Source organism: Stigmatopora argus, chromosome 5 (assembly GCF_051989625.1).
Source record: "Stigmatopora argus isolate UIUO_Sarg chromosome 5, RoL_Sarg_1.0, whole genome shotgun sequence".
NCBI lineage: Eukaryota > Metazoa > Chordata > Actinopteri > Syngnathiformes > Syngnathidae > Stigmatopora > Stigmatopora argus.
Window position 1 is genome coordinate 2797341 of NC_135391.1, and position 140166 is coordinate 2937506.

Below are 140166 nucleotides of genomic sequence, written 5' to 3' on the forward strand. Positions count from 1 at the left end.
GTTTGGACAACCTGCAAAATTATTTAAAATATTTCAAAATGAATCATCACGGTGAGTTAAAATGGCCAGGGGTGTTCAAACCTTTTAAAAAATCTCATCCTTCCACTTTCATTTTTTTTAAATAATTATCAAAATAATGATTCTATATACATATTTCCACTATTGAAAGAAACTTAGCAGAACAAAGAGAAAATGTTGCATTATTTCTTTTATAAATTAAAATAAACCAGAGCGACGTTGCAAAAACCTATAAACAGTAAATTTTATACTATTTACACTACACAAAAGACTGGAAAATTACGAGAGTGTCATTTATTCATTTTTTCTTTCAATGTAATATTATTGATGAGCCACCCTTTCCCACTTGAAATGGATTTAACGTCTATGATTGGGCTACAAATCACACAATAATCCAAAATAACCCGGATAATCGAAAAATATATACTTATATTTAACCCACAGAGAATTTATGTAAAACTAAATACAAAAACTCAACACCAATTTCCACTTTTCCAGCCCTCAGGCTCTGTTTAAGCGACCAACTCCACCTAGTGTTAAATCTGAGAATTGCAACAAAATGCAGTCTGCATTTAAGCTTCTTGTGCGGGTCACATTGAGTAATATTTCCATTTTTTACCAACACAATTCAAACCAGCACTTGTATTTCTTCCATGTGTCTTTCTTTTGTAATTTGATCCGTTCAAGGCCAAAAGTCAACAGCTGCAGCTCCCGCCTTGCCAGACCATCAGAAACAAGTTAGCACTGTCACATCGCTAGCTTGAGGCGGCTACTAGCGTTAACTCTCCACGGCCCGAGGGGGGCGTCCTAAATTCTCCACGCCTCTAAGGCCTTACAAGAATGAACAAGGAATCAAGAAAACAATAGCGCTCCGTCATTAGTTTCAAGACTGGGGGGCTAATGCTAGCGGTGACCTCTTAAGCGAGGGCGGGCCTCCCAAATCTCCGTGTTAAAAGGTTAAATACTTGGACAGTGAATGAACATACTCCTTCCGCACTCAAATGTCAAAATGGAGAACGAGACGCCAAACCAGCAGACGTTTAGAGATAGGACCGAGTGGTACAAATAAGTCTTATCGGAGATGACACATTTGACGCATCCCAGCCAATGTTTCCCCCAAATTTTTCATATATTTGGGCATACAGACAACCTACCAGAACACACTGAGGACCAATGTGAGCAACATCATAATTGGTTGCTATGGCCACACCCCAGTATCACAACTGCCATATACAGATGCATGTCTACTACCCATAAGTGATCTAGTCATAATAAAATTGAATGATTAATATCTATGAATAAAAAAAATCGTAAATGTCACTAGAATATGCACAAATCTGACTTAAATTTCACCTTATTTTTCACGTCTGCCCATCTCACTTCTCATTCAAATGACTTTTTTTGCTGAATGTTACTTGAAATAGTGAAAGTTCCATTTATATGCAATATTTTTCCATCAAAAACCTGCTTGCAACTTTAGCTTCGCTGCATGTTATGCAGAGAAAACCTTTAACACCCCATTTCATGGATTTTTCTTCTATGTGCACGTACTACGACAGCATTTCCATCTTAAAATAACCGCATTTCTTTTTTTAGCAGGCATAACGCGCAACTAATGCAGCCAATCAATGTCGTTGACATTCACTCATGCAGCGGAAGTAAACACACGTGACGTGAACCGCATCATATCATTGGCTGGACACAGTGTTGGCCTTAGTTTTATCCAAATTTACCGTTTCTTATCGTTTGTCAGTGACAGGGTGCGTTGCAAAATGGCAAAGAAAAATTCTAATATGTTTTATTAACAATTTAGGTTGGATTTATCTGCATATTTACTGTGCGCGGAGAACACGACAGTAGTACGCAATTGCGCACGCGCGGAACATTGCACGCCAGAATCAATCACACCTGCCATCACCAAGTGTATTTTTTACTACCCATAAACGATCTAGCCATAACATTTAATTATTTATATATCCATACATAAAACATCTTAATAAATGGCACTAGAATTAGCACAAATCTGACTTACCTTATTTTTGGCGTCTGTCCTTGAGGTAGACTGGTTCCATTTCGTCCATACTTTTCCATGGGAAAACTCATGCACAACTTTACTTTCGCTGCATGTTTTGCAAAACAGATCGTTCTTACTAAAAAAACAAAAGATGCTCCTGTTTCAACGCGTGTTCTTCTATTTGCACATCCGACATCCGACAGCCATTCCATCTTAAAAGATGCAGTTTTTTAAAACGCTGGTTTGGGGACTGGACGTATCACATCCACGTTAGCTGAGTTAGCGTTAGCGTCATGCGCTAGTACGGTCAATGCGGTGATTGGCTGCGTAGCGTGATTGCATCATATCCATTGATTGGCTGAACACCTGGAACTCAATGAATTTCACAGTAAAACGACACAGAAAAAAAGTTATATACTACTATATATTAAATAAATTATAATATATTAATATAAAATACTGGCAGTGCGGTGCCAGCTTCTTAAATGACTTTGTGCATATAAGTTTTCCCAGGTGGTTTGGGGGGATTTCCTGGTTAATTTCTCTGAGAATTGTGGGTATTTTTGGCCTCTAATTTTATTTTGAGATTTTCCAGGGCCAATTAGGAGAGATTTGATCAGGTCAATGTCAACTGGAGTACTGCTAAAATATTAAAAATGTGCATCCACAATCCAAAAGCAGTAGTAGATAAACCACCTAAAATATGGCTAATACAAAGTGCCTCAACCACAACGATGGCTTTTCATTACAAACAATGCTGCGCCATCTACTGGTCAACTAAAGTAACACAGAAAATAAATCCGGCCATTGGTTTGGGGGGAAAAAAGGTGATTAATTTTGAACAAAATGAAAACATTTTATTTGAAAAAATTTACCATGTCACAAAGTGCCTCTTGGTTGTCATTACATATGTATATTTCATAACCCACCTAAAGGGTGTTGTAATAAAAATATTTAAAATATTTTCCAGAAAAAATAATAATTTCCCAAATTGTTGACAATCAACTTTTTCTCTAGTGTTGTTAGGTTGATACAAAGTAAAAAATATGCTGCGACTAGTGTGGAAAACATCCTGTTGCACCGCAAAATATTAATATTTTTGACACCTCCCAACATAAAATACCTTAACTCATAAGGCTTGAAATCACAATTGTATAAAGTGACTAAAGGAAGAGCAATGGCAAACGAAGGTGAGCACCATTGATGAAATTGGAAAGCACATGCAAAATAAAATAAAATAAAACAATCATATCTTTTAAATGCTTAGTTTTGGCAACTAAGCACTTTAAGGCTGATCAGCTCTTACGACGCCAGGAATGTTAGTTGTGTTTTAGTGGATTGTGCTAAACGACAAGTCTGTTGTGTAGTGATTGTGGGTAACATTATAAACATTGGAAAAGAAAAGGCAATGATTTGTGCACTTGTAACACGTCGAAAATAAATAACTGTGATAAAAGATCCTCAGTCAGCACGGATTTGAATGTTATAGAGTTCAAATGAAATGCTCCAAAACAAACTCACTCCCTCTCTCTCTAAAAAAAAAAAAAAAAAAAAAGATTGCTTCCCAACAGACTGTTGCAAAATTTCCCAAACAGGGAATGTAAAAAAAGTAACGTCAGCGGACAAAGTGTGATCGAGCCACGTGATTGAAAGGATGGACATTGTAAAAACAACGACAGTATTTTCGGCATGGCGTCTATTGCATAAAAAAATAAAGGATCGCTGTAGTGTTGAATCGGAGTGGACGAAACGGGCGTGTGCGTCTACTTTGGCGAGTTTTTCTTTTCATGCATCAAAAAAAAAGGAAGCAAAATTTGGTCTTAAAGAAGTGTTAACAGTTTAGCGAGCAAGGCCGTCCATGAAAGGTGCTCGGGACTTACAGGTAGGTATCCTGGTCTGTGCTGCTAAGGCTGTGCGTGGATCGCTGCAGCGGAGTCTCTTTGGCGGGGGGGCCGTCCGCGGGGCCCCGGTCCATCGGCTCCGTCCGAGTCTGCGGCGCCGCCTCTGGGGGCTCCGGGACCGCCGGGGGCTCCGGGACCGCCGGGGGCTCCGGGACCGCCGGGGCCACCGGGGCCGCCTTGGGCGCCGGAGGCGGGGCCGGCGGAAACGACGGTGGTGGCGGCGTGGCCTCGGTGAGAGGGTACGGGTTGGGGATCTCCTCGGGGAGCGGAGACTTCTTGGGGGGTTTCTTCTTGCCCTTCTGCTCCTGTGTCAGGAGCTCCGCCTCCTCCAGCAGAATAGTGGGCTGCTGCCGCAGGTCCTGGCGCCTGGGCGGGTCGGCCACCATGACCATTCGGGCGCCGTGCATCCTGGGCGGCGATTTGAAGTTGAGCTCGCCGCGGTTCTTCCGCCAACGCTTCAGCTGGGTGTGGTGCTCCCTCTCCACGTCTCGCGCCGTGATCGGCACCTCCGTGATCTGTGTCGCAGAGACGCGGGTCATTTGGATACAACCCAGGCTCGCCCCATTCTTGGAAATAACAGTAGGTTCCGGCCATGTTTGCTCTTTGCGCCAAATGCGGTTACTATAAAGGGAACCCCAAAGGGTCACCATTGGTCAAGTCGGGTTTTGAGATCCATCGGGCGAATCCTTATGATTTCTCAATGACCAACAAGCGTTCTTTGCGGGCTGTCATTCTGTCTGCAGGTGGCGCTGCCTGCCATGCATCTCTATTCAGTGGTACCTTGTGGTACGACATGCTCGTGGTACGACGAAAATTTCGATCGAATAATTCGCTCGCGATACATCAAAATTTCGAGATGCGACCAAGCCAGGCGGCCATGACATGAGAGGCTGTTTATCATTGTAGTGCACTGTCTTTTTTTGCCGCATGTATTTCGCGTATAACTACTATATCTACGAGCACTGAACGATTTATTCAGACGAGTTTCGACCAGGAAACGCACAACGCGCATGCGCGGACAAAAAGAGGGCTTTCTGGGTAGTATACTCGTGCACACAACACTGCCCAATTTTAGTTATATTAAACACATTTTATTACTATTAAACCAATAGTTATGTGTTACTTTGTTAATAGATGGCAAATTAGAAGAAATAAAACATTTTTTCCAATCCAGTACCCTGTTTTTGTTGTTTTTTGAGAGGGTTGAAACGAATTAATTTGTTTTCAGTTCATTTCAATGGGAAACGTTTGCTCGAGTTATGAAAAGCCCGACATACGATCTCAGTCTCGGAACGGATTACGATCGTATGTCGAGGTACCACTGTACTTAGATGATTGTACTGTACTGAAAAATAGCAGTTCGAGGTCACGGAAAGTCACAATAACGCGACTCTGTGCAGTCAAGTGAATCGTCGCAATGTAAAAGTAGAACTGTTTGTCTAAAACAAGAAGGGCTCTGCTATAATTACAGCCGTTTCCTTGGCATTCACAATACAAAATGATGCAATCGAGCCAACGTTCTAAGAGAAGCGCGTTGACTGGAAGGGAGCCCTTCTGCCGGGAGGAGTGTACGCTGGGAAAAAGTGATTTAGTGCTTTCCATAATTTACTTTGACTTTATCCAGTGATTTCACAAAGTGCGAAATCATGTGTTTGTATTATTACGACTAAGTGCTTTCCCAGTAGTTCTACTCGACAAATAACATCCCTCATTTTGCCGACTTTCCTATCAATCATTTGTCTTTGCGCTACCTCATGTGATGCTAATCCTAAGCAGAGGAAGAGTGCGAATATAAATAAATACACTTTCTAGTTTTAGAGCAGCAGTAGCCAACATAGCATAAATAAAGTAGCGCAGAGGTGATTAAAATGGCTGTGTATTTACCTCTCGGACGAGGAAACCCTCTTGCATGTATCGCGGCTGCAGCGCTCGGAGAAGCTCCATGGTTTCATACTGTCCCTGGCAGGCCTTCAGCTTCTCACGAGTACCGAGCATGCACTTCAGCAGGACCAAACCTACTCGGAAAATTATTTTCACACCTGAGGAGCAAAAGAAATTAAAAGTGGAACAGTTGATATGTTTTTTCTTGTTTCCAGTGCCCAATATACAACCTGCAGCCCAGTTGAAAGATCATTAAATAAAGCTCACAAAAGAGTCTTATATTCAACCCTACATTCTTTGGCATTCCTCAACTTTAACACTAGAGGGCGGTAGTCTTTTAAACTGTGCTTTTCCATTATTTCCAATCAATGTAGGAAATTTTGTTCAATTTCAGAATTTGGGTTCACATTATTTTAAAAATCCAGAAACTGCAGTAAATTATGATCACAAACAAGTCTTTCAATACTAGTCCGAAGATTTATATTTTCAATTTTTCTTTATACTGGAGATTATAATCACAAACATGAACCCAAATGGATGACAAAAATCAGATATATTGCACCTGATTCTTGGTTTTTTGATGAAAATTCAGTGCATAAGTTGTGAGTTAATCCAAGCCTGAATTTTTGAACTAAAAACGCAGACCATTGTATGTAAAGGTCAGAGAATTACCGTCGCAGAGGAACATGTCCCAGACACGCAAGACAGACGCCCACGGCAGTGTTCTGGAGAAGGCACACATAAACCATTCAGTCATGTAGAGGATGGGGTCGATCTTGTGCTTGTCCAAATGGCGGAAGGCCAGAGGAGAGACACGTCGCAGCAGAGCAAAAAGGATCTCCCCGTCTAACTGTATAGCTTCCTGCGAGACAGAGAGACAGGACAACGATGACCGCAAGGAGTAAAAACCAAACCCTGTGACAATATTGCGCCACTAAAAACCAGTCCAATCGCCAGTGGAGATGACATAACATCTATATTAGGACTAAATCTTGTCCCAACTTGAAAGGACAACAAAAAAAGTTCACGCAGGAGGATGAATCACCCAAAATCTCATTCCGCAATTAAATTAAATTGTGACAAATATGCTATTAAGCTTTTATCATTAAGAGACCTTTTTATGAAACTTGCCTTAAAAAATATCTAAGAATGATCGCATCTAATGTGTTTAAAATATGACCGACCGGCACCTTGATGCTCACATGATTTTAAAGTCGATTTGTATCGTAGCTGTCAGGATCTGTTGTCATTAAACAAACGAGATCTCGAACCGGAATGCAAAAAATGTTTCCATGCAAAGCGGACTAGACAATGAGATAAGTGTGCTCATGTTTGCGTGTAATCGGATCTCTTGTGCTTCAAAGTGTGTTTCTCACCAGGCCTGGGCTGTAGTAGCCAGGAAGATACTTCTCGCAAATCTGCACCAGCCCCCAGAATGCATCCTGTGAGAGAAACGTAGTGATGTCATCGAACCAAAATGTCTCGAGTGATATAATCACTCATTAATCAACAGGACACGCTAATAACGTCCAATATTGTACAAAACTTGAGCTGTTTGTCAAAGAGGTTTTGAGTCAAATACATGTTTATTGCTGCTCTCTAAAGTAAAATTAACATTTTTTTTATTTCCTTGAATCTGGTCACATCATTTTAAAAGACTGAAAAATGAGGTTGATAACAACTGTATTTTCTGCACTATAAGGTGCAACTAAAATATTTCAATTTTCTCAAAAATGATAGCGCCTTATATATATGGATCAATATTGGTTCATCGTTGTATGATGTTCCCTTTTGCACAGCTCCCTCTAGTGCAAGGGTCTCAGACTCGGGTTGGTTCGCGAGCCGCATTAACGTCAACTCGATTTTATGTGGGCCGGACAATTTTAGATATATTTAGATTTTTTTAATAAATGGATTAAAAGAACTGGATTAAAATCCCTGAATATTCAGTTTTTTATAGATCTAAAACAATGTTTAGTTTAGTTTTTTATATATTTTTTAGATTTTACAAAATGATTTTTGAACTAAAAACAGAAAAAAATGATAAAAAAATTACAATTATTGATTTAAAAGGGGGAAAAAAATCAGGAAATTTAATATACATCTATATTCATTTTAATTTGATCCAAAAACAGAAAGTCGGCACTCATGATTTACTTTCTCGGGCCGCACAAAATGAGGCGTCGGGCCAGATTTGGCCCCCGGGCCGCCACTTTGACACCTGTGCTCTAGTGGATCTATAACACAACCCACTACAGTAATCCCTCAAATATCGCACCTTCAACTTTCACGGCCTCACTACATCGATTTTTTTTCTAGGGGATTTTTTTTTCACAGCCCATTTTCCAACACGTTTTCCCTACTGGTGCTTCATCCACACTACCGTCGAAAGTTATCGACAAACACGAGACCTAATTATTTCTTATTACGCCATCATGATAAGAGTGGGTCTTGAGTTATAAATGAATATACCTCCGCAGGCATGTGCATGAGTAAGACAGCAGCAATGGGAGCCTGTGCCTGACAGTAGCCCTCTTCTGGTCTGTACAGAGTGTATGCCTTCAAAACACGGAAAAGATCCTTCTGCCTGCGCACAGATACACAAGAGTGGTCACAACCATGCAGCGGACTGGAGTTGATGTGTCACTTGGTTGTCGTTTTCTCACCCGTGCCCTCCCCGTGACACAAACATCTCGTGGAATGGAAACTGTCGATGCAGATCTTTCTCGATCACGTCGCTCCATTTGGGGTCGCCAGGTTGGCTATCCAACTCCTAGTGTGAAAGGCATGAAGGATGCTGTAAGTCTCGGACGATAACATTTCCGAGGATACAAGTCGCGTCACCAGTCAAAATCACATTTCATAGTGGGTAAAGACAATTTCCAGATTTTGTGACCATTGTTCCTAGTGCCATTTACCAGCGACGGGTCAGAAAAGCATCAGAAAATGAGATCATATTGAGCTTTATTTTTGGCCTCAATATGATCTCATTTTATGATGCTTTTCCAATAAGTTTCCTTTTTTCACTAGTAAATTCTTGCAAAGACATCAAAAACACAAACATCAAATCAACTATGACTCATGTTTTGGTTTTAGCTAACACATGTTAGCGAACACACTGCTTAAAACAACTGATGAAACTCACCTCTCCCTCCAACAACCACCGTTAACACAACTTTTGAAACTATAGCCAAGAGATGCTACATTTTAGCAGCCATTTTGATCGGAAATTGAAACATGAATGGATGCAATGGAAGGAAAATGACAGTCCGTACCTGAAACTTTCCCAGATTTTGCTCTTTCTTGACCTTCCCCCCCGAAAGGTAGAGCCACGCTCGGCCTCGCAGCGAAGGAGGAATTCCTTTCTGGCATCGAAGCCTCACCTGCGAGACCATAACAAGATGGAGTCACAAAACACATAAAAAGCAAGAGGAAAAAGTCCAATAAACGCCACACATATTTCAACATAAAAGATAACAATAACATCCCGGTCTTGGCCAATAGGCTACAATTTCCCCCTAATTCCAACCAAGTTGGGACATTGTATTAAACATCAATAAAAAGCAAGTCATGCTCAACCTATATTATTGTAAACATACTACAAAGACAAGATATTCTATGTGATCTGATGAGTCTACATTTCCAATTGTTCGGGGAAATTGCGGACATCCTGTTCTCCGGGCCAAAGACGGAAGGAACCATCCGGACCGTTATGGACGCAAAGTTCAAAACGGTTGAGTTAATGCCAACAGCATGGGGAACATCCACGTGTGTGCGGGACACCGTTATTGCTGAAAGGTGCATTACAGGTTTTGCAGAAACACGTCGCCATGCCAGCAAAGCCTTTTATTTTTTTGGACGGGTGCTCCTGCTTACAATGCCAAGCCACATTCTGCTCGTATTAAAACAGTTTGCTTTGTAGTAAAGCGGGTGTGAGTCCTAGAGTACCTGCCTCCCGATAAAATGTTTGTCACATGATAAAGGTTAAAATACAACAAGGGAGACATTGGACTGTTAAAAAGCTGAAGCTGCAATTGAAGCAAGAATGGGGAGGAATTCCACCTACAAAGCTTCAAAAACAATTGGACGCAAATCCCAGATGTGTATTGAATAGTGAGGACCCAGCTGGGATTGAACCGTTGACCCCAGAACTGTGAAGCCGACGCGTCAACCACTCATCCACCGGGTGCCCTTAATGAATATTGTTTTTTATTTTTTATTTATTTATAAATGTGATGTAACACATGAGCAAACATGACCTTGTCTGACCTTTTTTGGAATGTTTTGCAGCCATGCAATTCTAAGTTTATGATTATTAGCCAAAAACAAACGATGACACTTGGAACAATAATTTGACTTGTGAGTAGAGTATTCAAATAAATATACACCCACGGACAGAGGTTTTGAGACTTTTCAAAATTCCGTTGTATGGGAAAGAGCCTCAAAAAATGTTGACCAAGGCATAGTTTGAACATCTTTTGCTAATTATTGAATTGATTTCATTCATGTTTAACATTGCGTCTTAACTTCATTAGAATTGGAGTTCTAGCTTGCCTGTTATTTGTGCTGTATTTCATGGTAGCACAGATCAGGTAGCGATGAAAACATTCTAAAGCTGCTTTTATTAGCACTTGGCACACATAGTTAAATCATAAAACAACAACCATAACTTTTTGATATTGCGCCAAGTCAACAATCTGCTTCATTTTCACAAACAAACCAAGTTCTCAATGCAACGCAACATTGTTTTAGTCTGAACGAGTAGTCTGCTTTATTTACACAGACGATGTTTGGACAATGTCTTGTCATACTGGTGTTAAATTCAGTCACTTGAGCTCCACCCTGAATATGACTCAAGATTTTTTTTTATTTTTTCCACACATTGTGTATGTTGTAAAGAAGGGATAGGTTGCTGACTCATGGATGAGGAAAATTGCAGCCGTGTGTTAAAATTTTGAGTGGCAGACGCGCATAAGTTCTTTTTGGTAAATGGCTTTAAATGTGATAGATGATTACAGTATATGGTTTTAGACACTGAAAGGTTATAATAATTTTTCATTGACATAACTTGGAAAACGGCAGTCACATTACTTCATACATATGTAATATAAAACTTGTGATTATTGCTTTCTCGGTGGAGCGTGGAATGTGACCTTGCAAAATAAATTCCACGCCCACACCACTGGTTTCATGAATAAGAAGAACACAAGTGAGTAGGCTGGTTAAAAATGGCATCTGGGATTTGATTGCAATCGCTTTTGTAAATGAAAAACCTCATCAAATGATCAGATTTCAAAAGATTGAGGCGTTTACAACTAAAAAAATACATTTTTACATTTGCCCCAGTCATTTTGTAGACCCGTTCAACGAAAATTGCCTCATAAACCTGATTAAAAGTCAACCGGGATGATGAAAAATATAAAAATGAGTTGATGGAAAAGATTACGGAGATCATTTAGGCAAAGAAATTGTCTGTACAGAAACCCATTTGTTTCCGAAATGAATGGTTGGCCTTCATACGAATCACGTGACATTTTCTTTTTTTGATATTTCCGCCATTTTGAAGCCTGACCTTGTTGAATCTCTTGATCATCCACTTGTCCCAGTGTTTGAGCATATCCAACCACTTCACCTCCCTTTGCCGGAGCACTGCTGTAGGTACGTCCTGAGCTCTGGAGACACCCAAGAAAAGACCACACATTATTTCACCTCATGTAAACACGTGTTCTTTGTTTAAACCAACTGGAATATAAAAGGATTGGAGTAAGCATTGCGTATTCCTGACTGGTAAAGTATAAACATTCAGACCAGCCTATAAAAAACAATGGCTTTGAATAGAAGCAAATTATGTCTGAGATATTTTTTAACAACTAATAGACCTGAGAATGTAAATACATATAAAATATTACCACAAAGTTACTTCGACGGTATGTTTAATGGCAAGCATTGGCCCGCTTTAAATATCTAGACACCAAAATAGAGAGCCACATTAAAAGCTTCAACTGAAAAAGCAAGTAAAAGGAGTTCTAACATAAAATTATGAGTGAGGTTGATGCCTATTCAAGTATACAATTATCTCATTGGTGAAGGCGTGTAATTAAAGGTTCACATTTCTGTTCACATTTCTTCAAAGGTGTTATTTTTGGACTCGCATCTTTAATTTACACTAGTTTCTAGAGCTTGCAGAGCAGGAAAAACATTCGTCATCAACAAATAATTAATATGTCAACCCAAAAAGTGACATTAAGACTACTAGAATTCTGTCGTTAGACTAGAACTGAACTGAAATTTATTCATTTAACGTATTGTTGCTAAATATTTTGAGCTTTTACTCATACTGTACTTCGGAAAAAAATTCAGTTGAAAAGTTTGGAAATTATACATGAGGTAAATACAGATGATTAATCGGGAATGTGTTGGAATTCAGAGTGATAATACAAGTCGGTCTGTTTTGGTGAGGGAAAAATATCCACATTGTGCCACGCAGCTCGTTCATAAAACATTTTTTTGCAGACCATTCTCCATTTTTCATGTTTCAAATGACTCAAATCAAAGATGGTGGTATTTAAAGCTCAACGCAGATTTGAGTTTGTTTATTTTATAAGGGACAGCACATATTAATGAACATCTTCAAATCCAACTTACGACTCCTCTGTGTACTGCTGCGCTCCGCCAATAAATCCATATTTGTCCGTTTGTCTGTCGCTGGTGAAACCGTTGATCTCGGAGTCGGAACCCAACGAACTTCCGTCTTCGATGTGACTGCTACTGATGGTCCGAATGCTCCGTGTGTCCACGGGCCGACGGCCGTTCTCCGTGTTAGCCATGTTAGCTTCGACGGCTAGCACGCTAGCGACCTTAGCTAACGTCAGCAAGCCTGTTGACAAGCCCGAATCCAAACCCCCGACAAAAAAAATAAGAAAACAATTTCTCCTTAAGCACACACGAAAGTCGTTATAAACATAATTGACACCATTACTTCTAAAAAACGAGGCGTTTTTAGAGCTAGCGTTCCCTAGTTCACCATTACTAGTCGCCACGCCACAACAAGCCGAGCCATAAAACACACGGTGGTTCCGAGTTACAGGCAAAAAAGAGTGAACGTCACGTCAAATGTAATCCGAGGTTTAACACTGCTAGCTAGAATGCTAAAGCAAACTTACGTTAAACGCGCAGAATTCGGCCCCACCGTCGACTGGCGTTTTAGTGCACTGCATTGCAAGGGGGAACTAACCGAACAAAGCTAATGAAAGTGGGAAAACAATGGCACGGTCGACGTCCTGTCAAATTTTGCTTCGACCAGCAGTCCCAACGGCCAGTCAAGTGATTTGTCTCGGGGAAGTAATGCTACTGTCACCTCTAGTGGCTTCTCTTGTTACTACAACTAGCAAAGAGTGGAAAAATGTCTCCTAGAGTAGATTTTGTGCTACTGTATGCGTAATGTTTGGGATTAAAATATCCAGTCAGATTGGGCTCCTTTGAACTTTATTAACAAATGAAAATGCACAGCAGCACAACTGAGTCAATACTCATTGGCTGATATCAAAGAGGCGAGACGTCCAATCCATTTATAGCTGGGAATGCCTATCTTTCGTTGACATTGACAGCACTAGACGTCCAATCCATTTGGACTGGGAGACTGTCAGCCAGCCGAAATGGATTGGAAGTCTATTGCCATGAATGGCAGGCAATGATTAAAAGATCCTCATCATATAATTTGAGTGACTAAAATAACATGACAACAGAAAAGTAAACAGTTAGAATGAGAGCACAAGACTACATATGACGGTTGTAATTGGGACCTAATAAACAAACAGATCCAATTTAAAGATTTGACTGAAAAATCTTCCTTCCAGAGGCTCACTTCTTTCTTCCACCTCTCTCTTTCAGTCCCAAATGAATGACTGAACCAACGACCATATTATAATAGGCCAGAGAGTTGGAGTCCTTGATGAAAATGCCCTTAAAAAACACCAAATAGAAATAAATTAGTCTGCCGTACATATTTCTTTCGGTGTTTAATGATTTAACAGGAGTAAATTTACCTCATATTGCAACTTCTGCTTTCCGGCAGGCATGCCTGTTGCTTCATGGATTTTGACTTTAATAACAGAAACCTGAGGGGAAATGATATTTTACACACCCATTATAGCAGTGCTAAATCAAATGGTATTTATCCATTTGGTATGCATATGTTGGGAGTTCATGTTACCCACAGAAAAATTAAAAATAAAATAAGAGCAGACCAATCACCTGGTCTGTGAGCGGGACAGTGAAATTGAGAACTTGGCCAGCGAGCTTCCATTCTGTCTTGTCCTGCATGTTGGGAACCTGGATTTTGACTGGCACGGGACCCTAAAGGAGAAGGAACACAAGGCTCATTTTTAAACGGTAAGAGACAAACCCAACATAGCATTATTACCAAGATTGATATTTTTCTGATGGCAAGAAAAAAAAAAAAAACCTTGTGTCTGCGGAGAAACTCATCCTCCGGCATAAGGTTGTCTTCTGTCTTCATCTTCTTGCTCATCGGCTCATCGTCGTGAGACATTGAAGGGTGAGGGGGCGGTGCGGGAATAATATTCGGGGGTTGCGGTACAGGAGGAGCTGGAACAAATGCTGAATGGCAAGGATTTAAAACGTTAGAAGGCAATTTATCATATTTTCACGACTATAAGGCGCACTTAAAAGTCTTAAATTTTCTCCAAAATAGACAGGGTGCCTTACAATCCAGTGTGCTTTATATATGGAAAAAAATTTAAAATGTGTCATTCATTGAGGGTGCGCCTTATAATGTGGTGCGCCTTATAGTCGTGAAAATACGATGTTATTTTCTTAAGGGGAATCTATCGATCTTACTCGCAGGAACGACCATGGGAGGCGGTCTCGGAGCCATCATGTGGGGTGCTGCTGGTGGCATGGGAACCACATTGATGCGGGGAGCAGAGAGCATTGGGGGCATGGAGGTTAAAACCTGTCCTGGACCCAAGCGCACAACCGGAGCCATGGGTGGCCTTGGAATTACGGGCACGGCTGACAAAAGAGTGGTGCGCACAGGAGGGCCCAGCTGAAAGCAAGACAGGTAGACGGTGAGAAAGCCACCACGACGCACCTGCCAACAAACCTCGGTGCGAGTGACCTACGTTGGTGGGGGGACGTTGCAGCGTTGGCATCGGAGGGCCCGGTTTGGACAAGATGGACGCAGCCGACATGGGAGGCATGTGGTGAGAGTCGCTGGGCTTGCTCGGTCCGATCTTCTCCTTATTGTCATCCTCTCCCACCAGCCCTTTGGCCTTGTGAATGGCTTCGATCTGCTCTTGAAGGGTGATGTTAGCTTGCGCGGCCTGCTGGGTGCGGGCCATGCTTCCAGAGTGGCCATCCCAGGTGACCTGAAGGCGAGAAAAAAAACCCAGTAAATTTCAGGAAATTGTCAGAAAATCCCCAATACAGTAATACCTTGACATACGAGTGGCCTAACATATTCTGAGCAAATATTTGCCTTGAGATAAGAGCGTACGAGACAGCCTGGTGGGCGAGTACGCGAAAGATTGCTTATTTAGTTTATCTCTATGGGAAAAATTGATTTGACAGACAAGTAAATTGACATACGAGCTCGGTCGCATTAAGCTCGTATCTCAAGTTATTACGGTATATGGATAATGCAGGACGCACCTTTTCCTCCGGCTTCTGGATTTCTTCTTCTCCAATCTTCTTACCGATGGCCGTCTCCTCCACACCAAAGATATCGGTACGCCTCTCGGCCAGTTGCTTCAAGCTGCTATCGATGTCCATTCCGGGAGCGTAGACTTCGTCTTCCGTCTGACGGTCTCTGATGCTACGGTCTCGTTGCTCCAACCAGCGTGGATCCAGCAGACCGATACGCATGTGCTCGGGGATTTTGCTAGCGGGGATCTTCTCGCCGGTGATCGGCGAGATGAGATACTCGCCTGTAGTGACGACTGGCGCCGGCGCTTTGGAAGCTGAGGAAATCAACGTATAAAATCATGGCGTACGGGAGATGGTGACGTGAACTTGGCTTCCTGACTAGTTTCTCCGCATCTAAAAAGGAGGCAGCCCATACCTTTTGGATCGTAGTCTTTGCGAATGATAACCTGGTCTGGAGTTGGGGGTAGCGGGGGTGGCATTGGGTTGCTGGGAGGCATTGCCATTTTAATGCCTTCATCCTCGTCATCAGAACCCTAGAAAGCATCAAAAGCATAGTGTTTCCTAGTTTGTTCTTGAAAAAAATATATACAGTGGTACCTCTACATACGAGCAGCTCTACCTACGAGATGCTCGAGATACGAGGAAAATTTCGAGATGCGAGAAAGCCAGGTGGCCATGACATGAGAGGCTGTTTATCATTGTAGCACACCGTCTTTATTGTCGCATCTCTTTCGTGTATAACAGATATCTACGAGCATTGAATAATTTCTTCACACGAGTTTCTCCTACACATGGACCAGAAAACGCACAACGCGCATGCGCGGGCAAAAAGAGGGCTTTCTGGGTAATGAAGTATACTCGTGCACACAACACCGATAGCCAATGGCACCCTTTCTCAGGATTCTTCATTACCCACAATCAATACGTGGGTAGGCTGAGCTATTGTTTTTCCTTCCTTAGCCTGTTAGCTCCCTCGATCGCTTATTCAAGACTACTTCTCGTTGGCAAGTGGACGTGCGTTATCCTATTGTGAGGACTTTTGTGTGCATCATTTTCAGAATATTTTGAAGGTAATACAACAGCAAACAGCCCATCAATAGCGAACGTGAGGGTGGAGGTGTGGCAAACAGCTAACCCGGCCAGAACGAATGTAAAAAATAAATAAATCTAAATTAGAATTCAGTTTTGTGTAAAGTTACATTAAACGTATGTTTGAGTGTGTCTGTATATATTAATCCAAGTTAATTTAAATTTGTTTGTTCGGTTACGAGAGCGTTGCCGTGGATAAAGTCCCCCCGAACACCCTCCCGCCTGCTTCTATGTCCGTCTCTGAACCCTCCGCGTCTAATTTTAGTTCTATCAAACACATTTTAGTACTATTAAATCACTCGTTATTTGTTACTTACAGCGGGTTGGAACAAATTAATTTGTTTTTAGTTCATTTCAATGGGAAAACGTTCGCTTGAGTAACGAGAAGATCGACATACGAGCTCAGTCTCGGAACGAATTAAGCTGGTATATAGAGATACCACAGTATAATCATGATAAAACAGCAGATGTGACTGCAATGGAAATGGTTATTACAATAAAGAGTTTTTTTTTTTTAATTTTTACCTCGTCCATGTCCTGGACCTGTGTATCTTGATCCATCTGCGGTATCTGGCCGACATTCCGCACCTCCCGTTCATCATTCTCGTCATCACTTTCAACTTCCATTTCGACTTCCTCACTCTCGCCATACTTCTCATAGCGCTCTTGGATTAGGATGCGGGCTCCCAGCTCCTCAGGGGTTGTGGGTGGCGGGAAGTGTCCTGAAAATCATTTAAAAAAAAATTGGGATTGGGATTTCAAGTCAAATTTATTCCACTGCATTTTTTGCTGCGGTACTATTGATGAGAATATAGGTACTATATGCTAGCACCGTATCATCTTAAAATCACTTTTACTATCAGGACTAGAGTAAAAGTGAACTACTGTATTTTCTCGCATTTAAGCCGCATCTGCGTATAAGCCGCACCCTTAAAACTGCTTTAAAATCATTGAATTTTTACAATTTCCCTCGTATAAGACGCCCCCTGATTCACAATTTAAATTTTGGGATAGTGACAGACATTGACTGACTATCGTACCTTGTTCGTTGGGCTGGAAATCCACCGTCTCTACCACCACAAAGTCGTGCCAGTCGATTTGAGCATACGCTACTCGTTCCTTCTCTCTTTCCTCTTCTTCCTTCTTTCTTTCACGCTCCTGATACTTGGCCCATTCAACACGGTACCTCACCTGTTTGTTTGGCGATGGGGAAAGTCCATTTAGAGACAACGAGATCTTGAATGCTTTTCGCGGCTCACCTGGTCCATCACGTCTTTTGGATTCTCCGCCTCCTTCTTCATCTTGATCAGCAGGCCTTTCGGAGGGATTAAAATCTGCGGGTGGAAAGAACAAAGATCAATTTGTTTCCACGTTTTCAATGAATGTGTGGAAAACTCAGTGTTTTTCACCTTGGTATACTGCTCAACTAATTTGGTGAAGTAGTTGAAAAGGCTGTGTTGCGGCCTCAGGAAATCAAACTGATAGTTTCTCTGTTCTTTCTGCATGAGTTGAGTCAAGAATTGACGGCCATTGCGGGCGACAAACTGGGCGGTGAGTTTGACCACGTCCAGATCGAATGCGGCAATTGATGGAGGATCCGCGATAAACTCAAACTCGGGAGGTGGCTCTTTGGGAATGATAGCTTCCTGGATCACTTGCACCTTTGGGCCAAAAAACAAAATTACATCACCTCTAATTAGAAATCTTAAATGGAATTTTAGGCAAGTGCAAAACGGTCATGTCATACTTTCTGAGGAAGTTGTTGGTTCTGTTGCATGGTCTGTTGCATAACTTTTGGGACAGCTGCTGATGGTTCCAGGGCTTTGCCTTCCTTGAACTCAGTAACTTTGTGTCGGTAATAAGCGTGGTATGGATCATTTGGGTTGAGGAAATTGAATTTGGGATTGTTGATCTCATTCTGACGGATTCTCGCTTCAAATTCGGGCCCATTTCTGAAAATAGACACCGCTTGATGAAGCAACATGCCAGAATAGAAACTAAATTTGTAAGTGTATGTAATATTTGCTCAGTAACCCACCTGGCAACAAAGCTGGCTGTTTTGTCGACGATGTTTCGGACTTCAGGTGGTGGGTATATAATACCAACAATAGGTTTGGTTGCGGGGGCATTATTCGGGGCATCTTCAGGAGGATCAACCTGCAGCAGGTACGATAGTGCGTTAAAAAAACTATCACGTCACGCATGTGTTCAGGCAATAGTAAAAAGAAATCATATTCAGTTGTTTCAGCATGAAATACAACACACACAAAATAAAAATAGCCCCGTTCATTCCCCTTATCGGCAAATAAACGACCAATGACAATTGGCGGGTGTATGAAAATAATGCAAAACATCTACAAGTGACTTAATGTTAAAAATACAGAGGATTAAAACGCACTACAAACCAGTACTATTACCGTACGAACCAGATATAATTAATATCATACATTATGGGATCTGTCACTAGCTAACGTCGGCTAACATAGCAATGCTAACATTACCTTGTTGAGCTCAGGCTGAACAATTTGAACAGGGCCAGGCGGCATGATTGCGTCTTTTAATACACCCAGAAACAAGCTAAAACCCAAATCAGGGTAATTTAGAGTTTAAATGGATGTTCTATTTGGAAGAGGAGTCCACTGCGTCGTAAAGAAATAAAAGTAGAGGAAATCTGAAAACCAACTGCGTGGTCCTCTTGCGTTCAATGGCGGCGCACCACTTCCGGTCCCATGCCGCAAAGCATCCTGGAACTTGGAGTTTCTCTCCGGCAGGTTGCCGAGGGGACGCGACGTCAACAAAGAATTGCTTGTCATGTCAACAGGTCTGCTCTCCTTAAAAAAAATTACCATATTACCAAAATGCAGTTTCTTGGTCGCCAGGATTGTATCGAAAGTCTTCACAAGGATCTTGCCGACCTTCAATGTGTCACTGTGGATGTTTTTTCTACAACTGGACCGATGCAGATTTTCTCTTGGAAATTCCCAGATAAACTTTCTGGCAATCTGGATTTAGATTTAAAGCAATACAGCTTCATGCACGGAGATGTCGAATTCAACCAGCACGCACACATTGTTCTACTGGAGTTAGTGATAGACAGGTAAATAAATAATCATACAGTGCATGGAGATTTTCCTTTTGAAATATTAGATGCTTAACATAACACAATCTTTCTCTTATCACATCAGGCTACTTCTCCTTCTACAAGCATCCAATGTTTATTTTGAACAACACAGCCCCATCAGGAATCAACCAGCTGATCAGAAAGAATACACATCAATTGGACTTGTTGTTAAAAGATACTGGAGTCATTTACTTCAATTTTCCAACATGAAGGTTTGAATTATTTCCAAAGATTCTTAAAAGTACCGTATTCTTCGGACTATAAGTTGCACCCGAGTATAAGTCGCACCAGTCAAACAAAATGAAAAAATGTACTATATAAATATTATATTATTATTATATTACTTTAATATATATATATTCTTTATTCAATCAGAAATAGCAACAGATTACTAGAGAGAAAAAAAAACATAACAGGCTGTTAGTCAGAGAGGGAAAAATACATATTAGTCAAACTTGAGTATTCGTCTCAGGCTGAGTTAAATTATGAAAAAACAGTGTGACTTAGAGTCCGGAAAATAATCAGAAAGTAATCAGAAATTCCATGTGTACCGTATTCATTTGTTCCCTTTCTTTGTGTCTTATGTCAGATTTGCAATGAACCCAACATACATGCAGAAATGTCCAGCTGTAATAAGAACGTAGCAGATGACACACCCCTCAGTGGCAGTCCCTGTCCGCCATTTTATCCTGAAGTTGATACATTTAATGTAAGCTGTCAAACAGAAGAATCCTCAATGGCTCCCTGCAGTGCATGTCACGAATCGCAGTCTTTTATGAGAAAGACAGGAAGTGTTCTGGTAGAATTGCTTCACGGTGAGGGCTTACCCTCTTCTTTGCACTCAGTCTTAGTCGCCAGTCAAGACGGCGTGGAACCAACGACGGATATTGACGTTTCCCTGTGGGCCAGCGAGCATGTCCAAGATTTGCGGCGACTGACAAAACACGTACAAGACATGCGAGATACAGTCGAGAAAGTTACGATGAAACTAGAAGCTTCGGAAGCACGTGGAGACAAATTAGAAATCGATATTGAAAGTGTAAGGAAAGAAGTGGAAAAGCAGAAATCCACAATCGTTCAGTTAGAACAGGCTTTGCAAAAAGCTCAGGCAAGCATGAAGGAAACGGAACAAAAGCTATCGGATGAGTATCGACTACTCAAAACAGGTGAGGTGATAATGAAAACGTGGTCCGGCAAACAGGTTCATGGGAACTTATTTTTTTTGTTATTATTATTTTTTAACAGAATATGCATCCCTGAAGAAGACTTACTCTTATTTGTCAGAAGAAGGAGCAATACAGCAAAAAAGACTGCAAGATCTTGGTAAGATCAAGGTCTAAACATTCATTTTCTGACCCGTGGGGTTCGCGGGAGTGCTGGAGCCTATCCCAGCTCACTATGGACACCCTAAATCGGTGGCCAGCCAATCACTTTGCACAAAGAAATGGTCAACCGATTATAGCTAGAGATAATTTTAGAGCAAGGGTGTCAGACTCGGGTTGGTTCGCGGGCCACTTTAACGTCAACTTGATTTCACAGACCATTTTAGATATAATATTTCGATTTTTTTAAAATAAATGGATTAAAAGAACTGGATTAAAATCCCTGAATATTCAGTTTTTTATGGATCTAAAACAATGTTTATTTAAGCTTTTTTTAAAATATATTTTTAGATTTTACAAAATGATTTTTGAACTAAAAACAGAAAAAAAAGATTAAAAAATGACAATTATTGATTTAAAAGGGGGAAAATCAGGAAATTGAATATACATCTATACTCTTCATTTTAATTTGATCCTAAAACAGAAAGTCAGCACTCATGATTTACTTTCCCGGGCCACACAAAATGATGCGGCGGGCCAGATTTGGCCCCTGGGCCGCCACTTTGACACCTGTGATTTAGAGTGTTCAACCAGCTAGCCTAGCATGCTTTTGCGACACGGTAGGAAACCCACGCAAGTCCGGGAGCCCATGCAAACTCCACACGGTGAGGACCAATCTGGGCTCGAACCGTCGACCCCAGAACCGTGAGGCCAACGCGCTAACCACCTAAACATATATTTCTCTTTGCATAACTCTACCATCTAGCTCCATTTTACCTGAAATTTCAAAAGAAGGCAATCTGTTCAGGAAATATTGATGGATAGAAGAATTTTAAAAGAAATATAACCATGCTGTGTCACCCTGGTTTGATTTTAGAGAGTCAAAGGAATACTTTGCAGGAAAAACTGAAAATACAACACATACAGGAAGAGGCTTATTCCAAATTACAGGACCGAATGCAGCAATATGCAAGTCAACTCGGCGAGGCAGATTTACTTTTGGAAAGAGAGAAAGCCAAATGCAACAGCGCCTGTCGCCACCTGGAGGTCAGACGACATTCTCGGGCCACTTGACCTTTCCGAATTCTAATTATTTTCTCTCTGCCGTGCGAACAGTCAATGGATACCAAGCAAAATTCGTTGCGGCAGAGATTGGAAGCTCTGGACGAAGAATGCGAGCAGCTGCAAAAAAGGTTGGAAGAGAGCGAGGATAGAGAACTTAAGCTGACCAATCAGGTGCAAAGGATGTCCGAGGATAACGAGCAACTGCGAACACAGCTCGCTTCACAACAGGTATTTGGAACCCAGACTTCATCTACAAACCAGAGCTAGAAATGACACACCAATCTGCTATTTTTCTCTCAAAAGGACGTCTGTTCGCACCTCCAGAGCGAAAAACAGACGCTCCAAACGCAAATAGATGATTTCCAGAGCAACGTGGCGGAGCTCCAGCAAAGTCTGAAGACTTTCAAGGAGACGGAGAGGTTGCTGGTGGCCTTCCCGGAACTCAGTCCCCTGGCTCATGCCCGACCAAAAAGTACGTAGGCCTATCTGCACTTTTGTTTTTGGTCATGATGGCATCTGCATAAGCGATATTGATTATTATACTCGCCACAAGGTACGGGTAACGTACTTTTGGATATGGAGAAACAGTTGCAGGCGAATTCTATTCGCATCAGAGTGCTGAAGAGGGAGAATGCTACACTTCAAGGCAGTCTGGCTAAGTTAAAGGAGACGCAACTCGATCATCTCAAGGTGGGGCTAAACGGCAAGGTGCCAATCTCTGGTGGCTAGCAAAAGATGACAGACTGTTAGGGGTAGTTGGGGTTTTGGTTGGTTTGTTTTCTCTTTGTGTCTCGCATGATAATCAACTCTTGTTTTACGAAAATAACAAGGACTTAGAAATCTGATAACAAAACCAAACCTGACATGGGAAAACAAGGCACTTGGAACATGACATGGCAAATTAGCATGATGCAAACACAGCCAAGGCTAACAAACATACAGGGTTTAAATAGATAGACAAGGGTTGATTACAAAGTACACACATCTGCTCACATGAGGGAAGGGAAGCCCTGAGGGACACAATAGGCGAAAATCATACAAAATAACCAAAACCCCAACTAACCCTAACACAGACAACCTGGTTTCACTTAGTTTTGGATCATGATTGATTGGCAAGAACCCTCCCAAAACAATGAAACGAACAGATGGTATGCAAAGCATTAATTAGTCAATCACCAAATGAAAATAAAGCCAGTTTGTTTCACTGGACAGGAAAAAACACCTCTGAAAACATGTCGATTCTACTCAGCCGGCCCACCGCTGGATGAAGTTCACTCCCTGATCCAGATTCAAAGAAGCTCAACGTGAGTCATTTCCAATCCAGTTCCGCTTCTAAATGATCAATTTCCCTCGTTCCTTTCATTTCAGCGCCAGACAGGCACCGTGGTCGGGATACAGCAATAGAAGCGACAGAGTAATCACACTAGACGGCGGTTGGACGACCACGAGTCTTGAAGATCCGGTTCGAGTGACCCCCTTGATGCCCCAGAATATCTCCCTTCAAAATCTTCACCTCAATATCAATCCCACCGTTGCTAAAAGCCAGAAAACCTCACACCGGAGTGTAAAACCCAGAAAGAGAATAAATCATTGACACTGGAAACACCGTTTTTGACAAAAATATCCGAACCACATCAAGCGCAAATCTTCAAAACAGGATTGACGCAATTTCACAAAGATGGCGAATGAGTTTCCATGACAACAGTAGCACTTCAAACTATCTTTCATAAAGATAAACTAGGACCACATTTACGTAACCATACAAAAAAAATCTCTCATTCCTGATTGTTACTTAGTAGTTGTTTTTTTTTTACCAGTAGTATTTTACCAGACTAATTTTGTGAGTGTCAATGCTTTAAATCACAGTGTCAAAGTGGCGGCCCGGGGGCCAAATCTGGCCCGCCGCATCATTTTGTGTGGCCCGGGAAAGTAAATGATGAGTGGCGACTTTCTGTTTTAGGATCAAATTAAAATGAAGAGTATAGATGTATATTCAATTTCCTGATTTCCCCCCTTTTAAATCAATAATTGTCATTTTTTAATCAATTTTTTTCTGTTTTTAGTTCAAAAATCATTTTGTAAAATCTAAAAACATATAAAAAAACTAAAATAAACATTGTTTTAGATCTATAAAAAACTGACTATTCAGGGCTTTTAATCCAGTTCTTTTAATCCATTTATAAAAAAAAAATCAAAATATTATATCTAAGATGGTCCGGCCCACGTGAAATCAAGTTGACGTTAAAGCGGCCCGCGAACCAACCCGAGTCTGACACCCTTGCTTTAAATGAACCTTTTTTAATAACTATTTTTAATAGTAGAAGCCAGATTAACATATCGGAAAGTCCGATTCCTACACAAATAGACAAGTGATACATTTTTCCAACGACTCATGACCTTTAAAGTAATCCCTGATTGGCACATTAGTAGACTTTGGTCATCCGGCGTGTAATTTAAAGTCTTAAGCTCTTTCACATGGTTTGTTATTAACTCGTAGTCACTTAAAAGTCTTTAAAATGTCATCCGGTGGACATCTGACAAAATGACAATGAAGTCACGTGGAAAAATAAATCAAACTATCCAACTTAAATCTATTGCATTTCTTAAGAATGTCGTTTTCCGTCAATGCTGCTTCAAAACATTTATTTTACGTGAGATGTCACATCATTTTCGTACATATATAACTTATAGAAATTGAGACTGCACGCAGGAAAACACCAATGCAGGAAGGAAATGTAGGAAACTAATACATGTATACATCCTGGTGCAATACGTCCTCCAAAATTAACCAAAAATCTTTTTTTAAATAAATAGTGTGCAATTTTTTTTTAGAAATGTCGTTGCATTTACATTCTGTTCCCATTTTTGTTGTTACACATTGGAACATTAAATTACATTGTTGACTATCTTTGTAATTGACGTCTCGCACAATTTAACCACGTCATAAAACTATTTGATTTATGTGTTTAAGGCCAACGGTTTCATGAGCAGACATGAAAAAAATGATACAAATAGTGGAAAATTGTCGGTATTAAATGTGGGAATGGATAGTAGATTTGGAGAGCCTGTTTATATTTGGTGTTGAGGTCAAACTGTGGACTGGGGTCACCTCAAAATCTGGGATTAAGGAGGCCTCACACACGTTTAAAGAGAACCTGTCGGGATAAATTAAAGATTAGCAGTTTGCAAATGTGTGCTTGCTACATAAAGAGTTTGAAAAAATGAACACATGACCGCTATCTATAATTATATTATGAGATCATTAGAGTCACGAGCAAGGGTTTGCAGTTTAAATGATTTTCCTATTTTAGATCTGTAGGCACAGGCAAAATAATTTTGCAAGTAAAAACGGCAACAAAAAAATTGAAGGCGATTAAAATGTCAAAGAAAAACTGCTGAAAGAATATGCAAATAAAAAAAGAGCAAAAAAAAGAAAAAGAAATTGAAGGTGATTAAAATGTCAAAGAAAAACAGCTGAAAAAAATTGCAAATAAAAACAAAAACAGCAAAAAAAAAAAGAAATTGAAGGTGATTAAAATGTCAAAAAAACTGCTGAAAGAATTTGCAAATAAAAACAGAAAGAGCAAAAATTAAATAAATTGAAGGTGATTAAAATGTCAAAGGAAAAACTGCTGAAAGAATTTGCCAATAAAACAAAAACAGCAAAAAAAATAATAATTGAAGGCCATAAAAATCAAACAAAAACTGCTGAAGGAATTTGCAAATAAAAACAAAAACAGCAAAAAAACAAAAAATGAAGGTGATTAAAATGTCAAAGAAAACCTGCTGAAAGAATTTGCAAATAAGAACAAAAACAGCACACAAAAAAAGAAATTAAAGGCAATTAAGATGTCAATCAAAAACTGCCGAGGTTCAAATGATCATAAAGTGTAAAGCTTTTGTCAAATGACAACAATCTGCATATTTGTCAGATTCAAAAAACTGACAAATATCTGCCGTTTATGCTCAGTTTAGTATCTTGAGATTTTTTTTGGTTCGCTATAAACGTTAACGGTCCGTAAAAAAAAGGGTTGTTAAGAAACCTTGCCCGAACAAATTGACCGAAAAATCACCGTACAGTATATTTACTAGATTTGATATATCGTACGTTTTGACCAGATGCGTTTTGGTGAGGAGAGGAAAATATGCTTCACAAGACAAGAGGACGCAAATCTTAACGTTTGTTGTGCTTACAATTGCAGAGCGACGAGTACAGGAAGCAAAAGTATCAAAACCAGTGAGGAGGATCGGCTAATTTTGCTCACGCATCATCTTTTTGCGGCAAAGCCTTCGGTTTCCGCGGCGGGGTTACTAGCGTGTTGCGTCGAGGCGTCCGCTTGCTCGGGCTGGACCGACTCCACGGTTTCCACCAGGCTTCCGCTCGGCAGCACCACGTAGCGGGCGGCCATGTCTTTGGCTTGCAGCTCTCGCATGCCCTCTTTGCTGTGCCAAATTCCGTAGCCAAAATAGACCACCAGACCTGAAACGCATTAGAATTTGCATTTAAAAATGGTTCTGTTGGGCCAAGAGTGGTGAAAAAGTCCGACACAATGAGGCAAAAATTTTAAACTATAAGAATTAAAGAGCCACAAAATACGTCAATTTTTAAAAATATATATCATTTATCATTTGTTTAAAATGTGTCCCGATGAATTTGAGTATGTTTTAAGATAAATAAAAATAAGACACACATGAAACGAGGCAAAGAGCCACGGGATATACAAAAGGGAGCCGGGAGTGGCCCGAGAGCCACGTGTTTGCCACCTCTGTGTTAGCGTAACAAAGGGTGTTAAAAGCGTTAGCTTGGTTACTAAAAAAAACAGATAAAATGGAAAAAAAGAAAGAAAAAAATGTGAATATATAAACCTTTACTGAATGAAATATTGATAAATTGAAATACTAGAATGCTTGATAATATCTGAGAATAATTACATAATTGTGTTCAGGCAGTTTTTGTTTTTATGATGAGACGGAAAAGGGTAAAAGGGGGAAGAAGAAAAAAAATGGCCTCGATAATGACTTTATTCTCAAAATTTTGACCGAGAAGGAACTTCTAAACCACATGTGTCAAAGTGGCGGTCGGGGGGCCAAATCTGGCCGGCCGCATCATTTTGTGTGGCCCGGGAAATTAAATCATGAGTGGTGACTTTCTGTTTAAGGATCAAATTAAAATGAAGAGTATAGATGTATATTACATTTCCTGATTTCCCCCCTTTTAAATCAATAATTGTCATTTTAAATCAATTTTTCCTGCGTTTTTAGTTAAAAAATAATTTTGTAAAATCTAAAAACATATAAAAAGAGCTAAAATAAAAATTGTTTTAGATCTATAAAAAAAGCTGACGTCAAAGCGGCCCGCGAACCAACCCGAGCCCGACACCCTTGTTCTAAACTAAGCACAAATTTTTGTGAAATACAGTAACATCTGAGAATAGAGTCAGAATTTTGGCCACTTTTTTGTACTGACATAATAATGAGGTCTTCAATATTATTTTCAAATACCTCCCATGTAAAAATCTGATATAAAGTAGCGAAAAAAAATCATTCCATCATTCTTACAAATCCAGATACGAGGTTTTCAATAGCATTTTAGAACTAAAAATCGGATCTAAAGTGGCCAAAGCAAAACATAGAATCCTTCTTACTTACCAATGGCAATCCAGATGGTGAACCTTATCCAGGTTAAATAACTGAGCTTCAGCATCAGGAATACATTAAAGAGAATACTGACGCCTGGGATGAGCGGAACTAGAGGCACCTAAGAAAACAAACAAAAAAACAGTTAATTTTTTCCTTTCTGTTTACTTTTGCGACTCCATTTGTCAAATTATAGCCCCCATATAAACTTACACCGAATCCCCGCTCTCACCTGGAATGTTTTGGTGTTGGTCTGCGGCTCGTGAGCCCAAATAACGACCAAACAAACGACGTAAGCCAGACTAAAAATGACCAAGAGGCTGCCGTAACTCCAATACGGGAGCTGCAGCTGCGCCACACCAAAGACCAGCACGCCACAAAAGGAAACGGAGCTGACGATCAGACCCAGAACGCCAATGGCCACCACTTCCCCGGGCTTGCAGTCCCCCATGAGGCGGCCCAGGTACGGTTCCCAGAAGGCCTTGAGCTGGCCCGGTCCTCGCCGTTCCCCGTTCTTCTGCCTCTCCACCAACTGGATCTTGTCGGAGAAGGACTCGTACTGCTTCAGCTCCTCGCCGTCCTCCGATATGTTCTGACGTTCGGACGGCGCCGGCGAGGGCTCGCCGTTCGGATTGGGGGACGCGGAGGACGTCCCCTTGGAGGATTTTCTCTCGGGCTGGAAGCGGAGGACGATCACGCTGGCCGCTACGAAGGTGTAGGCCAGGAGCGTTCCGATGGATAAGAACTGAACCAGGGCCTCCAGATCGAAGACCAGGGACATGGTGGCCATGAGGAAGCCGAAAACCAGGATGGCGTTGACGGGGACTTTGGTGGTGGGATTGACGCGGGCGAAGATCCCGAAGAATAAGCCGTCTTCTGCCATGGCGTACACGATCCGGGGGAGGGAGAAGAGATTGCAGAGGAGGACGGTGTTCATGGCTGGAGGGGAAAATTGATAACCGTCAGTAGGATATCGCAAAAATACAATAAAACTAAAATAGAGCTGTTGTTGAATATGATTGCAATTTTCGTCCCGGAACTTTGCCCAATCATTGGACAAGACTGAAGTAAGAAATGCAATGCTAACCAAAACTTCTCTTCATTCATTTTCTGAACCGCATATCCTCACAAGGGTCGCAGGCGGTGATGGAGTCAATCCAAGCCAACTATGGGCACCAGGCAGGGAACACCCTGAATCAATGGCCAGCCAATCACAGGGCACGGGGTGAAAAATCACTCATAGCTAGTGACAATTTAGCCTAGAATTAGCTTAGGATGCATATTTTTGGGATGTGGGAGGAAACCGGAGTGCCCGGTGAAAACCCATGCAAGCCCAAGGGAGAACACGCAAACTCCACACAGCAAAGTCTGGACCTGGGATCGAACCCTGGTCCCCAGAACTGTGAGGCCAACACACTAACCGCTCATGTTCGAAATGTGAAATATTTCCGTGCAATAATGGTTTTATTTTGCTAAATGGATTCTAAACTCAAACGCAGATGGGAAGTTGAACACAATACATGGTTCACATTTTCTGAAGAAAAATATTTAAATATGTGTCTGTTAATGTTACTTAATAGCAAGATTTCAATAGTTTTTAACTGTGTACGGGAAAGTTTGTTGTATTGATTAATTTCTTTTCTTTGAGCTTTGAGCTAATAGCGTTCCACTCACCGCAGATGGAACCCACCGCCACAATGACTCCAGCCCAACTGTAACCCCGACGGAAAAAAGCGTCCGACAACGCCGAGTTGGGGTCTAGCGTGCGCCAGGGAACCATCAAGGTGAGCACCGTGGACACCAGGATGTAGGCGGCCGCCGCTAGCGCCAGGGATATCGCCGTAGCCACGGGTACGGCCTTCTGCGGATTCTTGGCCTCCTCGCTGGACGAGGCGATCACGTCGAACCCCACGAAGGCGTAGAAGCACGTGGCCGAGCCCGCTAAGATCCCGGACCACCCGAAGGGCGCGAAGCCTCCTTCCTTCTGGCTCCAATTGGCCGGTTCCGCCAGCATGAATCCAAAAATGAGGATGAAGACGATGACGCACATGCTGATGGTGGAAAAAATATGATTGAGGTAGGACGACACTTGAACCCCGAAAGAAATGAAAAGCGAGGCGACCACCAGGATCCCCGCCGCCAGTAAATCCGGGTAATGGGCCAGGAAGGGGACGTCCCAACGCATGACGTGGGTTTCCGTGAAGTTCTGGATGGCGTGGTTAAAAATGGAGTCCAAATAGCCGCTCCAGGCCCGCGCCACGGCGGCGCCGCCAATCATGTTCTCCAGGATGACGTTCCAGCCAATCAGGAAGGCCCACACCTCTCCCACGGAGACGTAGGTGAACATGTACGCCGATCCCGTCTTGGGGATGCGCGCGCCGAACTCGGCGTAGCAAAACGCCGCCAGCAAAGAGGCAAAACCGGCAAAAATGAAGGATACGATGACGGCGGGTCCCACGATGTCTTTGGCCAGGGTGCCCGTCAGGACGTAGAGGCCGGAGCCCACCATGCCGCCCACGCCGAGGAGGGTCAGGTCCAGGGTGGAGAGGCAGCGCTTCAGCGACGTGGCCATCATGTCGTCTTCCAGCGTCTTCAGTCGGTTGAGTTTCTGACAAAGGCGTACGGCCGGCGTGCAGCCTTGCTGGCAAGTCGTCGCCATCATTAGAGTTGCGTCGGCCAACGGGGCGGGATGAACCAATCGGGTGGGGGCTACACTCGATTCATTGTCACTGAAAGCTCACCTAGAACACAGAGTGAGAACAATCAAAAGCATGTCCGTAAGTAGAAACGGTACTCGGACGTTTGGTCGCCGGACGTTTGGTCGCCGGACGTTTGGTCGCCGGACGTTTGGTCGCCGGACGTTTGGTCGCCGGACGTTTGGTCGCCGGACGTTTGGTCGCCGGACGTTTGGTCGCCAGACGTTTGACAACATGACAGAGAGTTTACTGTTGAAACCAGCTCTCAAAATTATATTCATGAGAGAGAGAGAGAGAGAGATTAATATCTAAATATCTACTGGTGAAACCAGCTCTCAAAATTATATTCATGAGAGAGAGTTTAATATCTAAATATCTACTGTGGAAACCAGCTCTCAAAATTATATTCACCCGGGCGACCAACCGTCCGGGCGACCAAACGTCCGGTCACGAGTAGAAACAGTTCGTTGTAAGTTGAAACAGTTTTGGCAGGTTTTTGCGCCGCAATGACTTTGTGTTAAGAAATATTTTTTTAGATAAAATGCATCTCCTTTGTATTTCTGGCTAACATAGCTAGCTTCAAACATGGTTTATCACATGCGATCTTGTCTTTAGGGTACTAAAAATTCATTTTCAAAAGTATTTTATTTTGATTTTTTTAGATTACTGATGGGCAATTCAATGCTATAATTTACACAGAAAAAAAGGAGAAACAATTATCTAAAAAAAAGGGTAAAAAAAAAACATGGACTATGAAAGAAATTAACCTAGGTGCTAATTAGTCTGTTTTAACTCAGTTTTTGGGGAATAAGCGACTTAACAAAAATAAATAAATAGAAAAAAACATAGAAATTTTCCTGGATGGTAGTTGGTCCCTTTTAAATCAATTATTTTTTCAATAAGTGATCAACAAAATGCAATTGAACACAATAAATATTAAAAGACAATTACAGTGTGTACTTTTTTGCTTATATCCCACAGAACAAATATTGACTTCTTTTTAAAAAGTCGGTCTGTTTTGAAGCTTTAGGCAGCCATTTAGTCGACACACCCACGTGTTTAAAGTTAAAACACAGATCAAACAAGGAGGACACGCCTTGCAAACAATTAAATTGAATATTCATATGAATAATATATGTACATATGAGGCGTTTGAGCGCAAGGATACCAAAGAATAAATAGGCCACAGCAAATAGTAGCTAAAACCAAGGTTGACGATCAATTTATACAGAAAATAGCTTTTTCTGGGATGCAGTTAGTTGTTGTAATCCCGATTCGGTACTCATCCGGCTAGTGCGGGGAGGTGCCGCGTTCGAATCCTGCTTTTAATGCACAAGCGACAATATAATTACGTAACGCATCCCTTCAGAACCCAAACAGGATATTTAGCATCACTACGACCGCTTACCCACAAGTATCCGTCCCAGTCTGATCGTACAGAGGAGAAAAAAACGCAGTTTTAAAGCAGAATTAATAATTGATAACAAGATGGAGACGGACTCATAGACAACTGCTCGGTTGGAAAAGACCTGTCCAGCAATCGTCTAAGCTGAATAACAATGCCTTTAAAAACAATAAAAGGTTGTGAGTGATTTCGGATAAATATTTAGATTATATAATTTCAAAAAAATGTATTTACCTCTGCCGATTTTGTTCCATTAGTGATCGTCCGTAGAGGTGCTGTGGAAAGGTTGGACGCCAAAGTGAGGCGTTCAAGTGATGGAGGAAATAAGAGCGCGGAGGGTTAAAAGGCATCATGAAGCGTGCCTTAAAGGGCCAGGCACACAAAACCAAAGCAGACCGTGTCGCCTTACCATCTCGCCGGGTATTATTGCTCAAACTAGCGTAAACATGACCGAGTTTGTTTATCTGGACGGAATAAACAAATAATTTTTACTGGGAATTTTGAAAACCTACAACAAAAGTCAGAACATTGTACTATACAGTGTTCTTAAACAGTAAATTAAAAAAACAAAACAAACAAATTCTAATTTCTGAACTCATTTGGTTTTTAAATGTAGGGATTTGTCAATTTCCCCCTGGATGTCGTATATAAATTTGGCTGTTAAATGTCCCTTTAAGTGTTTTCAGGCGTGCTTACTGCACAGCTGTTCTGTGCTGCAGTGATGATGCTAACAAAGAGCACAAATGCTTCCCTTTTTAATGTTTTTTTTGCAGCGATGGTCGCAGGGGTGCTGAAGCTTATCCCAGGAAACTATGGGCAGGGGATGCTTTGAATTGGTTGCCAGGAAATTGCAGGACAAATGCTTCCATTTGTACACATTTTGAGGTGTAGTCAACATGGAAGCCAGAAAGCTTGTTTACATGTGTAAAATAACCAATTGAGAACTTGAGCCAAAATGGCTCACATTTATTTCCCATGTTTTTTCTTTTCCATCATAGGTGAGTTTTCTTCAGTCGATCAAAACCCATGTCATTTCTTTTTTCCAAATAAAATTTTAGTTTTTAAAGAAAGACAACACATGTACGAATGCTAATAATACAAAACATTTGAAAAATCAAGAAAAAAAATCCCCAAAAGTATTACTACCTATAAAAGCTATTTCCAGGTCCCTTGTAATATGAAAACTTTATGCAAATGTACATGCAATGTTAGTCTTTGTTTGTGACACTGAAAAAAGGAAGGCAGCAACATTTAGCATTGCAGCTAAAAATAAGCACGTTTAAGTATATCTCTAAGTTTAAGGACTTAGAGATTCAGTATTTGACTATCTCAATTCAACAGGCTTATGTTGAAAATAAAGATTTAATATGCTCACAAACAAAACCTTATTTCAATCATCCATATGCAGTCAAATAAATAGTTTCAAGTTTAACAAGCATATCAAACGTTCTCTTTAAGTTGGATGCATATGTACCAAAATCTAAACAAAGAACAAAATGTACACAGAAGACTATCTTAACAAATATCATTCAAATAAATAGACAACAAAAATACTTCCCTCTTTCACACATCTTGCTTCAACTTACATTCTGAACATGGGTAGATGTTTCTCCAAAGACAATAACATCTTTCTCATAGATATCCAGACTGAGATTCCTTTTGTTGCAGCTTCAAAATTAACTCAAGTAAATTCATCTGCATGGTCAGCTCCTAAAAATAAAAAAATCCAATAACCCACATCCAATCAATTATTTCTGCTTGATTATTTCTGTTAATAATGCCAATAACAATATTTCACTGCAAACCTGGGCATTTGCTGTGACATAAAACCCAGGAACTCCAGCTTTTTCCAGAGTATTCTGTTGGTCTGTTACTTTTTGGTCCATCTCGGACACAATCTTCTTATCCATCATTCTTTGTTCCTCTCGCACACGGATTTCCAGGGCCTTAGAAGAATAAAAACAAAGAGATTTAATCTAGAAAAATGTGTATTGATGGTTTTTACCACCACTTTACCTCCTGTTCTGCTTGCTGATTGGACCGAAGCAGTGGCAGGTTGTGAGACTTGCATGACAACAGCGATTCCTTGTGCTTCCTTGCTATATCTTGCTTGAGGGCTGCACATTAAATGATTCAAAAATCACATGTAACAAACAGATGAACAAAAAACACCAAGCAGGTTCTTGATTTTAAATTTGCCCATATTTACTTACTCTCTTCCAAGACACCAGGTATGTCAAATTTTGCTTAATTGTTTAAAAAATGATATCATATTCTGTTTGAAATGTTCCCAAAAGTAACGTACACGCACTAAAGTTCATGAAATGGGAGAAGACCAACCTTGGTGTTCACTGTGCAAGTTTTGTCTCTGCCTGTAAAGATTTTTCTCTGTGAGGTGCTGAATGTCAAGAAGCTCCTGCACTATAGCGTAAACTGTTCCATCTATGAGGGCCAACGCCAAATCGCCAAGTGTGCTGTAGGACATTCGCTGTTGGAAGGAGCTGCTCAAAAGAAAAAAAATCACGTAAATAATATTAGCAACAAAATCGGCCAGTATGTAATGTAAAAAAAGTAAACTACTTTTCTCCACCAGTAATGATACACCACTAATAGGCCAAACTAGTAGCCTCCTGTCCCCCAATAGCAGGATTAAATATGACCATGAATTATGTGAAGCTACCCTGCTCGTATGTCAAAACTGACTAGCTAATGTGTAGAAATGCTACTAAGTACAGAGCAAAATAATAAAAATCCAAGTACTTCACAATTGTTATACAAGTAAACCATAGTCCATGTAGGTTTTTGTCTTAATTCTGGAGTTTGGGATACGAGTAAGATTGCAAAATTGTGCTTTCTTGAACACATGCATGTTCATTTGAGTTACGAGTACGAAGTAGTAAACAAGAAAGTTTTGGTCGAGGCAACAAAGGGCCCTGCTGAGGAAAAATATACAAATAATATTAATATTTACCTTGGTAATTCTTTTGCTAATATCTGTAGCTCTGACAAAAGGTAGTAATGTCGTTGTTGTTGTTTTGTTGGATCTCCATCAGTTACTGGAGGACAGCCATCCATCTTCTAATCAATCAACACAGATCATAACAACTTTAATAATTTATCACATACTAGATTACTTAAGGAGATAATATTTCATAATAATTTATTGGACTCGATTTAATGGAATCCTGGCGGAAAATATTATACCTCGGTGATGCCTTATTGGCATGTTAGCTCCAAAGCGCTCACAAGTTGAGAAGGACCCAAGATTGTTGCCCTTTAAGATGCCTGCTTGGAAGTCAAACTTACTTGCAGTTTCTGCATTGCCCCGCCAGGTGGCACATACTCAACAAAGGAAATCCTTTGGGCGTTGTTGTCTAAAATCCGCATTTGCATCTCCCATTTTGTACAAAATGTAAATAAATGCACCGAGATGAAACAGTACGGACGGAGTACGTATAGCGAGCTGTCAAATAAGGTGATATAAAATGTTTAAGAAAGGCTTATCTATATATTTGGGATGGTTTTGCATTAAAAATAGAAATACATACATTATAATAATAATAAAATAGACTCGTGTGAGACGACGCTGGGCTGTGACAGTGGAAGGATCCAATATTAGATGCACGCGAGCGTGCGTGCGCGCGCGCGCGTGGAACGACGTGCGCGTGCGTCTGGCGCGCTCAAGGTGCGGTGACATGAAGAGGAGAAAAACGTTCGGACCGGGGACAGCGCACATGGAAGAGCCTTGGATTCCTTGCTGAGTCGTCGCCAAAATGGCAAAAAACACATCATTGTATTTTCGCATCGTCGAGGGCAGGAACCTCCCAGCCAAAGACGTGTGAGTAATACCTAAATAGTGCAAGTCTTTATGTATTATGTTAAAAAAATACCACCTCAAGGCGATTCTATTTCCATAAGAATATTCCTGAGATTGTTTGATATTTTTTTTCCATTTTGTAGTATATAAATTGAGATGATCTGGATGAGTTGAATGTTAATAAGTCACCACCATCTTAAATGTATTATTGTCATATATATAGTATTTTTTCATTTCAAGGTCGGGAAGCAGCGATCCATATTGCATAGTCAAAGTTGACAATGAAGTCGTGGCCAGGTGAGTTGCAATTTTTAAAAAATAAATAAAAAAATTACCCTTCATCCGCTACTTTACACACTTGACTTGCGGAGGAGATGTGATCAGGGTGGGTACGCACACCGTGGCCCCTTCCATAGCAGAGAACCTGATACTGGTCTGGCCTTTAAAAGACCTGTAGGTAACCATGGAGAGAATGCATCAGTAGTTCCATGCATGCAGCTATAGTGTATTACTACATGGAAGATGTTCTCAATTTATCTGAGTGCGACATTTGGCATCCTTGGAAACATGGCGATCTTCACCGCTATGTAGTGAATTTTGGCAAAATCATCTGAAAACACTAATAATTGTCCCAGCTGGTCGAATTGGCAAAAGTGTGGCATTTCACAGCAATCGCCCACGTCTTATGCGTAATGTTGCTCCTTCTGTGCAAATTGGGTGATTACTGTACTCGGGTTTACTTAATAATGGCTTTTGGTTTCTATCTTGAGGAGATATAAATGCAGTTAATGCATGTTTTTTTTTTGCTCAGTAATGAGAGCCCATTGTACTGGTGAATTGATTTTTTTATGTCGACTGTTTCACGATTAGATTATTTAGTCTTTTTTTGAGTCATGACTTTTGTTGGGCAGCAATTGAGTTACAAGGCATAAATAAATCTCTATTGTAGATATTTTTATCTTACATTATGTGCCGATCAGTCCCTACAATAATACTATTAAATGTCTTTTTTTGCTGCCTGTCAATCCAGATAATACTCCAAAGTGACAATATTTGTGCTTATTTCTTGTTATGAAGTCATTTTTTTTGTAGATTCATATTTACTGCATGACCTTTGGATTCAGGACCGCTACCGTGTGGAAGAACCTGAATCCATTCTGGGGTGAAGAGTATACACTTCACCTCCCAACTGGTTTCCATTCACTCTCCTTCCATGTCATGGATGAGGATACTTTCGGGTAAAGTTATGAAAGCAAAAATATTAGCAACACAACGTCTATTTGTGTCATTTATATGTTTGTGCACTCACTAATGTTATGGGGTTTGATTTATGGTGAAATGTTTTCTTGGAAAACCGAGTTTGAGTCTCATGTACAGTTTTGGAAAAGAGCCAAATGCAGTTTTTATGTTTTTATGCTCTTATAAAATATTTGTCTAATATGCCGGTCAATATTTTTGATTGGCATCTCATCACGGTTTATCTTTTTTGACAGCCACGATGATGTGATTGGCAAAATTTCTTTGACCAAAGAAGCCATTGGATCTCAAACTAAAGGTACGACGTGAGTGGGAGGGAGCATGACTCAAGGTCAGAGGTCAAATGGTCATGAGTTTGAAATGTTTTTTTTAGTTTTATTTTTGTTTAATCCAAATCTCTGGGAATGTTTTCTTAATGTGTATGCCTGCTCGTTTAATATTTTCTCGGGAATGTGTGGTTTACCTCGCTTATGCGTGGGAACACCAAAAAATACCACCGGTGGGCATTGAGGAAATATCAAAACTTTTAAGAATTCCATTCTATTTGATATGAATCTTGACATTATTATGTTATGTTACATTGGCGAAAGGAAGACACTTTTAAAAACACATAATGAACGGACAAAACATTTTTATCGCCGACTATCCCAGTCCAAGTAGATTGGACATCTATTATCAATGACAATACAAGTCAATTCATCAAATAAAATTAAAATAGTAGTAGGAAGTTATTTGATCTGTTTTCTTAGTGTTAGTATCGTTAGTGGTAAACGTTACTTTGTCGTCAATGTAGAAATAGTACATTTTTTTACAGCGGACATGATTTAAAAGTACAGTATTCCCTCGAATATTGCGGATAATCTCGACCAGACGTAGCCGCGATAATGGAAAAACCGCAAAGTAGGGTCACCCCTATTATCACTACCATAGAACATGTTTTCGCACCTATACAGTTCTTTTAACCCACATTTATTTCGTCTGTGTGAAACGGTCAGTCCTCGACAGTTGGATAAACCTGACGAGGGTTAACCCCGATGAAGAAGTCCAGGGAGAGATCCACCTGACTCTACAACTGCTCAAGTACACGGACAAGATCGTCTTGCGATGCGACGTGATCGAAGCCAGGTATTAGCATCATCATCATCATCAAGACGCAGTCACATTCTCTTGTTCTTCAATCATGTCCTTGCAAATGGGAAAATGACCTTAAAATGAAATCCTGCCCTTGTTGTTGTTGTTGTTATTATGCTAATCCTAGTGTGTGGTTTACTGTGTCCAAAACGGTGTCTGTTGTGTGACTCGCATCCCAGAGACCTGGCCCCAAGAGATCTTTCTGGAACATCCGACCCATTTGCCAGAGTTATTTACAAACATCGCAGTGCAGAGACCTCGGTGAGCTCTAGTTTCATGGGGTAGAAATAAAAAAGATGGAAGTTGATCTTGAGACGCCCCGCCCCGTTTTTTTTTTTTTTTTTTCAGATTATTAAGAAGACGCGTTTCCCTCACTGGGAAGAAACCCTGGAGCTGGATTTCAAACCGGAGGAGCTCAACGAAGAGGGAACTGTCGTCGTTGAGGTCTGGGACTGGGACATGGTGGGAAAAAATGACTTTCTGGGAAAGGTGAGGAAAAACTCTTTCCAAATCTTGAAAGACTGGTGTCAAACATGCAGTGTGCGGACCAAAAGTGGTCCCCTAGAGAGTCTGATCCGGCCCGTGTTTTTTTTTTTTACCTAAAAAGTGACTCTTTAGCTTCTCATGACTGGGATAGATGTCCATTTCATGTAAAATGGGAGGTCATACTTCAGTGGCATCGACGTCCATCATGGCACCCAGTAAGTGAACTTATGGGGTTGAAAATAAACGGATTGAGTTGACATGAATGTGTCTCGAGAAGGAAACCGAGTTTGACACCCGTTTTCCAAGACCTAAAAACATGGCATTATCTCGTTTCGCACGCTTATTATACGAATTATTAACGTATGAATTCTGCAGGTGGAAATTCCGTCTTCCTGTTTACGCAAAACTCCTTTGCTGGAGAGCTGGTTTCGTCTGCTACCTTTGGGAAACAACGAGGTGGATGATGGGTGAGGATGACGATCGGTCGGCATGATCACGTTTTGATGAATAGGACATTTTTGGAGAATGTATCGACAGAATAAAAGCATTATGGAGTTCAATTTCGCGTTGCAAATGGAACGCATTAAGCCTATAATGCGATAATGGGAAAACTGCAAAGTAGGGTCACAACTATTATGACTACCATAGTACATGTTTTCGGGCATATACAAAAATACAAGTAGAGTTCTTTTAACTTGCCTTTATTTCGTCTATTGCTCACATGAAATGGAGTTGACGTTAAAGCGGCCCGCGAACCACGATTTTGACACTATTGAGCTAAAAAAAAAAATCTGTCCCTCCAGTGGCAAGTTGGGCGCACTGCGCCTGAAGGTACGTTTGGTGGAGGATCAGATTTTGCCGTCTTTGTACTATCGGCCTCTACTTGATCTTCTGGTGGAGTCTGTCATTTCTCCTCCTGAGGTGAGGAACTTTTGTTTTCTGTCGTTATTTAGCGGGTAATGGGTGTGTTCTCGTTTGAGGACGTAAGGGGAAAAAATATTTTGGTTAGGTTGAGGAGAGCAGCGCCTTGAGCATGCTGGAGGACGTCACCACGGTGGAGAGCCGGCAAGACGTGGCCATGACTTTGGTGAAGATCTACTTGGGTCAGGGCTTGGTGGTTCCCTTCTTGGATTATCTCAACACCCACGAGGTCAACCAAACTAGTACGTTGAAACTCGGGGAAAATGCAGGAAAAATATGACGCGCGACCGTACGCCTTGTTATTATGAAATTATTTGTGTTTGGGATGAATGATGACGGTATGTTTTGAATTTTTTTTTTCATGGAAATTGCTGAAAAAAATGGTGTGCATTTTTGGGGGGATTTTCTTAGTTTTGATAGAAAAGGCGTATTGAGTCGTTGGGTAAAGATTGGCGTAGTAAATATTTGTAGTTTTTTGGCATCTTTGATAATTAGATTAGATTAGATAACTTTATTCACCCCGTATTTGGGACATAAATAAATAGGTAATAAGTAAGTTAATAAATACATAAATAAATAAAAATATATATTTATATATAAATAAATAAATATATAAATAAATACATATATACATAAATAAATATATACATAAATAAATATATAAATAAATAAATACATAATAATATGCTGATTTGAATGACGGACAGCAATCATTTTCAAACTAAACCTGCAAAAATGATTTCTCTCACTCGTTGTTGTGTTTTTGTACCTGGATTTTGTCAAATTTGGATCGTATTTGTTCCTAATCCTTTCAATTTTTTTTTAATCTTTCCATCCTAGCCGATCCAAACACGTTATTTCGTTCCAACTCGCTGGCGTCCAAAGCCATGGAGCAGTTCATGAAGGTGAGTCATTCTTTCAATTTCAACTCGCTATATTTCTCTTCAGAACCTTGTGCATCTTCCTAAATGTACCACTACATTAAACAGTCTTACAATGGAAGTTCTTACCTGCAGAAGATAGATTTTTTTCCCCCCTCAAAAACTTCTTTTAGGCTGTCGGCATGCTGTATTTACACGAAGTCTTGAAGCCCATCATCAACCGGATCTTTGATGAGAAGAAGTACATTGAACTGGATCCCTGTAAAATTGACCTGAATCACACAAGGTAATTTTGACTTCTACTAATTCAGATACTGATCAGTGGATCAAAAGTTTATCTGTTTATTTAGCTTTACTGTACAATTTAGGTGGCCACACTCTTATTTTACACCCTAGACGAATATACGAATCTGAGAATCAAATGTCAGAAGGGGGTGGCTGTTGCTAGGCAACTGCCGCCAGCCCCCTGAGATGTCAATCTATGACGAGAGCCGGGGTCTAATTCTTACAGTAGCCGTGCGTGTCATTTTTAAAGATACAGTGGTACCTCGACATACGAGCAGCTCGAGATATGAGGAAAATTTCGAGCAAATAATTATCTCTAGATACGAGAAAAAAAATTTGAGATGCGAGAAAGCCAGGTGGCCAAGACATGAGAGAAATTAATAAGTAATACATGATAAATAGTCAACATAACAGTAGTCACAACATAAATAAGTAGGGAAGTGCACAAACAACAACAACAAAATGAACAGATAAATAATAATAATCAATAAATAAGGAATCAACATAATAAATAAGTAGTAGTCAAGATAGCAAATAAATAGTAGTCAACCTAGATAAGTAGCCAACATAATATGTAGTCACAACATAAATAAGTAGGGATGTGCACAAATAACAACAACAAACAAATAAACAAACAGATAAATAATAATAAATAAATAGTAGTCAACATAATAAATTAGTAGTAGTCAACATAATAAATAAGTAGTTGTCAACATAATAAATAAGTAGTTGTCAGCATAATAAATAAGTAGTAGTCAACGTAATAAATAAGTAGTAGTCAACATAATAAATAAGTGGTAGTCAATCAAGATAAGTAGTAGTCACAGATAAAATCATTAAATAAGTAGTAGTCAATATCCTAAATAAGTAGTAGTCAACATAATAAATAAGTAGTAGTCAACATAATAAATAAGTAGTAGTCAACATAATAAATAAGTAGTAGTCAACATAATAAATAAGTAGTAGTCAACATAATAAATAAGTAGTAGTCACAGATAAATAATCAATAAGTAGTAGTCAATATAATAAATAAATAGTAGTCCACATAATAAATTAGTAGACAACATAATAAATAAGTAGTAGTCAATATAATAAATAAGTAGTTGTCAACATAATAAATAAGTAGTAGTCAACATAATAAATAAGTAGTAGTCAATATAATAAATAAATAGTAGTCAATATAATAAATAAGTAATAGTCAAGCAAGATAAGTAGGTTAACAGCGCGTACTATTAATGTGCATCTTTACTCGCGGTAAGTAGTAGTCACAGATAAATAATCAATAAGTAGTAGTCAATATAATAAATAAATAGTAGTCCACATAATAAATTAGTAGTCAACATAATAAATAAGTAGTTGTCAATATAATAAATAAGTAGTTGTCAACATAATAAATAAGTAGTAGTCAACATAATAAATAAGTAGTAGTCAATATAATAAATAAATAGTAGTCAATATAATAAATAAATAGTAGTCAATATAATAAATAAGTAGTAGTCAAGCAAGATAAGTAGGTTAACAGCGCGTACTATTAATGTGCATCTTTACTCGCGGTAAGGCGAATTTCATTTAAGGGCGCCGTGTCGGAGGCAGAGGTGCGAGACAACAGTGCGGGGATGCTACAAAACTACTTGGCCAAGATTGTGGAATCCATCGTGAGTTCGGTGGACCAATGTCCTCCCGTCATGAGGGTGGCCTTCAAACAGCTGCACAGGCGAGTGGAAGAGCAGTTTACCCAACCCGAGAATGAGGTCAGCGCGCTCGTAAAGAAAAACGTGCCTTGACAAAATGTCGTTATATGTCACGGCTTACGTGTAGGTTAAGTGTACATCATTTTGTGTGTTGAACAGGATGTGAAATACCTGGCCATTGGCGGATTCTTCTTCCTACGTTTTTTTGCTCCGGCTATCCTCACTCCAAAACTGTTCCAGCTGAGAGACCAGCATGCCGATACGCGGACAAGCAGGACGCTCTTGCTGCTGGCCAAGGTACAATGGACGACACAGACGACAATTGTTACAACGTGTACGTTTGGAAATAAGAGACTTCTAGGCCAGGGGTGCTCAAACTTTCTCAAGGCCAGCCTCCCACAATCAGTTTTGTATGTTTAGGGACACTCACTCACAGGCGAGCTACGAAAAACAAAGGTCTTATTCCTACAGAGAATATAATTGCTGTACACTTTTGAAGTGTCCAAGATCAATGTATCACTTCCCAGGTTGTTTGTATGCATGTTAAAAATAAATAAAAGTATTGCACATCTTACAAATGAAACATCATACAAGCCTAAAGGAAACCAACAGACTGGGTCAAATCTTACTTTCTTGGAATCTACCAATAGTAGCTTAGACCACACGTGTCAAAGTGGCGGCCCAAGGGCCAAATCTGGCCCGCCGCATCATTTTGTGCGGCTCGAGAAAGTAAATGATGAGTGCTGACTTTCTGTTTTAGGATCAAATTAAAATGAAGAGTATAGATGTGTATTCAATTTCCTGAATTTCCCCTTTTTAAATCAATAATTGTAATTTTTTAATCATTTTTTTGTGTTTTTAGTTAAAAAATCATTTTGTAAAATCTAAAAATATATTTTAAAAAGCTAAAATAAACATTGTTTTAGATCTATAAAAACGGAATATTCAGGGCCTTTAATCCAGTTCATTTAATCCATTTATACAAAAAAATCTAAATATTATATCTAAAACGGTCCGGCGCACGTGAAATCAAGTTGCCGTTAAAGCGGCCCGCGAACCAACCCGAGTCTGACACCCTTGGCTTAGACAATTGACTCATAGATCGCAATCTACATATCGAGCACCCCTATTCTAGGCCCAAATTTAGAAGAAAAAAATGTACAACAGTCCCTGCACATGATAACACATTTGTACAACTTTATCAGGTCTTGCTCCAAAAGAAACAATGACAAATAAGTCTATTATAGTTTGCAATGAACCAAGATAGTTTTGTTGGGGTTTGACGGTAAGGGTTACAAATTCGCTGTCCGTGGTGCTGAACTGCGGTTGCCAGGGGTTCTCTTTCACCAAAGGCTATTTTTGCTAGCAACTCTTTGTGCAGCCGGCAGAGTATGTTCAAAGAGTGGATTGGGGGCTGGGGGGAGTGTTGGTGGTGGTCTGGTGGTGGGGGGGTATGGGGGGTTTACAGGGACTTCCTCCTCTCCCACGGCCAGGTGGGTGCTGGACAAAAGGCCTCGCAGCATGTTTGGCCACTGGGACATTTTTGATCTTTGACTTTCAGTCAAATAAAAAAAAATAAAAAGACAGCAAGTGCACAGTTTGTAGCTTTTGATTTTATCTTTGTATGTTTTTTAGGATTAAACCTCGCAAATTGTCTGCACAGGTTAATGTGAGCTGGTCTGGTTGTCTAATCTACACTGTAAAAATGTCTCACTTTAGTTGGGATGATCCAATTGTTTTTTTTGTTTTGTTTTGGTCAGGCTTTACAAAGTGTGGGGAACCTGGGTCTCCAACTGGGACATGGAAAGGAACAGTGGATGGAACCCTTGCATCCCATCATCCTTCGCAGTGTGGCCTCTGTCAAGGACTTCTTCAACAAATTGATTGATGTAGATCACGACACAGGTAAAGTACATTGCCGTGTATGGTCTTGCCTGAAGGGTAGTAATCTTTTAAACAATATGGCTGCCCTATATTTTCAAAATTGGATGATACAATTTAAAATCAAAAGCCAGTAAGGGCTTTTTTTTCATTATTCCATTTATTTTTGAAAGAACATAGCAATATTCAACACTTTTAAAAGAGACAACTATCTGCACATTTGAGCATTTTAGCAAGAAAAATACACCTAATTTCCTTTTTGCTGGCCACACAAAATGATGTGGTGGGCCAAATGCAGACCCCCCGGGTCATGGGTTTGAAGTATTTACATCAATAGTCAGTCACGGGTATCCTTGCGGTATATAATTTCAGAAATTATTTTAAAAAACGTATCAGTTCAGGTGAAAAATATTGAAAAGAGTTGAGTCAACGAATGAATTTGCTTGCCTCGTAACAAACGTCAACAAAGATAGTGCTGTCCATCTCTTTTGAAATTCTCTTATCCTCCATCTGCACAATAACACCTACGCATTTGCCTTAAAGGTCAGGTTGACATTTGATGCTCCTCTCCTAGATTCGTTTGGCACAATTCCATGAATGATTTTAAGATTTTATCTCTGTTTTCTCAAAGTATCGGAGATCCCGCGGCGAGCCGTGTTCCTCCCATCGGTCATCGTCAAAGAGGGCTACCTCCATAAACACAAAGCGGAAGGAGGCCAGCTTCTGTCTCGTTTCTCCTCCAAGAAGCGCTACTTCTGGTTAACCACCGGAACGCTCTCTTACGCCAAGACGCCCGATTGGCCGGTAGGTGCAATCGTTCTTTCGCTCTCTTCCGTCAATGTCAGCCAATGAGCTCGCAAGAAACCTCCAAATGCCCCAAGCTACCAGGAAGCAACCTGGAGAATCCGTCAAATCCGCAGAAAGCGACCAACAAATGTAGAAATTCTCCCAAAACCAATAGGAAATGATCCAAAATTACAATAAAGTGACACGAAATGAACTCATTGCCTGCCATTGACAATAATAGATGTCCAATTCACTGAAACGGTCCGTGAATGCTCCTCCTTTAGTGGAGATACTCGCATTGGATTGGCTAAAATAGTACTAGTGCTGTTAAAAAGTCTGCCCACTCCCTGTTGTTGTTTTTCCCAGCCATGAGACATCACAACAATGACATTTTTTGCTTTTCAAAAGATTCCACTGGGTTGCAAATAATTTAGGGTTGCCTGTCCCTTTAAGTGACAATCTTCTGTACTTCTATGGCCATGGCTTCAAACCTAATATTGACTTGACTGTCATACGTAAACCATTTGAAGACCATCTACGACACGGTTTAGCAAGTGAACGCACTTTCGCCGTCCAAAAATATAACCGCTTGGTCCCACGCATTTTGAATCGATCTCCTCACCAGGCCATCTCGAGTGTTATTATCATGCGGTGCGTAAACCCGGTGATAATCATATCCTCTCATTGACCAGCTAGTGCTGTTTCTTTGAGCCAGCCAGGGCTTTGTGTGAGCGGGATAAAGGCCAGGGTTAATTGAAGCTGGCCGATATTCACGGTGACGTCGCAAATCGGCTCGGAAACAATGGCCCATTTCCTCCATCTTGGATCTGCCCATTCTCTGTGGCTCAAGCTGCTATTGAAGAAGGCTGATTTACACTTAAAAGGGGCCTCGGCTATCGCTTGGCCAAAACCGGAGTTCTGTTGTACATTTATCAAATATATTCCACTCGAATTTGAGAGTGCTCGGACACTTAATTTTTTTTTTAGCTTGTTTATATTGATTTTAATCTGTGTTTTGTGGCTCAATTGTTGCAGGTGCGCTCCTCCATCCCCATCCAATGCGTATGCGGGGTGGAGAGGGTGGACGAAAATGCCTTCCAGCAGCAGAATGTGATGCAAGTTGTTACCAAGGACAATGACGGGCAACTGCGCACCATGTACATCCAGTGCAAGGTGCGTACTTACAAACGTCGCCGACCTCCCAGTTCAAATTGATTGGACGTCTAGCGCTGTCAATGAGTTAACCGCTTATACCCTGCTGTTTGTTTTTGTGCTGGAAATGTCGTTACGGAATAAACATTGAATAGGGATTTCAATTTTAGCTCATAGTACGGGGGCGGAGCTTAGGGGGGCATCTAGGGGTGTAAAAAAAAATAAACATGATGCTCCACCCGCTCGACTCAGGGGGCCCGTTAATGCTCCTCGCCCCGAGGCCTTGTTCACATTAGTTCCGCCCCTGGCTCAGTCACTAATGCTTTTAACGTGTACAGAATGTGAACGAGCTGAACCAATGGCTGTCCGCTATCAGAAAAGTCAGCCTCTACAACGAGCACATGCTCAATTCCTTCCACCCGGGGACGCACCGCGGGGGAAAGTGGACGTGCTGCCTACAGGCGGACCGGAAAGGTAGCATCATTTTTTTTGTTTGCTTCCTAATTTGGGGGGCGGGGGCAATTTAGTGAATCTATGGGAAAGTAGTGGAGTGGTCCATGAATTTTAACAGCCGTATGTGCTCGGTTTGCAAGCGGTGGGCTGCGGTCGAACCCACTCAACCGTGACTCTGGGGGACTGGAGTGATCCTCTTGATCCTGATGCTGAGACTCAAACTATTTACAAACAGCTTCTCCAAGGAAGAGACAAACTCAGGTGAGTTGTGCTATAGGACAATACAAAAGCTATAAACTTTAAAAACTAAGTTAAATACAGTAATACCTTGAAATACGGGTGCCACAATATACGAGAAATTTGAGATACGAGTAACATTCCGAGCAAAAGATATCTAGGACCACTGGGCGGAGCGTTGCATTTTTTCCATGTTTTTTTTTGCGTTAGTCAGTGCAGAATTAAGGGGAAAAACAATGGGTCCAAAGCAAGCAGATGCAATGAAGGGTAGTGCAAAGAAAAAGCGTGTGACAATTGATATTAAGCACGAAATAATCAAATAACGCGAGTGGTGTAAAGGTGACGGAGGGGAGTACTTTTAGTATTGAACATCATAACCGCTAGATAGTTATTTGTTACTCTGTTAGTAGATGGTGATTTAGAACCAATAAAAAATGTTTTTCCATTGTAATATCTTGTTTTTTGGTGTTTTTTAACAGGGTGGGAACAAATTAATTTGTTTTGAGTTCATTTCTATGGGAAGCGTTAATTTGAGATATGAGTGCCTCGACATACGAGCTCGGTCCTGGAACACATTGAGCTCGTATCTCAATGTATTACTGTATGTTATCCAATCCAATCATGAGAGCTAACCTGGTTACAGTTCATAAACAGGACACTAGATGTCAGTGTTGAACCCCATTCACTTTTCTCATAAGGCATTGGGCTAATGAATCCTCCAAGGGATTTCTTATTATAATGTCATGATTTTGCACCCGTAGGAAAAAATACCTCCCAGAAGCAGATCAAATGGGAAGCAATAAAGAAGAGATCAACTCTAACCTTCATTCAGGTGATGCCATAACTTAGCTCGTTGACATCGATGAGTAATAAACACTAAATTCACCACAGGAGGAGGAAATTGTGCCTATTTTCTACTATATGTACTGTATTGTTTCATTTTTACTTCATAAAAAAATCATTCTTCCATCCATAGATGGCGCTGAGTGTAAAGCAGACTTGGTAAGACCGGACCAGAACGTCGCCGCCCGGCTACTGAAGGTGATTGAAAATTTAGAACGGGCTCATGCAACTTTCAAGAACCGAGAAGAGGAGGACCCCGCCAACGTGATCCTAAATCCGTAGAGAAGACTCCTAAAACCCGTCGGGAGTAGACGCGTCTCTCGGGATGGCAACGGAGTTAAAGTGAGTGAACGGATGCTTCCTTTTAAGTACGTTTCAAATATGTAGGCCATGCTTTGTATCCGGAGAGTGCCATTGACAGAAGATGGATGACATTTTACAAAGAAGGGAGCATGATCGGATTTGATATTTTGCCTGCGGTGCAATGTGAAAACAAACGCAATTTTTATATTTTGACTGTGTACAGCACGGGTGTCAAAGGTGTGGCCCTCGGGCCGGGAAGTGGCCCGCTAGGGGTCCGATCGGGTCTGACGGGGACTTTGTAGCTCATTCAAACTGTACGTACAGTAATGCCTCGAATATTGTGGTTAATGTAGACCAAACATGGCCGCCATAATTGGAAAAAATAAAATTAACAATTAATAGCGGAAAAAAAATTGCAATAGTGAATTTGTGATAAGTGAAGATGCGATATATGAGGGATTACTGTACATGATTAAATGCTGGAAAAGCCTCAAAATCAGCAGGAGCCGACTAAAGATCAAGAAACATCTTGAAAATTCGCTAAAAATCAATAGGAAATAATCCCAAACTTACCTGAAGTACCCTTAAATGGAAGTGGGAGTTACGGAAAATCAATGAATTTCCTGCTACTCACAATGACTGATGTCCAATTCATTTAAACTGGCTTTGGATGCTCATGTTTCAGTGCCATTGATGGCGCTAGACATTAACTTTTTGGGCCAAAAACAAAGTTGGCATTAACCAAAGTGAGTTTGACAGTCCTGATGTACAGCGTCACTCACACATTCTTATGCAAAAGCTTGTTGTTTTGTATAAATGTATTATTTTGACCACAATGGTGACATGATGAGCATTATGGGTGGAGACTTATGGGCATTTCACATGATAACTTGTGCCTCCACAAGTGAACAAAAATGATTGTAAATGTTGCTTTATGTTGTTTATTTGGTGCTATCAGGATTCAAAACCAATATTTTGTACTTGATTCAGCAACGGATGTTTTATGGGAACTCTACACTCAAATAGGTAATATTTACCTTTCAAATAGTATTTCTTTGTACCTATGTATATTATGCTACCCAGTTTGACCACATGCAGTGGAAATAGGAGCACATTTTTGGTGAATATTTGTTTCTCGTGCCACAAATATGGCAAAAACGGTTAGTGTGAAAGGCCAACATTTTTTTTGAGTTTCCTGAAAACAATGACTTAAGCGATTATTTTATGTCATACACTAATACACCACTAAACAGTTTTTTTGCAATTATTGTTTTTTTTAAGTGCGGTGCGCACAGATTTAAATGTAAATAGAAGAGCTCTGTGTATGGTTGCACTCAAATATAAAGAATATTGGCCAAAGGACAATCAATGCTTAGTTTTTCAACAAAAAAAACAACAACAATTATTGATATCATCCTTATGTTTAACACATCCCAATTTGTTGTGAAAACCAACATGACAATGTGTGAAAAAAAGTTTCTATTTTGAAAAAAACTAAGTGAACTGTTAACTGTGAACATATTAAAAAAAAAAAATCAACAAAATTCTTGTTCATTAAAGTCTCCTCACTACTGTTCAATTTTTGGTGTGAATATGGCATGTGTACTTACTCTTTTACTGTATGAATATTTTCATGACATTTTCCATACGCTGCACAATGACGTCGATTCCTTTGACTTGACTCTTGTGGCAATTTCTTCAGCTCTACAAATTAAAGGCATTATGTCAGAAATGAATTATGACTCGTCTCAAGAAAGAAAACATCAACTACCGTATTTCCTGCACTATAAGTCGCACCACCCAAGGAATTTTTGGGAGGGCAATTCTTATTTGATCAGAAAAACATTAAAATAACAATAGCAAAATGGAGAACAACAGCCTAAATAGGTTAACATACATACCGTATTTTCACGACTATAAGGCGCACCCTCAATGAATGACACATTTTATTTTTTTTCCATATATAAAACACACTGGATTATAAGGCGCCCTGTCTATTTTGGAGAAAATTTAAGACTTTTAAGTGCGCCTTATAGTTGTGAAAATACCGTATTCAGATTAAATATAGCTTTAAAAAAACACCTAACAGGCTGTCGGGGGTCAGAGTGAAAACACAAACAAAATACAAACAAGTTTTACTTGAGTATTGAGTCACAGGCTTTGCTAAAATGTGAAAAAGTGCAACTTATAGGCCGGAAATACGGTCATTTTGATGAAATGTTATGTTTAGCATCCACTGCTGCTCTCCGCCTCATTTAAATGCTAATGAAAGCAGACCTACCTACAGTAGCGTTTTCCAGCTTGTGCTCCTATTATGCGGCACATGTGACCGGCGAGGTAGCGACTAGGTCAACGTGGGGGGGTCGCCACGGTTGACGTTTCCGTCCCAACGGGCCCTTTGGCGATCGTCAGCCTCAACACCCACGCATTTCAGTATAACATTCGGCGGGAAATAACGTGGAAGGCAAAACAAGACTGTCAAACCAATGGAATGAAGGTGACTGACAAAGGTGAAAGCAAAACACCCCCATTGAGGGCACCTTTATTTTTCCATTTTCGTCCACGAGAAAGACACAAACATGCAACAAGGTCATCACGATTCAATTAAGCCCGATGATTCGTTAAAAGCCCTTTATAGTTGAAATCGTAGACATAATCATTTAGCTCGGGGGTGTCAAACCTGCGGCCCGCGGCCGATAAGGGGGTCCGATCTGGGCCACAAGGTTGTTTGGCTTATTGAGTTCATTCATACTTTACGTACGGAATTAGAAAAATGCTTTTTTTTTTAACACAAAACCAGTTTTTTTGAGTTGTGTGATCAAGCGCATGCACTAAATGCAATTTGCTCAATTTCCTATGTGTTCTTTTGCTTTGAAATGCCCCAAATCCAACAGGAAGTAACCTGGAAATACCCCAAAATTATCAGGAATGGACAAACGAACAAGAAACATTCAGGAAATTCCCTAAATATCAATAGGAAGTGACCCAACATTTCCAAGAAGTGACCCAACATTTCCAGGAAGTGACCCAACATTTCTAGAAAGTGACCCAACATTTCCAGGAAGTGATCCAACATTTCCAGGAAGTGAGCCAACATTTCCAGGAAGTGACCCAACATTTCCAGGAAGTGATCCAACATTTCCAGGAAGTGATCCAACATTTCCAGGAAGTGATCCAACATTTCCAGGAAGTGATCCAACATTTCCAAGACGTGAGCCAACATTTCCAGGAAGTGAGCCAACATTTCCAGGAAGTGACCCAACATTTCCAGGAAGTGACCCAACATTTCCAGTAAGTGACCCAACATTTCCAGGAAGTGAATCAACATTTCCAGGAAGTGATCCAACATTTCCAGGAAGTGATCCAACATTTCCAGGAAGTGATCCAACATTTCCAGAAAGTGAGCCAACATTTCCAGGAAGTGATCCAACATTTCCAGGAAGTGATCCAACATTTCCAGGAAGTGATCAACATTTCCAGGAAGTGATGCAAAATGAACTCATTGACAATGACAGATGTCCAATTGACTTCAACTGGCTGTGGTTTCTCATCTTTCAGTGCTTTTGACTGCCCTAGACGTCCAATCCATCCAACATTTGTGCATTCGCCCCTCCCTGTCCAAATGGATTGGACATCTAGCACCGTCAACGACAGCAATTAACTTAACCTTTTTGCCCAAACCTAAACTGACACGAAATCCAGTTAACGTGAACGCGCCCCACGAACCAAAACAAGTTTGACACCCCCGATTTATCTCATTGCAGTTGGGTCTAAGTGAACAAGAACAACGCCGACGCCAAATGAAGAACTGAAAACGTCAATTAAAAAACCCGGACCAGGTCACGTGTGTGTCCAAAGCGTGGCCAAATCCGCCAAACCGACGTCACATGGAAAAACTTCTGAGGCAAGATGTCGAACACAGTGCGAAAAAGGGACCACAACTTCCTTGTTAACCTTTCAAAAGAAGAGCGCGGTGACAATTTCCTACGCTTGGCCTAAGCATGCATCTCGGGAAGACCACGACCGTCTCCTCGAAAGGACGCCGGTCTACGGTTTTGTCCTACAAGACACGCACTCGGTACGCACACAAAAAAGACGGCGAGACACCAACACGCGATATAACCACGTTAAATGTTTAAGGTATATTTTATAGAGATGCACAATAAGCATTAACAATATGACTTTGATAATTACTGTCGTAAATACAAATTGCGCAAATAACGTCCCACTAAGGATAGAATGAAAAAGATTATGTACGTATACTAGTCTTCCCAAAAGAAGATCCATCAATCAAAAATACATTGAAAATATATGCTTTAAAAACGCGTATAATACGCCCGTTTTTGCCAACGAACAACCCCAAAAAATGTCTGTCCTTGCTACAAATAAATCAGGTTTTACAGCAGGAAAATAGGAAATTGCATAAACACCATCTCTCTCTGTTAAAAACCATACCAAAGCATTTTTTTCCATTTCCGTAAAGTTATGTACACACCTGAAAAGTGTAAAGGGCCGATACAAAATTTGGTTATATTTAGATTACTCTATTTCAACTTTAATTCCGATTTAGGCCTTTAAAAATGAAACTATATTTTGCTTGATTTAGGGTAAGAGAAAGCCTACCTACTTTTCTGGAGTGACGTGACATCTTATTTTTCATAAACAGACTGAAGAATCCCAAAATTGATCATCTTGTTTAAACGTGTGAGCACCCTAAAATGGAAGTGAAAAAAAAAACATTTCAATTAATGTTGACGTCCAATCCGTTTTGAACCAATGTTAACTCTTTGGGCCAAAAAATAAACTGGTTCGGCCCAAAATGAGATCGAGTTGGCGTTAAGGTGGCCCGCAAAAATAAAAACGGAGTTTGATACCCCCCTGCCATGTTAGAAAAGGTAGTAAACACTAAAACATCTTTCGTTTCCCCATTTTTGCCTGACTGGCAACACAGATTGTAGCTAGAGCTGGGCGATAAAATGATAACGATAAATATTGTGAAGTAAAAATGATCAAAAATGGGTTAAAATGGGTTAAGTTTATCCAACTTTTTTATTTTATTGTTTTGTAAATGGCCAAATGTGAGGTAATTTTACTTTATTTTCTTTTTGTGAGGATGAAAATGGAAAATGGCCAATAGTGATGTTGATTATTTTATGGATTATTTATTGCACAGCAAGGCGAATTTATAAAAATGATGCCTGTCAAAATTTCTGCAGGTTTTATTCTTTACTTTTTATAGCGTAGAGGATGGAGTTGTCTTATCTTTATTGCACAATAAAAATAATTTTTAAAAATAGATATCATATTCACTTTTCTTATAAAGTAATGTAACATAGTTAATTTCATATTCGAATAAGGAGGAAAGGAATTTATTTACAATTTTGAAGGGAAGTTTGAAGTATTAAATCTGAATCAAAAAAAGATGTGATAGTTATGATCATTTTTTTTAGCGTGATTCCAACTTTCGTCATATCGCCCAGCTCTAACTTTAGCATTGATTTTTCATTATACAATACACTGTATCACACAAGTAAATATCACATTTACATCTTACAAAAATACATTTTCAGGGCCTTTAAAAAAAATGGAATTCCACTCATTTCTGGCTCCTGTTAATTCATCCATCAAATAAAATTCGAGCCTTTTGTGTTGAACGACAACGCTCATGCTGTTTCGGCACCCCGCTAACGATGGAAATACTTTGACTATACGAATTTAAGTCAACTACAGACAATCTACATGAATGCACGGACAGTAGCATCAACTAACACTACTCGGTATACCGTATTCGACGTCCATTAACACGTTATACGTCATTAAACAATCCCTGACAAACTGACGAAATTGTCAGATTGGATGTATCATGTTGACATCGGCTTTTTGTATAGCTGTTTACGAGTGAGTGAGTGAGTGAGTGAGTGAATGTATCAAGGTATAAAAATAAATGAAACTCACTCAAAATTGAGTATATCGCCTTGGTTGATGTGTTTTTTTTCCCTAAAGTACTGTAAAATGATTTAAATTTTAAATCATGTTAAATCTTTATTTATCTTTTAATCCAACTCTGGAGCAGAGCTTGTGTTATGGAAGACTGTGATTTTGCTTGGAAATGAATCCCAAAACAACTTTGCATCAATATCCCAGCTCATTAAATTTGATCAGATGCTTTAGTGGAAAGTCAACGCTGACCTAGCTTTCATCTGCAAGCATAAAAAAAACAAAAACAAAAAAAACAACAACCCTCGAACAACCACAAAGATCCCCCGCAAAGATCTTCAAAAAGAAAAGAGCTCTTGGGCATGAACGAATCAGCGAAATAATTCCCATAGTTCCTCCTGATAAATCTGCCGCTGCGTTGAAGCATCATTTGCATGTTTCCTGGAAGGAAGTGTGTTGCTAATTAAGAAGACATGAAGCAGGAAGCTAACATGCTTCGCTTCGCTTTTGCTCCCAGAAGGAAAGCAAACGACCTCACAAGATGGATCTCGTAGGGAAAATATCCAAACCGGCATAGACCAGAACCAGATTGTCTCCAATTGCTCAAACACAGCCTAGCTAGCTAACTAGCATGGTGGTTTATGGTCACAGAGGTCAACAAAGCTAATGGAATTAGCCTTTAACATGTGGCATAGCATAGCTAGCGCGCACAAAAGGCTAACAACGTAAAATACTGCTATTAGAAAATACTCCATTGCTTTCGAATGATTTGATTCGACTATAAAATACTTTCTTTAGCCCTTGCCTCAGCGACGGGGCAGAATGGCAAGCTGTATCTTTTTGGGAGAAAAAAAACAAAACAAAAAAACGCAGAAAAATGTCGCAGTGTTTGATGATTTTGGAAAAGTGTGTAATTTAAAAAATCGCATTAAAATGTTGCAGTGTTCGATGATTTTGGAAAAGTGAGTCATTTAAAAAAATGTCGCAGTGTTCGATGATTTTGGAAAAGTGAGTAATTAAAAAAAACATCACAGAAAAATGTTGCAGTGTTCGGTGATTTTGGTTAAGTGAGTAATTTAAAAAAAATAAAAATAATCGCAGAACAATGTCGCAGTGTTTGCTGATTTTGGAAAAGTGAGTCATTAAAAAAAATTAAAATTGTGGAAAAATGTCGCAGTGTTCGATGATTTTGGAAAAGTGAATAATTTAAAAAAAAATTAAATTGCGGAAAAATGTCGCAGTGTTCGATGATTTTGGAAAAGTGAGTAATTAAAATAATGAAAAATAATCACAGAAAAATTTTGCAGTGTTCGATGATTTTGAAAAAGTGAGTCATTAAATAAAACAAAAACAAAAAAAATCGCAGAAAAATCCCGCCGTGCTCGATGATTTTGGAAAACTGAGTAATTTAAAAAACTAAAAAAAACAAATACGCTATTTCTATATTTCGCCTCATTACGTGAGGAAAGCTTCATCTTATTGCAGCAATTGACTCAACATTCACGATGCAGCGTCGGTCGGGCGGGCTAGCCAATCCGGCCACGTCGCGATCCAAGTGCAGATACGTTTGCTGGCGGCGACGTGGCCTGGAGGATCTCAGCACGCAAACATGCTCCAGGCATGATGCAAAAGATGACCAAAAAGAACCCCCCTGGCCCCCGGTCGGGTCACATCAATCGTTTTTTTTTTAACCTCAATGGCGCTTCGGTTCCCAGAGGCTGTCAGTCCTTTAAGTTGTCCTCGCCGACCCCCTGAGCCGACAGCTCGGCCAGGACGTTGTCCAAATAGTTTGGGTCGGGGTAGCCGTGGCCCGTCAGGTTGGAGCCAAATTCCGTCTTGTGGTGGATCTCGTTCCACACCACCGTGTCGGACTCACCTGTGGTGCTGGAGGTGCCGATGGTGAAGATGAGACGTCGGTCCCAGGCTGTGATCAACAGCTTCAGAACCTGGGAGAGGGGCATAAAGAAATGACATTTCAACAGGAATAGTGTCTTCATTATGCAAGTACGACGAGATTCAAACCTTGACTTTAGAGTGCGCACGAAATAAGGTGGAGCTTTAAAATCTCATTGTACTTGTATAATGAAGAATCAAATTTTGCACTAAAACTCCATAGGTTGCTAACCACTTTAGTCACTTTTTGTACCGACTTATTCTAACCACTTCTTCATGCATGTTGACTAATTATCTAGGTTGACTACTACTTATTTATCGATTATTAATTTATTATCATTATTTTTTGAATATTTATCTGTTCATTTGTGCACTTCCCTACCGATGTATGTTGTTGACTACGTATTTATTGACTATTTATTATTTATTGTTATTATTTATTTATTATTTGCTTGTTTGTTGTTATTCGTGCACTTTGTGGTTGGATTGGATTGGACAACTTTATTCATCCCGTATTCGGGAAATTTCATTGTGACAGTAGCAAAAGGGTGATTAGACGGAACAACAAAGCAAAAGCACAAAGTTCAAAGCAAATCAAAGTAAATGGGATCATAAAGAATCACCAAATCAAATCATTAAAACAGTTTGCGCGTATCTCAAATCAAATTTTCCCATGTAAAATAAGTAAAAACAAATTAATCCATTCCCACCCTCTGAAAGAAAACCACCTAGAATAGGATACTACAATGGAAAGACATGTTTTTAATTGTTTCTCCTTTAAGCTCCTCCCTCTGGGCATGAATTACCACTGTGCAGCTTGAAAAGGACCACCTAGCAACCACATCATATGCTCGTATGTCAAATTTGTCTCTTATCTCAGGGCAAAAATTTGTTTGGAATGTTGGGACACTCATATGTCAAGGCATTACTCTACTATAATGACAATAAAAGCTTTCTATTCGATTGAATAGGGGGTTTCAAATCAACACACAGTAAATGTACAATTACACATTTGGGACGTATGCAATTGAAGATTCTGGGTTTATTAATAAGGACGTTGGCATTTTAAAAAAAATGTTTTCCTTACCTTTCTGCCCTTTTCGTTGTCTGGCAGGTAACATTGCCGAGGGAATCCTCTCGCACTAAATTTCTTCCCAGGGCTGGGGTGCTCGTTGGTCTGAAACAATTAGAAGATATAGACAATTTATTAACATATTACTTCATCAAAAGAGAAAAAAGATGCATTTTTTGATGTGAACAATATTGAAAATTGGGTAAAAAAATGACTAGGGCTAATAAAAGATGGATAAATGGGAGAAAAAAAATCCTCCAGTTACAATTGAATTTCTATTGACAAATTAGTGTGATAGATAAATTACCATTTTTTTAATAGTCATTGATTGACAGTTACTATTTCAATCTGAGCCATGCAGAAATTAAGGAAGAATAGATATATTGCGCAAAGGGTCAACGTGAGCGGCGACTTGACAGGCCTTCAACCTCGAATGAAAATTCACTTTTAAAAGATGTCCAGTTTTTTAATTAACCATAGTTTTGGAAAAAATATTTCTGTTGAATAACAAATAAGTTGTGTTAACTGCTCTCAATTGCGACCCTTAAACAATTGAAACCAGCGCAGGAGATTCAGGACGAGATAAGCAACACTTTCCCGATTGTTTCAAACACTGCTTGCGTGTTATTCAACCTTTCACACGACTAATAGATTAGTCTAAAGAATCAAAAGACGGATTTAACAGCAGCGAGTCGCGCGGCTCACCTCGCGACACCAATCATCACATTTAAGCCGATAAAGGCCGGCGATTGGGAGAAGAAAAGCAGTTGGATGAGAGCACAAAAGGTGAGAAGGATTAGCAGAGTGAGATAGGCAAGTCCCGACCTGGACACCGGCGGGAATGTCGTAGACGATGCGAATGGTCTTGGAGTCGTGGTAGCCGGGCAGGCAGTGGGGGATGACGTGGTACTCCATCTTCCCCGGAGGCTGAGTGCCTGTTTTCTCACCATATATGGTCTTGCACGTTGGGCACTGGAGACTGCCGTCCTGCTTGGGAGAAAGAAACCTTTGCATTTATCTGTACTAACATGGTACCGTTGTTTTTTGTACGAATAGTCAGTTGTTGCACGTGATGCAGTTTTCAGTCCGGAAAAAGAGGAATGTTTCAAAGGAAGACAATTGTTGTTGTCGAACTGTAGCACGATGCAACTGAAATTAAGCCAATATTTTAACCCTTTTAGCATGAAACCTTAGCATTTATCTGTACTAAGATGGCCACTTCATTCTGACCATTATGTTTTTCGTACAAATAGTGAGTCGTTGCAGAAGACACAGCTTTCAAAAAGAGGAATACAGTAATCCCTAGATTATCGCAGTTAATGTAGACCAGACATGGCCGCGATAAACGAAAAAACGCCAAGTGGCTTCTGTCTGCGAGTTACAGCGTGGATTTTCACATTTTCATGAACTTACAAAAAAAAAATTCAGCCCAGAAAAGAAAACGCAATGTAATGAAACCGCAATAGTTGAAGCCGCGATATTCGAGGGATTACTGTACATGCAATTGTTGTTGTCGAGTTGTAGCACGGTCCAACTGAAACTCAGTCAATCATTTTGCTACTTCAGCATGAAAAACCTTTGCATTTATGTGTAATACTATGGCCTCTTTATGCTGAATGTTTTTTTGTACGAATAGTGAGTTGTTGCAGAAGACACAGCTTTCATTTCAGAAAAAAGAGGAATACAGTAATCCCTCAATTATCGCTGTTAATGTAAACCAGACATGGCTGCGATATACGAAAAACCGCAAAGTAGGGTCACCCCTATTTAAATATATATATATATATATATATATATAAATATTTAAATAGGGGTGACCCTACTTTGTATATATATATATATATATATATATATATATATATATATATATATATATATATATATATATTTACTTCAGTGCTGAGTCCTAGTAGCAAGGACAGGGGAGAGGCTTCTGCTTACAAGTTTTAACGTGGGTTTTCACATTTTTATGAACTTACAAAAAAAATGTAACAATTTTTTTTTTCCCAAAGAAAAAAAAAAGCGATAGTTGAAGCCGCAATATTCGAGGGATTACTGTACTTTAATGACAGGCAATTGTTGTTGTGGAGCTTTAGCAAGCGGAATTCAGCCAATCATTTTACTACTCATTTTACAATGTGCTCCTTTTTATAATCCAAAATCATTTGTTTAAAGCAGCTTTTGTGCAAAGCAAACACCAATTTTTGTCCAAGCACAAACACCGTAATGGAGAAAAAGTTTACATCGTGTGCGTGCGTAAATTTGCATCGGCGGTGACCGTGCGCAAATAAATCTACTTGCATTCCCTATTTTTGCATAAGAGAGATGTTAATATTTCATGCAACTGCACCAAAATGAGCTGAATTCATTATGATTCCCTCAAGTCCCTGCACTGGGCTTTTGAGATGGATACCAGCGATTTGATAAGGCTGGCTCAGATCCCCATCTGTGTAAAACAATTGTGGAGTCGACTCATCCGCCAGTACGGCGCGGGCCGGTCCAGCCGAAAGAGGGCGGCTACGAGTTAGCGATTGGAGCGGACGACGCGACATCACGACGGCGGCTGGCTCGCGAGCTTTTACCCACCTTATTGCCATTGTTGTACATGGCCACCAGGCACAGCAGATGGTACATATGGCCGCACTTGCCAAGTTTGCCGACCGACTCTGGCTTGATGCCTTTGTGCTGCAGGACGCCTTCGTAGCCGGATGCCGTGGCCAGCCTTTCCATGCAGATGGTGCAGTCCTGCGCAAGCCAAAGCGCGTTTCAGAAACTGTGAACTTTTACGCCTGTTCGCACCTCCACAATTCATCTATTACCTCATCCGGTGGCACTTTAATTTTATCCGTGTATCTCTTAACGACATCCTCCGGGGTTTTGCCTGGTCATGGAAAAGAGGAAGGAAAACAATACAGTCAAATACACCAATGAGCTCAATGGTTCGTGTTTTCCGAGATTTCCATTTGGGCTTTTTAAGCGTTATTTGGATCCTGTTTGTAATCACTCAAGCCGTCTGTGTTTGCAGAAGAACTCGGTTAAGCAAAAAAAAAATCGGGTACTGTATTTTCTCGCATATTGACCGCTTTTGCGTATAAGCCGTGCCCATAAAATTGCCTTAAAATCGTTGAATTTTTAAATTTCTCTCGTATAAGCCGCCCCCGATTCACAATTTTCACCTCCATATTTGTGGATTTAATAGGAGTACAAATGTGTTACTTTGAAAGGAAAATCATCGCACGTGAACGGAAGTCAAAAAGGAAGTCACGTGAGCAGTACAACCAGGAAGTGTGTCTGGGTGCAATAATAGCATGAGATACACATTACGCAGGTATCAAGATGGTGGCGCCTTGAGCGAGCAATGGCAGGCAAAAGTAAGTGATTTTTTTCCCGTTTTCGTTTTTTTTCTTGAATTTCATTCATAGACGTCAAAATACATTTTATTTAGGATTTTATCTGTTTATCTTTTCTCAATCATGAAATAAATGACCATATCAGCCGCATTGTCTTGCTTTATGACGTTTCGTCTTTGTCACCTTGCAGTTTTGTGCATGTCAAGTCTAATTTATGCGTATAATCCGTACCCTTGATTAAGTCATAATTGTTTTAGTTAAAAATAGGGATTATATGCGAGAAAATGAAAATACGGTGATGGAAAGTCTGGTGATAATTGTGTCAGGTGATGATATAACATTGCATGAGCTCAGATGTGCATATTTCGAGCCTCTTGCTGTACATTTTGAAGTCATCATCTTGCATTTATCTTGCATAGACTTTAGTGCGTGCAACCAGTGTAGCATAGCTTAGCACACACACTCACTGAGCAGACCACTGATGTCATTACAGGACACTTTCCCCAGGGAATAAATCTTTGTTCGCTTCAGCTAGCCAGAAAGACTTGAACACTGTACCGCCAGGCTGCCCTCTTCCCATCGCAATCCACTTATCTGATCCTTTGCTTCAACACAGATACAGTCGTGCTACAATAGGTTAGAAGGACATCTCAACATCTGTCACATCAAATTACATCAGTCACCAAGCAAAGACTCCCATTGCTCCAATAAATCAAATACAAATAAATGAAGCCCCTCTGCTGTTCCCGAGTATAAAAATAAAACTCAGCACGTTGTATTGCTTTCTAAAACCTGTCTAGGGAGCTTTGGCCCATTCCTATAGTAGTGTAAGCTCAATGAGAACCTAGATAGCGAAACTAGGAGGACAACTGCAGCGTTGGCTAGCGCTGGAAGCCTCGCTGATCAATTAGGACAAGAACTCCCTTGGGGGGGCCGGAGTTTCCATGGCTTCCATCGACCCGCTTTCATTCGGGCCACGGCCTGTAAGCTGCTTTCAGCTCATCTGACGAGTAGAAAAGTTGCCGTCTGAATGGTTTAGTAAGCATGCATGAAGCTACAGAGCCATAACAGCCAAGACAAACAGACTCAAGGACAGTTCACTATACTCAACTCGAGTTCTACCTAGGACCTAATCAAGACTTATTACTACTTCTTATACTACTTATTTATTATGTTGGCCCCTTATTTATCTACTACTATTTATCGATTATTTATTTATCATTAGTATATATTGATCGTCTATGTCACATGTGTCAAAGTGGCGGCCCGCGGGCCAAATTTGGCCCGCCGCATCATTTTGTGTGGCCCGAGAAAATAAATCATGAGTGCCGACTTTCTGTTTTAGGATCAAATTAAAATGATAGATATAGATGTATATTATATTTCCAGATATTCCCCCTTTTAAATCAATAATTTAAATTTTTTTATCCATTTTTTCTGTGTTTTTAATCCAGTTCTTTTAATCCATTTATAAATATTTTAGATATAATTTTTAGATTTTTTTTTATAAATGGATTAAAAGAACTGGATTAAAATCCCTTAATATTCATTTTTTTATAGATCTAATACAATGTTTATTTTAGCTTTTTTAAATATATTTTTAGATTTTACAAAATGATTTTTGAACTAAAAACACAGGAAAAAATGGATTATAAAACTACAATTATTGATTTAAAAGGGGGAAAACCGGGACATTTAATATACATCCATACTCTTCGTTTTAATTTGATCCTAAAACAGAAAGTCGGCACTCATGATTTACTTTCTCGGACCGCACAAAATGATGTGGCGGGCCAGATTTGGCCCCCGGGCCGCCACTTTGACACCTGTGGTCTATTTGTTTGTTTGTTATTGAGTCTATAGACTCAGAAAGTGGTGCGCTCACAACAACTTGGCGCTGAACGTCTCCAAAACCATAGAACTCATCCTGGACTGCAGACAGAACAAGGCCGCTCTGCTCTGCTGATCTCACTTGGACTACTTATTTATTTATTGATTATTTATTTGTCTGTTTGTTGTTGTTGTTGTTATTTGTGCACTATGTGGCGAAAGCTTTAAATCTCATTGTATTTGTATAATGACAATAAAAGCATTCAATTCAATAACGCAGATCTCACCCTTCTTCTCCCGTTCCGGCACCCTCGCGTCGTCTATCTTACCTTTCCTTAGATGCTTTTTCTTGGTCTTGCGTCGCGTGCCATTGACGCCCGGCACAGGCTTCATATCGCTCTTGGTGATGTGCGGCGGGTGAAGAATGGGCTTTGGTGCTCGGGTCAGGCAAACCGGCAGACCTACAGCGCACATCAGGATACCCGTCATACCTGACGCGTATGTAACAACACAAGACACACACACACACACACAAACACAAATGCATAGAAAAGTGAACAGTTGCTGTCAGCCGAAGTGGAATACGGTTGCCACCAAGGAAATATGTTTGTTGATCCAACCTGCTAACGCTGGATGGACTGGTCCAGATCCGGTTAGGTTTTTGACTGGGAGAGCGGGAACCCTACCGAGAAAACAAAAGTGTGTATTATGTTAAAATAGACACTTTGTTCTTGTTATAGATCCTCAAATCTATCAAAATCACCTCCCAATATTGCCAAAAATCGCTAGCGTCTGCAAAGTCCACCATATTTTCAGGGTTTTTTCACATCCTCTACATATTCAAATTTGATTGAGACTGAAACTTAGTGGACTACCGTATTTTGTGGACTATAAGTCGCACCCGAGTACAAGTCACATCAGCCAAATAAGAATAAATAACATGGATTTCTTCTTGTCTGGCTCACACGACTCTCAATTGTTTAGACTTCTGTGATGCATGTTGTTAAATCTTAAGTAATAAATTAGCAAGAGAGACATCGATTCGGGAGAATGATCTAGGACGAGGACGAGTCGGGATCGATTCTCTCTTGCAAGACATCGGTTTTGAGTCAGATGTCTGTTTTATTTGTGAGTGCATTTGGGAATGCCTAATGGTGAACCTATCACACGACCAAGAGGAAAACAGTACGTATATAGGTCGCATTTTAGGCAGGGCAATTTTTATATTTGATCAGAAACCAAGAACAAACACTTTAAAGTAAAAATTTAGAACAACAGGCTAAAGTAACATTTACTGTTTTTTGGGGAAAACTATTGCCTAAAAAAAACAGAGTTTTGGTGGTCATAGAGAAAAAAAAACCAAGTCACAGTCCTGCCAAAACTATGAAAAAAAGTGCGACTTATAGTCCGGAAAATACGGTACATTACCTCTTGCTCAAACCAAAGCAAAAATCTTCATTTGAACAAATTGTGGCTCTTAAATGGGTATTTAGGCCAAATCCAACCAGGAATGAGTAGACAGGTGGTTGACAAAGAGAGAACAGCAGGCCTAATCAAACCTAATTCATCAGTAGGGCAAATGAGTCCAAAAAAAGTCTTATTGTTCTCAGTGGACGTCATGTACAAATTTGCCACTACTATACAATGCAGAGCGCCTGTAACTTCAATTAGGGATTATTTTTTCATCTTTTGCAATCCACTTGAACATCACGCAATGAGCTCCAGAGAGTATTACATCAGAAATATGCTACGTGCTGCGAAAAAAAATTGAAACTAAATATCCACGAGTGTACGCGAGACTGAAACAAGCAAGTCGTATACACTTATTATTATTCCTAAGTATTGTACTGTGACAGAATTTGTAAAAACGTTGGGTTTAGAAGGGTGTCAGACTCGGGTTGGTCCGCGGGCCGCTTTAACGTCAACTCGATTTCACGTGGGCCGAACCATTTTAGATATAATATTTAGATATATTTTTTAATAAATGGATTAAAAGAACTGGATTAAAAGCCCTGAATATTCAGTTTTTTATAGATCTAAAACAATGTTTATTTGAGCTTTTTTAAAATATATTTTTAGATTTTACAAAATGATTTTTGAACTAAAAACACAGAAAAAATGGATTAAAAAATAACAATTATTGATTTAAAAGGGGGAAAATCAGGAAATGTAATATACATCTATACTCTTCATTTTAATTTGATCCTAAAACAGAAAGTCGGCACTCATCATTTACTTTACCGGGCCGCACAAAATGATGCGGCGGGCCAGATTTGGCCCCCGGGCCGCCACTTCGACACAAGTGGTTTAGATGTACAGGAAGCGAGTGCGTTTGTCCTAGCGGAGCCTTGAACATTGACGGTCAGCAAATACAAGTCCATCTAATTACCCCTGTATCCATTTTCAACTTATAATTGTCAAGGAGATAAGCTGAAGGCCGACAGCATTCCATTTGGTCGTCATTGTGACGAGGCCTTTCTTCTGTTTGATTGAGCGCACTTCTTTGAGCCCATTCAGTCAAGCGGGATGAACGCGAGCACCTTGACATTTCTAACACTCAGCCAAATGCGGGTTTTCTCTTCCCTCTGATCCGTGTTCATCCCCTCAATCCTTACGGACAGTGTTTTTGACCAAGGGTGTCAGACTCGGGTTGGTTTGCGGGCCGCTTTAACGTCAACTTGATTTCACGTGGGCCGGACCATTTTAGATATGATATTTAGATTTTTTTTAAATAAATGGATTAAAAGAACTGGATTAAAAGCCCTGAATATTCAGTTTTTTTATAGATCTAAAACAATGTTTATTTGAGCTTTTTTAAAATATATTTTTTGATTTTACAAAATGATTTTTGAAAAAAACAAAGAAAATATGGAATAAAAAAATATTAATTATTTATTTAAAAGGGGGGAAATCGGGAAATTTAATATACATCTATATTCTTCATTTTAATTTGATCCTAAAACAAAAATCTAAAAATATATCAAAAAAGCTAAAATAAACATTGTTTTAGAATCTAAAAATATTAGATATAATATTTAGATTTTTTTAAATAAATTGATTAAATGAACTCGATTAAAGGCCCTGAATATTCAGTTTTTTATAGATCTAAAATTTAGATCTAAAAAAAACTGAATATTCAGGGCCTTTAATCCAGTTCATTTAATCCATTTATAAAAAAATAAATCTAAATATTATATCTAAAATGGTCCGGCCCACGTGAAATCGAGTTGACATTAAAGCGGCCTGCAAACCGACCCAAGTCTGACACCCTTGGTGTACGCCATTTAACCACTTTTGTAAGGGGAAAAAATTTAATGTTAATTTTTGTAAAACCGATCTCATCTTCCATATTTCGGCTCTAATCCGGATCGTCTCGGTCACTGGTAGCAGACGAAAACGTCATCGTCGATTGCTGATGCGCATGTGTGTCAATGACTTCCACCTTTTCACTATATAAATATAGCGCGTCAGCAAGCAATGTACCCAGACAGTCAAGCTGTCAGCGTCATACAGCGACATCTACAGAATCTTGAATTTAGTGCATTCGAAAGTCAAGTCCACTTTGGGGAAAATTTTAGACTTTTAAGTGCGCCCTATGTGAGTAAAATGCAGTTTATTATCACTTAATAAGAGCAATTGCAATCATTAATATGCAAGCCCCATACTGCAGTATGTGTAGATAGGCACAAGCCTAAGCTAATTTGTTAGCACAGGTAAGCAGATGGCGAAACAATCAATATTTATGCATGCAATATGAAGCGATGCAATATCCCCAAACAAGAACCGCAATACAATCTGCAAAAGAGCTTCAATTTGTGGCATTAAAAAAAGAAAAAAAAACTTAACTGAAATCTCGCATAGCTGTAAAACACAAGTGTCAAAGTAGCGGCCCAGGGGCCAAATGTGGCCTGCCGCTTCATTTTATGTGGTCCGAATGCCGATTTTATGTTTTAGGATCAAATTCAAATGAAGATAATAGATGTATATTATATTTCCTGATTTTCCCCCTTTAAAAAAAATAATTTCATTTTTTAAATCCATTTTTTCTGTGTTTTTATGTTTCTGTGTTTATGATTATAGGTGTGTATTATATTTTCTAATTTTACCCTTTTTTAAATCAACAATTGCAATTTTGTAAGCCCATTTTGATGTTTTTAGTTCAAAAAGCATTTTGTAAAATCTAAAAAATAAATATACACAAATATTTTCTGTTTACCATTTTAATATTGAACATGATAAAAAATATTTTGTTTCCTTTTAAAATGAAAAAAAGCTCAATAAACAGTTTTATATCTATTAAAAAAACGGAATATTTAGGGCTTTTGATCCATTTCTTTTAAATCTGATTAAAAAAAAAAGATCTAAATATTATATCTAAAATGGTCCAGCCCACGTGAAATCGAGGTGACGTTAATGCGGCCCGCGAACCAACCCGAGTTCGACACCCTTGCTGTAAAATAAAATAATAAAAAAATACACAAAGCGCCAAGTATGTGTGCACAAAAATGTGATGTCTATTCCCTCCCACTGTTTGTGTTGTTGGCACACACACACGTGAGCGAGCGTGCTGTTGAGGGTCGGTAAACCACGTGCATCCTGTACGTTGAGCCACGCGCCTGAGAATTTTTGTACTCTGCGTCACCCCATAAGAGCGCTTTTTTTCCCAGTCTCCGCTAAACTGCGAGGTGAGAAAGCCCCCGCAAATCTTAGACATTTTCTTCAGCACGTTGCGCACGTGTGCGTACATCATCGATTTCTTTGTGAATAAATAATGTGACCTTTCGGCGACACCCGAGGCAGCTTTGTACGCGGGGTTTGTGCTTCTGGGTGAACTGTGTCGCAAAATGATGCCATTCACATACCTGTCAACCTCTGCCGATAACTGCCCTTATAAATGATTATGATTCCCCTTACAAACCCCCCAAAAACCTTACAAACACCGTACGAATCGTACGGTGTTTGTAAGGTTTTTTGGGGGTTTGTAAGGGGAATCATAATCATTTATAAGGGCAGTTATCGGCAGAGGTTGACAGGTATGCATTCACGTTAGAAAAAATGAAATAAATGCATAAAAACAACTCCGCCAAATAAAGGATACAATACAAAAATATTTTCCTTATCGTCTTTCGTCCGATTTTAGTGCGTGGGTTCGATTCCCATGAATTATTGTCTGTCTCCGTGCGCACTACGACCGACAACGACCATTCTAGGGTACAGCCCGGCTTCCGTCAGCTGGAATCCGGCACCCCGCGACCCTGACAAGGAGAAGCGTTGTTGAAAACGACTGTTTTTGACCAGCCAAGTCAAACCACTCAGCTCAAATGCTATTTTCCCATGATTCATTATTCATTTTTCTCCACAGATATACACCACAACGTAACCTCTCACACTCAAACCACTCAGCATACGGCGAACAAAAACAGAACGAAGATGACATCCCAAGCGTCCGCGAGCCAGGCTGACAACGATCAGGACAAACGAGTTCAAAGACGAAATCAAACGAAAGGATCCGCCTTCTGCCTTTTGGGGGGCCGACGTAAGCTAATTATTAAGCAGCTACCATTATACGACTCAAATGCATACCAGTCAACTCAGACATTTTTCCCATATTTTTTACATTTTGATCATTTCAAATTCGGTTCAATTCGGGAAAAAATATTGTGTAAAAAGTATGTTTTTTTGTAAAACCGATCTCGTTTTAGTAAAACGGTTTTACCCATTTTGGCGCTAATCTGGCTTGTCTTGGTCACCGTGTCTGGAATTTACCGTATTTTGCTGTTTAATATACCCGGGTATATTAAATGATTTTTGCTATTTTGAGCCTCCCGTTTGTGCGCAATTTAATATACCCCTGCCGTTTAATATACCCGGGTTTAGTAAACGGCAACTCAGCTTTTTGGGCAAGATTTGTATTGTGTTCATGGGGGCATAATTATAGATACTTAAGTTCATTAAAATTCCCGTGACCGGACGTTTGGTCGCCGGACGTTTGGTCGCCGGACGTTTGGTCGCCGGACGTTTGGTCGCCGGACGTTTGGTCGCCCGGGTGAATATAATTTTGAGAGCTGGTTTCAACAGTATATATTTAGATATTAAACTCTCTCCCTCATGAATATAATTTTGAGAGCTGGTTTGAACAGTAAACTCTCTGTCATGTTGTCAAACGTCCGGGCGACCAAACGTCTGGCGACCAAACGTCCGGCGACCAAACGTCCGGCGACCAAACGTCCGGCGACCAAACGTCCGAGTATCAAAATTCCAAGTCAGACTTTATTCAGCAGTAAGTAGTTTTAGTCTGCAAAACGTTGATGCAACCCGTCACGGCATAAAGAGTGCGTAGTGGATCGTACCTTCCCATTTGCGCGCCATTTAATATACCCCTGACGTTTAATATACCCGGGTATATTAAATGGGGGGGTATATTAAACAGCAAAATACGGTAGTGCATAAAAAAAGCGCAGCGACTGATTGGCTGGCTGTCCACTTTGGCGAAAATTTTAGACTTAATGGCGCCCTATGTAGGTTTATTTTCACTTAATACGAGGAATAGCAATCAATAATAAGGGAAGCAATTGGCCGAGGTTGACAGGTAATCAAACGTTTTCCAAACAATGATCAGTGTAGAGAAATACAAGCATGATAAGACCTAAAAAAAAACCTTACCCTGGAGGGATGGTGCCTCTGGGAGTGGCCATGGAGATCCGCTGAGTACCCGGCCGGTTCAGGTTGTTCTGCCCATTGATGGCGAGGGTATTGTGTCCGTGAGGTGACATCACGGGGAAGTTGTCTGGGGACAACGGCACCTGCCCTTGTTCCCCCTTGGCTTGCCCGCCTCCCATGCCGATGTTATTGGTGGCGGGCGAGGTGGTAGACCAGAGAGAGGTTCCGGCGAAGGTGTTGCTCTGCCGCACGGCCGTCAGCGTTCCCGTCGTGCCGCCGTTGCCGGCCGCCACGGCGGCGTGGAGCTTCCGTCGCTGAGAGGCCAGGATAGCGTTGGACGCGGCTCTCGTACTGTTGACCAGGATGCACTGCTGGCAGGAGCAGGGCTGGCCGGAACTGGCCCCCACGGGCCAAGACTGGGACTTGGGTATGGAGCCCATGATGAGCGGATAAGCCAGATCCATACGTCTCCGCAAACGGCGTTTGCGTTGGCTCTGCTTGTTGGTTTGGGACATGCTGTTGAAGTCGATGAGGTAACTGAAGCCCAGAGAGGTCAAATCCAACCACGGGTGTTGCTTCTCGTAGGCGTTCTGAATGGTCACGCAGATTTCCATGTCGTACGGGGTCCACGAAGTATTGTCGTTCTCCCACTCCCACACCACGCCCTTTCCCGGCGCGGAAGAGGGGTCGTAGAAGTTCCTCTGGACTGGTCTCATGGTGCCTGTAAACGTAAACCAGGGAAAAATGTTAGGATCGCAAATTTGTCAAACCTGGGAAATTTCGGTGAGACGGGCCATTGAAAGACTTTAACCTCAGTCTAACTTTGGCTTCGTCTTATTCAGAAATGAACCAATCAGGAACTTGAGGTGGTCATTACTCTATGTTTACCGTACGTGGCAATAAATGCCCAAAAAGGCTGGATGCAAGACTAATGGTCCCATTGGTCCATAGGAACCAATCAAGACGTATTGCTAGTCACTTTGTACCACTTACCTTTGTTGACTACGTACTACTTACTTATTATGTTGACCACTTATCTATTACTATTTATTGATGATTTATTTATAATTATGTGCTTGTTTGTTTGTTATTGAGTCCATAGACTCAACAACTTGGCGCTGAACATCTCCAAAACCATGGAACTCATCTTGGACTTAAGACGTAACATGACCGCTCTGCTCTGCTAATCTCACTTGGACTACTTATTTATTTCTCATGTATTGATTATTTATTTGTCTTTTTGTTTGTTGTTATTTGTGCACTATGTGGTGAAACCTTTAAATCTTCTTATACTTGTATAATGACAATAAAAGCATTCAATTGAATTGAATCAGGGGTTGAAGTTATTTCAGCCAGATCACGATCATGGCCAAAAAGCTCAGTAGACTCAGCGGGACGATCAAATATTCAGAGAAACCGACATTCACACCCACAATTGTCTGCTCTGTCAGTCCCTTGACTCAAACAACTTCAAGCACCAACGCACTAGTAGCACTCCTAGACATTTAGCATCCTGCTCATTGCATTGCTTTATATTGGTCTCTTGAGTACGTTACCTCTTCCATGTTAGCGAGTGTTCATTTCCCACTCACAACAAGTGATCACAAACATAAGGATTATAAAACATTCAATTATTCACAACCTCTCTTAAAAACGATCTGATCTTGACGCCGTGATTCAAGTATCCATCCAGATATCAAATTTAAATTGATTTAAACTGTCTGGAAAAACATCCACTAAACCACAGGTGTCAAAGTAGCGGCCCGGGGGCCAAATCTGGCCCCTCTGCATCATTTTGTGTGGACCGGTAAAGTAAATTATGAGTGCCGACTTTCTGTTTTAGGATCAAATTAAAATGAAGAGTATAGATGTATATTAAATTTCCTGATTTCCCCCCTTTTAAATCAATAATTGTAATTTTTTAATCCATTTTTTCTGTGTTTTTAGTTCAAAAATCATTTTGTAAAATCTAAAAAAATATTTAAAAAAATCTAAAATAAACATTGCTTTAGATCTATAAAAAACTGAATATTCAGGGCCTTTAATCCAGTTAATTTAATCAATTTATTAAAAAAAAATCTAAAAATTATATCTAAAATGGTCCAAGTTGACGTTAAAGCGGCCCGCGAACAAACCCGAGTCTGACACCCTTGCACTAAACTGTTTTTTTTTCTGGCGTCAGGAACATAAGACAATTTCCAGGCCCTTCTGTATAAAAAAAATAAAAAACAGTACAATTGTGTCCCCATAAAAATTGAAAAACATTGCTGATGTTCACACCATGTCCTTCCTTACAGGAAACTGAACAAAAGTGTCCACTTCCTGGCTTGTCTCGTGTGATTTTAACTGCGATTTTTCCTGTCCTAGACTCAAACGTCCTCCCGTTGCCCTTGCCTTCCTATCAAGCGAGTGCAAGCTGTGTGATGTATCGCCTCGTCAGACTCCGCAGAGGGACTTTGGCCCTACTGTCACTCAGGGCCGAGGCGGTTCAGGGAGAACCGGCCGAGCTGCCCTTCTTCTGGCTCTCATCTGAAGGGGGAAAAAAAAAAAATTCCTACAGGCTGTTTACGGCTGGAGGGCCGATTGTGCTTCATTTTCAAATAGCTTTCCCCCCCCCCGGCAGTAAGCAAAGACCTGTCTAAATTATTGCTGCTTGGCAGCGCGGCTTACTGCAACTGTAACATCCTCGACTATCCTCACAAGGCGGCGGCGAGAATTGGAAATAGATGTCATGCCGTTTAAGTCGCTTTGAGAAAATGGAGGAAGACAGACGGTCAATGCAGAACGTGTAAACACAAGATAAAAGGGAAATCCCAATAGAGCCGCAAAAGCTTTCACTCATAATAATAGTCTCGACAACATTGTGGAGTGCTTCTATAGGACGGTTTAGTCGTTCATTCTGAAGAGGATTTGTGCAGAAAGCTGTCACTGAGGACTACAAATTTGTTCAGGAAAAAAATATGTTGACATTGTTAAAATAATGCTTGTTCAGACATCAAACCTATGATGACACGAGGGGTCTTTTCAGAAAAATGTGGGCGTTAAAGTGATGTAATGTTCAAGAAGGATAAGAACTTGGATTTAATTGAAAATTTGAGCTGATTAATAACCCTAAAAAAAGTACAGCTGATACTGATTTTGGATCAGTAACAGAAAATATTTTTTGATAATACAAAATCATTTTTGAACTAAAAACAGAAAAAAATGGATTAAAAAATGAAATCATTGATTTAAAAGGGGGGAAAAATCAGGAAATATAATATACATCTATAATCTTCATTTGAATTTGATCCTAAAATAGAAAGTCGGCACTCATGATTTACTTTCCCGGGCCACACAAAATGATGCGGCGGGCCAGATTTGGCCCCCGGGCCGCCACATTGACACCTGTGACTTCGCTCATCAATGAACGTACCTATGGGAAAAAACGCCTCACCTGGAAATGAGATGCAGTACAAGCGGCGTCACAATTTTTTCAAGAAAGCTCATGAGATTGAAGTGTGGTAATGGAAGCTGTTGGTGCACAAAGCAGCATTTCTTAGATAGTCCACTGCATGTGAACCGTAAGACTGGTCTTTTCCCTGAACAGTGAAGCAGCAGCCAACTTCTCCAGTCTTTTTTGGCTACGAACCAGCACTGTCTTGCTGAGCCGTTCCTCACATTTTCCACTCGCTAGACTCCATCCTGGTCGCACATCATGTTTAACTCTTGGACCAAAAACAAATGTCTGTCGTTGAGTTAAGGCCCGTATCGCTTAGTTAGGGCGTTTTTCCAGGACTGATTTGGTGGGAGGGAAGACGACCGAGAATTACCGTAATCACAGACTTTTTGATAGAGTGTGACATTTCTAATTACCCATGAAGTCGTGCTTCTTATAAGTACAGATAAAATGGATAATCATTTAGCTGAATGCAGTAGGAGGGCCCATATTTTCTCGCATATAGGCCGTATTTGTTTCTCCAAAAAAGGACTGAATCCAGGGTACGGCTTATATGCGCACAAATTAGACTGGACATGTATAAAACTGACGTTTATGAATGAAAACAAAATGTATCTTGCATAAAACGTGAAAAATCTTGCTTGTGCCTGCCATTGCCCGGTGAGGGCGCCGCAATCTTACCTAGGGATGACAAACTAGACCGCTACGGACACACTTCTTGGTTGTACTGATCACATGACTTCCTTTTTGAATTTGTCAACGTGCAGGCAACACCCTTTAGGAATGTGCAACCCAGTAGAGAAAGGGTGTCAGACTCGGGTTGGTTCACGGGCCGCTTTAACGTCAACTTGATTTCACGTGGGCCGGACCATTTTAGATATAATATTTAGATTTTTTTTAATAAATGGATTAAAAGAACTGGATTAAAAACCCTGAATATTCAGTTTTTTATAGATCTAAAACAATGTTTATTTTAGCTTTTTTAAAATATATTTTTAGATTTTACAAAATGATTTTTGAACTAAAAACACAGGAAAAATGGATTAAAAAACTACAATTATTAATTTAAAAGGGGGAAAATCAGGAAATTGAATATACATCTATACTCTTCATTTTAATTTGATCCTAAAACAGAAAGTCAGCACTCATGATTTACTTTCCCGGGCCACACAAAATGATGCAGAGGGCCAAATTTGGCCCCCGGGCCGCCACTTTCACACATGTGCAGTAGAAGATCCTTTCGATTCATACAGAAATACCACATGCGATGATTTTTATTAAGATTTTCCCTTCAAAGTAACACATTTGTACCCATGTATCCCTATTAAAACCATGAAATGGAGGTGAAAATTCTAATTATACGAGAGTAATATTAAAATCAAACAATTTTACGGTCATTTTAAGGGTGCGGCTTATACGCGGAGGTGGCTAATATGCGAGAAAATAGGGTATATTTAAAATAGCAACGCAGCAATTAAAGATGCGGATTCAAAATATGCCTTTTTATGGTACTTCAAACAAATCCAGATGTGAAAGCCACAAGACATTTTGCACCAGAACTCCGCCCCCAAAAGCAGTTGCCTTGTTCTGATAAAAGTGAAAATTTATTGGAGTTGTAAATAACCATGAGGCCCATAAAATATTTGCACTTAAATAAAATTTTCCAGCATGGTGGGAGGTAAGAAAAATAAATAATAAAACACTTTACAAAAGATTCCTGAAAGAAAGAAATCTCAGTAGGAAAACGATGACGAACCCAAAGGCTGCCGAGTGGTTAAAAATAAAACATGAACTGAGCAAAAAAACAAAAAAAAACATCTGTCCGAAACCACTCAAAACTGGAAATGGCGAGCAGACGTGTATTTAATGCTAATATCAATGACCGAGAAGTAAGCATACTCTGGGAGAGCATTTAGCCGCTCATTAAAAAAACCAAGCCGAGATCAGAGACTATAATGAGGACGACAGTCTGCATTAAAACGGCTTTAACGGAATGCTAGATTCAATATCGCGGCCGTGAGTCTCTCCTCGCACAGTATTCGCACATTAAAGCTCTTGTAGCTCTTTATCACGTACAGTCGGAGTGGGAAAGACGTAAGGGTGAGGGAGAGGGTAAACAACGGAGATATTGCTGGGAAGAAAATACTGGAAGTGGTTTGTGAATGGTACGAAGATTTGTGCCAATGAACGACCAAAATTAAAGGGGGAGTTGTTTTGTTTTGGTCAAGCCTGGAAAGGGAATTAGAACGTTGCGGTAGGAAAGGGTCTTGCCAAAAGGTTCTGCTGCCATAAAATGGCAACCACCAGATCTTCTGGAAAAAGTCTGTTTTCTGTCCTTTGGGTAATTACTGAAGCGAGAGGTAGCATTTGGTTTTTATGCATTGTGTAACTCAGGGGTGTCAGACTCGGGTTGGTTCGCGGATCGCGTTAACGTCAACTCCATTTCATGTGGGCCGGACCATTTTAGATATAATATTTAGATATTTTTTTTAATAAATGGATTAAAAGAACTTGATTAAAAGCCCTGAATATTCAGATTTTTTATAGATCTAAAACAATGTTTATTTTAGCTTTTTTTAAATATATTTTTGGATTTTACAAAATGATTTTTGAACTAAAAACACAGAAAAAATAGATAAAAAAATGACAATTATTGATTTAAAAGGGGGAAAATCAGAAAATTTAATATACATCTATACTCTTCATTTTAATTTGATTCTAAAACAGAAAGTCGGCACTCATGATTTACTTTCCCAGGCCGCACAAAATGATACGGCGGGCCAGATTTGGCCCCCGGGCCGCCACTTTGACACATGTGGTGTAACTAGTACAAAATCCAGGAAAAATACAAAAGGAGGGAATTCAAACTATACAATGATAGAATATTATCAAAGAGTATATAAGCATTTTTAAAATCATTTCATCCCATAATCCCGCAATGCATTTTTTTGTCTGTTTTATTTGGATGTTTATGTTTAAAAAAAATAATTCATCCCATAATCCTGCAATGCATATTTTGTTTTATTTTTATTTTTAAGATTTTAAGATTTTTCAGACCCGTGTCAAAAAAAATGACACACAGACCATTGTAAAAATAAATAAATTGAACGTTCTCCATCAGCATTCTCAAAAACAAAAAAAAATTGTAGAAAAAAATCAGACTTAAACACAGAAATAGTCTGTTTCACTTCCTTCTATGTAACAAATTCACTTAGTTCCCAAAAAATAGAGGCTTATATTCGCAGTGTTTGTCGTGGTCCAATTCCCAGGTATTAACCGTTTCCGTAAGAAACAACGAAAACTGAATTGCAACAACTGTAACTGTAATCAAAAAATATGCATCTATCCTAGAGTAGATCTTGTCAACATGTTTTTGTTTTATGTTTTCATAACCCCAGATTTTGTTATAGCTGCTCTCATAACATAATTTGCAATTGGTCCAAGGGCAGTCGTGCAGCCAAGCGTCCCAGCATGCCTTAACCTTCACAATTTGTAGATTCCGTGACTGTCCTCGCCGCTGACTCACGCTGTGCGGGTAAGACAACACGGCACATGTGCTGGCCTACCGGCGTATGCATGAACGCCTAAAAGACGCGTGTGCCGAGGGGATGTCCGCGGGTGAAAGCACATCTCTTGCATTTAAATTTCCCTGCGCCGCGTTGACTCATGTCATGAATTCTTAGATTGCACGTGTAAAAATGTGCACAAAGCAAACAATTCATTCCTTGGCACGTTCAATGTAAAATAGGTTTTTAGTTTAGGGTGCATTAAACTCTTCGATAAGTCAAGTCTTAAAGCGGGGGTGTCAAAGATACGGCCCGTGGGCCAAATTTGGCCCGCCACATCATTTTGTGTGGCCCGGGAAAGTAAATCATGAGTGCAGACTTTCTGTTTTAGGATCAAATTAAAATGAAGAGTATAGATGTATATAACATTTCCTGATTTTCCCCCTTTTAAATCAATAATTGTCATTTTTTAATCCATTTTTTTCTGTGTTTTTAGTTCAAAAATCATTTTGTAAGATCGAAAAATATTAAAAAACAGCTAAAATAAACATTGTTTTAGATCTATAAAAAAAACTTAATATTCAGGGCTTTTAATCCAGTTCTTTTAATCCATTTATAAAAAAAAATCTAAATTTTATAGCTAAAATGGTCCGGCCCAAGTAAAATCAAGTTGACGTTAAAGCGGCCCGCGAACCAACCCGAGTCTGACACCCTTGCGCTAGGGAGTCAGATCTGACCGGGTCCAGCCCACGGGAGTTCTAGTTGGCATGAATGTGGTCTGAAAACCCAACAGAGTTTGACACTGAATCAAAATATTAAAACTTTCCCACTCGTTCATAACACAGGCACGAGGATTGATTACGACATTGACAGTGTTATGCAAAACAGGCATTTGAGTCTGTATTTTGTTCATTTATTTTTGTAATATCCTCTCCTCACCACAATGCACCAAAGAGGCCTCGTTATTGGCAAACATTTTTTCCCTCAGACGCCAGCCAATTGATGACTACAGAGATTTTTAATTCTGGAGGAAATCCAGTTTGAAAGCCAAGCTGCCAAATAGAGAACAACATTTTTGAATATATATATATATATATATATATATATATATATATATATATATATATATATATAGATAGATATATACACATACATATATATCTACATCTACACATTTATATACATGTATATATACACATTTATATATATATATACATATATATACAAATATATACATATACATATATATATATACATATGTATATACACACATATACACATACATATACATATATACATATACACACATGCATATACATATATACATATACATATATACACACACATACATATATATATACACACAGATATATACACACATATATACACACACACATACATATACATACAACTACAGAAACACACATACACACTATATATATGTATATATATATATATATATATATATATATATATATATATATATATATATATATGTGTATGTGTGTTTCTGTAGTTGTATGTATATGTGTGTGTATATATGTATATGTATATATATCTTGGAGTTATGCGCGTACAATAACCTTGACGATTTATATGATTGAAAAAAAAAGATAATTAAGGTGAGATGGTAAGTGAGGCAGATGTACTCAAATTATTATTATTTTTTTAATGATTGCAATTCTTAGAAAGAGGTCACAAAATTGGATGGAGTTGCCTTTTGTAACATAATTATCTTTTAACCTTTGCTATAAGGATAGCACTTAATTTAAACATGTACTTACTCTTCCTATATTTTTGCTCAAAGAATATACAATTATTCGTCACCATTAGCAGCGGACTAGATCCAGCATATTACTACATTTTTCAAAACCGTAATATTCCACATTAGCCACTTTGTCATTTTTGTTTTCTCACCTTTTAAAGCCGCCATTAAGAATACAAAGAGCTGGAAAAAAAGCCGATGTTGTAAAAGTAATTTTGTAAAATGTTTCAGCCTTGAAGCTAACCTTGAATATTAGTTGATAAACCTTGATGGTGAGACATTGTTATTCTGCTAAGTGCTATCAAATAATCAAAATTGGAGTGCTTTGGCATTGAAGGAGGGCGGTGCAAGTACAAGTAGGGTCGTACTTTACCAAGGAGCCATGAAATGTGGAGACTATTTATGCACTTTCTGAAACGCTTATCCTCATAAGGCTCACGAGGGTGCTGGAGCCTATCCTAGCGAACCCCGGGCACTCCGATCATTCTAAAAATTCAGTTTGGTGAGATCGTCAATTGGAATTTAAACACTTACCGTATTTTATCGCATATTTGTCACTAAAAAAATGATGACTGATTTGACGGCTTATATGCGCATAAATCAGACTTGACGTGCACGAAACTGCAAGGTGACAAAGACGAAATGCCATAACGCAAGATAATGTGGCCGATTATTTCAAAATATAGAAAAGATAAACAGATAAAACGCTCAAAATGTATTTTGACGTCTATGAATGAAATTCAAGAAAAAAATGCATCTTGCATAAAATGTGAAAAATTCAGGGCACCATCTTTCCTAGGGATGACAAACGAGACCACAACGGACGCACTTCCTGGTTGTACTGCTCACCTGACTTCCTTTTTGAATTTGTCTCTAAGTTGTCTCTAAATCCATTTGTTTTCCTCCGTCGGTCATTGTGGGTTGAGTTTGCTCACTCTGGCTTTGACCCGCTTACTCTATCACTAGCCAATCATAGTTGGTGAAAGCGATGACGTATCCCTATGACTACGAGAAGGCAATGACGTATCCCTACAGCTGCGAGAAGGCCTGGTGTCACCAACTCGAATTCTGATTGGTTAAAGCAACAGTCTTATCGACGCTTGTTTAATGCAGCAGAGCCTGCAGAACTGATAGTGAAGGCCTTGAGGCAGATTTCTGACCCTGGCAACAAATAATGGCTGAAATGTGATTGGTTAAATGCTTCAATATGAAAACATACATCTGGAAGCAGCGCAACCAGGGGGGAAAAGCAATGAAAGGAAGCTAACAGACAATTTGGAATTATTTCATAAGTATTGATGGCCAAAATATAATATATGATTCAGATATTTCTTAGGCCAGCAGAGAAGGCCCGCCACTGGTCTAAGTGCAGGCAACACTCTTTTGGAATGTGCAATCCAGCAATTGATTTATACAGTATCTCAGAAATACCACTGCAAGGATTTTTATCAAAATTTTCCCTTCAAAGTTACACATTTGTACTCCCTATTAAAACCATGAATATGGAGGTGAAAACTGTGAATCAGGGGGCGGCTTATACGAGAGAAATTGTAAAATTCAACGATTTTAAGGCCATTTTAAGGGTACGGCTTATACGCGGAGGCGGCTAATATGCGAGAAAATACGGTAATCCATGGCATCGCTTAATGGCTAATTAATAAGAGATTGTATCGCAGTTCCTACCGACCGTCATATGTTTTCTGGCGAGTGTGAAACGCCGACTGCGTGAGCTCACACTGGGACAATGACACTTTTTCCAAAGCACCTTGGGCTTTAATTTTCGATGGGAGAATTAATCATGCCGCCTCTGTGCAGTCGCGGCCGGAGACTGGGGAAAAAAAAGTGTTTTCGATTGTCTACAACTGATGTCAACGCCGCTTGCATAAGTATAGTTTTGCTTTTCGGTTAAATGCGCATCGTGTAAATGTCGGACTGCAAACTGCCGTTGATCCAAAACACGACAAACGTCTGCTTTCTGTAAAAAAAAGAAGCTGATATGCTGGAAAAGCAGTGTAGTGGTAGGTCATTTTTGACAGGAGCATTTGTCACGATTGAAGCTCTATTCGTGTAAAAACAGGACCTTTGAAGTTCAAAGCGAGTGTGATGCGAGAAATTGAAAATGCAGCGTTTCACTGCGTGGACAAGACATTTGGAAAACAAATGCTAAGATTGCCATTGGAGGGCACAACAATACAAGTGATTTAAAGCAGAAGTAAACATCAGGGTGAAGAGAAAGTGAATTTAGTGGCACTAAACAAGCAATAAAACTAGCAGCTGAGAAAATACTATCTATCCTCAAAATGCAGATTTTTTTTTAACAAAATGCTAAGAGCCAATGAAAAATTCAGTCAACAACTATAACTATTTACAACGATAGTTTGAAATAAATGTATGAATACTTAAAAACATGCTTATGTTGTAGCCACTTTTGTACTTTTCCCATTTTTAAATGCAGAGAAAAGCTCAAATAACATTATATATATGTGTGTGTATGTGTGTATATATGAGTGTGTATATATATATGTATGTATATATATTTGTATATATGTATATATATGTATATATATATATAGTCATAGTATAGTTTTTTAGGTTTAATTTAGGGTAAAAATTAAACGAAAATGATCTGGTCGAAAAAAACCAAAGCTAAAATAATCAGATTGTTAACATGACAGGTGTCAAAGTGGGGGCCCGGGGGCCAAATCTGGCCCGCCGCATCATTTTGTGTGGCCAGGGAAAGTCAATCATTCTGTTTTAGGATCAAATTCAAATGAAGAGTATAGATGTATATTACATTTCCTGATTTTCCCCCTTTTAAATCAATAATTGTATTTTTTTAATCAATTTTTTCTGTGTTTTTAGTTCAAAAATCATTTTGTAAAATCTAAAAAATATAAAAACAGCAAAAATAAACATTGTTTTAGATCTACAAAAAACGAAATATTCAGGGCCTTTAATCCAGTTCATTTAATCCATTTATTAAAAAAAAAATCTAAATATTATATCTAAAATAGTCCGGCCCATGTGAAATCGAGTTGACGTTAAAGCGGCCCGCGAACCAACCCGAGTCTGACACCCTTGGTTAACATAATAGACTTAATCCTCCAATATACGGTTTGATAAAAGTACTATTTTTTTCCTAGAGAAACAGTCCAACTTACTGAAGCGTAACAAAATGAGCCCATTTAAAAATGGTGCTACGGCGTGGCTTTGTAACAGCAAGCAAACCTCCACGGCATTCTTTTTGCGCTGCCTTGGTTGTGGTCTGTCACTTCTCATCAGGAAAACGCTCCACTTCTCACTCTGTTCCTCTTCTCATCTCATCTCACCTCAGTCCCACTCCCCACCGCCCTTGTCTCTGCTACAAAACATGGCGCCGGTCCGCAAATCGTTGACGTCCAAGTGGAATCCGGCCAGCGCGTTTGGGCTCTTGTGACTTTGGCTAAGCATCACTTCATTTTCTGCTCAAGTCTTTGTCTTCAATGCAGGTCATGCGCAAGAACTAGTCATTAAATATATTCAAAATGATTGAAAATTTACAAAACTATCACTTAGCGTATTTTCCTGCATATTAGCCTCCTCTGCGTATAAGCCTCACCCTTAAAATTGCCTTAAAATGGTTGAATTTGACAATTTCTCTCGTATAAGCCGCCCCCTGATTCACAATTTTCACCCTCATATTCATGGTTTTAATAGGGAGTGCAAATGTGTTTATTTTGAAGGAAAAATCGTAAGAAAAATCATCGCAGGTGGTATTTCTGAGATACTGTATAAATCAATTGCTGGATCACACATTCCTAAAGGGTGTTGCTAGTACTTAGACAAATTCAAAAAGGAAGTCATGTGAGCAGTACAACCAGGAAGTGTGTCCGTAGCGGTCTCGTTTGTCAGCCCTAGGTATAATGGCGGCGCACTGAGCGAGCAATGGCAGGCACAATTGAGTTTTAAGCAAGGTATGGTTTATTTTTTTCTTGAATTTCATTCACACATCCAAATAAATTTTGTTAAGCATTTTTTTCGTCTATGTCACCTTGCAGTTTTGTGCATGTCAAGTCTAATTTGATCGTGAAAATTACTGTATTTTCTCGCATATAAGCCGTATTTGTCGCTAAAAAATAAGGACTGAATTGAGGGTACGGCCTATATGCGATCAAATTGGTACTCGGACGTTTGGTCGCCCGGACGTTTGGTCGCCCGGACGTTTGGTCGCCCGGACGTTTGGTCGCCTGGACGTTTGGTCGCCCGGACGTTTGGTCATTTTTTTTGCGACAAATACGGCTTATATGCGAGAAAATACAGTAATTTTCTGCTCAAGCCTTTGTCGTCAATGCAGTTCGCGTGCAAGAACCAGTCATAAAACATATTCACATTAATTTTTCTCATTTTTCTGACCCTTTTGGTGGTGATGTCGATTTTCCAGGACCCCCCACGGCCCTAATGAGAATAAATTGGTTCAGAAAATGACATGAGATATACTACACGGCAGGCAACGAGGTTATCTTCACCGGCAGCCAATTTGCCGTTGCCAAGGTACAGACATTTTTATCTCAACCATTATTAAATAAGGCGCATTTGTTTTCATCTCTTTCCAAGGCTTTGCTCAATATACTGCTTGATTTGTGAAGGAGCACAAAGCACGGTCTCTTAATACAAATTCAAATAGCAGATAGAACAAAAAGTGAAGCACCGTTTCCAGCTGCGTGAACACGGCGGAACAAACATCGTCTCTGTTCTCAAGACAAGATAAAGAAGCATAACTCAAATTAGAACCTGTCGCACCACCACACGCTCCCCAAAAAAACAACTGTGCGCAAAGGTTGAACATTTGCCCTCCAGACAACCTTGTAAACAACAAAAACAAATATTCTCAAGCATCTGCACTTACATACTTTTCTTGTATTGCATATAAGTCACGCTTCATGCTTTATTGGACTCAATGGTCACACGGTCCACTTGTTCAGCTCACGGCTGACAACCATGAGCACGTTGTTTGAGACCATTGTGGGTTCACGGATGCCTCTTATCGTAAGGATTGTTGACAGGAAGTGCCAGCTGCACAGATACCTAATGTGGGAGCTCAAGCTGGGATTTTTTTCCCATGCTAGATACAATTTAGAAACGAGGTTTGAGGAGGACTCTTTACAAAAAAAAATGCTGCCCCTCCTTAAAGTTGTATCTGCCTTTACTTTTGATGTATTACTTCTGCAAGGGAGGAACCACTAAGCAAGTCTTTTTTTTGTGGGTGTGACAGCGATACAAAGAAAAGTCTGAGCCTAGGAGCAATTTTTGCCGACAATACTAAATCCTGGTTCGGCCTCCTGAGAAAATCCTGCGTAAAAAAAAATGTAAAAAAAAATTAAAAAAACGAGACAACTCTACATAAAGACGTGTTTAATTAAGAAACACAGTGGTCATGGACCTCCCCGGGGATGCGTGGGTTTTCTCCGGGTACTCCGGTTTCCTCCCAGTTTCCAAAGACATGCATGGTAGGCCGTAAAAAAAACCCTCAGACAATTCTACATAAACATGTGTTTAATTAAGAAACCGAGTGGTCATAGACCTCTCTGGGCTTGCGTGGGTTTTCTCCGGGTACTCTGGTTTCCTCCCAGTTTCCAAAGACATGCATGGTAGGCCGTAAAACCCCCCCCAGACAATTCTACATAAAGATGTGTTTAATTAAGAAACAGAGTGATCATGGACCTCAGGGCTTGCGTGGGTTCTCTCCGGGTACTCCGGTTTTCTCAAGGTTTCCAAAGACATGCATGGTAGGCCGTAAAAAATAAAAAACCCAGACAACTCTACATAAAGATGTGTTTAATTAAGAAACTGAGTGATCATGGACCTCTGGGCTTGCGTGGGTTCTCTCCGGGTACTCCGGTTTTCTCAAGGTTTCCAAAGACATGCATGGTAGGCCGTAAAAAATAAAAAACCCAGACAACTCTACATAAAGACGTGTTTAATTAAGAAACAGAGAGGTCATGAACCTCCCCGGGCCTGCGTGGGTTCTCTCCGGGTACTCCGGTTTCCTCCCAGTTTCCAAAGACATGCATGGTAGGCCGTAAAAAAAAAATCTACATAAAGACGTGTTTAATTAAGAAACTGTGTTCATGAACCTTCCCAGGCTTGCGTGGTTTTTCTCCGGGTACTCCGGTTTCCTCCCAGTTTCCAAAGACATGAATGGTAAGCCGTAAAAAAATAAAATAGGGAGACGGTAACCGGCCTGCGGTCCGTCAGTCCTTCACGTGACAGGTTTATGGCGGCCGTGGGGGAAGGTAACACGCAGAACATCTCACAACAAGGAGCAATAAAACGTCAAGGCTCGGCGCTTGACTGGTAGTTGACAAATGGTAACTTGGCTCATTTTGCAGCCGACGCAGACACGCGTGGAGATTTTGTGCCCACAGCACAGAGTGACCAGATATAGTGTAAAAGTACAGATTGATACTCTTATTGATGCTCGCTACACTTTCGAGAGAAATGGGGTTTTCATCAGAAGAAATGCACCACAAGGAGAAATGTTTGGAATTTGTCAAAAGGGAATTGGAGTGTGTCATGAACAAAGTGACTATTTTAGGTCATTTAAAAAAGTGACATGTGAAGATTTTTGTTACTGTAGGCTACTATATCATATGTTTACAATCAATTTTATATTTTTTTCCATGATAAATTGTTTTATGAATACATAGAATCAGTTAAAACAGGATTAGAATCTGGCTACGCCCCCTATTAATTTAAATAGAATAAATAACTTTTTTTCCTTTTGTCTCTTTAATAAACATTTTAAAGAAAAATATTACATTTTTGATTTAAGGAAATTGAAAAGGGAAACATTGACCTATTTTTCTCCATTTTTTCCAATTAAAAAAAGCTAAAAATAACAAACTAGAAAATTAAATAGCATTAATAATTGTTTTCCTGTTCTCTCTTGAATAAACATTTTAAAGAAAAAGATTAGCAGTTTACATTTTTGATTTAAAGAAATTAAATAGGAAAATATTTACTTTTTTTTCCATTTTTTTCCAATTAAAAAAAGCTAAAAATAACAAACTAGAAAATTAAATAGTATTAATAATTGTTTTCCTGTTTTCTCTTGAATAAACATTTTAAAGAAAAAGATTAGCAGTTTACATTTTTGATTTACGATAATTAAAAAGGGAAAAATTTACATTTTTTCCCATTTTTTTCCAATTAAAAAAAAGGCTACAAATTAACAAACTAAGCTCAAAACTGTCAAAAATACCCAAAGATATTCACTATTAACTCAGATAGATGTCCGATTCTTTTAAACTGGAATGACTGGCAGTGAAGGCTAATTATTCAGTGCCATCAATGTCAATGTCGGTCTAATATCGGGGCAAAATGTACATAATCCAGAATACATCAACTCAGATTAAGGACACATTTTCTATCGCTCCTCGGATGTTACGTAGTATAAAAATTATCCCAGAGATCGGTTTTCCTTATCGGACAGTTTACGATATCGCACGAAACGATAAAGAAAAAGAATGAACATATAACGACCCTGAAAACAGAGACAAAATCCAAATAAACGACTCCGACAGAACGTACGTGGCTCGAGTGTAGCGAAGCGAAACCCCAAAACATCTGGCCGCGTTTAAAAAGGGAAACTCTCTTCTGTGAAAATTGCTCACAACCAAACAAAGACGGAGTAGGCTGGCTAGATTTTACTTTGAAGTGACATGTTGTGTGCTTTTATCATGTGATACATGTCAAAACTCCAAAATAAAAACTTGTCATCTTTTCCCAACGGAGCTACGTTCAACACATTAAAGGAAAATGATAAAAAGAACCGCAGTTCAAATAGTAATTATAGAGTTTAACTAAATCAGATGCTTATGTTTTTTTTTACTGGATGAATGTGCTTACTCTCCTCTAACGGGTTGCCCTTGGGCAAGGTCGCGTGGCGGCACGCCACGGACACATCTGAATGAATAAATGATTGCCGTCCCTTTTCATCTGGCCATCTCGTGGCGTGTGGACACTCCTAACTCAGATGTTCCAAAGCGGGCCGGGATGTCGAGGACTCCGGTTTGGTCCCTTGAACGTTACGTAAGACTTGTGTGGCTTGCACATCAAGGCTCGGTTCTAATCAGTCCCAAAGAGAGCTGATGTGACTTCATTTGTGAAGGAGGCGTGATTTGGCAAATGAGAGAGACGCTTCATCTTTTAACGACAGCGTGTGGGCCGGGCTAGCCACTAGGTCAAGGGTGTCAGACTCGGGTTGGTTCGCGGACAGCTTTAACGTCAACTTGATTTCACGTGGGCCGGACCATTTTAGATATAATATTTAGATTTTTTTAAAAATAAATGGATTAAAAGAACTGGATTAAAAGCCTTGAATATTCAGTTTTTTAATAGATCTAAAACAATGTTTATTTTAGCTTTTTTTAAATATATTTTTAGATTTTACTAAATGATTTTTGAACTAAAAACGCAGAAAAAATGGATTAAAAAATGACAATTATTGATTTATAAGGGGTAAAATCAGGAAATTTAATATACATCTATACTCTTCATTTTAATTTGATCCTAAAACAGAAAGTCGGCACTCATGATTTACTTTCCCGGGCCACACAAAATGATGCGGCGGGCCAAATTTGGCCCGCGGGCCGCCACTTTGACACATGTGCATTAGATGGAGCTGTAGTAGTATAGTAAAAATGGAGGTTTGTGTTATGCATTCGCTAGATGGAGCTGTTTCACAATTGGTAGTAGTAGTTGTTTTAGACATACACTAGGTAAACCTGTAGTAGTAGTAATAGGGGGCGTTATACATCCACTAGATGAAGCTGTATTAGTAGTAGAAATAGAGGTTTGTGTTATGCATTCACTAGATGGCACTGTTTTAGAATTGGTAGTAGTAGTTATTTTATACATGCACGAGATAAAGCTGTAGTAGTGGTAATAGGGGCTGTTATACATCCCCTAGGTGGAGCTGTAGTAGTAGTAGCAGTAATAGGGGATTGTGTTTTACATTCACTAGATGGAGCTGTTTTAGAATTGGGAGTAGTAGTTTTTTTTATACATATACTAGATAAAGCTGTAGTAATAACATGGGGTTGTGTTATACATCCACTAGGTGAAGCTGTAGTTGTAGAAATTGGGGGTTGTGTTATGCATCCATTAGATGAAGCTGTAATAGTAGTAACAGTAATAGGGGATTGTGTTTTACATTCACTAGATGGAGCTGTTTTAGAATTGGGAGTAGTAGTTGTTTTATACATACATTAGATAAAGCTGTAGTAGTAATAGGGGGTTGTGTTATACATCCACTAGGTGAAGCTGTAGTAGTAGAAATTGGGGGTTGTGTTATGCATCCACTAGATTGGAACTGTAGTAGTAATAGTAGTAGTGGCGATTAGTGGTTGTGGCTCCGCTAAAGGGAATTTCATACAATGATTAACCAATATTGATCAATAAATAAGGCGCATCTGATTATAAGGTGCACAATTTTTTAGAAAATTGAAGATTTTTAGTTGCATCTTATAGTGCGGAAAATACAGTATTTAAAAAAAAAAAGACAGAAAAGGAATGTTCAAAATCCCTTAGAACATATTTTTTTCCTGCATTCTAAATGGTTCGAAGAACCGCATTGCATTCTTGAGCACTAACAACAAAAGACAATGGATGAATCTTACGGTCACTTACCCGTGTCCTGTCGAAACTGATGCATGGACTGCAAGTCGATGACGTAAGGAGCTAGCTGTCCGTCCACCTGACCCAGCACGACAGTTCCTCGGGCGTCCCCCTTGAGGACGTTCTCAATATGGTGGCACACCGCTGCGCCGTAGGGCCTCCATCGCCCGTGTTCGTTCATCCACTCCCAGACCACCACTCTCGCCAGGTTCTGCGGTGGGTATCCCAGCCCATTGGCAGGTAGCAGCAAGCCCGAACCGGGGCGAGCCATTGTCCTTTGCGGGCTAGACCGAGAACCACCTGTCAATCAAACCTCACCACGAACCTTGTCATCAGCACCAGACTGAAAACGTCAGTTCTCCGTTTTTCACAAAGTCATAGCCTTCCACCCGGCTGTTTGTGATTTGCTGTCTTCTCCTAGATCGACCGAGTAGAAGCCCCCCCGGGGTCCAAAGTGGCAGATGTTGATAAGGGGGCTGCAGAGGCTCCTCCCCCTCATGAGCAGGTAAACACGGGAAGGGGGAATTTCCTGTAATAATGACAAATAGGTGAATATGATGAGTTATGTTGATTTTTTTTTTTAAAACGCGGCTGGAATCCTATATGAGATCCACTGTTTATACTTCAGAATCGATACTATCACGAGTTTAGCAAAGAAAATATCATCTCGCCAAGGGATTGGAAGTATAATTTCATGGAAATTTACCCCAGGCGACATTTGTGTATCATATTCGGCTCATTTAGCATGCAGTGTCATTAGGTTGAATGGATGATGTCGTACAAACCTGTAGGCTGCAGATGTGGTGATTCACATCTGCCAAACAGTCGCTACATTTCCCCGGACCCGGTTGGATGAAACGAGAGGGGAAATGAAAGATAATCCAGGAGAAATCGGAGCTTTCGAATTGGTGATGTGGAAGCGTGAGACGGTTTTCTACAAGCACGCGCCGCAACAGCCGTCCAACACCAAAAACGGGAGAAGCAGAAGAAGAGAGAGAGGAAAAAAAAGAAAAAAACAGACGTCGCTTCTTCAGTGTCGTTTGTCTGTTTGGCCTGTTTAGTTTTTTTCGACGTGACAAGATAACATTTGAGGAGATCAATCCAGACGTCGTCACATTTTCAACCATCAAACAATTAAAACGCTGATGGCTGAGCGCACCTGTATGGCGAGTCGTGGAAAATTCACCCAAGCTGACCGTAAGGATGAACTAAGTTCCGGTGTCGTGTTTCAAAATAAAAGCACAATTGACTTCAATGTGTTTTGTCATTTTTTTATATCTTTAAACTATATACGGTATAATCTAATGGTGTTTTTAACAATTTCAGGGTCAATGTAGTCAGTTTGGTGGACAGACATTAAAACTTTTGACTCTTAGTACTTGATAAGTTTATGTTTTTGGTCATGATTAATTTTTATTGTTATTTTTATTTGATTAAAATTATAAATGTTATAAAAGCTAAATTAATTCAATGAATAAAAACAGAAATCGCCTTAAGTAAGTTTATTTTTCTGATCACATTGAACTCATCCCACGCCAAAGACTGCAATAGACGTCCATTTTTTTGTTTTACTCGAAAACTGCATCTTCCATTATTATTGATGTACAATTTTCCCTGAGAATGAACGTTAGCCTCTCCCAGTCAAAATGGATTGGACGTCTCACCCCGTCAATGGTAGCCAATGAGTTAAAAGAGCATTTAAAAAAAAAAAGCATAATTCATGCATGACAGGAAAAAAAAAGAACTCTCACTCTTGGTTTCAAGTTTGTGTATGCGTGTGCGTGTGTGCTGGATATAAATCAGCATGAGACTGAAGTGCTTATCTCCCAAAAATATGAATAATGCATAAAGTACATGCATAAATACGTATCAAAAGAGAATGAGACCAATTGAGTGGCATGGGAAATTATGTAATGCCACTTTTGGTTTTCTCTCAGTCATTTCATAAGAAACAGCAATGAGAACACAGTGATTATTTAAAATTCAAAAATTAAACCATTTTTTCTCTCATTGTATGTTATTGTCTCATTATGTGTACATTGTGTGATATATTCCTCAATTTGACTGGCAGTAAATCCAAGGGAAGTCAGCTGGAGCAGGAAAAAACTCATTTGTGACCTTAATGAGGAAAATGAAAATGGATGGATAAAAATAATTGCCTAATTGGAATCACACTGGGTCAAGTTCACTTTTAATGAAAAAGAAAGAGTATGCTTTACAATAGTTCTTCATGGAGTTGTCAGCCAACATTTTGAGAAAAATAAGTAGGGTTTATATACCCAAATTTTATTTGAAAGATATTATAGTACTCACTTTTACACGCACATCATTTTTTACCAGTAGCGACAGTTTTGTTGGCAATGCATCACTACCCTCTAGTGGACATATGAATAACACACATCAGTCATGTGATGAATAATCGTGTTTTTGGGCGGAGCGAAAGCCTTTACAATATATATTTTTTAATTTTCAAATTCTATACGCATCGCACCGTATTTGAAATTTAAAAAACGAGATATTTTCAACAGTTATCGATCAGTCTTTGCTATATTTGTTGTAGGAAACATTTTTACTGTTCCCCACAATGCAGTTTAAAATCAAAATAATATAAATATAGTTGACATACCTCCGTGACATTTTTAACCCAAACTTCTGCTCAATTTGATCTCAAGAATAGAATAGAATATTACAATATATACTGTACATATGGCCCTTTAAAAGTGGTCATACGGAGTATCTCACTCTAACACTGTGAATACATTGTATTTTGTTTTATATATTTTCCTTCCTTTGCATTTTTCAATATAAAATGACAATCAATGTCAATAATAGCAACATACATTAGTTGTTCTTCCAATATGTGAGCATTTTTCTGCCGAATGAGGTATTAATGCTCTTACTGAAGATTCTGATTAAAGAATGACATAAATGAAGAGCGCCATAATAGCAGCACTGATAAGACCTGAGATAGGGACAGTGACAAACCAGGCCATAAATATATTCCGGAACAAATGCCAATCCACCGATTTCCTGGAACGCAGCCATCCCACGGCGACCACGGATCCGACCTGCGTTCAAATATGGCGATCCGTCACAAAGTACTGTATTCAAACACGGATTTTCTCCATCATTACCTTGCAGTGTGTCGTGCTGACAGGAAGGCCAACATTAGACGCCACGACAACCGTTAGCGCGGAGGCCAGCTCGATGCTGAAGCCGCTAAAATGGAACATAATACGGAAAATATAATTTCACAGGTTCATATAATGTAAGTGGGCACCCGGCGGATGAGTGGTTAGCGCATCGGCCTCACGGTGGGTGACGTGGGTTCAAATCCAGGTCGGTTCCACCTGTGTGGCGTTTGCATGTTCGCCCCGGGCCTGCGTGGGTTTTCTCCGGGTACTCCGGTTTCCTCCCACATTCCAAAGACATGCATGGTAGGCTGATTGGACACTCTAAATTGCCCCTAGCTACGAGTGATTGGTTGTTTGTCTCATTGTGCCCTGTGATTGGCTAGCCACCAATTCAGGGTGTCCCCCACCTGTGGACCGAAGTCAGCTGGGATAGGCTCCAGCACCCCAAGCCAGATATTCTTTTCATACTGTACCTAGATGGTGTGATGGGCGTAAGATCTTTTCCCATGGTCTGGATCACCCTGCGGCCCCAAACCCAAAGTCCCATGCAAATGCCCACTCCTCCATATAGAAGTAGCCAGATGGGTGTTGGTGCATTTGAAGTAACGGCACCACTTTGGTACAAAAGCCAGAGGGCCACAAGTGGACCAATGGCATTGCTAGAAAGAGAAATATATTATTGTGATGATTCATTTTACATACAGACATTTTTGGTGCTGGAGTCTATTCCAGGTATAATCAATCAATGTATTTTGTTGCTGGTATTTACTAGTTTGTTTTGTCATGCTGACGCATAAAAACGCTTCAGTTTCCCCAAAAGGTTTGTTGTTATGATTGTGAAACCTCAAAATGTCACTTTTCTTTACTCTGTTACTTTTTAAAGATATTTTCTGGTTATAGCTGCACATTTTTTCCTTTTTTTTAGTCTTAGAAGTTACATTCAACACATATTTTCTGCATTGCCATGACGTAAAATGGGAATTTTGCTATTTTGAAAATAGCCTCTCCTGCTGGTGCCCATAGTGAGCTGGACTAGGCTTTAGCACCCCCCACGACCCTTGTGAGGATAAGCGGTTCACAAAATGAATGATTGAATGACTATAGCTGCTAATTTTAGCAAAACATTTCATTCATTTTAATTAGTTTGGTCCCTGGAAACACAAATTAAATGATTAAAAGCCAGATAAAAACATAACATCGGTCCTTTGAGGTTATATTATAAATTTCTTTTAAAAATCATGCATTTGGTTTGATGCATTTTGAGTAGTGTTCAATTAAATCCAGCTTATGACATCATGTTTGTAGATGTTGAATTGACCACCAAAAGCCTGTTATGTTAAAAAAAAAATATTTTTTAGGCTATATTAGGAAAAAAACTGCTATTTAGCCTGCTGTTCTCCATTTTACTAGGGTTACTTTAAATTATGTTTGTTCTTAGTTTCAGATCAAATAAAAAATGACTGTCAAAAATGCGACTTATAGTCCAGTGCACGGCTTATACTCGAGTGCGATTTATAGTCCCAAAATGCATGTGTGTGTAGCTTACTTGTACAATTCTAAATCAATGCGTTAAATGACTGGCACTTCCCATTTTACCTGACGTCATTGCCGCCATGTGCAAAGGAGCCAAAGCACGCCGTTAGTATCTGAAGGAACTGAAAAAGGGCGGAAACAACGGGTGGGTCAAGCTCCAGCTCATCATCTTCGGGAGGGTGCTCCTGGTTGCCGTCCTTGACGGAACCTCCTTTGGTCAGAGTCGAATCGTAGCTAGTGTAGCTGTCCAGTCTGGATCTCCTTCTCCATTCGTCGTTGTTCTTGGTTTCTCCTTGGATGCCGTAGATGGCCAAAGTGTAGGAGGTGTAGCTGTTATTTCGCCGAATGGGACGTTCCTCCGTGTCACTGTCGCCGATGCAGTCGCCCAACTTGGCCATGTGTAGCTTGTGCAGCAAGTCCTTGTGAAGACTCGAGTCCTTCTGGACGGCGTGCAATCGTCCGCTTTGGGGGTCGCTGATCATCATGGGACCGGCGTTGCTATCGAGTCCTGCAAACGTAGACCGGAACATCTCAGTTTTTGTCACTTGGTCTGAGTGATTTGAGGAATTCAAAGACGATGTGATCTTTCCCACCATTGTTGGCATGCAAGTCTTTGACCTCCTTGTCGAGGTCGGCTTCTTCTGAGCCGCCGAGTTTGAAGGCAACGTTTTGGGAGTATGACGGAGGGCTCTGAGGTTCCGGGTCCCGGGGTCTCGACGTGGTTTCGTGTGCGGTCATCTCCATCAGAGGGGTCTCACAGGGAGGGGGGACAAGTTTTTCTGTTCAAAAAGCGCAGAAGAAGAAGTTTTCACCCACGTCGACACAAAACGCGGCTGTGTTTTATATCTAAAAAAGAAATGACTCACGTTTGATTTTCCTCTTCAGGCGTGGACAGGCAACGAACCAAACCACCAATGCTGTGATGACGGCGCATCCAAGTGAGATGCATAACATGCACCACCATGGCACCCTGTCAAATCCCAGCACTGCAAAAATACGGGAAAAAACATGTTGTATGTAACCGGATCTTTTTTTTAATTCACAAAAAATGCTGTTTGCTCCCGAAAGTCAAAGTGATATTTTTTTTAAATTGCGAGTGTGTTTCATTTTTTTTAGATCAAGGTCAAAGAAGGGATGCTTTTTGACAGAAAATACAGTATTTGAAACAAAAATCAAAAATTAAACGGTATCTTTTAACATTACATAAGCAAAATTGTGTTTCAACCAAGCTGCTAAACGGTAACATATATCCACTCATAGCTTATACTTAAGAGAATTGATCAGACATTTAGTTGTAAATTAGTGAACAGTCTGCTGACAACAATATGAGTAACCGTACACTAATCTACAACAGAAGTATTTGCAGTACTCTGATAAGATAATAAATAGTATGTTCAGGGTACCAGACAGATAACATTGCACATATCATTCCATTTTTTTCTCTTCATTTCAGAAATAGGTCAGCAAAATTATAGAAAATACATTTTTCTGACTGACTTATTTGATCTAATAAACAAATGCAGGTTAACAAAAAAAATACTGTATATTAAGTACACACAAGTGTCCTGAAATTAGCTCTGGAAGATGATTGGATTACAAAAAGTGTGTTTTCTGCACCCATCTGATGCCTGCACCCCCCCATACTTGGTCAACGGTTTTGATGTTTGGTGCCTAGTGATAAGTGCGTCTGTAAAAAGAGGGCCCCTCCTTTTTTTTGTTCACTGCCGGAATTATGATTTATCATATCTGGCGTTGTCGGGGGTCCAAATTCACTTACTTGGTGCTCCTGTAAACATGATGGAGAACTGGTTGACGCCCACCGTGAAGGCGTAGAACACTGGAAGAGTTCGGAGGCCGTTGGGGAGCGGGTCAGCCTATCCCATTTGAAGACATTAATGCTTTTTTTTTTTAAATGTCCAAGTAGTCAATGTTCTATCGTCAGACTAAAAATGTTGCGCAATAATAATTTGCCATAGAAACAAACTATTTGACTGCAGTTTTGCTACTGCGAGCATGACAACCGAACAGATTGAAAAGATGAACCTCACCTTGGAAAGAATGCATTTGCGGATAAAGCAAAAGAGAATCCCTGACAAGATGCCGGACAGCATTGGTGATAAGAACCAGGAAGCCACTGTACAAAAAAATAAAAATAAAATGATAATAATAACATGTACAATTCACATTTTGGGGCGGCCCGGCAGCTGAGTGGTTAGCGCTTTGGCCTCAGAGTGGGAGTCTTGGATTCAAAACCAGGTCGGTCCACCGGTGTCGTGACCGGACGTTTCGTCGAAAGACGTTTGGTCGACCGGACGTTTGGTAGAACGGACGTTTGGTCGCCAGGTTCGCTCGCTGTCAAATTATGACAGAGTTTACTGTTGATATTTTGATATTAGATAGATATTTAGATATTAAACTCTCTCTCTCTCATGATTATAATTTTGAGAGCTGGTTTCAACAGTAACAACCCGGTGACCAAACGTCCGTTCGACCAAACGTCCGTTCTACCAAACGTCCGTTCTACCAAACGTCCGTTCTACCAAACGTCCGTTCTACCAAACGTCCGTTCTACCAAACGTCCGTTCTACCAAACGTCCGGTCACGACACCGGTGTGGAGTTTGCATGTTCTCCTTGGGCCTGCGTAGGTTTTCTCCGGGTACTCCGGTTTCCTCCCACATTCCAAAGACATGCACGTTAGGCTGATTGGACACTCTAAATTGCCCCTAGCTACGAGTCATTGGTTGTTTGTCTCCTTGTGCCCTGTGATTGGCTGGCCACCAATTCAGTGTGTCAGCTGGGATAGGCTCCAGCACCCCCCTGCGACCACAGTAAGGATAAAGCGGTTCAGAAAATAAGATTCACATTTGATTGGGACATCCGGAATGTCGGCAAAAACAAAAACTTTTGAAAACGTATGAAACTACTCGCCTATGCGGAGAAGCTCCACCCACTTGACCCCATGGTGACCTCTGGCTACCATGGAGAAACCTATTGTGGCCCCGACAATGCAGTGAGTTCCGGAAATGGGGAGCCTCAGAAACGACGCCGTCAGCTGCCACACAGCAGAACCTGTCAAAAAACAAAATAAAGCACGATTCCTCCATTTTTTTTCTCTTTCTCAAATTCAGCTCAAACGACCAATCAAAAGACGGCGCTTACCACACATGGCACTGATCGACCCCGCCATGAGGACGTGCTCGGAGCCGTTGTACATCTGCACGTCGATGATGCCGTTCCGGATCGTCTCGCTGACTTTGGCCCCCAACAGGACGGACCCCGCCGTCTCGAAGATGGAGGCCAGGACGCAAGCCTGTCGCAAGGTGACCACCCCGGATCCCACCGCCGTGCCGAAGGAGTTGGCCACGTCGTTGGCTCCCACGGAAAACGCCAAGACGAAGGCAATTACGAAGCCCAGAATCAAGAGCCACAAGTAACCGGACATGTCCGACTCGGACATGGGGGTCATTATGGGGGTGACGGTGTCGCTTGAATCCATCGGAGGGAACCGAGTAAGCTACGATTGGACGACTGAGATGAAAAATAACGATGCGGGGTCGTTATTTTTTGCTAAGTGAGCATTGTTTGTGCGTAGGAATACAAGCAATTGGGGAAGATATCTTGGAGAACATCCATTATGACGGCAAACCAGTGGTGAGATGTGCTGCAAAAATGAAGTAAAACATCAGCATAATGTGAAATATGGCGTACATAAAGCGCGTTCAACACTACGAGAATACGTTCTATGCGTAGTAAATTGTGTTTTTCGTGTAAATTTGCAATTATCAGCAATTCTAGTTCTTGAAACACATTAACAATGCATTTTGATATGCACTATAATCGCGATTGTGATTTGTTTCATATTTCAAGTCCGCCACTATTCTCAACCAATCAGGAGTCAGCATACATTCTGATTGGGTGTTTACTGTCTAAACATAACAAGAGGTGGGAAGAACGTGCGTGATTGATTTGGTGCGATAACTTAAAAAATATCAGACGCGGATGCGTATAGTAATATATCAATGTTAAGTACTTATAGATCACTTGTGTCAAAGTGGCGGCCCGGGGGCCAAATCTGGCCCGCCGTGTCATTTTGTGTGGCCCGGGAAAGTAAATGATGAGTGACGACTTTCTGTTTTAGGATCAAATTAAAATGAAGAGTATAGATGTATATTAAACTTCCTGATTTTCCCCCCTTTTAAATCAATAATAGTAATTTTTTTCTGTGTTTTTAGTTCAAAAATCATTTTGTAAAATCTAAAAATATATATAAAAAAAGCTAAAATAAACATTGTTTTAGATCTATAAAAAAACGGAATATTCAGGGCTTTTAATCTAATTAATTAAAAAAAAATCTAAATATTATATCTAAAATGGTCCGGCCCACATGAAATCAAGTTGACGTTAAATCCCGAGTCTGACACCCCTGTTATAGATGGACGTGGAAAATGTAGACTGTGATTGGACAGCAGGCACCCAATAAGAATTTGCCTTGCATCCCAACTCCGGATTGGTGAATATTGGAAAACCTGAAACACGAAATGAATCGCGTGAAGTACGTATAATAAATGTACGCTTCAAACACGTGCGCGTATGGAATTGCGACATGAATCTAACGCCATATAATACTTATTCTTCACCAAACAACTTTTCCAGGCCACACAAAAGTATATTTCCTTCATAATATTGGATAGGTTTCCTCAAGATGGCATTTAGTTTTGAGCAGCTAAAAAGATGAATTATCAATCAGTAGAAGAGAAAATGCCTGATATTAAATGACATTACTTACGAGAGGAATATTAATAGCAAAAAGTGCCGTGTTATTTATTCAAGCAGACTCGGCTGCGGTACATCAGGACACGCTTCTGATTTCAGTTGGCGGAACGCACTCGAAGTAACACAAAAAAAAACCAAAACAATCTGAATGCTAAAAGACATCATTTGACATTCGACTTGATTGACATTTCCACCATCAAACAATACTGCAATTCTTCTTTTTATCACTTTACTGCCATTGTGCATTTGAATTACAAAGAAAGCTCAATATTGCTTAATAACTGTTTTTCTCCCCTTGCCAAAAGTCACGATTTAAGACTAGTCGCCATCACTTTGGAAAATAGTGGCATTTTAATCTCCTGAGCTTTTCTTGCATAACTCTAGCAACAAAAAAATGTAAGCACCCAATGAGAAAACAGTTTTTACTCACTCACTTTTGCGCCACTGCCAAGGAGGAAAAGTTTACGCCGTCCCACTGCAAACAAGCAACAAACAATGGATTATTAGAAGGTTTCCACCGCACGGCTGTTTATATAAGCAGCAGGTTGAGTGCCCGCCCGCTCTGTGGTCATAAGACTCATTTTTTTGCCTCTTTGTTTGCACGGTAGCAAAAAAAAAAGCAGGGGTCTTAAAGGAATATATGTGGGAAACTGCAATTTATTTCCAGTGGCTTTTATGGGTTAAAATAAAATGCAATTTTTCATTAATTTCCAGGACTATTATAGTGCACTTTTTTTGCTAGTTATGTTGTTTTTCTATACAAAACTGTTATAGTAGTACATGTAAACTGCTGATCTGCATTTTATTATGGTCACTTTATAGTATGTTTGGTCATGTTTCGGATAAAATGTCAAAAATTTACTTCCCAAATGCCATTTATGCTCATGTTTTATTTATATATATATATATATATATATATATATATATATATATTTGTAATTAAAAAAAAATTAAATAAAAAATAACAAATATGTATATATGTGTATATATATATATATATATATATATATATATATATATATATATATATATATATATATATATATATATATATATTTTAAATTTATTAATTAATTCTTCATTGTGTATATTTTGGCTGCTGCGACTTATAGTACAAAAATGTCTTTCACAAAAATAAAAACTTAAATAACTTTGTATGCAGATTGCGTGTTAGATTTCCGTTTTAAATTGTACTTTTTAGTTTAATAGCATCACTTAAATTAAAAAAAAATCACCTTCTTGCATGCGGTGTGTCAGCAAAAATGCGCTTGTTTCCGATATGTTGTTTTGCCTCACTGCCTCCATATTTGCTGATCGCTTCCTTCTTATTAATCATTACGGTATGGCCTCTTTTACAATTTAACCATGTAAAAAAAAATACTAATTGAGTTAAGTTTTAATACGACGACATGGTGGAAAAGTTTGTCAGGCATTTCCAGATGACTTCCTATTGCTTTTGGGGCATTTTAAGACCCCATGGGCCGGATTGGACCCCTTGGCCGGCCACTTCTAGCCCACGGGCTGCATCTTTGACATCTTGCTTTAAATCATCCTTTGGTACGAGTTGGCCAGAATTGGCTCCAGCACCCCTGGCTCGAAAAATGAATGAATTTCAATCTCATTATACTCATGTATAATGACAATTAAAGCATTCATTTCAATCCCATAATCCATTGGGTTTTTCAGTATTAATACCAAACTCTAACTAATTCCACCCTTGCAATTGATGTATTTGGCCTCTAGATGACGCTAGTCCCTACTCACTATCCTTAGGGCAACTCATAATCCTAGTAAGCACCAATTTGAACACATTCTTGATCCAGTCCATTATAATTTATAATAATAATGTATTATTTCAATATAGACTTGACTTTAGGAGAATGATATTTAATTATATTTCATAAACTGACACGTCACTCACGAGACAAAACCAAAAAGAAACCAAGTCCAAAAAGAAACCCTACAAAAACCCTTTTGAGCATGACCAAAAATTGAAGTCCAGGCAAGATAGGGCATGCAAATAAGTAACCGAAGCGTGCGGCTCATTCTCAAACCCAACCCTAACCATTCCCTGTCTTTCCTACCGGCCCTCCCTCCCTCCTTTCCCTTGCCAAACAGGATCTGTAGGATCTCACAGTCATTTTCTCAGGAGACAGGAATGTCAGAACGCAGTGCATGTTTGAACACGCAGGCTACATTCCCGTCAATATACAGTAAAAAAAGCCCCTTTTGTTGCTCACCCTTTTTTTATTATACGGCAACCTCTCATTATTATCCACAAAGGGCGCCCCGGATGTGCGACAGACGTATACTGACTCACTTCACCTTGTCTGAAGTGCTGCCCATCCCACTTCAAGCAACATCACAAAACTAATATTCCTCAAATTCATATATTTTGGCTTCATATAATGTTTCCCCCAAATTGGGTCAGATGCTATGTGTGTTAAGAACACAAAAAGTAGCGTTTCGGGTCTTATTTACATGTTTATTTATTGCAAATGTTTAAAAACGTTTCTTTTGCATAACAAATGTAGAGACAATATCACTCATAAAATATAGGCCTGTCAGGTAAACCACCAAAGATGAAATGTATATAAATATAACAAAATGAAATGAAACACTCACTCATTTTCCATGCCGCTTTTCCTCCCCGGGGGTGCTGGAGCCTATCCCAGCCAACTACAGCCGAGGCCAGCTAATCGCAGAGCGCAAAAAGACAAACGACCAATTAAGCAAATACTCCCACCTGGGGACAATTTAGAGCACAGGTGTCAAAGTGGTGTTCCACGGGCCAAAACTGGCCCACTTCCTCATTTGGTACGGCCCGAGAAAGAAAATGATAAGTGCCGACTTTCCATTTTATAATCAAATTCAAATAAAATTATAGATGTACAGGGAATATTTCCTGTGTTTCCCCTTTTTTAATCAATAATTGGAGAAGATTTGTACTCATTTTAATGTCCAAAAAAAGATCTATTGATCGGTATGATCAGAAAGCTGTCAATTTATAATCGATTATTTTTGGCAGCCTAGTTGAAATACATACAACGTGGCCTGTGACAAAAAATGACTGATTTAGAGCAGGGGTGTCAGACTCGGGTTGGGTTTTTTTCTATAAATGGATTAAAAGAACTGGATTAAAATCCCTGAATATTCATTTTTTTATAGATCTAAAACAATGTTTATTTTAAGTTTTTTAAATATATTTTTAGATTTTACAAAATGATTTTTGAACTAAAAACACAGAAAAATGGATTAAAAAATGACAATTATTGATTTAAAAGGGGGAAAATTAGGAAATTTCATATACATCTATACTCTTCATTTTAATTTGATCCTAAAACAGAAAGTAGGCACTCATGATTTACTTTCCCGGGCCACACAAAATGATGCGGCGGCGGGCCAGATTTGGCCCCCGGGCCGCCACTTTGACACATGTGATTTAGAGTGTTCAATCAACCTAACATGCATATTTTGGAAATCTGGACCCGGAGAAAACCCACACAAGCATGGGCAGAATCTCATTATACTTGTATAAAGACAATAAAAGCATTCAATTAAATTCAAACTCCACACAAAGCCTCCGTGAGCCGGACACGCTAACCACTTATCCACCGTGCCGCCTGAAATGCTATGTGACGTTGAAATGAATCAAAAGAAATGTTAAGGAATAATTCGCCGGTTCTTTGATCGGAAAAACGAAGCGTACGAAGACCATCCGAACGGACGCGACAATTGTCTGCGGCCGGTGGACCAATCAGAGACGACCCCAAAAGTGTCCATCAGTCAGCAAGCGGCATGGAAAATACGCTATGTTGAAAGTCAATTCCCTGCCGAGGTCAGAGGTCATTCTCTTAGTTAATTGACGGACCAGTGGTTGGACGCCGATGGCGATTTGCCGGCGGGTTCTTTCACGGCGGGATGCGGGCTCGCCGCGTAGGCCGGGGAGTGCGTGACGCTCGGACTGCTGGGGGGCGTCGACGAGCAGGAGGAGGACTTGGACTTGATCTGGAGCCACTTTTCGCCCAAGGCCTTGGCGAAGTGGTCATCGACCGACACGCTGATGGAGAGCTGCTGGGATGGACTTTTCTGGTAATTGGCTCCAAGGCTCCTTTGGAAGTGCTCCTCCACCCCGTGGTCGTAGTTGCCTTTGGAGATGACTGAAATAGCAAATAGGGCATTAAAAATGATTACAAATTACAATTATTGATTTAAAAGGGGGAAAATCAGGAAATTTAATATACATCTATACTCTTCATTTTAATTTGATCCTAAAACAGAAAGTCACCACTCATGATTTACTTTCCCGGGCTGCACAAAATGATGCGGCGGGCCAGATTTGGCCCCCGGGCCGCCACTTTGACACATGTGATCTAGAACAATGTGAATTTGAGCTTTTTTTTCCTTATTAGGGCGAAACGTCTTTTTAAGGTTATGTTCAATATCAAAGTGGAAAACAGAAAACATTTTTAGATATTTATTTTTAGATGAAATGCTTTTTGAGCTTGGATTCAAAAATTGCAATTATTGATTTAAAAAAGGGAAAATCAGGAAATATAATACACATCTATATTCTTTATTTTCAATTTGATCCTAAAAGACAAAGTCGGGACTCATGATTTACTTTCTCGGGCCGCACAAAATGATGTGGTGGGCCAAATTTGGCCCCTGGGCCGCCACTTTGACACCTGTGCTCTATACACAGAATTAAATGCTTTCAATTCTTCTGACTTGGGTGCATTAAAACCAAAATTTGGTGAGTTGTCTGATCAAGTGTGTGCACCACTGCACTTTTCTCCATTTCTGATTCGTTCTCAGAGTCAATCAGTTGAAAATGAAAGTTAAAATGCCCCCAAAACAACAAGAAATAACCCCCAAATTCCCACAAATCAATAGAAAGTGACCAGCAAATAAGAAGTGGTCGAGGAAATGTCTCCAAAACCAATTAGATCGATCTCAAATTCACTTAAACTGTGTTTGAATGTGCCTTTTACGACCAGTAAGTTCACTTTTATGCTTAAAAAGAGGAAATTGAGATGGTAAGTGGTGATATTTAGAGGTTTAGTAGCTTAATCAAAACAGTTAACTGACCTGAGGACTGACTCTGGTGGGCATCAGAAGTCACGGTGGGCTTTCTTAACGAAGAGACACAAGTGATCACAGAGGGACGCATCTGGAAAGGAACGATATTTTGAGGTCACAAGTCAGAGTTGAACTTTTCTAAATTATTCCCAAATCCTATAACATTCCCATTTGACGCTGTATTGAACACTTTTAGCTGAATTTTTTAAAACATTTCTGAAATCATTCTTTTCCAAGCTGGCGTATGAATTTAATAGCAAAACAAGACGAGTGAAAAGTGCTTGAACAGGTTTGCCAAGAGAGTACGAATCCCACTGGCGGTTGATTACGAGGTCAAAGTTTGTTTGGTCTTGTTGACGGCATTCTTTCCTCCATCGCTCACATTTTCTTCCCAAATCTGGCTGGGCCGCATAGCTGGGACAAGCTTGGGCCTGCATACGTACAGCTGGATTGGCGGACTACAAAACCCCGGAGCTAGACTCCGACTACAAAGACGCAAAAGCGTACTCCGCCGTCGTCTCGTCATTGATTTCATTTCTAATATTCCAAACCGTTACCTGAATCTGACTTGCGCCGGTGTTTTTAGTCTTCTCTTCTGGATTCTCGGCTTCCTTTCTGGGTTTTTTGATGAGCGCCAGAGGTTCTTCCATGACTGGGGTGTAGTAGACGTGCGAGGGCAAAGGGCTGGTTGGACTGGGCGCCGGGCTCCAGGTGGTGGTGGTGGGACTTTGGGGGCCGGCGAAGACCGCGGGGGTCCTCTGCGCCGCTTTACCGTGGCTTCGGTTCAGGGCTCGCTCGCGTCTGAGATACAGCAAAGAAGGGATCATCTCAATGTTGAAATAAAAGCACCAACTTCAGTACAACTGCCATACGGGCCAGTTAAAAAGATGGCGACATTGTCTCCTATTTCGTATAGTGATTCAAATATGGAGCCAACATATTTTTTTGCACATTATCAAACATATTTAGCAACTCCATTATTTGTTTCTAAATGAAAAGTGCTTCATATAAATCTTACATTTAAATAATCCTAAATCTAAATTGTAAATATAAATCCTGAATCTAAATGTTAATTCAAAATCCTAAATGTCGCAACTAAATGCAGTCTTCCCTCGATTATCGCGACTTCACTTATCGCGAATTTATTCTTTGCGATTTTTGTCTGCTATGAATACTTAATTTTTTTTTTAAAGTTCATAAAAGTGTGAAAAGCCAATATTGCTATTATTACTCAGGACTAAAGGAAAAAAAGTGACCCTACTTCGCGATTCTTTCGATTATCGCAGGTCTACATTAACCGCGATATTCGAGGGATTACTGTATTTTTCTAATATGCAAATTATATGACTGGATTTAACAAAATAAAAGCCGGAAGAGCTCATTTGTAAGCTACTGAAGCTCCCTCTGGCTTTTATTTTGTTATTTCCGGGTTGTTTGAATGAACATATTAGCTAAATGTTTAGTTAAAACATTTAGGATTTAGACTTAACATTTATATTTAGGATTTTTATTCAAGATTTAGATTCGTCATTTAGATTCAGGATTTTTATTTAGTATTTGGACTTAACATTTAGATTCAGGATTTTTATTTGAGATTTAACATTTAAATCATATTTAACAATTATTAGTATTTCGAAATAAATAGTGAACTTGCCAACTACTATTGTTGTAAATCTACCCCAAAAAGATGACTTTAAAATTTTCACCCCATATTTCAAACACTTTGCGCCGCTAAATATGAGAAAATGTTGCCGTCTTTTCGACCCAGCGTGGCTTTATATATGGCCATATTCACCTTTCTTCCAGAGTGAGGCATCTTTCATGGCTGCGCTTGCGTTTAGGATACAGCGCCGGGGTTCGAGTCCGTTCATTGGTCATGTGTCGGAATCTGTCTTCGCTCCTCAGATGAGGCTGACCTGAAATAAACAAAGAATACACATTTGAAAAACATTAACACTCTTTGTGGCTCACTTAGAAAAAAAAGTACAGAATTATGTCAGGCTGACTGTTGGACTAATGACTCTAATTTGAGGGTCGAAAAAGGACAAGTAATTGTTTTGATCTGACATTGAAATACCTGTGGTACAAATTTGTTTTTCTCTTTTTGCGCGCGCGGGCTCACCGTTAATTGTAAACTCCGTTAAGTTGCAAAACTCGATGGACCTGATCTGTGAGAGTTACAACACGACACAGCTGATTCAATGCTAACGGTAAATGATGTTTTTCATCTTAATGCTGGCATGTGTCCCAGTCACTCCTCCCACCAGCCAATCAACACGTTTTGTGATGAGGAAGAAATACACAATTCCGTCTGATTTGGGAGCCTATTTTTCAAGGAGATCCTTTAAAGCACAGGTGTCAAAGTGGCGGCCCGGGGGCCAAATCTGGCCCTCCGCATCATTTTGTGTGGTCCGGGAAAGAAAATCATGAGTGCCGACTTTCTGTTTTAGGATCAAATTCAAATGAAGAGTATAGATGTCTATTAAATTTCCTGATTTTTTCCCCTTTTAAATCCATCATTGTCATTTTTTAATCATTTTTTTCTGTGTTTTTAGTTCAAAAATCATTTTGTAAAATCTAAAAATATATACAAAAAGCTAAAATAAACATTGTTTTAGATCTATAAAAAATTGAATATTCAGGGATTTTAATCCAGTTCTTTTAATCCATTTTTTTATTTAAAAAAATCTAAATATTATATCTAATCAAGTTGACGTTAATGCAGAGTTTGACACCCTTGCTTTAAAGGGTTGATTTTGATTGATTTGACATAGAGATATTTTTGGTGGCCATATTTTCTACAGTTTTGGATGGTTTGGGATTGGATTGGATAACTTTATAACTTTATTCATCCCGTATTCGGGAAATTTCATTGTCACAGTAGCAAGAGGGTGTGAATACAGACACAGAAAAAGACATTTTAGACATAAATAGATAGGTAATAATTAAGTTAATAAATAAATAAATTAAAAAATATCATTGACGACCACTTTTAATATGATGTAGAAATGACCTGAATGTGTATTGTGAGATATTGGAGGAGTTTGGGGGCTAATGTTTATTGGTTGCTTGAGTTAACGCGTTCCAATTGACATTCATAGCAGTCGTTGAACTACAGTGTATGCAAATTTTCCCGCTAATGTGCCAAAAGAAAACGAGTTTTCCACAAGCGCCCTGATACAAATTGAATGGCGGATGTTTATTTTCAATGCTTTTAAATTTGTTCACAGAGCTTTAACACCTGCAAACTACTCCCATCTAATACCATTGTAGAGGGAGGGGGTTGCTGGTTTAACCACACCTATGCTGATTTTCTACAGCCTCGGGCATGGATATTTCCCTTGCGCTAATGAGAGAAAATGTGCATATATTATGAACATTATTAACATCAATATCTCTATATATGTATATATCTGTATAGAAAAAAATCTGATTCAACATGACAACATTTGGTAGCATCTTATCCTGGATATTTTCATTAGAAAACACTATTTAAAGGATAAGATGTTACAGAAATATAGCAATAACAAAATCCAATGTGTTAGTGGTCATCATGTTATTATGATAAAAGCACATTTAACTATAATTGATATCATTTAGAGAGGATTAAGAAGAGTTTGTAAGTCAATAAAAGATACTTACCCTCTAAAATATACACCTTGAATCCGCTGCTCATGCGAGTAATGTAGTGGAAGTTGGCCACGGCCATTTTTGCTGGCTTTTCAGTCCAAAAAACTCAGATGAAAACTGGCCGACTCGGGAATGCGGGACACAATGAGCCTCGGTTGGGGACGGCGTTGGAATAGGTAATGAGATTGTGCCTCTGAGCTTCTCCGCCAGGTAACGTATCAGGTGAGTGCAAACACGCATCCCTGGGACACATTCCCTGCATTCCCATTGGCTACTTTGGGAGCCAATCAAAGACTCGTCATTACACGGTGTTGTTGTTGTCCTTCAGGAGGAATGCTGGTTCAAGATCGTGACGGGAGTTCAATGGGTGTCTCATAAATGTCACGATGCTAGTGATAATATTAACATTTTATGCCCTCTGTTTTTTTTCTTTAACACAAATTATATTTCTTTTCGTTTCTCCTGAGGGCATGAAAAAAAATGCTGTGAAGGCTTTTGTTCCAGAGATCTGGCAGGCCCCCAACAGCACCTTCCCCCCTCCCCTCTGGACAGCAATCTTGCCAAACTGCATTTTTTTTCACATGCTGAGTCCACCATCGCTCCAACCACTTCAATAACTTGCCCATACACGCATGCATTTGCAAAGTGGCACACTACTAGCCCAAAGGATTTTGTCTCTGACCACACAAGAACTCCCAAATACTCCTACATAAGGACAAATTTAACAAAAACTGAAAAAATGTCCCTATATAAGGAAAAGATGGTCAAATCAGAAGTGTATGGCATGTATTATTTTTTAACAATATAGTTTTTCAACATCATACCCCCCAAAAAATAGTCTTTTTTATTTCCTGAAGTGACAAAAAAAATGAAATTTATTCTCGATCAACAGTGCCTTCTAGAGGCAGCCTTTGAAATAGCAACACAAGGTGTGAGGCAATAGTTTAAAATACACTTTTAAATCAAGCAGTGCCAGAAAACTGTACAAATACATATTAAATTGCATCTCACTCCATTTAGAAAAACAAATTTGACACAAAGCTATTATTCTGACGTCTAAATGGCATCAAGTGGACAAAAAGGTTAAAATGTGTCTGCTGTCACTTAGTGGAAAATCCTGGAAATGCACACCAATATATATGAATTTATTCATTTTACATTTGAATGGACAATAATATTCACTGTAATTACAGGAAAGTCCAAAGTGGACCAAAAACCTGCAAATATTTTACATTAATATTAAGCAAAAATTCAAAACAAATGACAACCTATCATTTCAACCCTCTTAGATACAGGAAGTGAAAATTGAATGCGGATTTTGACTCAATTTGTGTTCCGGTAATGACTTACGGAAATGCAGCAGCATATCACATTAGTATATAGGCCATGTACTTTGCCATTATGGGATGCCCACGCTTTTCCATGTAAAATAACTGCAACTGATGCAGTGCAGCTCAGGAACACTGCGTACATAAAATCAGAGAATGTACAAATACCTTATATTATTGTGTTAATTGACAACAGGAAGGAAAAAATAGTATCGAGTTTTAATGAGCAATAAAGAATGCAGCAAAAAAAGCAAGATTTTTGTGTCGTGCTTGTCATGCTGAGGCAACAGGAGGCATCATGTCTGAAAAAGAGCCACGCCCCTTTTTGCTGCTTCTCTCCTCAGCACCAATTCATGTCTTTGCTCCCCAACTTCCGTCAAGTTACCCTCAAAAACACCGGAAGTACTTCCCCCAAGCACGCGCTTGCACAAGCTGCTAGAAATGTAACGTTATTAATAAGATACAATTTATTCAGGAAGCATGTTAGCATAATAAAACAGAACCAGATCGGGGTAACTGCACCATTTTTCACGTGATTTGTTTTCATTCCGAGCTAAAAATAAAAGAAGAATACCGGAAGTGTCTTGCTCTAAGCTGGGGGATTTTGACACAGCGCTTTTTCTTGCAGGGTACCCCCACCCCTCCCTCAGCCGCCTCACTCGAATGGATCGCGGTGACGCAGGGCTATGGGGAGAACAGGGACGGAGGGGAAGGACGCAGGGGCCACGGCGGTGAAGCAGGAAGGACTTTGGATGAATCCACCAGCCAGAAGACGACACGCGTGTCAATTCCAACCCGAGAGCGCTCCCGTGCAACACTTGTAAGACCTCAGCATCCTTTTTTTTTTCGGGCGTAACGACTCCCAGGTAGGATTTCCCATTTCATTCAGTCACGGCAGACACTCACGGATCCATTTTGAAACGGATTCGAATCTGACCACTCATACCTCTAGACCTCTAGAACCGAATTTGACGACGTCTGTTTCTTGTCCTTCTTCAGTCCGCATCATGAACTACCTTCGCCGTCGACTCTCGGACAGCAATTTCATGTCCAACCTGCCCAACGGCTACATGGGCGAGCAGCAACAGCGTGCCGAGCCCCCCCCTCAGCAGCAACAGCAGCAGCAGGCGAGCCCCGCGGTGTCCCCGGGGCCGTCGGAGAGGCGCCCCCCCGTCAGCCAGCCACCGCCGCCGTCCGCTAGCGGAAGCTCCGGCTTCTTCTCGTCCTTATCCAACGCCGTCAAGCAAACCACGGCCGCCGCAGCGGCCACGTTGTCCGAGGCGGCCGACCGAGCGGGGGTGTCTAGCAGTGCGAAAGTCCTCTTGGTGATTGATGACCAGCAGACGGACTGGTGAGAGCTCGGGCTCGAGCCCGGATGGAAATGTGGGTCACAAAGTGGGCGGAGGAAAAAAATAAATCACGATTCATCCATGACAGTTCGTGGAATGAGATCTCGTTGAATGGTGAGGTCGGATACAATATTTTCTTAAGGGTCGCGGAGGGTGCTGGAGGCTATCCCAGCTGGCTTCGGGCACCAGGCGCGGGACGCCCTGAACACGTGGCCAGCCAATCGCAGGGCACAAGGAGACAAAAGACAACCAATGATAGCTAGGGGCAATTTAGAGTGTTCAACCAGTTAGCCTAGCATATTATTGGAATATGGGAGGAAACCAGAGAACCCAGAGAAAACCCACGCAAGCTTAGGAACAACCATTCATACTCAAACTCATACCTATGGGCAATTAAGCATAGAATTAGCCTAGCGTGCATGTTTTCTGGATGTGGGAGGAAACCGGATACTCGGAGAAAACCCACACGGACCTGGAGAAAACCCACGCAAGCTTAGGAACAACCAATCATACTCACACTCATAGCTATGGGCAATTAAGCATAGAATCCGCCTAGCATGCACATTTTCTGGATGTGGGAGGAACCCGGATACCCGGAGAAAACCCACGCGAGCCCGGGGAGAACATGGAAACTCCACAAAGTGAGGACCCACCTGGGATCGAACCCTCGACTCCAAAACTGTGTGGCCGACGCGCTAACCACTCGCCCGCTCCGAATTGTTTTCAAGTCCAAAAATAGTCACGTTTAAAATGGTACCTAGCACAATTGGCACAAATGCTTCAAGCTAAAGACAATTAAACAACTAAGGAATTTTATCTATGGCAGTCCGTTTTTATCGTCTTGTCGCAAATGACGGACATTTCATGGAATATGGCACACACAACGAGTACTCTTGCCAAAAAACATTATTCAAAATCAAATTGTTTCATTCATTATGGGTAAATGTCAGTTAATACAGAAGAAAAACAACATTAATGCTTGCATGGTTAAGGACTAACAATGTGATCAATTTTTTTTATGTCCAGGGTGAAGGTTTTCAGGGGAAAAAAAGTCCATGGTGGTGAATTTGACATCAAGGTGGAACAGGTAGGTTTTCCTACATATATGTATATATATACATATATATTATTTTTTAGTAATCGCAAGTAAATCCCATCGCTGTCTTTCCAGGCGGAATTTTCCGAAATCAACCTGGTGGCTGACTCATCAGGGAATTACACAGTTAGCATTGATGCTATTAGGAATGGCCACAAGGTTAATAAGTAAGTGGAATTTGTTCTAGATTGGTGTTTATACTGGCTTTGTTCTTTTATTTTTTAATCTTGATAGAACTATGCTGGACTGTAAGAACTGAAAATGAGAGCAACCTATCTTGGACTTTCCTATATTTGCAGTCAAAATGGACCCGGCTGTTTTTTTTAGTTCTTAATCCTGAAATATTCTTCTGTTAAATTCCAGATCCTTCAAACCAGACTTTGTCCTGATCAGACAACATGCCTTCAGCATGGACAGGAACGGAGACCACCGAAATTTAGTGATCGGTCTGCAATACGCTGGACTTCCGAGTGTCAACTCTTTACACTCTCTCTACAATTTTTGCGACAAACCGTGGGTGGTAGGTCGCCCGACATTCTCGGTAAATAAGCCGCCCGGGAACTATTTTGCTAGTTTGATTTCTTTTCCTAGTTTGCGCAGATGTCGAGGCTCCACAAACAACTTGGTCAAGAGGACTTTCCTCTGATTGAGCAGGTTTACTATCCAAACCACAGGGAAATGGTGAGTTATGACATCTTCTCATTGGCACGGGCAGGCCGGCAGGCGTCAATAGTCCATCCATTTCATGTGCCACCTGGGAACCGTCTCAGGTGGTCCGTCTAGAAGAGATTTGCTCAATTTGAGCTTCCGTATTGGACAGTCAATCCATACGACATCCATTTTTTTTGCCAGAGCACTTTGTGAAAGTGTTAATCATTTGAATTTTAGATCACATCTTCTCGATTTCCTGCCGTGATCAAGATGGGCCACGCTCACTCAGGAATGGGAAAGGTAGAGCTACATACTTTAACGAGCCAAACGTGCTGATATTTTATCATATTTGCATCTCTAATATAGGTGAAAGTGGACAATCAATATGACTTCCAAGATATCGCCAGTGTCGTCGCCCTGACTAAGACTTACGCCACGTCGGAGCCTTTTATTGACGCCAAGTACGACGTTCGCATTCAGAAGATCGGGGACAATTACAAAGCCTACATGTGAGTGTATTTAGGATTTAAAAATAAACGAAAATGTTTGCATAAAGAGCAAATTTTCATCGGGTTTTATGACCGTTAACAGGAGGACGTCCATTTCTGGTAACTGGAAAACCAACACCGGTTCGTCCATGCTCGAGCAAGTGGCCATGTCGGACAAGTGAGAGCGCTAAAATACGTTTGGGAAGTTTTTCGTCAAAAAAATTGCGCTTAACTAACGATATTTCAGGTATAGGAAGTGGGTGGACACTTGTGCTAACATCTTTGGAGGTTTGGACATCTGCGCTGTGGAGGCTCTTCACGGTAAAGATGGAGTGGACTACATTATCGAGGTACTCGCGGGCAGAGTGAAAAGGCGAGGTTTGCCAGTCTGGAAAAAGATCGTGGAGTGCATCGTCGTCCTGTTTTTTTTAGGTCGACGACTGCTCGATGCCGCTCATCGGTGACCAGCAGGATGAGGATCGTGCCCAGATAGCGGAATTGGTGGTTTTGAAAATGAACCAAATGATTCGACCCGCTTCCAGTTCCTCCGTCAACCGGATCACGACCGCGCAGGTAAACAAAGTGTAGGGAGGGGGGTGCTGGAGCCTATTCCGGCAAACTACAGGCAGCCAATCGCAGGAGAGGAACAACAATTCATACTTACACTCTTACCTATGGGCAATTAAGCATAGAATTAGCCTAGATTGCATGTTTTCTGGATGTGGGAGGAACTCGGATACCCGGAGAAAACCCACACAAGCTTAGAAAGATCATGCAAACTCCACACTGTGAGGACCCACCTGGGATCGAACCCTCGACTCCATAACTGTGAGGCCGACGTGCTAACCACTCGTCCACCAATGTTAGAAATATAGTAAAAATTACTGCTAAATAAGGAGTCAATAAGGAGCCTTTCTTTGCTGGCAATGTTATTTTAGCGTCAGTGGAAAATCACAGCACCAAATGGTTAAATAGTAAATACGTAGTTAGATCCGTAGGAATTTTTGTTTAATGAGTAATGTTTTATGTTAATCTTTTTTTTGTTTGTTTGGCATTTTTAGAAAGCAGTGTCTCCTCAGCCTGTTGCCCAGCCTCGAGTTCCACAATCTCAACAGCGACCATCACCTACAGGTAAGAACTGAAGCTTATAATGTCATATATTTTGGTACTTATGTGCCACCCGGGAACAGGATTTGGTTCAATGGATGATGGGGTTGACAAAAAAACAGGTCACTCAATAGCCAGTCTATCCAGAGATGTAATATTTGACACATTGCCCAGTAAATATGGTCGATTTTTTGTACTTTGTTCACTTGTTAAATTTCCATTTTTAGGTTCAAAAGAGTGAATCCAATTTTTGATAAGTTTTCCTTTTTTATTTACAGTTTTAAATGGGGAAAAAAATGGAAACAATACCTATTTCTATACATTCAGGTTTTGTGAAAATGTTGCCTTCATTAATTAGAAAAAAAAATACAAACAAACTAGTATCGGGTAAATAACTCAATTTGTTAATGGCTTTAAAATGGCTTTAAAATCTGTTTGTAATTTTACAAGATTTGCAGTCATCAGGAGATTTCCTTAAAGTTCCCATGGTTGAATGTCAGCTATATTTGACTACTGCATATTAATGATTTTTCGGACATGATCAGAATCTCCAAGTCCGGTTCAGAATGAGGAAATGGGATGGTTTCTTCCCATCAGGTGCCCCTCAGCAAGTCCCTTCCGCCCAGGCCCCCCAACCCCCAGCGAACCTGGGTTCGGGTGATCCTCAGCGAAGCCAGGGGGGCTCCCCTCAACCTCCGAGGCAACAGTCGGCCACCCAACCGCAACAAAGACCCCCTCAAGGGGGCGCTGGTCAGAAACCTCCTCAGCCGAGGCCCTCGCAGCCTCCCAGGCAGCTATCGCAAGGGGGGCAGCCGAGAACCGCCGGCCAGCAGGGGCGCACCGGTGGGACCACCACCCAGCAGCCGCGACCTGCAAACCAGGGCCAAGGGGGGCCACCGGGGGGGCGCCCATCGGTGCGACAAAAGCCCCAACCCCCACAAAAACCCAGTCAAGAGAACGTGGCGGTGGGCGGTGCCCAAAACTGAAGTAAGTGGGTGTGGTCTGGACATGGTGTTATTTTATGGCAAGTTAAACAATTATAATGTAATTATGACTTATCATTTTAAACAGTTTGCTCTCATTTATAATCACATGAACTACCGTATTTTTCAGAGTATAAGTGCGTCAGCTAAAGAACACACAATGAAAAGGTTAAAAAAAAAATCATAGTAATTAGTTCATTGTAGTAGAATGCAAGATCTGTCCAAATTTTTATTGTAATTATTTAAAAAACAAGATAGCGAAAGGAATTAAAGACTTTTCCAATCGGGAGTCCCGTTCCACCAATAAAAGAATACATGAAGAAGAATATGAACAATAAAGAATTCGCAATGGAGTCAAAGTTGCATTTTTAATGGGGAATTTTTAATTTGATCAGAAATCATAAACAACATAAAGTAACAACATTAAAAATGTTAGCATTTGCTAACATAACAGTCTTTTATAGCTAGCCATAGCTTAGCAATACAGTAGAACAGGCTGTTTGTAGTCAGAGAAAAAAAAACATAAGTCGCGGACCCACATATACTATAAAAAAAGTTTGACTTATAGTCCGGAAAATACGGTACATGTTTCCTATTTTTGTTTTATTGTGCATGAGATATATTTTCTGTTCCCTAGAATGAGCACGATTGATCTGTGATCTCAAATTAGTTCATTTAAATGATAATAGCACAAACAAATTGCCAGTTTTTGTCCAAATCCCTCATCAAATTAATTATAACAGCCACATTTTTCTGCTTCTTTAAAATTCTGGTGCTAAACTTATGCACAAAAACACTACTGATTACTAGTACTTTTCTAAAATCTAAAACAGTACATTTTCTTTTCCAAATTCAAGGTGAGTACAGCAAAAACAGCAGCACAATGAATTATATTGCAGTGTAAAATTACAATTACAAAAATATAGAGCCCCAAAAAACATTAACATTTTAGGAAATGGACTGTCTAAAAGAAATTATCCTTCATTTAATGATCTAAAATAATGATGAAACTGCATCAACTCGCATCAACCCCCATGAAAAACTCATAAAAATTCCCAAAGCGGTTAACATAGAAAATCCCTGAATCTGTTTACATGATTAATAATAAAATGAAAGCAAACTATATGCCACACTTCACTTAGTAGCATCCAGTAACATCCTTCATTTATTATTCATCTGACTTTCAAGCATTGCCATCGACGGCCATGGCGAACGTAATTCTTGATCATCAGCTCGTCCTTGATGTATGACGTTAACGACCTCTCTTTATAACAAACCTCCATCTCTTACCAATCCCTTTAACATTCCAGAAACGCCACGAGCCGTCCTTAGCCGGGATGCTGAAAACATATGCCGTCCACGCCAATCATTTACCAGTCTCCTCTCAGACTGAGACCTCCCCCCTTTCATGATAGTCCCCCATCCCCGCTACCGCTCAAAGGCGATTGGCCCAGCACGCAGAAGGCCGGACTCCATCTGTTCCTTTCCAGCCGGACACCTTTGCCACGCGTATCCACGTTACCAAAACGCGGAGAACATAATCACTGCCATGAAGAGCTCATATTGCAACATTAGCCAAGATTTCCAAACACTTTGACTGATTTTTGCACACCAATCAAATGATAGAATCATGTCCACGAGTCTTAAAAATACACGACCAAGACCAATCCATAATTTATGTTAATTTATGCCGCGTTGCTATCAGCTTTCTCCCAAAAAACAAGAAAAGAACAAACAAAAAATGTTTCCCTTGCAGCCTGCCCCGCATGTTAACCATCTAATGTTGGTGTATTTTACTGCAGTTTATTGATAATTTTCCGATAAAATGATTGAATTTCTCGGAGAAAAAAAATGCTGTTGTGAAAGCATGACGTCGTCATGAAACTGAACTGGTTTTTTTGCGCTTTTTTGTGGTTCATTTACCAAAGAAAAAGACTTCGGGTTGTAGCTGAGCGAAGTCCAATGGATGGAATTCACTAAAATACGTCTTGAGGTGAAATTGGGCCTTTAAATTGAGGTCAAAAAGTCTTAAACATTCCTTGCCTGGCCACAAACGTCAATCAAGATGAACATAATAATAATAATAAGCCTCTATATGCATGACCACAGCCGAATAAGAATGGCAGCGTAATACGACTTCCACTATTTTAAATTCAGCCTTAGTTTGTAACACTCACCCGCAAAAAAAATGCAAAAATTCTGTACCAAGTCCAATGTTGAGTAATAATTTTAATTTTTAATCATGCACAAAAATCTGTCGTCATGTACAAGTAGTTCAGCTAGTTGAAATAAGCCTAGAAACGTTGCTCCTGCTTTTATCCCATTTTTTTTTACTTGCATAAAAAATAATGTTAAAAAACTAAACAAAAAACGTCCAATCAAATGGATCCGTCTCAGGGATTTCCACTTGATTGTGATGTGTTTTTTGGGGTTTTCCATTCTATTTGAATGTGCTTATTTAACATCATTAAGCAAAAAGCACCCATTCAAATGAGATAGGATTTTTTTTCTTGTTTATGTCATGCATTTGCACAGCGAGTTTACTGTAAAATTATACTTGAAATCAGTGAAATGACTGACATTGAAAGGCTGTTTTTTTTCAGGTTTTACTTGAAAATAAAATGCACAGCAGATGCAATTAGCAATTTCAACAAAAGCAATTGAAAGTACAATATAGGATTAGAAAATAAAGATTATGCTCTTCATCTCAAGAAATGTGTGACTATCATAGACCACCAATAAAACCCACCAAGCCAAGGACTATCACATCTACAGCTTTTCCATCTGTAAAATAAAAACATCATCCTAATATAGTGCAGATTTGCTCTAGTTAACGCACGTGTGGTGATATTGTCGTGTCTCCTTTCCAAAACCCAGAGATTGGTCAGATATTTATTTCTGCATTCTGTCTAAGAAGTAAAAAAAAAATGAAAATTGATATTTTTGGGCACAAATGTCTTCCAATGGGAATCATCCAAAGTTGAATGTCTATCCAGTTTGGCAATATGGAGCTTTTTAGAGACGAAACAAGGTCTAAACGAGTCTTGGTTTCACGGTAGATTCCTCACGCGGTCCGTATGTGTTTTAGCGACAGTGACTCATCGTGATATGATACATAAATGTGTGTGAATGTTGTGTAACGGGTCAAAACATTGTTGTGTTGACCTTTATTCTGCTGCTATTTGTGCTTGCTGGTGTTTTTTGTGTGTTTGTGAAATGCTTTTTAAAAAAAGTATTGAATGGATTCGTTGTGTCGTTGTGCCTGAAAGCTTTTGTATTTATTTTGTTGTTGTTTACGAGGCAATCGGTGCTTATACGTTGGCGCATTGGCTTGTGATTTGAGGCTTCGGAACTTTGGCGTCTGCATGTCAGATTTTTTTTTTATACGTTGTCATGTTGGCATTCAAAGTCTGGCATAAATTTGTGATGCAGCGTTTTGGGGTTATGAGCAGATTTGATTTGATTTATCGTGGCTATATTTGACTGTGAATGTAGTTTATTTGCTTTATTTATGGATTGTTTATTACCCATTGTGGAAAGATAACATCCTTGTAAACTCTGGTAGGACGTGGTAATGATTGTTCATTGATGCCTGCCCCCCTAAAATATAAATGTAAATGAAAATGAAAAAAGAAAATATGCTAAAATGCTTCTATGAGATGAAAATATATCATGTAAATTGTGGATTATAAAGTGATATAAATTGATGTGATATGCAATGTTTGTATTATATTATGTGCAAATGAATGTTACTGAAATATGCACATGCCTAATAAAGAGGATAACAAAAATGCATAGATTTCACGCTAATAAATGGTAAAATATTTCTATTTTATTCTAATTGTGCATGTCTGAAATCTGACCAGAAGATGGCCCAAGCGTGCATTTTTACTTCCCTCGCCACCAATTGACGAGAAACATGTTCCTCATATCCATAATTCATACAACTAAGAGCATTGGAACATTTTACATAATTTATTGCTTTACATTTGCGCTCGCTGTTCTATATTATCCGCACATTTGGAGAACCCAGACTGTGAAAAAGCCTTTTTCCTGCAGATTAAAGAAGCTGAAATGCTTCCAACTTGGATTTGTCAAAGCTTTCATATTTCATGTGCACATGTTATGAATAAATAGGGGCCTTGTTAGAAAGCACTTCATTCAAAATAGAGCTCACGACTGTCAGGATGCAGAAGAAACCTGATTGGTTGTACTCAACTATGCAAGTGTAAGTTTTAAAAAGTGAAAAACAACTGGCTATATAAGAAAATTAATATTCCAACTGTTTTTTTTAAATGTATATGGTCATAAAGAGCTTTTTTGGCGGATTTGGTGAAAAAGAAGTTGATAACCCTGACCTGAACCCCATCGAACACCTTTAAGTAACAAACTTGATTATGTCTATTAGAAATAGACATCATTTTGAGATATTTTAGCCACTTATTTTCTGATTTAACATGAAAAACAGGTGCACAAAAATGAAATAGAAGGCAAAAAAGAAGGTAGGCATGTTGAGGTGTTGGGGGAGGGGAGATGGGGAGTCACCGCCACTTTAAGAGATAGGTTATTTCAAGACTTGACCCATTTAAATTGCTAACTAAAGCTGCATGCATCTGGATGACTGCAGCTGCCAAGCACAATATGTAATTACGTGCTCTCTGTTTGACATGCAATTAAATTAGCAAATTAAAGGAAATGTCAAAGCTGATTTACATGTGGATTTTGATGGGAGGTTAAGCAAATTAAACTACTGTATTTTTACCATCGATAACTAGCGCTGTTGTAGGGACCTGTGACTAATACTCAAGTTTGACTTTTATGAATCTGTTATGCTGTTTTGTTAGGCTATATGTATCTGAAAAACTGTAATGTTAACACATTCCTATTTAGCACCTATTGTTACTGTACGTATTCCGTATTTTGTGCACAATAAGGTGCACTGGATAATAAGGCCAACCTTCAATAAATGGGATATTTTAAGATTTGTTTCATATATAAGGTGCACTAGATTATAAATTGCAGTAGTAGTAGTAGTAGGGGATTGGGTTATGTATCCAATAGATGGAGCTGTAGTAGTTGTAATCGTGGTAGTGGCCATCCACTAGATGGAGATGTTCTAAAGGGAATTTCAAATTTCATTGAAATTAACCAATATTGATCCATATATAAGGCGCAGTGGATTCTAAGGATTATTTTAACAAAGTTGTAGTCTTTTAGTTGTGCCTTATAGTGCGGAAAATACGGTATTTGCATCTGGTTTTGGATATAATACAAAATTGCCTTCGTAAAAATGTGGTTTATACTCCCGTGCAATTTATATATATATATATATATATATATATATATATATATATATATATATATATATATATATATATATATATTCCTCTTCTTTGTGTCTTCATTTACTGGTCTGACTCATAGTCTGAAAAATGTGGTACTCTCGATTCAAAAAGTCTTTTTTAAAGAGTAAAAATTTGGACTGGTCTTGGATTGTACAATGAAAATTGGGAAGTGTACTAACTACTGGGCCTTCGTTTACTACTATTTTGAATGTATTGCTTTGTTCACCATCAATTCTCACTGTGTTTGAATCGTAAATGATGACCAAAGTCTTGGACCATTCGGAGTCGGCCTTTGCATTGTACCATGGATGAACGCGGGGTAAACATTAGCCATGTTAAAAGGCCTCCACTGTTTCCCTCCTCAGTGAAACACAAACCCATTGTTGTCTCCTATTGGCGACTTGAATAACGCTCGCTTGCTAAAAGGCCAATCCGTCAAACCAGCAGTTGCGGGCCGTCAGGGCCGTCAAGTCCTCTCTGCTGGCCTAAGAAATATCTGAATCATATATTATATTTTGTCCATCAATACTTATTAAATAATTCCAAATTGTCTGTTAGCTTCCTTTCATTGCTTTCCCCCCTGGTTGCACTGCTTCCAAATGTGTGTTTTCATATTGAAGCATTTAACCAATCACATTTCAGCCATTATTTGTTGCCAGGGTCAGAAATCTGCCTCAAGGCCTTCACAATCAGTTCTGCAGGCTCTGCTGCATTAAACAAGCGTCGATAAGACTGTTGCTTTAGCCAATCAGATTTCGAGTTGGCAACATCACAATGCCTTGTCGCAGGCGTCATCGCTTTCACCAACTATGATTGGCTAGTGATTAGCCAGAGCTACCAAACTGTATTTGGAGCGAGCTGCACAAGCAAATATATTGTTGTGTTGATTTAAAGCCATTTTCAAGACGGACTATGCCAGAAATATGACAGGACAGGCTCGACTTTCAGCATTAGCTTCAATGGCGATATAAAAGAAGGAAGAAAAAAAGGAGGATGGATATTGTGTACAGTTAAAAATGATTTTTGGTGAGTAAAATATGGCTATATTCGTAAATAATATTTCAATTGTGGGTCCGGTTCTGATATCTGAAAAGCTCCAGTGTTTGTATTTAAGCTCCAGTGTTTGTATTTAAACACTAAACGCTGCTAGGAAGTGGATTTTACCCCATTTTAGTGCAATTTTTGCCGTTTCGCCATTGACGTCCATCGCTGTCTTCACCCCCCGGCCCGGTTGTAATGTCTGAAAAGCTCCAGTATTTGTATTTAATCATTAAATGCTGTTAGGAAGTGGATTTTACCCGTTGAAGGCGCTATGAGAAAATGCATGGACCGCCACTGCAAACCAGTTACCGCTTCAAGAAGGAATATTTTTCCATTGGCGCGATGAGACGGGATGACATAACTGGTTGACAGAGACACGGTGCTACGCCAAATAATTCAAATAATGACAAACGCTCCCCCGGCGTCTCCTCCGTTCCCTTTTTCCCAAACTTGCACGCATGAATCTTTCGTTAGCCAAAATAGCAGATGAGCAAGGATGAGCGAGGAGTGCGCGCTGAAGATTTAATTAAGCCTCGCCGTGGGATGTCGCAGAGTTGCTCCAGAGAGCGGGACAGAGGACTTTGTGTTTGCTCAGTGCAGCTGGAGAGAATATCCACTCATTCCAAACGTTGACCCACATGAACGCCGCTTGTCGTCAAGGCATCTTCTCGTCTTCCGCTACTCCCGGAAGGTGTCTCCTTATGTTAAACCTTATGTCAGGTGGACATATGGGCGAGAACAGAGGGAAAAAAAACATGTTTTGATACAGAAATCCACTTCAAATACAGTGTAGTATTTGCACGTTGCTATTTCAAACAATGACAAGCATTTTCGTAGCCTGGTTGACAACCATCAGCACGTGACTTTGTTCCCTTTGAAATCTATTCACTCTTTTTTGCGCCTACTCAGAGTGTGTTACCATGGTTACCGCTCCCAAATGATTTGGCTTGTACACAGAATGTGTTGTGAGTGGTACTTGGAATGGAAGTGAATGTTCTTTTTTTTTTCCATCCCTGAAAACAAAGTTATTGAACTTTGCCAAAAAACGGTGCCAGATTTAATTTAGAAGTCAAATTGACAGTGTGTGTGTGTTTGTATTTTATATTATTATATTACAGTTAGCCTCCGAACTACTCCAGCTATGTGCAATTTCTGTATGAGATATTGCTAGGTAGATAGATTTATTTCTTTATATCACAAATGGAAAAAAATGAGACACTAAAAGCAGCGTGGAATTAAATCAATTCAATAAATCAAGCCCGTCCTTAGAAAAAAAATGCTCCTTTTTTTCCTGAGCGACATTATAAAGTATCTGTAAATCTGCTTTACACTGAAACTGAAATGAAGTCTGGGGCAGGAGGAGTGGACAGGGGATTAATTCCTCGAAGATTTAAAAGCTTCAAGTGGACTTTAGGCAAGAAACGCTTAAGATTTTGCCAGCCGTCTCCTAGAAAGTTCTCCTCCTCCACTTTTGCATTAACATTTGGCAGTTTATATCATGGGATGTTCTTTCTGATGCATAAAATGGAGTTAAAAAATGTCCCAAGATGACACAACTAACAATTTATTGTTGTCCGGTTGGTGAGTGGTTAGCCCGTCAGGCTCACAGTTCTGAGATCAAGGGTTGAATCCCAGGTTCAGGCCTTCGCATGTGGAGTTTGCATGTTTTCCCGGCCAAATATGGCCCGCCGCATCATGTTGTGTGGCCTGGGAAAGTAAATCATGAGTGCCAACTTTCTGTTTTAGGATCAAATTAAAATGAAGAGTATAGATGTATATTACATTTCCTGATTTTCCCCCTTTTAAATCAATAATTGTCATTTTTTAATCCATCTTTTCTGTGTTTTTAGTTCAAAAATAATTTTGTAAAATCTAAAAATATATTTAAAAAAGCTAAACTAAACATTGTTTTACATATATAAAAAAACTGAATATTCAGGGATTTTAATCAATTTATTTAAAAAAAATCTAAATATTATATCTAAAATGGTCCGGCCCACATGAAATCGAGTTGACGTTAACGCGGCCCGCGAACCAACCCGAGTCTGACACCCCTGCATTAGTCTTTTTAAATCCTTATTATAGCTGCTATTTATAAATATACACTTTTTGCTAATTGTACTTGTGTATTTCTGTATAGGCACGTAAACATGTATTGTGGTGGGGGTGATCCTACTTTGCGGTTTTTCGTTTATCGCAGCTATATCTGGTCTACATTAACAGCGATATTTGAGGGATTACTGTATGTAATTCAAAATAAAACTCCAGCAGTACGAAAAATGAATGAATGCCCATAAATGAAGGTTCCATTTATTTTCATGGTATCATAAGCAGAGAGATGAAATCGAATAGCAACCGCAGAAGAGAACTTAGATTGACGGATTGGTCGTTACGCCCGTAATGGACGCCATTCTAATCAAGAGAAAGCTATTGATTTCCTCTCCACAAAAGCTCGAAGGTGCCGAAGACACCTGCTAGCGGCCAGCTGACGGACACTCGCTGATGCAAAAGCAACAGCTGACATGAACTGATGCCAGAGCACGGCTTGACGAGGGTGCATGAGTCACGCGCGCTCTGCCAAGTGACAAGATGTGATGATTATGCCCTTCTTGAGAATTGTTTGCAACGAGGATGCCGGAGTTCATCGGCCCGGGAAACAGAATTGCAGATCTGTGCAACAAAATGACTTCCAGGCGGATCAGCAGGGCTCATTTGTTGTTGTGACTTGCTTCTACCACGGGAGCGCTTCACTAAGCACATTTCCTGCAGCAGTCACAGGCCGTGGGCGGGATGGGGCTCGCCGCCAAATTTTCCTACCATCGATTATCGCCATGCCATGTTTAGGTGAGTTAGTTAAAAAAAAAGGGAACAAAAAATGAGTATTAATAAACGTGACAGGTTTGAGAATGTATACAAATATGATAACATAGACTACTGCAGTTTGCTAAGGCTACATTATGGTTGGAATGTATTTGATTATATAGTACAAGGGTGTCAGACTCGGGTTGGTTCGCGGGCCGCTTTAACGTCAATTTGATTTCACGCGGGCCGGACCATTTTAGATGTAATATTTAGATTTTTTTTAATAAATGGATTAAAAGAACTGGATTAAAAGCCCTGAAGGGTTTAATCCCAGATTGTGTTGTTTCCATGCTCTCCTTGTGTCTGTGTGGGTTTTCTCTGGGTACTCTGGTTTCAAAAAACACAGGCTGATTGAATGCTCTAAATCAAGGGTGTCAGACTCGGGTTGGTTCGCGGGCCGCAATAATGTCAACTCGATTTCATGTGGGCCAGACCATTTTAGATATAATATTCAGAAATATTAAAATATTTTTTTAGATAAATGGATTAAAAGAACTGGATTAAAAGCCCTGGATATTCTGTTTTTTATAGATCTAAAAAAGGGTTTTTTTGATCTTTTTTTCTTAGTGAGGGAAAATCTCTTTTAATCATTATGTTCCATATTAAAGTGGAAAATAGAAAATATTTTAGGTATTTTTAAATTTTACTAAATGATTTTTGAACTAAAAACACAGAAAAAAAATATTAAAAAATTGCAGTTATTGATTTAAAAGAGGGAAAATAAGGAAATATAATATACATCTATATCTATCATTTTAATTTGATCCTAAAACAGAAAGTCGGCACTCATGATTTACTTTCCCGGGCCACACAAAATGATGCGGCGGGCCAGATTTGGCCCCCGATCCGCCACTTTGACACCTGTGCTCTAAATTGTCCCAAAACATGCGTGAACGTTTAGTTTGCCTCGCTGCGATTGGCTAGCAACCAATTTGCCCCGCCGGCCGTATATAATTTGCCCCCCTTCTTGGAGGACACCCCTATCCCGAACCCCCCTCCCCACACACGTGCTATTCACACGTAGCCACGCCCCTCGACGCAGACTCAGTCATGCCTCCCTCCTCTTGTCTTCCTCCTCCTCCTCTCCATCACGTCCAAACACACACCCACCCACCCACGCTCGCTCTGTTCCACATTCGACCCGCCTCGAAGGAGCGTCTCGGGGCGAAGCAGACATGTAAAACGTCGGGGGTACGAGGCTCGACGCTCGGGTGCGGCAGGCTGCAGCACCCATCGCCTCCTCTTTCTCCTCATCCTCTTTATCATCATCCTCCACCTCCTCCGCCTCTCCATCCGAACAGCCGCACGGAAAACGGTAAGCCGCGACCTCCCCGGTCTTATTTTGTCCAACTTCGCCAAAAGTCAAGCCCTGGTTTACTTCATCACCCCTCAAAAGTCTCTTTTTTACCCCCCCTGTCCTGCGCAAATGATGTCATTTGATTCCGCGTCGATTGAATCGGGCCCGTGGTGTCGCAGTACCGAAATGGACTCTCCACTTTACACCGTGTTGGGAGATTTAAAAAGGTCAAAACTTGTGAGCCCCAAAAAGCCTTAAAAAATAAGAGTGAGTGTAAAAAACACATAGATTCAATTAAAAAAAAAAAAAGGTTGTAGTGTGAGTATGAATTTGCTGATTCAGAGTCCATTTTGTCCGAGATTTTGGTCCTTGTGCAATGAAGGGTGCTGTGTGCTGTCGCTATGGAGACAGGATGTGGCATGCCATTTGAAAACTTGAGGCTTGTGGAAGAAGAAAGAATGAAAGGAAGGGTTTGCATATCTATTGACAAACTGCATTTCACCGTGAATAAAACCTAGCATTTTCGAGGTTTGGCCATACTAAAGCGCATTCCAACCACCGTGGGGAGGAAAAAAATAATAAATAGCAAGCTTTAAAGGATTTGTAAGGACTTATTTGGTCAAGATTTTATTGACATGTTGTAAAAAATAGTGGATTGAACTGGACTTTACTTTGACATCATGAAATCACATTAAACAAATGTTAAAGGATGCACTTTTATCATTTTCAATTGCGTTAACTACAATATGTACGAAAATATAATGAAAAAGTGGTTAGCGCTTCGGCCTCACGCTTCTGAGATCGAGAGTTCAATTCCTTGTTCAGACCTTGCCAGGATGTCCCCTGCCTGCTACTCACAGTTGGCTAGGATAGGCTCCAGCACCCCCCGCGACCCTTGTTACAGAAAATAATTGAATCTATTACTTGCCAGTGAGCTTCCATTTTTCATTTCTTGAGTATATCACTCTGCCAGTGACCAATTTTAAACGGGATATAAAAATTAAATTTATCTGATGTGTAATAATGGATAAAATGTCAATTAAAGCATATATTTTTGAAAAAAATGGCGAAATAGCCATTGTCAGACATTTTTAAATGACAGGACTAGTCTTTTAGCCAATCGAATGTGAGTTTTTCACATAGTTCCGCCTACTTTTTCACAGCACTTGACGTCAATGACACATTCGTCACACCGAATGTGATTGGTTTTGTGTTTGTAAGCATTTCTCACATTCGTCATTTATATCAGTTTATTGTTTTAATATCAGCGTAACAGTGATTCATCGAAGAAATAATGGACGGTTCTTCTGAGAGCACAGAAGGCCTCGGAGGCTCCTTGGGGGTGCCGCTGTATGGCCATTTTACCATAAGCTTTAAAAACAAAACAGGTTGGAGAAATGAAATGTTCAGTTTTTATGGTTGGCTGTTGAGATTGAATATTAGCAGACGTGGTTTCTAGGTGTGTTGGCGGGTCAGTTCTCCCTCCTCACAATGAACAGATGGTAGTGCTGGGTTAATTGTGGGTGAGGGCCAACAACAGAGCCTATGTGTGTGCGTTACACATGATTGGTTGTTATTTTTTCACAATATTCAGTCCTTCAGCTTGAAATTTTCATTTGGCAGCGATGTTTTCTATGACTTGTTCCAATAATCTAATTTTGTGCTAGTGCTACCACGTTTTTATCCACAAAAAATCATTACTTAAGCAAATATTAATGGAGATGGGTCTATCGACACCAAAATCTAGTTTCTGATGAATCGTGGCTATTTTAAGTTCCATTCTGTGAGTGATGTGCTAGTTATATAATGTCTCGCAAAATCAGCAAAGCTAATTGGAGTCTTGTCTCAGGCATCTGCACACCCTTTTGAACCGAAAATTCCATCCGTGCACTTTTGTGTTGAAAAAACATTTGACTCAACATATCCTTTTCTTCCCTAGATTGCGCTGCCAGGCCACACACTGAATGGAGGACATTGAAGTTCCATTAAAATGACCCGGACACGTCCCCCTGATATCCTGACATCGGCACTCTATCAGGACATTCCTCTTTATCCGACGAGCGAGCAGGTCATTTCCCCTCACTCTTCTTTGCAATGTGACTTGAAGATGATCGACAAAGCAGAAATCATTAACAAAAGACATTGCCGCAGCTTCGACTTTCTGGAATCGCTGGATGACCCGCAGTCTTTGTCTTCCTCGATGGAGTATCCTTACAAACGAGCCGAACAGCAGACTTTACACAAAGACCTAACGTGGAATGGACTGGATCAACCGGGATACCTTCGCTTCTCCTCTCCAGACTTGTTCAACTCCAGACCAATCCAACAACACTCCATTCAAGACAAAACCAGCCAACTCACCTGGTCCGATTCGGTAAACAGAAAAAGATCCAGAAGCGCTCCCAGATTCAAATCCAGTCTCACTCCTGTCCCCATCTCTGTGTCTCCTCTGGAGGCCAACAAGGACGGCCAAGACACCGTTAAGTCCTCCGAAACCCATCGAGAAGCACATCCCTCCAATAGGACCTTCCTGAACGAGGTGCACCCTCTTAAACTCCAACCTCATACCCCCCTCTACGTCTCCGATTGTTTCGATGACGGTAAATCCGAAAAATCCACCGCCACGCCTCACGTCAGGTGCCGTGTGGATATCAAACCGGATGCGGCGGTCCTCCAACACGCATCCAGGCAGATCCCCAACCTGCGACCTGCTCGCCTAGCTTGGCAGAGATACTCTCAGGCCGGTAGCAGTCGAGGATTGTACATCCCACGACAGCTCTCCTCGCCTACGCCGACTCCGAGCGAATGCTTCAGCGGGGATTTCCGACCCGGATATCACTACGCCACCAGCACGTCTCCCGTCTCTTACCAGCATTACGACTCGCATCCAATGCCGTCACCAACCGCGATGTATCAGGAACAGAGAGCCTACTCCAATCCGAACATCCCCACAAAGTTCTTCTATACGGAGGATCCAGTTCGATACCCAATTCATCCGTATTCTAGGGCGTACTTCCAGGAGGATAGGTCCAGCTTAGCCAGCCGGGGAAGCACGATAACAAGTCAGTACGATCCGAGGAACCGATGGGTGCACACCCTTCCTCTCCGGTCGTATTACACAGACAATGGTTCGAACCCGGACCCATCCCATTCCGTGTATGGCACGCCTTACCTTACGAGTGAGGTAGGGTCCTGCTTCTCTCAAACCCCCTCCAACTCCTACTTTGGGGATGACCCCCGTTTCAACCCCTACCACCAAAGTTGCTCCAATTTATATTACAACAAACCAGCCAACTCCCACGAGGAGCGGTATTTTCCGTCCAGGCAGTACCACACCGAAGGCCGAAGGCGCCCCCGTTTGTCGCAGGCCTTTTCAGATGATTGGTATCGCTCCAGTTTGTCCGGCTATTCCAACCAGTCTTCTCAATTCACCCCACCGAGAGTAAGGACGGACATCGGGATATCCCCGTGGTACGCGACGCAGGGCGTGGAGGCGAGCAGGCTTGGTACCGAAGCCAAAAACCACTCCAAGTCTTGGGACAACATCCTTTACCCGCGCCACGACCGAGAGCAATCGGTTCCTCGCGGAAGAAGCTACGAGAACCTGTTCTGCCAAGGGAGGCAACGGGCGTCACCCGGTGTCGCCTCTCAACCGGTGATCCTCAACCTTTCCAGTTCTCCAAAGCGTTACGCCGCCTTGTCTCTCTCCGAGACGTCTTTAGAGCGAAGTCAGAGCAATTTGTGGAAAAACAGCAAGAGCGGCCACTGGTTCGTGACTCCCGAGATCACCATCACTGACAACGACATATGCGCGGGCAACCGCGAGCGGCGTGGCGCGCACACCGTTAACTGGAAAACTCCAGAAACCGAGCAGAAATCTGCTCCGAGAGTGGTCGAAGTTAAGACGTCATCGGACACGACGGGAATAGCCAAAGAAAGGAAACGCAACAACGTCTCCCTTCAGCAGAGTCTGGAACAACTTGACGAGCTGTTAGCCGACTTAGTGGTTGATTACAAGCCACCCACCAGCAGGAGGCCTAACGGGGACTTTCTGGATCAGCTTAAACATCTGATTACGGAAGACGATGAAAAGGTCAGGGGACCTTCCGATGCTGAAAATCTGGAAGGCCTAAGCACACAGCTCCCCTCCTCCAAATCCAGCCCCGACACCATCAAAGACCCCGACAGCGGCTGCGATGCTTTCCAAAGAAGCGCCGAAGAATGTTCTCCGGACCACAGCGTGGAGGAAGACGAGGCCATGGTGTGTGCCAACAAAAAATGCAAGCGTTCTGAAAACACCTTCAACGCCTGCTTGTACTTCAAATCCTGCCACAGCTGCTACACCTTCTACTGCTCCCGAAACTGTCGCCGGGACGACTGGGAGAACCACAAAGGAAACTGCCTGTACGGCCGCGTGAGCAGCGTTTGTCGGCACGCTATCAAGTTCTGCAGAGAGAACTCGGACATCCACAAAGCCTTTTCCCGAATCGCTAAAGCCGGCTACCTCTCCAGGGGAAGAGGCGTCCTCTTCCTGGGCTTCGCCAACCCGGACACCGCCGATCACTTCCTCCAGGTCGGACTGGAGAGCCTGGGAATGTCCCCCACGTACCTGTCGCTCCGAGAACTGGACGGCTTTAAGGACAACTTGGGGGAGTATTGCAAGCAACTACAGCAGGCGGGCGACGAGTACGACCCAAGCGAATGTTTTCTCTTGAATGTATCCGTTGCCGTCGGCGAGCTAGTGCCTAACCGACCCTCGCCTAGGGTCCAAGCGCCAACGGTTCGAAAATACGCTAAGGTGTCCTTGGCTTCTTCCAGCCCGGAAAAGAAGCTACTCAAGAAGGAGAGCGAGATGGAAACTCTGATTCTCACGCCGCCGCCGGGAACGCCGGCCGTCGACCAGGAGGGGGACGAGGGGAGAAAAGCCAGGGAGGTTTGCTTCGTCAATATTCAGCGAGAACTCAGGATCAGGGGGGTCTTTCTCCGGCATGAGTACCCCAAAATCTACAACCAGCTCTGCGAGTTTGTGGAGAGCAACAAACGCTTCACGCCCACCACCATTTATCCGATCGATAAGAGAACGGGGAAACAGTTTATGTGCATGATCATGGCCGCCTCGGAACCGAGAACATTGGACTGGGTGGATACTCCTAATCTTTTAGATGATATTATTTAGGACAGCTCTTGAAAATGAGTAATGATGATGTCAGTTACACACGAAATGTACATAGTATTGTAAATACACGCCGTTTGGAAAATTGGCGAGCCCGTATGAGCTGCATAGGAGCATTTCATGTTCACGTTCTGCTGACCTTTAGCACATTAGCATTGAGCTAGGTGCACAAAAACAGACACAAAAGTTTACTCTTGCTTTGATTTTCTCGCTCTCTGCATGGAAACTGGGCACAGCACAGTAATGCGTATGTTTGAGAGATGAATGTTTATGAATTATTCACTTTTTGGAGTCTACAATGTACAAAGCACACGACATTTATGGTATTCTATAAGCCCCCACACAAAAGACAAATGTGTCATTTAGCAGAATAGATTTCCCTCCGAGAAATATATCTGGAATTTGTATCATACCCTTTTGAAATGATATTCCAAATGGTGGCTAGTATCGAGAGTAGATTTATTTAGTAAATTGTATTTGTGTGGCTATTTTTATATCCGTCTTTTAGTTATGTTTTGATAGGAAATGACGTACAATCAAGACAGCATTTTAGTTTTCCACATATGGTGTGTATGAATTTTAGATCAAAATCAATGTGCTTGGGTAAATTGCTTTGTTTGAAAGTGGCCTTTATTTTAAAATATGTATTTAAAAAAAAGCTTAAGTATAATTTTTTAAAATGATAAGGCTCAAAAGGTTGTCTTGACAACCCCTTATAATTTTTGCCCAAAGCATGTTATTTTTAATTCAGGTATATTACAAATAGAGTATTTTAAGATTTAAAACAACGATTAAGATATTTATAAATCAGAGTAAGCGGCATTGATGACTTTTTTTGCGTTGTTTTTAGACGATATGCAATACAAGAGCAAAATATATACAACATAAAGATTTATCATTATTAATATGGAGTTGTTCTATTGAAAAATGTTTTGTGAAGACTTATTTTCTTTTAGCAGTAAAGAATGTTCCCAAATATCTGCAACACAAAACTTGGATCAAATATGCCTGCTTCCATTGTCATTGCTGACTAAGCTAAGATTGCTCTTTTACTGGATTATATCTTTGTGCAAGATTTCAAATTTATATTTTGTGATGTTTATAACCTACATATAGCTATATAATAAATTGAATTGAACCAATGACTTTCCTGTCTTGCATCTGTACTCCATACACACATTTAAGTTCTCATGATTTTATTTGATTGACTCTTTAAACCTTAAAACCAATACGAGAAACAGTAAAATGCAATTTACAATATTAGTATATCTTATATGTAAATGAATTGCTTAATCATCTATGGATCAAAAGTGATGATGCTATCATTTTTTAATGTTTGACTCCACAAGGTTTGCATTATTTTCGTTATTTGACTACCACCTAGTGGTGAAATGCGTGTATAACAACTATTCCGAATGCCGCAAAAAAAGAAAAAAACGGATGCAGTAGTGTAAAATGAGGGCATATTTATACATCTCCTGATCTCTAATGCAATGTACGATAACTGTACCACTAAATATAGATTCATAGATAAAACATGATCGTCTCTTGAAATTATTTAATACTCTAATATAACATAATGCGCATTCGAATATCACCACCAAACGTTAAACGTCAATATTAATTTATTTTAACTTGAAGTGAATATTTTAAGAGGAAAAATGAATATTTAGAGGAATAATGTCAACGGGATCTTTGCCTTTTTGAGTTTTATGTTGTCCCTTTACAAAGGTTGCGCATGCGCGTAACGCGCGTCTCCTCGTGATGACAGCGAATGACAGTCCAGTTTGCTCCTGCAGAACAGAGACTGCTAACCGCGTACAAACATTTTTTTCTCGTTTGAAAAATCCAACGATCCGCCGTGTTTTCTGGTACTACAATTCATCAACACTTACCCATTAAGTTTGGTGAGTTGCCCAATTTATGTCGCGTTTTTTTATGAAACCTACAGTGGTCACTGTGTAGCTTACAACCTAAAGTATGCTAACGTAGCTAGCCGAGGTTAGCATGTTAGCTTTCCGCATTCATATACCCGAGGTTCGAAACCTAACCGGTAGCATTTGAAGAATAATATTTGTTATATGATGGTCCTTCTACAGATCTAGTGAGATTTCAGGCACCCGATGGTTGATCCAGATTGTGAAATATGAATCTATATTGGGTTATGGATGTACACCCAAACTAGCTTGCATGTAAGGAACCTAATGTTAAGTTTATTTTGTACGTGTTGGGAGTATTCGAAATAAATATGATCATCTCCTAGGTCTTATGTTATTGTGCCAATTTCTTTTATACATATAACGTATTTCCCACAATTATTGTTAAAAATGACAATCCGATTGCTCATCTTAAACTTGTTTACGCATGTGTATATATGTAAATTGAACACGAGATTAAGCCCTAGTTTAGAAGTAGAATTGAATTATATTCTACTACGAAACAAGCATCTCCAAATCAAGCGGTTTTGTTTATCCATGTCGTCATTGCATCCCACACTAACCCTAACCCTTCCCACCTATCCATCATCCATCCATGCATTTTTGCTCCTTTTATCTTGAATTGTATGCAGTTCACGCTTTTGATGGGTGAGTTTAATTGTTAAATAGTGTGGGTGTGTGCCACTTTTGTCATTCAGTGTATTATACCACTTAATGAAATGTTCAGTGACTCACATGAAATACCTGTTCAGTAGATCTGCATCTGCCCATCTCAAATGGCATTATACGGGTTGCTTATTGTTTAGTTTTCATTGAGGGTTCTGTTTTATCTTCCCCAACTGAGTTGAAAGACTTACGAGTCACTCATTTATTCTTTTATTAGTTGATCTTCAACAAATAGCCCAAAAAGTCTTTTGATTCAGTTTCCAGTCAGTCATTAGAAGTGTTAAATGTGCTGCTTAAGTTGTTTAACTAAAAGTATCCAAAGTTGTTGAGAAGGAAGTAGGTAGAGGATGTAGGACTCTCTGTATGTGCGTATTTGTTTGAGAATTAATTTCACTTCAGTAGTCCTTTTGATGTCTGCCAATATTTGTTATTGGAGGATTTACTGTTATATTTGCATTTTTTTCTATCGAGATAATCTAGAGCTAGACCCATGAACAATAGGACAATTTTTGGGTGAGTACAACCAATACATTTTACTCAAAAATTGCAAGTATTTTGTCCCTAATAAAAAAATAAATTAAAAAAACACTCAGATTTTTTAAAAAGTTTATTGTTCAGGAGCTAAGTTTTGACGTTTCATGAGAAATTTCCCATCTACTTCGCAAGTGCTCAATGTGACATTGGTATCTCTTGTTATTCCAAGGCAAGTCTACGGAAGGCTCATTATGCGTTTAAATCTGCATAACCAATTGAATTTGTCAGGCACATCCATTCTAATGCTGTGCTTGTCTATTAGCTTGTGCATATTGTCTTTGCCTTGCAGCCATTGCCATTATGAGGTAGTTTCAAGCAGTCTCTTCTCATTCTAATCCCCAGCGCCCGAACAGTATTTACTATGTTACTAAGCATTCACAAGAAGAGACTATTATGCAGAGGATTCCCTTAGTAATTCCATTGCATTTTTATGCTTTTCTCTTCAGTGCGTTTGCCTTGGCTTTTGAAAGCGGTTTTGAGAGCGGTTCGCATATTTTAACTGTTGTGATTTCAGATCCTTGTGAGAAAGGCATTGAGGCTGCCACTTCCTTTTTACGATACATGGGTGCTGAATGTCAGATGGAAATATACGATTGTTATTCTGTAATGCTAATTGATGTAAAGCAATATGGCGATTTCAAAACATCGGTTATTGGTTGTTATAATTTGTATTTGAGCACCTAAGTCAAGGGTGTCAGACTCGGTTGGTTCGCGGGCCGCATTAACGTCAACTCAATTTCATGTGGGCCGGACCATTTTAGATATAATATTTAGATATATTTTTTTATAAATGGATTAAAAGAACCGGATTAAAAACCCTAAATTTCCATTTTTTATAGATCTAAAACAATATTTACTTGAGCTTTTTTCTTAGTAAGGGAATATCTTTTATTCAATTATTTGCTTTTCATTTCAAAAGTAAACCACTTTTTTAATCATGTTCCATATTAAAGTGGAAAACAGAAAATATTTTTATATATTTTTAGATTTTACAAAATGATTTTTAACTAAAAACACAAAGAAAAAAATGATTAAAAAATGAAATTATTGAATTAAAAAGGGAAAATAAGGAAATATAATATACATCTATATCTATCATTTTAATTTGATCCTAAAACAGAAAGTCGGCACTCATGATTTACTTTCTTGGGCCGCACAAAATGATGCGGTGGGCTAGATTTGGCCCCCGGGCCGCCACTTCGACATCTATGACCTAAGTTATTGAATGATGCTTATTCCTGATCTATAGGAAGACATTTAGAGATTTTTCAATGCATCTCCAGAAGCGAAACAGTTTTCTTTTATTATAAGAATTTAAGTGTAGCTTCTTTTTTTAACCCTTGCTTGTCTTTTGTGCTCATTAGCATTTACCTCCGTGTGTGAGAGCTGGTGAAGATGGTGAAGCCAGACATCCACACTCTGGCCCACCACCTGAAGCAAGAGCGGCTTTATGTGGCGTCGGAGAAGCTGCTGATCCAGAGGCTCAACAGCGATGTCCTGAAAACAGCCGAAAGACTCTACAGGGCTGCGTGGATTGCCAAACAACAGCGGATAAACCTCGATCGGCTCATTCTTACCAGGTCGGGCGATCCTTTGGAATCTAACATTATTTTGTAGAAACTAGCCATGTCCCCGATCAGAAATCGGTTGACACTTTTGATGATTGATTATTTTGTAATGAGATGAGATGTTGAGTAATAACATGATGCCTTTTGTGTTGTTGTTTTCTATTGTTTTGATAAGTGTGGAAGCCTCTCCAGCTGAATGTTGTCAACATGCCAAAATGTTGGAAGACACACAGTTTATTGATGGCTACAAGACTCTGGGCTTCCAAGAGACCATCTATGGGGAGTTCCTGGCCCGAATGAGGGAGAACCCCAGACTAGTGGCATCTTGTCTGGTGGCGGGGGAAAGGCTGAACCAGGAGAACACTCAGGGCGTCATCCATACCGTCTTCACTTCACTTTATGGCAACTGTATCATGCAAGAAGACGAGAGCTACTTGTTACAGGTTTGCAACTCATTGTAAAAACTACCGTATTTTGCTGTTTAATATACCCCCCCATTTAATATACCCGGGTTTATCAAATAGCGCACAAACGGGAAGGTACGATCCACTACGCACTCTTAATGCCGTGACGGGGTGCATCAACGTTTTGCAGACTAAAACTACTTACTGCTCAGGTTAAAACTACTTACTGCTGAATAAAGTCTGACTTGGAATTCCAATGAACTTAAGTATCTATAATTATGAACACCATACAAATCTTGCAAAAAAGCTGAGTTGCCGTTTAATATACCCGGGTATATTAAACGGCAGGGGTATATTAAATGGTGCACAAACGGGAGGCTCAAAAAAGCAACAATCATTTAATATACCCGGGTATATTAAACAGCAAAATACGGTAATTTAGGAATACCACAAAAAAATGGTTGTCCTTTCCCCTCGATCACTCTTAGGTGTTGCGCTACCTGGTCGAGTTTGAGCTAAAAGAGAGCGACAACCCGCGACGACTTCTACGACGAGGCACATGCGCCTTCAGCATCCTCTTCAAGCTCTTCTCCGAGGGTCTGTACTCAGCCAAACTCTTCCTAACCGCCACCCTCCACGAACCCATCATGCAGTTGTTGGTGGAAGACGAAGACCACCTGGAGACCGACCCGGGGAAAGTGACTGAGCGCCTGACCCGCGTCCAGCAGGAGCGTTTTGGAGAGAAAGGCTCCGAGGGTTATAAACAAAGGGTGCAGGCGGCTGTCGAGAGCAATGAAGCAAAGTTGGTGGCTTTGGTCAACAAGTTCATCGGGTATTTGAAGCAGAACACCTACTGCTTCCCCCATAACTTGCGATGGATCGTGTCGCAGATGTACAAGACTCTGTCATGCGTGGAAGGTTTAGAGATAGGGGAGGTGCGTACCATGTGTACAGACCTCCTGCTCACCTGCTTCATCTGTCCGGCGATTGTCAACCCCGAACAGTACGGTATCATCTCAGACGCCCCCATTAATGAAGTGGCGCGCTTCAATTTAATGCAGGTAAGTGGCGCGAGGAGAAAAGCATGTTGTTTAACCCTAGAATGGTAACCCTTTATGTCAAGGGTTACCTTTCACGCTTCTAAAATAGAGGGTTACCATGGTTACCGGGGAAAGAAATGGGTCCTAAGAAATGTTCCCTCTATTTTTTTGTTTGTCTGGGCAGAAAGACAACCTCCCTGAGCACACTGAGTACCGGTGTAAGCAACATCATCATTGCTCGCTATGGGCACACACCAGTATCACACCTGCCATAAGCAGGTATATGTCTACTACACATACATTATTTAGTAATAATAAAATGTAATGATTAATATCTATGAATGGGCGGCCCGGCGGATGAGTGGTTCGCGCGTCGGCCTCACAGTTAAAAAAAAAAATTGGGATTTTATTTTTTGCGCTCCATATGATTTGCTGTGCGCAGAGAAGACGAGAATAGTGCGCAATTGCGCACGCGCACAGCTTAGAGGGAACATTGGTCCTAAGCAAGACGGTGCAATGAAGGGTACCCATTTGTTCCCCGGTAACCACGGTAACCCTCTATTTCAGAAGCCTGAACGGTAACCCCTGAAATAGAGGGTTACCATTCTAGGGTTAATATTTACTTCATATCGCGTGTGTTTCGCTCTGTTCGCCAAGGTCGGTCAGCTTTTACAGCAGTTGGCGATGGCTGATGACGCGGACCCAAGACAGAAAAGCTGTTTGTCCAAGTTTGATAAAGTAAGAGTTGCAGTATGTTGATTTTCATTCAGGCAAGAGGTTGACCTTGGAAATGATTGCTAATGTTATGTTTGTGTATATGTTTTTGTTCAGAGTTGTGTGGCAGCTTTTCTGGACGTGGTGATCGGCGGTAGAGCAGTTGAAACACCACCGATGTCATCGATGAACCTTCTCGAAGGCCTTAGTAGGACGGCAGTCTATGTTTCGCATCAACAGTTGATAGCATTGGTAAAAAAAAATCTTTGGATGCAGCTGTATTTTGAAAGACATGGTTCATATTACAAGGGTCCTTTATTTATAGTGCAAGTATAACCCCGACAAGCCTCACCAGAGCGATTACTGGAGTCATTATGTGTTTAAAAGATTTGGAGGCTCCTGATATCAATTAAATGAGTCTGATTTTTTTGGTAATATCTAGCATGACGTATTTCAAGGGTGTCAGACTCTGGTTGGTTCGCGGGCCGCTTTAACGTCAACTTGATTTCACGTGGGCTGGACCATTTTAGATATAATATTTAGATTTTTTTAAATAAATGGATTAAAAGAACTGGATCAATCCTGAATATTCAGTTTTTTATAAATCTAAAACAATGTTTATTTGAGCTTTTTTTTCTTAGTAAGGGAAAATCTTTTTTAATCATTGTTCCACATTAAAGTGGAAAACAGAAAATATTTTTATATATTTTTAGATTTTATAAAATGATTTTTGAACTAAAAACACAGAAAAAAAATGGATTAAAATAATTTCAATTATTGATTTAAAAGGGGGAAAATCAGTAAATATAATATACATCTATAATCTTCATTTTAATTAGATCCTAAAACAGAAAGTCGGCACTCATGATTTACTTTACCGGGCCACACAAAATGACGCGGTGGGCCAGATTTGGCCCTCGGGCCGCCACTTTGACACCTGTGACGTATTTTAATGTGCACTTGAAAGGTTTTCATACCCCTGGATTGGATCTTGAAATGAGCAAAACTGTATGCATTTGTTCACATTTACGCTTGAATTGTCACTCAAGGTCAGAATGTGAAAAGCTTTTAAGTCTTTTTATGATTAAAATGTCAAGGTGTATAAAGGGGACTTCATGATTCTCCTACAGTGGAAACAAATTGTGGGGAATATTAAATCACCTTTGTGCTGTGCAATTATAGCTATTTGGAAATTGGAATATGATTACATTTGCTCTTGTTTTTGCGGAGAATCGAGAACCCTGAAATTTGTAGTGAATAATATTCGAATAATATTTGTGTTGTTCTCCCTGCTAGGTGGATTTTGTGCGTGGCGTCATGGCTGGAGACCACCTACGGGAAGAGGAACACATGGCCCTGGAGACCCTGTTGGCTAACGTGCCCCAATCCCAAACTGGGAAGAGCAACAGTCTGGAGCTCACCCCCTCCAACACCCCCCAGCTCTCCCCCGCGAGCACTCCCGCTAATAAGAAGAACCGGCTCCCCATAGGTACTCCCCTCCTCCTCCTTAATCCGTCTTTTATAATTAATTTATTGCTACGCTGGATATGATGCAAGCACTTGTAAAAGCTTGATGTGCAGGTGCGTGTGGGCCATTTGGCAGGCGCCCGTCCAAACGAGAACTAGAGGAACAATTAAGTGATTGTTTGTAATGAGGAGCAAAATAAACAAGCCGGCCAGTGATGGCTAGTTAGAGGCCCGTGTTTTTAGAGGCGGCTAATGAGCTCCTTTTCAGCTTGTTATAAAGATAATTAGCTTGGTCTGGATCGGGGCTCAATTACAGAAATGACAGCCAATTAAATTACCAAATATAAATGAACTTGACTTTAATTGGCATGGGTGGAAAAGATGCCTCAACTACTTTGATTAGTATTTTTCAAGACGAATGATTGGAGCGCACTGCCTCCTTAATTAGAAATGCTTCTTTTGCCGATGAAAGATGATTAGAATACGCCAGCCTTCCATACTTGAATGACTTTTGAATTGAAGTGTGTGATGTGAAGTGTTGTCTTCTTTCTCCAACTTCCTACTTTGTCCTTTTCCTCCCTCTTGTGCTGCTATTTGAATGACCAGGACAACACTTAGCTGCTATAACGTCTTGGGACCCTTCAACCACCTCCCTGTCTGCTCATATTCCTTTAGTAACCCCTTTTGGTGGGTAATCTGTCAGCTAGAAGTTACCGTATTTTCACGACTATACAGCGCATCGTATTTTTAGCCGCGGTGTCAGTAACGAGTGCTATTTCTGAATTTTACACATACAAAGGACGCACCGTTTTTATAGACGCAGCCAGGCATGGCAAAACATACACCAGATTAAACATACACGCTACACCCACACGCTAAAAACATGTTTTTAAAAAGGCAACGGAAGCAAAACTGAGTTCGGTTATACTTAATTTAGCCATTTTACAATGTACTTACGTTATCATCACCCACAAATCCATCAAAGTCCTCATTTTCTGTGTCCGAATTGAACAAATGTCCAAATGAGTCATCGAAAACGCTGAGTTTTATACGTTCGTCCAGGCGGCCACAATCCATTCGCAAATAGTAGCTAGCGTAACTATTCCAGCGCTGCCTTCCACGCTTCGTAAAGCTGTGTTGATGTCGATGTCCAGGCCACAATCCATTGGGTGTATTGACAAAAGAACTATATATCCCAGCAGTCACTGCGCAGTAGTTTTCTACGGGGAAAATAGTAGTGTCGGGGGCTGCTTGCCGTAGTTGTGAGAGCTGTAGAGGATGGTGTACCTCTATCGACTGATTTATTTTATTTCATCGTGATAACAATTTTAGTATTGGTCCATATATAAAGCGCACTGGATTATAAGGCGCCCTGTCTATTTTGGAGAAAATTTAAGACTTATGTGCGCCTTATAGTCGTGAAAATACGGTATTTGTTTTGTCCAATAATGCTCCGACTTCACTGATGCATGCGCCATTGCCGCCATTGAAGCTCAACCCTTTTCTCGTGCTTTCTTTCACCCTGCTTGCTTTGCATCAAGTATAATTTTACCTCGACATTTACGGCTAAGATAATGTGACGTTTCCCTTTGGTTAGTATGCTTATTGAAATGTATTATTATTATTTTTATACAAGATAATGAAGAAGTTAATGGTAGTATTGTTTCTGAAAAGTCTCACAATCCAGCTCATCCTTTTATCATGTGCCCACGTGTTGGAATACAATAGGATTTTAATTTCTGTTCCTCAAAGCATACGCAACTTCTCAAAAGGGAACAGATAATAGCTTTTACACGACTATTTTCAGGTGTTTCTTGCCGGAAAAGTCTTGTGCCAAAACAGTGCAGTGGAACATTTGCTCATGTTGACAACAATCCCCCCAAAAATGTCTATAACGGAACAAATGATTGGTTAAGTTAACCATAAATCTCTGCGATAATGATTGAACAACTCCTAATTTCTGCTTTCACATCCAAATAAATGCACTTTTTGGATAAATCTATTCAAAAAAATTGAACAACAAATCATAACTTTGTTTTTAAACTGTCTAAAATCTTTACATTTTCCTTTCCAACCAGCAGCTGCTCGGAGCCGCAGCCGTACCAACATTGCCCAAGAGGGAGAGGCAGAGGCTAACTCCCAAGAGTCGCTCCAAGAACTGATGCCAGAAGAGGTGCTTGTCATATCGTTTGGAAATGGTCCTCAGACTGTCCCTGGAATGATGTCAGAAAATGAGGTAATGGGACTTAAATGCATTTAACTGCCATAGAGGAAATGATGTTATAAATAAAAGGACTCTCTCTGGGTGCAAGTGTGGTTATCCCGTCTTGCATTTTATGATTTTAAGGGCAATCAACATAAAAAATGTCACAAGTAGCCCCTTGATTTGAATCTGTACTCTCCACTGCAGGTTTTGAACTGTCACTTGGCGGATGCTGCACAAGGCGACGGCCATGGAGATGACACGAAACTTCATGGTAAACCGGACAAAACACTGCGCTTTTCACTCTGCAGTGACAACTTGGAAGGCATCTCGGAAGGTTAGTTGTATGTTGACTTGAAACTAGAAAAGAACCTAGAAAGAGCAGAGTCAAATAAGGAAACAAGAAAAATCAAGGATGGGCAGATATTGGCAACATTTATTATTTAGAGTGCGGGTGGAAAGATCTAACCCTAACGCTCTTGGACGTTACATTCTAGATATGTAAGTGCATTGTGACCAAAAAAATTATTGAGAAAAGTGGGACTATGAATACTGTGGAATTGTAAAATCGATGAACTTTACTGGATTTAGGCTGAAGGACAAAGTGATCTTAGATATAAAGCCCATGATTTTTTTTCTTTTCTTGAATACTAATTATATTGGGTCAATCTTGATATTTTTAAAATCAAGGATTTTTTTTCATGTGTTTCTCAGGTCCTTCCAATCGTTCTAATTCAGTATCATCTCTTGACCTGGAGGGAGAATCGGTTTCTGAGCATGGAGCTGGACCTTCAGGGAGTAATGGGGTGGAGGCTCTTCAGCTTTTGGAGCATGAACAAGGCATGTATTTAAAAAAAAAAAAAAAAAAAAAAAAATGCCATAAGCCCTTATGAACTGCTACATTTAAATGTGCAAATACATTATTCATTGAAACTTGTATTTTTGTTTAATCACTGAACTTTTTACTGTTGCCTTTTTTCTGTTGAGAAGATGTTTGTGCCATACCAAAAATGCCATGTGATGTCCCTCATACTATAGCCACCACGCAGGACAACTTGGATGATAAACTGCGCAAATTTGAGATCCGAGACATGATGGGCCTGACAGAAGATCGGGACATCTCCGAGACTGTCAGCGAAACCTGGAGCACAGACGTGCTTGGCAGTGATTTCGACCCTAACATGGATGAAGATCGACTTCAGGAAATAGCCGGTACGCCCTATTTTTATGACTTGTGAGCAATGTTCCCTCTAATTTTTCGTTGGTCTGAGCAGAAAGTCAACCTCCCTGAGCGCACTGAGTACCAGTGTGAGCGACATCATCGGTACTCGGATGATTCGCCTAAAGACGTTTCGCCGACGGACGTTTGACAGACGGGCAGGACGCCGAATGGACGTTCCGCCGAACGTTCATTCGGCCGAACGGAGGTTTCGCCGAAACGGGATTCGCGCGCTCGCCCCGCCCCCGGATCGTGTGTGTACAAGTTTTTCAACCTCGGCCCGCGGGCCATATACGGCCCGTTAGGATTTTTAATCCGGCCCGCCGCCGGTGTTGTCCAAATTATAGTAAAAATCAATGTTAGTCTACCATCAATGGCAGCCCGGGAATAAGCACTCTTGGGCGGGCAGATGTAGCAGAACCGAGCCGTAAAATGACAGCAATCGGGTCAAATCCATCCTAAAACAGCATTTAATGATTAAATACAAATACTG

The 140166-nt window shown here is 40.2% G+C and overlaps 13 protein-coding genes across 24 annotated transcripts in view; 6 read left to right on the forward strand and 7 right to left on the reverse strand.

The window, feature by feature from the left end:
* Positions 1-2863: 2863 nt before the first annotated feature.
* LOC144074236 (TBC1 domain family member 10A-like) lies at positions 2864-13173 on the reverse strand. The gene is made up of 10 exons (XM_077600539.1): positions 12978-13173; positions 12460-12691; positions 11387-11486; positions 9090-9197; positions 8481-8587; positions 8287-8401; positions 7191-7256; positions 6487-6676; positions 5818-5972; positions 2864-4448 (listed from the first exon to the last, which is right to left on the reverse strand). The coding sequence occupies exons 2-10, from the start codon at positions 12639-12641 to the stop codon at positions 3909-3911; spliced, it is 1563 nt and encodes a 520-aa protein (XP_077456665.1). The 5' UTR covers positions 12642-12691; positions 12978-13173; the 3' UTR covers positions 2864-3908.
* A 398-nt stretch (positions 13174-13571) lies between these two features.
* sf3a1 (splicing factor 3a, subunit 1) lies at positions 13572-19354 on the reverse strand. Its single transcript, XM_077600538.1, has 15 exons — positions 19071-19354; positions 18608-18726; positions 18317-18521; positions 17979-18230; positions 17829-17903; positions 17610-17760; positions 17095-17291; positions 15896-16013; positions 15487-15794; positions 14958-15203; positions 14674-14881; positions 14279-14433; positions 14068-14169; positions 13860-13931; positions 13572-13776 (listed from the first exon to the last, which is right to left on the reverse strand). Exons 1-15 carry the CDS (start codon positions 19113-19115, stop codon positions 13675-13677), a joined length of 2355 nt encoding a protein of 784 aa, XP_077456664.1. The 5' UTR covers positions 19116-19354; the 3' UTR covers positions 13572-13674.
* A 23-nt stretch (positions 19355-19377) lies between these two features.
* ccdc157 (coiled-coil domain containing 157) lies at positions 19378-21077 on the forward strand. The gene is made up of 4 exons (XM_077600540.1): positions 19378-19666; positions 19755-19902; positions 20280-20856; positions 20936-21077. The coding sequence occupies exons 1-4, from the start codon at positions 19428-19430 to the stop codon at positions 21028-21030; spliced, it is 1059 nt and encodes a 352-aa protein (XP_077456666.1). The 5' UTR covers positions 19378-19427; the 3' UTR covers positions 21031-21077.
* Positions 21078-21879: 802 nt separating this feature from the next.
* Positions 21880-23899, forward strand: LOC144074238 (uncharacterized). Its single transcript, XM_077600541.1, is given in 4 exon segments — positions 21880-22059; positions 22129-22305; positions 22381-22767; positions 23446-23899. Coding segments are annotated over 4 exon segments (690 nt in total). The 5' UTR covers positions 21880-21969; the 3' UTR covers positions 23482-23899.
* Positions 23900-24705: 806 nt separating this feature from the next.
* Positions 24706-32197, reverse strand: slc7a4 (solute carrier family 7 member 4). Of its 4 annotated transcripts, none has more exons than XR_013300377.1 (6): positions 32050-32197; positions 29389-30455; positions 27947-28653; positions 27727-27835; positions 26272-26557; positions 24706-25232 (listed from the first exon to the last, which is right to left on the reverse strand). XR_013300377.1 is itself a non-coding variant. In XM_077601355.1 (6 exons), the coding sequence occupies exons 2-5, from the start codon at positions 30374-30376 to the stop codon at positions 26346-26348; spliced, it is 2016 nt and encodes a 671-aa protein (XP_077457481.1). In that variant the 5' UTR covers positions 30377-30455; positions 32050-32197; the 3' UTR covers positions 24706-25232; positions 26343-26345. The 4 variants fall into 4 exon arrangements, 3 of the variants coding, with proteins under 3 accessions (XP_077457481.1, XP_077457480.1, XP_077457482.1); XM_077601355.1 differs by having other exon boundaries at positions 26343-26557; XM_077601354.1 differs by having other exon boundaries at positions 24706-26557.
* A 961-nt stretch (positions 32198-33158) lies between these two features.
* On the reverse strand, positions 33159-52683 carry dgcr6 (DiGeorge syndrome critical region gene 6). 4 transcript variants are annotated; one of them, XM_077600243.1, is made up of 10 exons: positions 52567-52683; positions 49550-49643; positions 42456-42572; positions 40438-40567; positions 35968-36083; positions 34787-34893; positions 34156-34316; positions 33832-33932; positions 33621-33761; positions 33159-33525 (listed from the first exon to the last, which is right to left on the reverse strand). In XM_077600243.1, exons 6-10 carry the CDS (start codon positions 34888-34890, stop codon positions 33448-33450), a joined length of 585 nt encoding a protein of 194 aa, XP_077456369.1. In that variant the 5' UTR covers positions 34891-34893; positions 35968-36083; positions 40438-40567; positions 42456-42572; positions 49550-49643; positions 52567-52683; the 3' UTR covers positions 33159-33447. The 4 variants fall into 4 exon arrangements, with proteins under 4 accessions (XP_077456369.1, XP_077456368.1, XP_077456367.1 ...); XM_077600242.1 differs by having other exon boundaries at positions 52563-52676; XM_077600241.1 differs by having other exon boundaries at positions 50221-52672.
* Positions 35186-49518, forward strand: rasal1a (RAS protein activator like 1a (GAP1 like)). The gene is made up of 21 exons (XM_077600244.1): positions 35186-35653; positions 35873-35929; positions 36757-36870; positions 37126-37187; positions 37885-38014; positions 38200-38281; positions 38369-38509; positions 38882-38973; positions 39310-39427; positions 39516-39669; positions 40268-40332; positions 40482-40594; positions 42152-42344; positions 42444-42581; positions 44045-44189; positions 44797-44969; positions 45987-46124; positions 46442-46577; positions 46697-46817; positions 47555-47625; positions 47770-49518. The coding sequence occupies exons 1-21, from the start codon at positions 35589-35591 to the stop codon at positions 47916-47918; spliced, it is 2457 nt and encodes an 818-aa protein (XP_077456370.1). The 5' UTR covers positions 35186-35588; the 3' UTR covers positions 47919-49518.
* A 1272-nt stretch (positions 52684-53955) lies between the features above and the next one.
* dtx1 (deltex 1, E3 ubiquitin ligase) lies at positions 53956-88234 on the reverse strand. 2 transcript variants are annotated; one of them, XM_077600238.1, is made up of 10 exons: positions 87834-88234; positions 87061-87577; positions 68685-69402; positions 62642-62703; positions 62351-62482; positions 59661-59722; positions 59428-59586; positions 57667-57828; positions 56857-56946; positions 53956-55822 (listed from the first exon to the last, which is right to left on the reverse strand). In XM_077600238.1, exons 2-10 carry the CDS (start codon positions 87317-87319, stop codon positions 55598-55600), a joined length of 1869 nt encoding a protein of 622 aa, XP_077456364.1. In that variant the 5' UTR covers positions 87320-87577; positions 87834-88234; the 3' UTR covers positions 53956-55597. The 2 variants fall into 2 exon arrangements, with proteins under 2 accessions (XP_077456364.1, XP_077456363.1); XM_077600237.1 differs by having other exon boundaries at positions 62351-62512.
* Positions 88235-89246: 1012 nt separating this feature from the next.
* slc20a1a (solute carrier family 20 member 1a) lies at positions 89247-99587 on the reverse strand. The gene is made up of 12 exons (XM_077600802.1): positions 99115-99587; positions 96924-96964; positions 94876-95377; positions 94645-94785; positions 93764-93849; positions 93493-93589; positions 92582-92701; positions 92309-92494; positions 91779-92223; positions 90656-90841; positions 90183-90267; positions 89247-90116 (listed from the first exon to the last, which is right to left on the reverse strand). The coding sequence occupies exons 3-12, from the start codon at positions 95210-95212 to the stop codon at positions 89961-89963; spliced, it is 1839 nt and encodes a 612-aa protein (XP_077456928.1). The 5' UTR covers positions 95213-95377; positions 96924-96964; positions 99115-99587; the 3' UTR covers positions 89247-89960.
* Positions 99588-99765: 178 nt separating this feature from the next.
* On the reverse strand, positions 99766-105393 carry vgll4l (vestigial like 4 like). Its single transcript, XM_077601058.1, has 5 exons — positions 105214-105393; positions 103367-103487; positions 102129-102372; positions 101581-101662; positions 99766-100649 (listed from the first exon to the last, which is right to left on the reverse strand). The coding sequence occupies exons 1-5, from the start codon at positions 105278-105280 to the stop codon at positions 100348-100350; spliced, it is 816 nt and encodes a 271-aa protein (XP_077457184.1). The 5' UTR covers positions 105281-105393; the 3' UTR covers positions 99766-100347.
* Positions 105394-106930: 1537 nt separating this feature from the next.
* On the forward strand, positions 106931-114395 carry syn1 (synapsin I). The gene is made up of 15 exons (XM_077601196.1): positions 106931-107041; positions 107158-107395; positions 107529-107880; positions 108905-108965; positions 109050-109141; positions 109338-109494; positions 109566-109655; positions 109863-109925; positions 109992-110134; positions 110217-110291; positions 110361-110463; positions 110546-110686; positions 111175-111244; positions 111818-112207; positions 113514-114395. The coding sequence occupies exons 3-14, from the start codon at positions 107537-107539 to the stop codon at positions 112204-112206; spliced, it is 1728 nt and encodes a 575-aa protein (XP_077457322.1). The 5' UTR covers positions 106931-107041; positions 107158-107395; positions 107529-107536; the 3' UTR covers position 112207; positions 113514-114395.
* An 8137-nt stretch (positions 114396-122532) lies between these two features.
* unm_hu7912 (un-named hu7912) lies at positions 122533-129063 on the forward strand. Its single transcript, XM_077601532.1, has 2 exons — positions 122533-122766; positions 124688-129063. The coding sequence occupies exon 2, from the start codon at positions 124739-124741 to the stop codon at positions 127922-127924; it is 3186 nt and encodes a 1061-aa protein (XP_077457658.1). The 5' UTR covers positions 122533-122766; positions 124688-124738; the 3' UTR covers positions 127925-129063.
* A 617-nt stretch (positions 129064-129680) lies between these two features.
* gapvd1 (GTPase activating protein and VPS9 domains 1) overlaps positions 129681-140166 on the forward strand; it is a 25221-nt gene continuing 14735 nt past the window's right edge. For 2 of the 5 annotated variants that reach the window (XM_077601229.1, XM_077601226.1), the window contains exons 1-12: positions 129681-129828; positions 132423-132638; positions 132802-133069; positions 133519-134091; positions 134728-134808; positions 134902-135036; positions 136081-136273; positions 136858-136938; positions 138330-138487; positions 138662-138791; positions 139169-139294; positions 139493-139666. In XM_077601229.1, coding sequence (XP_077457355.1) covers positions 132454-132638; positions 132802-133069; positions 133519-134091; positions 134728-134808; positions 134902-135036; positions 136081-136273; positions 136858-136938; positions 138330-138487; positions 138662-138791; positions 139169-139294; positions 139493-139666 — 2104 coding nt within the window. In that variant the 5' untranslated portion in view covers positions 129681-129828; positions 132423-132453. The remainder of the gene's footprint in view (positions 129829-132422; positions 132639-132801; positions 133070-133518; positions 134092-134727; positions 134809-134901; positions 135037-136080; positions 136274-136857; positions 136939-138329; positions 138488-138661; positions 138792-139168; positions 139295-139492; positions 139667-140166) is intronic. The other 3 variants (XM_077601224.1, XM_077601227.1, XM_077601228.1) reach the window with 3 other exon arrangements.

Excerpts from the sequence above, each read along its gene's own strand:
- ccdc157 (XM_077600540.1), top strand. The coding sequence starts at position 19,428 with ATGCAGTTTCTTGGTCGCCAGGATTGTATCGAAAGTCTTCACAAGGAT. Across the intron at positions 19,903-20,279 it reads TTCAATTTTCCAACATGAAG|ATTTGCAATGAACCCAACAT; the intron begins GTTTGAATTATT and ends GTCTTATGTCAG. Across the intron at positions 20,857-20,935 it reads GTATCGACTACTCAAAACAG|AATATGCATCCCTGAAGAAG; the intron begins GTGAGGTGATAA and ends ATTTTTTAACAG.
- rasal1a (XM_077600244.1), top strand. The coding sequence starts at position 35,589 with ATGGCAAAAAACACATCATTGTATTTTCGCATCGTCGAGGGCAGGAAC. Across the intron at positions 42,582-44,044 it reads CGCTCTTGCTGCTGGCCAAG|GCTTTACAAAGTGTGGGGAA; the intron begins GTACAATGGACG and ends TGTTTTGGTCAG. Across the intron at positions 46,578-46,696 it reads CCTACAGGCGGACCGGAAAG|CGGTGGGCTGCGGTCGAACC; the intron begins GTAGCATCATTT and ends TCGGTTTGCAAG.
- unm_hu7912 (XM_077601532.1), top strand. The coding sequence starts at position 124,739 with ATGACCCGGACACGTCCCCCTGATATCCTGACATCGGCACTCTATCAG.
- slc20a1a (XM_077600802.1), bottom strand. The coding sequence starts at position 95,212 with ATGGATTCAAGCGACACCGTCACCCCCATAATGACCCCCATGTCCGAG. Across the intron at positions 93,590-93,763 it reads GCAAATGCATTCTTTCCAAG|GCTGACCCGCTCCCCAACGG; the intron begins GTGAGGTTCATC and ends CAAATGGGATAG. Across the intron at positions 90,117-90,182 it reads TCAGCACGACACACTGCAAG|GTCGGATCCGTGGTCGCCGT; the intron begins GTAATGATGGAG and ends ATTTGAACGCAG.
- LOC144074236 (XM_077600539.1), bottom strand. The coding sequence starts at position 12,641 with ATGGCTAACACGGAGAACGGCCGTCGGCCCGTGGACACACGGAGCATT. Across the intron at positions 11,487-12,459 it reads CAGCAGTACACAGAGGAGTC|AGCTCAGGACGTACCTACAG; the intron begins GTAAGTTGGATT and ends GGGTGTCTCCAG. Across the intron at positions 8,402-8,480 it reads GTGTCACGGGGAGGGCACGG|GCAGAAGGATCTTTTCCGTG; the intron begins GTGAGAAAACGA and ends ATCTGTGCGCAG.
- vgll4l (XM_077601058.1), bottom strand. The coding sequence starts at position 105,280 with ATGGCCGTGGCCAACTTCCACTACATTACTCGCATGAGCAGCGGATTC. Across the intron at positions 103,488-105,213 it reads CAAGGTGTATATTTTAGAGG|GTCAGCCTCATCTGAGGAGC; the intron begins GTAAGTATCTTT and ends TGTTTATTTCAG. Across the intron at positions 101,663-102,128 it reads CCGGCGCAAGTCAGATTCAG|ATGCGTCCCTCTGTGATCAC; the intron begins GTAACGGTTTGG and ends GTTCCTTTCCAG.
- syn1 (XM_077601196.1), top strand. The coding sequence starts at position 107,537 with ATGAACTACCTTCGCCGTCGACTCTCGGACAGCAATTTCATGTCCAAC. Across the intron at positions 109,656-109,862 it reads ATCCAAACCACAGGGAAATG|ATCACATCTTCTCGATTTCC; the intron begins GTGAGTTATGAC and ends TTTGAATTTTAG. Across the intron at positions 110,687-111,174 it reads ACCGGATCACGACCGCGCAG|AAAGCAGTGTCTCCTCAGCC; the intron begins GTAAACAAAGTG and ends TGGCATTTTTAG.
- sf3a1 (XM_077600538.1), bottom strand. The coding sequence starts at position 19,115 with ATGCCGCCTGGCCCTGTTCAAATTGTTCAGCCTGAGCTCAACAAG. Across the intron at positions 18,231-18,316 it reads ACCAACAACTTCCTCAGAAA|GTGCAAGTGATCCAGGAAGC; the intron begins GTATGACATGAC and ends TTTGGCCCAAAG. Across the intron at positions 15,204-15,486 it reads TCCAGAAGCCGGAGGAAAAG|GTCACCTGGGATGGCCACTC; the intron begins GTGCGTCCTGCA and ends TCTCGCCTTCAG.
- dgcr6 (XM_077600243.1), bottom strand. The coding sequence starts at position 34,890 with ATGGATGGCTGTCCTCCAGTAACTGATGGAGATCCAACAAAACAACAA. Across the intron at positions 34,317-34,786 it reads TTAGCAAAAGAATTACCAAG|CTCCTTCCAACAGCGAATGT; the intron begins GTAAATATTAAT and ends TCTTTTGAGCAG. Across the intron at positions 33,762-33,831 it reads ATCAGCAAGCAGAACAGGAG|GCCCTGGAAATCCGTGTGCG; the intron begins GTAAAGTGGTGG and ends TATTCTTCTAAG.
- dtx1 (XM_077600237.1), bottom strand. The coding sequence starts at position 87,319 with ATGGCTCGCCCCGGTTCGGGCTTGCTGCTACCTGCCAATGGGCTGGGA. Across the intron at positions 69,403-87,060 it reads TCAGTTTCGACAGGACACGG|GCACCATGAGACCAGTCCAG; the intron begins GTAAGTGACCGT and ends TTACGTTTACAG. Across the intron at positions 55,823-56,856 it reads ACAACGAAAAGGGCAGAAAG|GTTCTGAAGCTGTTGATCAC; the intron begins GTAAGGAAAACA and ends CCCCTCTCCCAG.
- slc7a4 (XM_077601355.1), bottom strand. The coding sequence starts at position 30,376 with ATGATGGCGACGACTTGCCAGCAAGGCTGCACGCCGGCCGTACGCCTT. Across the intron at positions 28,654-29,388 it reads GGCGGTGGGTTCCATCTGCG|CCATGAACACCGTCCTCCTC; the intron begins GTGAGTGGAACG and ends TTTCCCCTCCAG. Across the intron at positions 26,558-27,726 it reads CACCATCTGGATTGCCATTG|GTCTGGTGGTCTATTTTGGC; the intron begins GTAAGTAAGAAG and ends AATGCGTTTCAG.